We start from the raw sequence: 144,179 nt of genomic DNA on the forward strand, positions 1-144,179 counted from the left end.
CGTTTAAGCCCAGGGGGACCGGTAGTGTGGGAGAGATAATGTCTGTTAACGTTCGATTCGAAGGAAATCAGGAAGTGTTGAAAAACATTGTCTGCGCCATCTTGCCTTTTTTCAAATGCCACACTTTTGTCGTGCACGGCAGCCATTTTAGATGCCTTGACCAGACCCACTCTCTGCACGCTGTCGATCCTTAGCATGGCTCCCCACCCTCGCAAGCATCTCCCCCAGGCACTGGTCACCCCCGCTCTCTGTCTTATGCATGGGCAATAAACCTCCCCCCATCTGCGCTGTTCTTCCCTGAGAATCACACCCTGTGCCCGCCCGACACCTCCCTTTCGCCCTATTTACTACCGCACCCTCTGACACTCCTCTTCCTCTGTGTCCGATTGTCCAGGCCGGTCCCAGGCTATCAGGTAGCCCTGCAGATGTAGTTTATGGCCCCAGCTGTAAAGAATCACCCCTCTTCAAAGGAGTTATAGTAGATCAAGGCCCACACCCGATGAGATCCGTCACACCACACGCGTTCCTACTATCGGAAAACCATCCTGTATTGTGATTGGGGAGGGGACCGAGCCTGAAGCGGAAGATTCCAGGGATGCCTCTTTGTACATCAAAGTTTTTACAATTATGTGTCACATTAAAAATATATAGCACTCCAACAAAGTAGTAGGATTATAAAACTTTAATAACTTATAAATATATACAACGCAACAAAAACAGTAAAAACATTTAAACATTTTTAGGAAAAAAGAAGGAACAATGGTCAGTAGCGGTCGGTTGTGCGAATAGTCCCAAGGCAGCACAACGTCCTGAGTTCTGGACGGCACCCAGGTGATGTTGCCTGGGTGCCGCACTGGTTTTGGGTATCCTACAATGCTGCTCCGAATAACGGCGTGGGGCGTCCAGGGGGGTGGGTCGTCAGTAGCGGTCTGTTGTGCGAATAGTCCCAAGGCAGCAGAACGCGCTGAGATGTGGATGGCACCCAGGTGATGTCCAGTAAGTTGCCGCACTGGTTTTGGTATCCTACAATGCTGCTCCGAATAACGGCGTGGGGCGCCCCGGGGGGGGTGAGGCGGCGTGAACGGGCCTCCCCAGGTGGAGGCTCGTCTGCTGTAGTGGGGCGCCCCTTTACCGTTTCAGTTGCCATTCCGTCCGCTCTTAGTACACTGTGTCAAAATCCGCCATTCAGCTGAGTTGCGCCCACTCTTGCGGTGCAGCGATAGGCGGCTGCCACAGGACTCTCAAAATGGTGGCAGGCTCTTTCCTTTTTGGGCCTGGTCCACTGAAATGGCCCTGGGACACCTTGGAAATCGGGCGCTTGTCTGCTAGGTCTTGGACCCCATTCTCGAAAGCGTCCCCTCAGCCTTGAGGATTCTACAAAAGTCTTGAGGGCCCCCGACTCCTGCAGGCTTCCGGTGGGGAGCGGCTGCCATGATTGCTCGCGGAATGATCACGACGGAGCCACGAGATGGTGGTGCTCTCATGCTGACGCCAGCTTCAGTCTGAAACATCCAGAAACAAGGTGGGGCTTTACTCGTTTGGGAAAAAAAAAGTTTTCATCCAATGAAAAGTGTTATTTTTAGGTCATGTGATCAAGCCTTCCATCATTAGGAAACCAAAAGTAAAATGAACCAATGAAAAGTTTTATAAACAAGTCACATGACCTGTTATGCGGCATAGGGTATAAAAAGCGTAGAAAATCCGTTGGCACGTGAGGCGGTGTCAGTAGCGGACCGATGTGCGAATAGGCCGAAGGCAGCACAACGCGCCAAGATCCGGATGGCACCGAGGTGGTGTCTAGCAAGTTGCCGCACTGGTGTGGCCATCCTACAATGCTGAAAGTCGGCGTGGGGCGCCCCGTTGGCCTGTGAGTTCGCGTCAGTAGCGGACCGATGTGCGAATAGGCCGAAGGCAGCAGAACGCGCCAAGATCCGGATGGCACCGAGGTGGTGTCTAGCAAGTTGCCGCACTGGTGTGGCCATCCTACAATGCTCAAAGTCGGCGTGGGGCGCCCCGTTGGCCTGTGAGTTCGCGTCAGTAGCGGACCGATGTGCGAATAGGCCGAAGGCAGCACAACGCGCCAAGATCCGGATGGCACCGAGGTGGTGTCTAGCAAGTTGCCGCACTGGTGTGGCCATCCTACAATGCTGAAAGTCGGCGTGGGGCGCCCCGTTGGCCTGTGAGGTGGCGTCAGTAGTGGACCGATGTGCGAATAGGGCCAAAGGCAGCGCAACGCGCCAAGATCCGGATGGCACCGAGGTGGTGTCTAGCAAGTTGCCGCACTGGTGTGGCCATCCGACAATGCTGCGCCGAAAGTCGGCGTGGGGCGCTCCATTGGCCTGTGAGTTCACGTCAGTCAGTGGGGGTTGTTTGAGGATCTGACTGCATTGGAAAGCAATGTGATGCTGTGCGTCGCCCCCAAGATGAAGGTTCCTCGGCTGCAGTGGGGCGCCCCTTGGTGTTTCACTCGCTATGCAGCTGAGTTGCGTGCGCACTTGCGGCGAATAGGTCGAAGGCAGCACAACAATATTTTCTGAATAGAAGACACCACAAGGCGCTGAGATTCGGTTGGCACCGAGGTGGTGTCTAGCAAGTTGCCGCACTGGTGTGGCCATCCTACAATCCTGCTCCGAATAACGGCGTGGGGTGCCCGAAGGGGGGGGGGGAGGCGGCGTGAACGGGCCTTCCCAGGTGGAGGCTCGTCTGCTGTAGTGGGGCGCCCCTTTACCGTTTCAGTTGCCATTCAGCTGAGTTTCGGCCGCTCTTGATGCTAGAGCGACGGGCGGCTGCAACAGGACTCTCAAAATGGCGGCCTGTTCTTTGGATTTGGGCCTGGTCCACTAAAATGGCCCTGGGACACCTTAGAACTCGGACGCTCGAATTTTTTTTCCTTTCCTCTACATGCAAAAAAGGTAAATGCCCGGTACGTTACACGCCTCATCTGCCACGATGTACTCTCCAGAGGAACCGAAAAAAAATATAGTTATGGTAACTATACCATGCATCGTCATATGGAGAGGTGGCACCGATTAATTATAGTGCTGCATAAAAGAGAGATTTGGAGGAGAACCCCCGACCTGCCAGTACATTCACCAAAGAAGTGGCACTGACAGCATCAGAGGCAAGGGAAACGGTCCCAAATATTTAGAAGAACTTTGGAAAGATTAAAATGACATGTTTAGATTGTGGCAAATTAATTTCATGTGGACAGATGAGTGTTACTCTAATAAATACAGCATATGAACATCATCATAGTCGATGGTTGGTAGAGACATTTTGACTATATCCTGGACCTGCCCGTCCTCGCCCAAAATGGCGCCGGAATAAATGGGACTCGTAACTCCTTGTTGTGTACTGGTTGCAGAACCTTGAAATCACGAGATACGTATGCAGTTTTGAAGCACATTGCGGGCGGGGACGAGAATTGATTGAATATTTCGACATCCCTATTGATATTAAGTTCTGATGTGTTATTGATTACTGTACTATTGAAAGTTCGAATTAACGTCACCCATGGTACTTGCCCGCAAATGTATATCTAGATAATTTTATTGTAACTGGCTCTGTCGTATTTTAATTATAAAATGTACGTCCACCGATTCCGCAACTGTTAGACACCTTAGTTCTTGCAACCTAATGGCCCGCCCGTTACGTTCCTCTACAGTGTAAATGTCTACTCATCATATACAATTACAGTTTGCTCCGTGGCCGGCCCACGTGGTTATAGGCCCGTATTTGTATACTGACATTTTCACAATAAAGGTTTTTATGTTATGTTATGTTATGTTATGCACTTTTGTATTGCGCACAGCTGCCCCAGCTAAGGGGCGTCCTGGCGCATGGCAGGCAATGTGCAACAGATAGCAGAAACACAACACAGATAAAAGATTTATTTAAAAAGAAAAGTTTTCAGAGCTTTGCGAAAGGCCAAGAGGTCAACCAGTAGCCGCAGGTCCACTGGGAGGGAATTCCAGAGTTCAGCCGCCCTCACCCGGAAAGAGCGACCACCAGCCCGACACAACCTGTATCGGGGGACCACCGCGAGCGCTTGGCTTCCCGATCTCAAAGCGCGGGAAGGAACATACCACGACAGGAGGTCAGCAAGAATTGGCGGACCTACTCCCCTCAAGATCTTAAACGCCAAGCACAACACCTTGAACTGGATGCGTGATTTAATGGGGAGCCAATGCAAGGATCTCAAGACTCCTGAAACAGAGCTCCTTCGGGGTAGGCCAACAATGGCTCTAGCCGCGGCATTCTGCACTCGTTGGAGGCGGGTAGTCTCCGCCACGTTGGTCCCTACCAAAAGCGAACTGGCATAGTCCAGGCGAGATAATACCGTGGCCTGGACTATCAGCTGCCTGGTACCACGGTCAAAGAACTTAAGAATGGGCCTCAGCGACCGCAAGATGCCAAAACAGCCGGCCGCGATTTTCTTCGAGTGACCCTCGTAACTGAGAGCGGGATCCATCCACACTCCCAGGTTCCTAAGTTCAGTGACCGGGAGAGGGACCGGCCCCAGTTCAATGGGCCACCACTTGTCCCCCCACAGTTCCGCCCTCCTGCCAACGATCATGATCTCGGTTTTCTTCGCGTTGAGCTGGAGACAGTTGTTCTTCATCCAGCTTGCCACCGCCCTAAGTCCACTCTGAAACCTGGGGGCATCCCGGTCCGCATCCCCGCTGATAGTCACCGCTAGCTGAGTATCGTCAGCATACGAGACCATAGTCATGTCCCATTGCTTGACGATCTCAGCCAGCGGTCTCACATACAGATTGAAAAGCGTGGGACTCAGCGAGGAGCCTTGCGGGACCCCCTGTCTCAGAGGAAGGAATTGGGACTGGTACGGTGGCAGCGCAACGCTAAAGAAACGATCGTTCAGGAAGGAGCGAAACCACTGGAGGGCAGAGCCACCCAGCCCGACCTCCTCCAGGCGATGCAACAGGATAGGATGGGACACGGTGTCGAACGCGGCGCTCAGATCTAATAAAACGAGCGCCGCAGTCTGCCCCGCATCCATCACTGTGCGTAGGTGTTCAGCCATGGAGAGAAGGGCAGACTCCGTGCTGCGACCAGCACGGAAGCCATTTTGGGTGGGATCCAAGATGTTAAACTGGATAAGGTGGGCCGAGAGAACTTTGTTGACATGGGCCTCCATTACTTTGGTAGGCCAGGGAAGCAAAGAGATAGGCCGATAGTTTTCAGGCTTGTCTGGGTCCAGTGAGGGTTTCTTTAGGATGGGGGAAACCATCGCCCGCTTCCAGCTACGGGGGACCGTGCCCGACTCCAACGAGATGTTGATCAGGGAGTGTACCACGGTCCGACCCACGAACGACTCATCTCTAAAGAGAGCCGAACTCAGAGGGTCGGCAGGGGACCCAGATTTCACCTGCTTTGCCAAGATGTTGAACCCTTCCAATGTCAACAGGGGAAGCGAGTGCAGGGCTGTGTCTCCACAGATGGAAATCGGAGACTCAACTGGGGGTCCTGTGGATGGAAAGGTCATATAGATGTTTTGGACCTTTTCCTGAAAGAACGCCGCAAGAGCCTCACAATGAGCAGTGGAGCCCGTCGTCGGAGCATCGGGGCGCTTAGCTAGAAGATCCTTCATCAATTTGAAAATAGTTTTCGAGGGGTTAGAGCTGTTGCCGACTTCGGCAGTATAATACGATGCCCGAGCACGGCACACAGCCCGATGGTATACTTTGACGGAGGCGAGATAAATAGCTTTTTTCCCCGAATCGTACGCCTTCCGCCAAGCCCTCTCTGCGCGCCTACAACTGCCCTTGAGCGTACGTAGGGCGCCATCGTACCATGGGCTAGATTCTCTAGCACTGGTCTTACAGGCGGTAAGTGGAATGAGCGCATCTAGTGCCTTGGAGATCCACGCGCAGAACCCATCGTAACCTGAATCAACAGTTACAAACGGATCTAATGGCTCTGCAGCGAGGACACGGTGCACGGACACGGTGCAGATCTTTCAACCGTAAAAGAAAACATGGTAGTAGTTTTTACATTGGTAAAGTTTTTAATAATAGTCACTGTTTTAGAATCAGTAAAAGGCAAGTGAAATAAAGCAGTCCAATTACATGAAGGGTAAAAGGTATAATACGCAGGAATGCAGTAGAGATAAATGGTCAAGGGCTGTTGTGTTTTTCACTCCTGCAACATAAAGTGATCAATAAGAATCTGATATTCAGGCGTATCGGCGACTAAGACAGCAGGCCGAGCCTCTTTTGCTCAACGGCTCCGTCATGGGACGAAGAAACGCCCTTTTTCTCGAAAAAGGAATATATTTTACTTGCAGGACAGTTGTAAATTTTCCGGGAAAGTACATTAGCCTGGAATATTATAACATATATGTTTAAGAAAAAATAATGTTCGAAAGTAATAAAAAGCGTAATTTTTAGGTCATATGACCAAGCCTTTCATCATTAGAATAAGAAAAGTAAAATGAACCAATAAAAAGTTTTATTAACAAGTCACATGACCTGTTATGCTTACGTTACGCGCTGCGCGCCGCGCCCCGGATCGCTTCCGGGAAGCTGCGCTTCGCGCACCGGAGCACTTCCGGGTGCTCTAACGCGGCGCGTCATATGACGCATTACGCGACAACGCAGGTCCAGAATATAGTCAAAATGTCTCCACCAACCAGCGGTCGGAACACAACTACTTTCAGCAGGCTAAATAGTTCTGTTAAATGACAACAGAAGGGACAGGCAACAAGAACCATCAGTCAAAGAGGGGAGGGCAAGTTCTTCTCTACCGGGTCATGTTGGGGCGCTACCGGAACTGATCGAATTGGTAGTCTACAGTGTTTCTGGATGTTTCAGACTGAAGCTGGCGTTAGCAGGAGAGCACCACCATTTCGTAGCTCCGTCGTGGCCATTCCACGAGCAATCATGCTAGGCGCTCCCCACCAGAAGCCTGCGGGAGTCGGGGGCCCCCAAGACTTTTGTAGAATCTTCAAGGCTGAGGGGACGCTTTCGAGAATGGAGCCCAAGCTCTAGCAGACAAGCGTCCGAGTTCCAAGGTGTCGCAGGCCCATTTTACTGGACCACGCCCAAATCTGAATTGCCGGCCGCCATTTTGAGAGTCCTGTGGCAGCCGCCTATCGCTGCACCGTAAGAGCGGGAGCAACTCAAGTACATGGTGAGCGAGACGCTGTAGTCGAAAGAGCGGGCGGTAAACAGCTGAATAGCGGAAGAGGCACAGTGTAGCAAAAGCGGGTGGAATGGCAACTGAAACGGAAAAGGGGCGCCCCACTACAGCGTGTCTTTAGGTGAAACGGATTGTGGGACAAGGTCAAGAATGGAAGAGTCACCAAAAGGCAAAAAGTTCCGCTTGACCCCGGGAGCCGGCCACCTATGTCGGGGGCGATCTCAGGCCACACCAGGGCAACGCGACTTGGGGAGGGGGCCGGAGCCAAGCGCCCCCTCCGAGTCCGCGCCATGACACCGTCCCTCGGGGGCCTCCGTCAAGCGGTTCAGGGTGGCACCGCATCACATTGTTTTCAAATGCAGTCACGTCCTCAAACAGCCCCCACTTACATTAAGAATAGTGAAGCTGAAGCAAGTGCAAATAGGCTTCAGACAGTGTTACAAGCACTCCTCAAAACTTTGAACCATCAGAGTGCATGAGTTTCATGCTCGATCGATTGAGCTAGCCGGATCGGGCAACAAAAAGTATAAAATAGTTATGTAAATAGTTATTTAATAAAATGTTTTACCCTGTTACTTTGCTGGTGTGTTGTATATATTTGTAATATTTGCATAGAGTTTATCGTTATTTTGGGCGGGGTGGGTGGCGGAGCCGAGCTGTCTTGCATACATCATGGTGTGGAGTTCAGTTCATCTCACTAGTTTCGTATTTCTCATGAGGGGTTGTTCCTAATGTTTCTATTTTAGCGAGGTCAAAAAGAGATCCCATTAGTGGCCTACTGATTTTGCTCGATTCCTTTTGTTTTTTTACACGATTTTTCGCTATCTGCAAAGACTAAACAGAGTATTGCGACTCTGTGCTTGTTTGTAAATAGAGAATGAACCAAAGAGAACAAATTCTAAAATAGTAAATGCTTGGATAACAATCAATCAAATGGAGAGAGAAGCAGGCACGACAGATTACAACGGGGGCAAAGGCCTGCGTTAACTACCCTTCACTATCTGCAAAGAGAGAGTACTCCTAATAGAAATGAGGGGGGGGGCAGCATTCAAAGCAGATCAGTGTGCATAAACACGAAAATGTTTTTTCTTACCACGTACTTGACATTCGACAGCTTATGATATTTGCTATTAAAAAAACATTGAAATTCACTGAAAAAACCATAGGTTATAGACCATATGTAGTTAGGAATTAGCATTTACAAAACCTTGAAAATTAACTGAAAAAACCATAGGTTATAGACCATATATAGTTAGGAATTAGCATTTACAAAACCTTGAAAATTCACTGAAAAAACCATAGGTTATAGACCATATATCGTTAGGAATTAGCATTTAAAAAACCTTATTTTACTCACACAAAACCATTGAAATTCCATATATAGTTAGTTGCACTAACTATATATCGCGCACCCGCAATCCACTGCTGATGATGTCACATATTACATCATTCATGACATGGTCAGTGACATCACTGATGACATCACTGATGACATCTCAAATGACATCACTGATGACATCACTGATGACATCTCATTTGACATCAATGACCACATCACTGATGATATCATTCATGTGACAATACAATGCATCTCCTCACATTTTAATATAACCTCTGTTTCACCCAGTGTTAAATACAGAGTATAATTTTTGAAACCATTGACACACCAATACTAGTTACTACATACGCACTCACTGATTCCTACGTCTACACACACCTTCACTCATTCACCCATACAATCATTCATACATACAATCACTCATCTTTACAACACTATCATATGCACTCATACACCTATACAGACACTCACAGTCTGCCACTCATCCATGGAGTTACTCACACACCTAGTCAGTCCTGTAAAGAATCAATGACACTTCCATTTTCTTGTCTATACAGTTAAACATAGAGCACCTTACATTTTCAAACATATACTAACACATACTTACCTTCTTATACAATCATTGATACAAGTACACATTGATCAGCACAGAGTCACACACCTCCCAGCCAGCCACACACACACTCAGTCTCCCATACAAATACTTGGGCAATCAATCAATAACCCATATAGTTACTCATATAGCTACTGATCAACACATGCAGCAGATTACAGAACAACAGACATAATGATGCGCAAATTAAGACAGTTTAGTCATTAACCCATGCACTCAGTGAGACACATTTAATCACTCACTCATACAGTCAGTCATGCACCTACTAAATCCTTCGTCCAGACACTTACACATCCACTCATTCTTCAATATGTAAGACATATTTAAACTTTACAGAAACAAAAAAATCACTGGATGTTGTTATCAGTCATGTCATCAGTGATGTCATTTGAGATGTCATCAGTGATGTCATCAGTGATGTCACTGACCATGTCATGAATGATGTAATATGTGACATCATCAGCAGTGGATTGCGGGTGCGCGATATATAATTAGTGCAACTAACTATATATGGAATTTCAATGGTTTTGTGTGAGTAAAATAAGGTTTTTTAAATGCTAATTCCTAACGATATATGGTCTATAACCTATGGTTTTTTCAGTGAATTTTCAAGGTTTTGTAAATGCTAATTCCTAACTATATATGGTCTATAACCTATGGTTTTTTCAGTGAATATATATATATATATATATATATATATATATATATAAAACCTATATATATTGGAGAAGTGTAACGGGTGCGCACACCGCTTCCGTTAAAAGCCCCTGAAGAGAAGCAGATGGAGCTTCGAAACGCGTCGGGCAGATCCATTACGGAGCGGCGTCTACGAGCGGATCCCCGTCCTCACCTACACATAAATAAAGCTGCTGCTCGCGTGCTTCTCATAAGGTGGACAACCTTGGAGCGTTAATCTATATGCGGCAGTCCAGCCGCAGAGTATGCACCACCCCGTTAACGTGGGGGTCACGGCAGTGAAGTAGCAGCCGTACATGGGATCGAGGACGGGCCCACTCGTGGAGTCCATACAGGACTTGATTGTGTGCTTTCCGCACTACACTTCCCAGAAGTCTCATTGGAGCCTCCCATTGGCGGGTGAGTTATATGAAATTGGAGAAGTGTAACGGGTGCGCACACCGCTTCCGTTAAAGCCCCTGAAGAGAAGCAGATGGAGCTTCGAAACGCGTCGGGCAGATCCATTACGGAGCGGCGTCTACGAGCGGATCCCCGTCCTCACCTACACATAAATAAAGCTGCTGCTCGCGTGCTACTCATAAGGTGGACAACCTTGGAGCGTTAATCTATATGCGGCAGTCCAGCCGCAGAGTATGCACCACCCCGTTAACGTGGGGGTCACGGCAGTGAAGTAGCAGCCGTACATGGGATCGAGGACGGGCCCACTCGTGGAGTCCATACAGGACTTGATTGTGTGCTTTCCGCACTACACTTCCCAGAAGTCTCATTGGAGCCTCCCATTGGCGGGGGAGTTATATGAAATTGGAGAAGTGTAACGGGTGCGCACACCGCTTCCGTTAAAGCCCCTGAAGAGAAGCAGATGGAGCTTCGAAACGCGTCGGGCAGATCCATTACGGAGCGGCGTCTACGAGCGGATCCCCGTCCTCACCTACACATAAATAAAGCTGCTGCTCGCGTGCTACTCATAAGGTGGACAACCTTGGAGCGTTAATCTATATGCGGCAGTCCAGCCGCAGAGTATGCACCACCCCGTTAACGTGGGGGTCACGGCAGTGAAGTAGCAGCCGTACATGGGATCGAGGACGGGCCCACTCGTGGAGTCCATACAGGACTTGATTGTGTGCTTTCCGCACTACACTTCCCAGAAGTCTCATTGGAGCCTCCCATTGGCGGGTGAGTTATATGAAATTGGAGAAGTGTAACGGGTGCGCACACCGCTTCCGTTAAAGCCCCTGAAGAGAAGCAGATGGAGCTTCGAAACGCGTCGGGCAGATCCATTACGGAGCGGCGTCTACGAGCGGATCCCCGTCCTCACCTACACATAAATAAAGCTGCTGCTCGCGTGCTACTCATAAGGTGGACAACCTTGGAGCGTTAATCTATATGCGGCAGTCCAGCCGCAGAGTATGCACCACCCCGTTAACGTGGGGGTCACGGCAGTGAAGTAGCAGCCGTACATGGGATCGAGGACGGGCCCACTCGTGGAGTCCATACAGGACTTGATTGTGTGCTTTCCGCACTACACTTCCCAGAAGTCTCATTGGAGCCTCCCATTGGCGGGTGAGTTATATGAAATTGGAGAAGTGTAACGGGTGCGCACACCGCTTCCGTTAAAGCCCCTGAAGAGAAGCAGATGGAGCTTCGAAACGCGTCGGGCAGATCCATTACGGAGCGGCGTCTACGAGCGGATCCCCGTCCTCACCTACACATAAATAAAGCTGCTGCTCGCGTGCTACTCATAAGGTGGACAACCTTGGAGCGTTAATCTATATGCGGCAGTCCAGCCGCAGAGTATGCACCACACCGTTAACGTGGGGGTCACGGCAGTGAAGTAGCAGCCGTACATGGGATCGAGGACGGGCCCACTCGTGGAGTCCATACAGGACTTGATTGTGTGCTTTCCGCACTACACTTCCCAGAAGTCTCATTGGAGCCTCCCATTGGCGGGTGAGTTATATGAAATTGGAGAAGTGTAACGGGTGCGCACACCGCTTCCGTTAAAGCCCCTGAAGAGAAGCAGATGGAGCTTCGAAACGCGTCGGGCAGATCCATTACGGAGCGGCGTCTACGAGCGGATCCCCGTCCTCACCTACACATAAATAAAGCTGCTGCTCGCGTGCTACTCATAAGGTGGACAACCTTGGAGCGTTAATATATATAAATATATATATATATGAGTTGTTGGGGACACGATGGACTGTGCACCAAGCCAGGTATGAGCTACATACCCAATGGAGGGTTCAAAAAATGAAAATAAGAAACTACATAGACCACAATGCAAAGCGAGGGAAAGACAACGCCCACTACAAAAGAAACAAATAAAGAAGTGATGCAGTTTCTCGCCATACCAATTTTGATCGACAGCGGTGTGAAACCTTTGAGAAAGCTCACGACGACACGAGCGAAACATGTTAGGAAGACAAGGCTGCGTTTCAAATAAATTGTTGCAGGCTTCATCGCGGTGTGCGGCTAATTACCTTCCTGTCTTGGAAGGTGCTGGGGAGAATGTTTAACGGCGTGGTTCTGCCGTATGCGACGCACCGCCACAAGAGCGCCATAGCCTGACCGCAACTGAACCTCCTTTTTTGGACTGCGCAAGCATTTAGGTCAGGTGGATGCCACCAGAGACTGTCTCAGGTACTGGTTCTCTGACAACTTTGAAAATGAGTTGTTGGGGATACGATGGACTGTGCACCAAGCCAGGTATGAGCTACATTCCCAATGGAGGGTTCAAAAAATGAAAATAAGAAACTACATAGACCACAATGCAAAGCGAGGGAAAGACAACGCCCACTACAAAAGAAACAAATAAAGAAGTGATGCAGTTTCTCGCCATACCAATTTTGATCGACAGCGGTGTGAAACCTTTGAGAAAGCTCACGACGACACGAGCGAAACATGTTAGGAAGACAAGGCTGCGTTTCAAATAAATTGTTGCAGGCTTCATCGCGGTGTGCGGCTAATTACCTTCCTGTCTTGGAAGGTGCTGGGGAGAATGTTTAACGGCGTGGTTCTGCCGTATGCGACGCACCGCCACAAGAGCGCCATAGCCTGACCGCAACTGAACCTCCTTTTTTGGACTGCGCAAGCATTTAGGTCAGGTGGGTGCCACCAGAGACTGTCTCAGGTACTGGTTCTCTGACAACTTTGAAAATGAGTTGTTGGGGACACGATGGACTGTGCACCAAGCCAGGTATGAGCTACATACCCAATGGAGGGTTCAAAAAATGAAAATAAGAAACTACATAGACCACAATGCAAAGCGAGGGAAAGACAACGCCCACTACAAAAGAAACAAATAAAGAAGTGATGCAGTTTCTCGCCATACCAATTTTGATCGACAGCGGTGTGAAACCTTTGAGAAAGCTCACGACGACACGAGCGAAACATGTTAGGAAGACAAGGCTGCGTTTCAAATAAATTGTTGCAGGCTTCATCGCGGTGTGCGGCTAATTACCTTCCTGTCTTGGAAGGTGCTGGGGAGAATGTTTAACGGCGTGGTTCTGCCGTATGCGACGCACCGCCACAAGAGCGCCATAGCCTGACCGCAACTGAACCTCCTTTTTTGGACTGCGCAAGCATTTAGGTCAGGTGGGTGCCACCAGAGACTGTCTCAGGTACTGGTTCTCTGACAACTTTGAAAATGAGTTGTTGGGGATACGATGGACTGTGCACCAAGCCAGGTATGAGCTACATACCCAATGGAGGGTTCAAAAAATGAAAATAAGAAACTACATAGACCACAATGCAAAGCGAGGGAAAGACAACGCCCACTACAAAAGAAACAAATAAAGAAGTGATGCAGTTTCTCGCCATACCAATTTTGATCGACAGCGGTGTGAAACCTTTGAGAAAGCTCACGACGACACGAGCGAAACATGTTAGGAAGACAAGGCTGCGTTTCAAATAAATTGTTGCAGGCTTCATCGCGGTGTGCGGCTAATTACCTTCCTGTCTTGGAAGGTGCTGGGGAGAATGTTTAACGGCGTGGTTCTGCCATATGCGACGCACCGCCACAAGAGCGCCATAGCCTGACCGCAACTGAACCTCCTTTTTTGGACTGCGCAAGCATTTAGGTCAGGTGGGTGCCACCAGAGACTGTCTCAGGTACTGGTTCTCTGACAACTTTGAAAATGAGTTGTTGGGGACACGATGGACTGTGCACCAAGCCAGGTATGAGCTACATACCCAATGGAGGGTTCACAAAATGAAAATAAGAAACTACATAGACCACAATGCAAAGCGAGGGAAAGACGACGCCCACTACAAAAGAAACAAATAAAGAAGTGATGCAGTTTCTCGCCATACCAATTTTGATCGACAGCGGTGTGAAACCTTTGAGAAAGCTCACGACGACACGAGCGAAACATGTTAGGAAGACAAGGCTGCGTTTCAAATAAATTGTTGCAGGCTTCATCGCGGTGTGCGGCTAATTACCTTCCTGTCTTGGAAGGTGCTGGGGAGAATGTTTAACGGCGTGGTTCTGCCGTATGCGACGCACCGCCACAAGAGCGCCATAGCCTGACCGCAACTGAACCTCCTTTTTTGGACTGCGCAAGCATTTAGGTCAGGTGGGTGCCACCAGAGACTGTCTCAGGTACTGGTTCTCTGACAACTTTGAAAATGAGTTGTTGGGGACACGATGGACTGTGCACCAAGCCAGGTATGAGCTACATACCCAATGGAGGGTTCAAAAAATGAAAATAAGAAACTACATAGACCACAATGCAAAGCGAGGGAAAGACAACGCCCACTACAAAAGAAACAAATAAAGAAGTGATGCAGTTTCTCGCCATACCAATTTTGATCGACAGCGGTGTGAAACCTTTGAGAAAGCTCACGACGACACGAGCGAAACATGTTAGGAAGACAAGGCTGCCTTTCAAATAAATTGTTGCAGGCTTCATCGCGGTGTGCGGCTAATTACCTTCCTGTCTTGGAAGGTGCTGGGGAGAATGTTTAACGGCGTGGTTCTGCCGTATGCGACGCACCGCCACAAGAGCGCCATAGCCTGACCGCAACTGAACCTCCTTTTTTGGACTGCGCAAGCATTTAGGTCAGGTGGGTGCCACCAGAGACTGTCTCAGGTACTGGTTCTCTGACAACTTTGAAAATGAGTTGTTGGGGACACGATGGACTGTGCACCAAGCCAGGTATGAGCTACATACCCAATGGAGGGTTCAAAAAATGAAAATAAGAAACTACATAGACCACAATGCAAAGCGAGGGAAAGACAACGCCCACTACAAAAGAAACAAATAAAGAAGTGATGCAGTTTCTCGCCATACCAATTTTGATCGACAGCGGTGTGAAACCTTTGAGAAAGCTCACGACGACACGAGCGAAACATGTTAGGAAGACAAGGCTGCGTTTCAAATAAATTGTTGCAGGCTTCATCGCGGTGTGCGGCTAATTACCTTCCTGTCTTGGAAGGTGCTGGGGAGAATATATATATATATATATATATATATATGTACACGATGCAATATACAATATAATATTAAACTGATATCGGGGAAAAGTTAAAAAAAGTAGCAAATACTACAATGCACAGAATAGTCACTGGCCACATGGTCAACCAATAACAGCTAGCAAGGAGGCATGGCCACAATAAAGGACACATGCAGGCCTGTTGCAAAAGCACACTGGCTGGCTACACAAAATGGCCACAGACCACATGATCAAACAACAACAGCAAGCAAGAAGGCATGACCTCAACGAAGAACACATATAGGCCCATGGCAAAATCACACTGACTGGTTACACAAAATGGTAGCAGGCCACAAGGTCAAAAACGTCACACAAGGAGGCATGGATAACAAAGAATACATGCAAGCCTAAAGACACTGACTAAACAAAATGGTCCCTGGCCACATGGCATTGAGGCCAAAAACAAATGGTGACCTATAGAAAACACACATAAATATTAGCCAGACAAAGGAGGCATTGTTAACACTGAAGAAAACACTACACTACAAATAATTGAGCAATGCTAAAAATGACAATTAACGGAGCTGTAAACATTTTACAACACAAGACATTAAATACTACCACACCTATACACTTTTTGCAAAAAAAAAGTGAAATAAAAAACCTCACCACATATCTAATTTAATCCAATGCCATCCCAGCTCTACAAGATGTTTAAAACAACATATACCACAGAAAACATTTGTATAATTCACCATGACTTATAGTGGCCTGGGCCTACTGGCTGGATGGCCCATTGGCAGACTAGGCCACATAGTAAAATAAATGAATTTGGCAAATTTAACAAACATGGACAAACTGTACTGAACTGTGCAACATTTGTCCCTTACAAAGAATGATAAATGAAATGCAAACAATAACTAGACCCCTTCAAAAACTGCAGGCTACCCACCACAATATTGTTTTTTAAATTGAATTAAAGTACAAATAAATACTGGTGCAAGCCCTTTATCAAACAAACAACTCCCTTATACAAGAATCTTTTCACTTATTTGTGAAATCTCAAAAACAAAGATCTTAAATCCAGTAGTATATATGTAGCAGACAAAGAGAGTGAGCCTTCCCGCTTCAAACTCAAGTGAAAAGTGAAAAGGAACTGGACAATGCACTGGGAGAAGCCTGCTGGACAGGAACAGGAAGTTGAAGTCCCCGGGGCACTTCCTTCTTGTTTAAAAAAAAGTAAAATAAATAAATGGCTTCCCGCACTAAAAATCAACTTGAATGGCCCTTTGGAGTAGACAATTAACTTGAAAACATCTTTCCAAGTAGATCTAGCTGCTTCTCGAGTAGAAACCTGCTCGAGATGTAGCTGCAGTAACTCATGTTCATCAACATAAAAAAAGACACCTTTGCGGCCAGAAGCAGTGCTATGGGCTTCTGAAAACTCGCTTGTGGTCACTAGCGGCCAGCAAGTCTCGTAGCACTCAGCAGCATGTACCAAAACAAGTCTTGTGCAAGTCAACAGAAGAACATTCTACTATGCACTGGATGGCGGAATTTCATGGGAACTCCGCATACAGGCGGAGCACGGAGTTCCCGAACTCCACAAACTATACGAGCAGAGTGAATTTCTCCACCTAGGCCTAGGAAAACCCTGTGGATATCAGACCCTGGGAGAGTACAGGGTTAAGGCTGACAGAGACAAAGAAGGCGAGGAGAGAGAGATATGAAAAGAGTTGTGGTGAACCCCACCAACGCACACCTAATTACCCGCTACAAACCAGGAGGATTGTGGCTACCAAGATGAATCCATAATCTTATATTTCATCTGGGGTATATATGTTCTGTCTGTGGTAGGGCAATAAACTTGAGCACATGGCTGGTAAATGCATCTCAGTACCAATCACAAGTATAATGGTTGGCTTGTATGAGATGGCAATGGTGTATATAATGATCTCTGGAAGTGGTGTATCATTCAACATGACGTTCTTACATTTCTCATTCTAACAATTGCTCAATTTTTGATATTCCCTTCACAACCCTCATTCCTGTCTGGGTCTGCCTCTATATTACTCATTATCAGAATTCTTTTTCACAGGCCCTCGAAAAATAAGGATTTAGGACCGAAACACTGATATTTTTCTTTGACATTATGGACTGCTTTACTGTTGAAAATTATATATATTTTTGAGCATCTGCTGGCCACATTATCAAAAATTAATTTAATTTATTTCCTGGCCCATACAGCCTATTATTTACTTGAACGTTTCTTCTCCCATATATATTTTATTATTTTTGCACCTTGCTTACCACAATCAACTCTGCACCATCACAATATCTTTATGCACTGTATAAACAATAAATTGCTTTTGTATAAACCTAGGCATTTTGCTAGTGTCCTTCTATTGGTGGCTTACCTTTTTTGTATAGACTTTTTTAAAGATGTTTTCTTACTTGTTTTTTAAAAAGATTTCTCGTTTCTTGATATACTAGCATTCTTATGTGGGCAGGCTGGTGGAGTCCTGACAGTTCATTTCCTCGCCTCAACAGGGGCATATAGCAGGTTTCTTGCAAGGGTTTGAAGCCTTATCAGAACATGTAGCTAACATGTAAAAAAATAACAAAATGTAATATAATTAGATTTTTGAATAATCAAGAATATGATTCTCTTTATCTTTCTATTTTTCATATACAAGGCTAGTGCTATTATATGCCTCTATTCATTTCTTTGAGAGCATATTGAAATTCCAATGATTAGCCTGGTATGGTGCTATACTTACTCAAAGGGATGACTGGAGTAGAATTGAGTCTGGGCCTGATTTAGATCTTGGCGAATGGGTTACTCCATCACAATAGTGACAGATATCCAGTCTGTCAAAATATAAACCCCTTAGTACATAATATGATTTAGATTTTGGCACACTGGATATCTGTCCCGGTCAAGATCTAAATCAGGCCCTCTGTTTTTTCAGTAGAGCGACTGTAGTAAATGTAGGTGTAACTTTTGTGAAGAAAGTTAGACCCAACAGTAAGACCACAGATGTCTCACTCTCCAAAGACCTCTGCAGCTTTTTCAACCACAAGATTATGCAGCTCTACGGCAGATTTGACACCCAAAAACCTCCCATCTTGCTTTCCACTACCACACCCAACGACACCCCCCCAACAGATAACGCTCAACTGGCCCCTGCTCACCACAGACAACACTCTCAAGACCAACAGAACATCCACTCCGGAGCCCCCTCACACCCCTGCCCACACTTCATCTTCCACAGAGCCACCACCTCCATCACTCCCAAGCTACACCACGCCATCAACTGCCCCATTGAGACCGCCACCTTCACCAATGACTGGGAACACATTGAGATCAACCCCCTGCTGAGGAAGCCATCCACTAACCCGACAGACCTCAAGAACTTTAGACCCATCTCCCTGCTTCCCTACCCAGCCAAGGTCATCGAGAAGGACATCAACTCCCAACTCTTCAAAGTCAACCACGTCCTGGACATCTCCCAATTCAGATTCTGAAGCAACCACAGCACCGAGACCACCCTCCTTGCCACCACTGATGAAATCTGCTACCTCCTTGACCAGGGAGAAAAATCAACCCTCATCCTTCCAGATCTCTTTGCCGCCTTCTACTTCGTGACTCACCACACCATAAGCATGAAACTTTATGACGCCTGAATCCACGACAATGCGCTGGACTGGATTCACTCCTTCCTCACTGGTCGAACACAGTGAATCAGACTACCACTATTCCTCTCAGAACCTACAGAGATCAACTGCGGAGTGCCCCAGGGCTCCTCCCTGAGCCCCTCCCTCTTCAACATTCTCATGGTCCCACTTACAGCCATCGTCAGAAACCATGGACTCAACATCGTCTCCTATGTTGACGACAACCTGCTGATCCTTTTCCTCACAAATGAACCCAAAGCCGCCAGAAACAACTTCCACAGTGGGAGGAAAGCTAACGCTACCTGGATGAGAGACAGTTCCCTCAAGCTAAACTCAGACAAGACCAAAGTCTTCATCCTGGGACCCACCCCCTCAGCTTTGGATGACTCCTGGTGACCAGCCGACCTAGGAACACCCCACAGACCACCCATTAAACCACAGCATCATACTAGATTCCTCTCTCACAATGAACCACCAGATCAACACTGTCTCCTCATCATGCTTCCACATGCTTTTCTTACTTCAAAAGACCTTCAGATGGATACTCATCGAATCTAGAAAGAAGATCACCCATGCACTCTTCAGCAGCAGACTTTACCATGGCAACGTACTCTATGCTGGCATCATCCAGATACTCCTCAGGAAGCTACAGAACATTAAAAAATCCACAGCCAGACTGGTCCTCTACATGCCACGCTGCAGCCACATCACCGAACTCCTGCAAGAACTTCACTGGCTCGAATTAAACAAAATAGTCACTTTCAAGCTCCTCACACATGCTAAGAATGCCCTCCACGAAGCAGGACCAGCTTAACTGAACCACTGCCTCTCATTCCACAGACCCATCAGACACCCCTGCTCTGCCTAACTGGCCATAGTCACCATGCCATGGATCTGCAAGACCAGGACCAGAAGAAGATCCTTCTACCTCGATGCCAAGACCTGGAGCACCAGGCCTCTCCACCTCAGGCAAGCTGGTTCAGGAAGGATCTCAAGACCTGGCTCTTCGTCTGTATCAGCAGCCCCCATTCCCTCCTCTGCAAACACAACAATGATGGACAGAATGTGGATCAATGTCACACATTCACCCCAGTCCAAAGATCTGGGCCCAAATCCATTGTTTTTCCACTCCACACCACCCTGGGTTAGACAATGGCGATATGCAAATCAGCGCTGACCCTGTGCCCCATGGGAACAGTCCAGTCCGAACTACAAAAGCCATGTCCTTCCCAGAACGGAAACAAGCATCCGAGGACCGGCCCGGTTTCGAGGTAACACCTCTCTTCAGCCCGGCTAGCTTGATTCCAGTGGTGTGGAGTGCCTGGGACTCACGTCTGAGCATCCCCAGTACACTTAGAGCGGTAACTGCAAACACAACAATGATGGACAGAATGTGGATCAATGTCACACATTCACCCCAGTCCAAAGATCTGGGCCCAAATCCATCGTTTTTCCACTCCACACCACCCTGGGTTAGACAATGGCGATATGCAAATCAGCGCTGACCCTGTGCCCCATGGGAATAGTCCAGTCCGAACTACAAAAGCCATGTCCTTCCCAGAACGGAAACAAGCATCCGAGGACCGGCCCGGTTTCGAGGTAACACCTCTCTTCAGCCCGGCTAGCTTGATTCCAGTGGTGTGGAGTGCCTGGGACTCACGTCTGAGCATCCCCAGTACACTTAGAGCGGTAACTGCAAACACAACAATGATGGACAGAATGTGGATCAATGTCACACATTCACCCCAGTCCAAAGATCTGGGCCCAAATCCATCGTTTTTCCACTCCACACCACCCTGGGTTAGACAATGGCGATATGCAAATTAGCGCTGACCCTGTGCCCCATGGGAACAGTCCAGTCCGAACTACAAAAGCCATGTCCTTCCCAGAACGGAAACAAGCATCCGAGGACCGGCCCGGTTTCGAGGTAACACCTCTCTTCAGCCCGGCTAGCTTGATTCCAGTGGTGTGGAGTGCCTGGGACTCAAGTCTGAGCATCCCCAGTACACTTAGAGCGGTAACTGCAAACACAACAATGATGGACAGAATGTGGATCAATGTCACACATTCACCCCAGTCCAAAGATCTGGGCCCAAATCCATCGTTTTTCCACTCCACACCACCCTGGGTTAGACAATGGCGATATGCAAATCAACGCTGACCCTGTGCCCCATGGGAACAGTCCAGTCCGAACTACAAAAGCCATGTCCTTCCCAGAACGGAAACAAGCATCCGAGGACCGGCCTGGTTTCGAGGTAACACCTCTCTTCAGCCCGGCTAGCTTGATTCCAGTGGTGTGGAGTGCCTGGGACTCACGTCTGAGCATCCCCAGTACACTTAGAGCGGTAACTGCAAACACAACAATGATGGACAGAATGTGGATCAATGTCACACATTCACCCCAGTCCAAAGATCTGGGCCCAAATCCATCGTTTTTCCACTCCACACCACCCTGGGTTAGACAATGGCGATATGCAAATCAGCGCTGACCCTGTGCCCCATGGGAACAGTCCAGTCTGAACTACAAAAGCCATGTCCTTCCCAGAACGGAAACAAGCATCCGAGGACCGGCCCGGTTTCGAGGTAACACCTCTCTTCAGCCCGGCTAGCTTGATTCCAGTGGTGTGGAGTGCCTGGGACTCACGTCTGAGCATCCCCAGTACACTTAGAGCGGTAACTGCAAACACCACAATGATGGACAGAATGTGGATCAATGTCACACATTCACCCCAGTCCAAAGATCTGGGCCCAAATCCATCGTTTTTCCACTCCACACCACCCTGGGTTAGACAATGGCGATATGCAAATCTGCGCTGACCCTGTGCCCCATGGGAACAGTCCAGTCCGAACTACAAAAGCCATGTCCTTCCCAGAACGGAAACAAGCATCCGAGGACCGGCCCGGTTTCGAGGTAACACCTCTCTTCAGCCCGGCCAGCTTGATTCCAGTGGTGTGGAGTGCCTGGGACTTAGAGCGGTAATTGCAAACACAACAGTGATGGACAGAATGTGGATCAATGTCACACATTCACCAGTGTACTGGGGATGCTCAGACGTGAGTCCCAGGCACTCCACACCACTGGAGTCAAGCTAGCCGGGCTGATGAGAGGTGTTACCTCGAAACCGGGCCGGTCCTCGGATGCTTGATTCCGTTCTGGGAAGGACATGGCTTTTGTAGTTCGGACTGGACTGTTCCCATGGGGCACAGGGTCAGCGCTGATTTGCATATCGCCATTGTCTAACCCAGGGTGGTGTGGAGTGGAAAAACGATGGATTTGGGCCCAGATCTTTGGACTGGGGTGAATGTGTGACATTGATCCACATTCTGTCCATCACTGTTGTGTTTGCAATTACCGCTCTAAGTGTACTGGGGATGCTCAGACGTGAGTCCCAGGCACTCCACACCACTGGAGTCAAGCTAGCCGGGCTGATGAGCGGTGTTACCTCGAAACCGGGCCGGTCCTCGGATGCTTGATTCCGTTCTGGGAAGGACATGGCTTTTGTAGTTCGGACTGGACTGTTCCCATGGGGCACAGGGTCAGCGCTGATTTGCATATCGCCATTGTCTAACCCAGGGTGGTATGGAGTGGAAAAACGATGGATTTGGGCCCAGATCTTTGGACTGGGGTGAATGTGTGACATTGATCCACATTCTGTCCATCACTGTTGTGTTTGCAATTACCGCTCTAAGTGTACTGGGGATGCTCAGACGTGAGTCCCAGGCACTCCACACCACTGGAGTCAAGCTAGCCTGGCTGATGAGAGGTGTTACCTCGAAACCGGGCCGGTCCTCGGATGCTTGATTCCGTTCTGGGAAGGACATGGCTTTTGTAGTTCGGACTGGATTGTTCCCATGGGGCACAGGGTCAGCGCTGATTTGCATATCGCCATTGTCTAACCCAGGGTGGTGTGGAGTGGAAAAACGATGGATTTGGGCCCAGATCTTTGGACTGGGGTGAATGTGTGACATTGATCCACATTCTGTCCATCACTGTTGTGTTTGCAATTACCTCCCATTCCCTCCTCAGCACCTTGAGACCCTCACTGGTGAGTAGTCGCATAATTCAAACACTGTTTGACTGATTGATTGATTGAAAGTGTCTTCTGCTTTTTTTAATGTGCTTTAGCATTTGCAAGTCCTTCTTTGGACACTTTCTTACATTTTTCTAAACCCCATCCATGAAGTAGTAAATATTCCCCATTCCCCACCATTTCCCTTGTCTCTCCTACATTCATTACAATAGCAGGAATGTCCATGTGTGATAGGAGATAGTACAGGCATAGGTGGAGAGATCTGGCTGTAGATGTGTGAATTGCACTTGTGAGTATCTCAAGTAGTGTTACTGAATTACTACCTCCCATGCTCAAAAATGCTTTTGTGAATAGGCCCAATGCGAAACAATTGGCTTGACAGCGAGCCTGGTTAGAAATTCAACCAGAATTTCTCTGATAATTCTGTGATAATTTAGGGACATGGGTGGCACTCACTATTAACATAGGGAATAAGATAATGAAGTGTGCAAGCATTTATTGACCTTATTCAGATACCCCCCAAAATTTCAATAGTTATAAATCAAGCGACCATAGTTGTCTTCACTATATATTCAATGATGAGTGAATCTTACCTTTGCCTATTAGACAAATTGGGGAAAAGATGTGCTACATCACATCCTAAGCTCTAGGAAGCAATCTCTACTCCCTATGCGTAAAAAGGACTTTCAGGATGTTTTTCTAAAATTTCAACAGAAGTTCCTGGATCGTTGTTTTTGTCTGTTAGATGCAGTTTGTTATCATTATTTTTAGGATTACAATCTTTTTCTGAAGACCTACTGACAATTGGTATGGTGTACAAACAGTTTCAATCATCACCTAGGGACTCCATAAACAGAGGAAAACATTGGACATTTAATGCCCCTATTAAGCTTATTCTTGAATTAATTTATTACGGCCAGACACAAATTAGCAAATGAGGAAGGTAGAATCCTGAGAAATATTCAAGGTTTAGGATTCATCAAAGTACTTGTTATGAGACATAATTACAGAATTTACAAGGGAATGTTATAAGAAAGACCCCACAAAGAACCAGAAATCGTTGTGTGATAGAGAAGATGTCAAGGAAGAGAAGGGGTGGTCTCACTGGCCTCTTAAGTTCTTCTGGCCGTAAACGTAATAATTGTATTGTTTATATGGAAGAAGGGACACCCTGTATATCTCAATGTGAAAGAACTCAGACAATCTTTGGTTAATAAAGTAAAGGAACAAGTGACCATTCGTTCAATAATCAGAGATGATATTGTTGATGTAGTACACATTGAACTTTGAAAATGTTGTGTAGTTCGAATTGTGTTTCAATCTTACCATGGAAGTAGTAAATGTGGGATAGACGTGTAATCTTCCTTTCTCTTTGAAAATATAAATTTAGGACCATCTCAGTCACATGGAGCACAGATCCCCAAAAGTAGAATTTTCCTTACTGGTGAGCAGAACTAAAGGAATGTGACCCCACGACTCATGAACTGTACACGCATCACAAATTTCAAATTGACTCATAAACATGAGATATTAGCAGAGAATTCTGAAATGTCTGTCATTGCACAGGTAGAATAATTTAGGCAGAAGAAATTCATGACTCTCACCCTAGAGAATCCTTTCCATGACATGGTTTACATGTCTAATCAAAGCATTGTAGTACCAACATAAGAGGGGTGGGCTGTGGGAGGGATTCTCCTGATGACAACATAGTAAATCGAATGTCATGGACTATATTAGCCAGTTTGGTATTATTTGTCTCCGAGCATCTTAGGTGGATACAATGCCAACTTTGAAGGGGTATGTTTTATTCTCTCTCTCCTTTGCACCACATTCTCGGGGATCGGCACTTGGAGGGCTGGTAACGTTAAAATAGGTAGGTTTCAGAACTAGTTTGCATTCGATAACAAAGGCATTCAAATTAAAAAAAGTATGGCTTCATTTATTACGACTTTCGACCTACTATTGTTTACAATTGAACTCCAAGCTAGAATGCCGATTTTCAAAGAATGCATGTGCATTCTTGATGGGAATGCACACTTGGTCACATACGTGACACGCTCGTTTGCAAGTAAACTAAAGTAGTCTCTGTTTATTGTCCCTTGCCATGCTTGTGCTTTTTTTTTTAATAAAAATAAACTCTCTCTGTCAACTATTATGTGTAATTTGCGAGAACCAATTACTATTGTATGAAAGGCAATTGTATTATGTGTGTGACCACTTGAGTATTGAACACAAAGAACATTTCATTTTATCTTGTAAATAATTTGTTTGACAATGTGTAATAGTAATTGTGCCTGAGGAGCAGTTTCACACAGTTGTCTTATAAATATGGTGATTTTATGGATTGAACCTCAATAGGTGGCAACACTAAAAAGTAAGGCTTTTTTATTTGATTCACTGATTATAAAATAGGTTCACTTAAACCATTGTTTTCTCATGTGGAGAATGGGGGACCCTATGTTCCCACCCTCTCATCTCGGCCCCAAACTCTAGCACACCCAACAGCAGTTTCTCTATGGACCTGCAAACAGAATAGAGTCCAGAAATTCTCTGCCGGATTCAGTAGTTCACCAGCTTGTACATCCAAGTCTCTCGCTGGATGAGCAAGCACAAGCGTAAGAGATATAAATAATATCAAGCATTGGTAAAGCCATTTGTCTTGCTTTTTTTGTTAAAGAAGCCGGACCAAAGCCAGTGGATTTTAATTTGAAGCTGACAATGCAAGTCAGGCCTATAGGTTTTGGCAAAGATCTTTTATATTGCAAGCCCAGCCCACTAATTACCATGTCCCTATGTTGCACCACTCAAAGACTTAAATAAACAGAAAACACAAAATATTCCCAGCTAAATGTGGCAATAGCTCAGATACCTTCAGGGCTTTGAAAAGCTGCAGTTGATACCTTCCTGCTCTAACGCAGTCTGAGGTACTTTAGGCCATTACTAGGGGTCCCTTGAGCCAGACACAAGTCCTTACTGTTGGAGGCAGCAGCATCCAAGGCTAAGTAAGTTTCAACCATCACCACCTCAATTTCAGCATACCTAAGAATTAAGAACAGAGCACATTGAATATCTCTTTTTGTTTACATGGAATGAAATGTCGAATAATTCTTCTGTACTTTAGTTTTGTGCACTCCAGATCGTGGATAGAGCATGGCTTCAACGTACACATTTGTACAGTCACTTTGACAAGTATATTATTTTTATTGTTTTCAATACGTCAAACATACGTTAATGCTAGGTTGTGAGAGTTATAGTCATTATTAAGGCTTTTAGTAAAACTTCTATTGTTTTTGGTCAAGTCTCACAAATATTTATAGTTACTTCTGCTTAGAATCTACTTCTCTTCTATAGCTGGAGCAGCTCTTTTGCTGTTTTCTTGAAGATGTTTGAGTAAGGCACACCAGTAAATCATGAGCAGAGTAGGCACTAGGGCCAGAAAGCAAGGACAGGGAACAACAGATTGGGGAATCGGAGGCAGAGCAGAAGATCGAGCCAAGTGCATGGCATCTATCAAGAAAAAGAATAAGTGAGGATGGGGAGCTTGGGGGCCAGGGATGACGGGGAGTGATGGAGGTAGACAGGAAATAATGGTATTGGTGATGAGCAAGCATACCAAGGGCCAGAAAAAATGTGGAGCTAGTGACACGGGCAGTCAGGAAAGTAGTAGGATTGCAATAAGGTACAAGCATTTGAAGGACACAGAAGTGATAGAGAAGTTGGAGGATGGAGATGAGGAGATGAGAAGTGAGAAAGATGTGTAAAAGTACTTGAAGGTCCATGGCAAAAATCTAGTGGGAATAATAATGGAACAATTCACCATTCCATGAAATACTATTGGCTAAGGTAGACCATTCAAGCAAAAGCAAACTTTGAAACCTAGATGAAAGCCAGTGGCTGAAGTAGACTGACCGGAAGCTATGACTCTATGTGCCTGATTACGAATTTGATGATGTGAGAGCGGACCATCATGCCGGGAGCCCGCTCCTGCACTGTCAAACCAGGGTGTACATCGCCCACCAGATTTCGAGTTTACTCGTGTCTGGCGGGTTCCTTTTGGCAGACCCATGCCACTGTTCCTGAAAAGGGGCACCACAATCGGAACAGCAAAAGCAGTTCCTGCACGGCATGGATTGTAAAGTCCATGCCATGCAGGAACTGGTGTGCATGCACACAGGGGGGCACTTGTTGTGCCCCCATGCACATGGGCAACAGAGGGCCCGTAAGGCCCCCTTTTCAGGACCGCTAGCCTTTTCATGGAGTAAAGACCTCCATGACACCGCTGATGGTACTGCAACTATGCATGGTGGTGCTGCAGAGGTACCACCAGCATATTGCTAAGCCCATGACCACTGTGCCACCACCAGGGAACAGAAGTTCCCTAGCAGTTGCGGTGTTGCAATGGCGGTCTGACCTCCGAAGTTGTAGTTGGGCATTTGGACCGCCAGTGCAGCGGTGACTGGATGACCACCACTGTGCCACCGTGATCCTGGTGGTCCTCGGACCACCAGACTTGTAATTAGGCCTTCTGTGTACTTGTTCTGATTGCGCTTCTTAAAGCTTTCTGCGTATACATTTCCCAGACAGCTAAAGCTTTCTGTAGCGTGCCCCAAAAATTGGTCAATATGGATGGTGTCTGTGATCCAAAGAGATCTGAACATGGTGACCTTGTTGATTCCCTCAGAAGGGGTAGACACCAATGGCTCCATATCCTCTCATCTGACAGCAGACGTCACAAATGAAATTAGAGTGTTGTATAAATAGTGCTTAAAGGAACAGGGCCACTAGGCAGGGAGTCAAAGTTATTCTCTAAAGGATAAAGACAAAGAGAGGGATGATATGGGCTATGCCGCACATGCCCAGATATAGTAAACAAAGAAAGGTACGCAGTTCCCCAGGGGGGAAGGCTGGAAGGTGGGGGAGGGGGATGAACCAAAAAGTGGGCGAAGGCACACCTAAGGGGAATTCTCCCTTTTGGAACTAAAACCCTCACACACCCAGCAAGCTAGGTGTCTTGCTTCACCATATGGGTTTGCTCCTCGTCGAGTCGGTGGTGCAATACCCGACGGGCACCCATAAAGGGGCTCTTTGATGGAGATCTTTTGCTCCTGCCATATAGTGCCATGGGCGTAAGGGCCCTAGGGGAAAGTGTAGATGTGGATGGGTGGTGTATTAAAAAAGGATAGAGAGTCCACTGAGAAAGTTTAATAACGTGGTAATCTACCTTGTTAAAAAATGTGAAGAGAGGCTGCTCGCTGGCACAATGATCTAGGGGAGCAATGCTCTACTCTGTGTTGCTGGTCAACATGTTTCATGCTAAGTGTTCAATGAGATACAGTGCATTTCATAAAAAGTAGCTATCTACACACTGTGGTACGGGGAAATTATCCTACCTACCACTGGACTCAGAGGCGGACAAATAGTCCCGCCGCTTCTAGCGAAACCTACACAGGGATGACAAAAAGGAAAATAGGTAGCAGTGAGTAATGTCATCAAACCTGGCCCATCTGCTATGGTTCATCAAGCTAGTGCAAGTAAGAGCTATTAACTAGCACTAGCCTGTAGTATAGTTCCTATATTCCCAATAGGCTCTGCGCATTGGAATAACGTATCCTATAGATTTGACGTAGGACTGAGGTCGACTAGGTCTATATCGAATATATTAGACTTAATTGTGAGTGCCAGCTAGCTCAGAGGTCACTAGAAACTTTCTCGAATAAACAAAAAGGATTAGTTTCTGACAACCGTATAAACATGACAACTTTGTTTCCCCAAAGAATAAAACTAATCTTCAAAGTCGTGGAAACAATAGATAGATATTTTACTCAGTCAATCAAGCATGCTTCGTTTCATCAGAGGTGCAGAGAAATAGAGAGACGGGCGTTTTCAATAAAATGGTTTATTGAACAGTCTTCTTTCTCATGCAGGTAACGTGAACTGCTCCAATCGTATTACTGGTTGCAAAGTATAATGCGTACATTAAGAAGAGTAGTTTAAAATAATACTGTAAAAGCATGGTATGGTTTCTAAACCATAGATAAATACATACATAAATAACAAAGGCTAAAAAGTACTCAACTGGTGCTTCTAAAATACGCCTACCCCAATGTACCTAACCTAAGTCTAGTACGAGGGAAGAAGTAAGTGAGGTGTAGCATAGGTTTAGTTTTTCTTTGCCAAGAATCTAACCAATATTTCTCTTAGGGTCTAATCAGCTCCGTACCTTGGTTTTAGAATGAAGGAGGTCTGGTATCTCTGTCTCGGGACTCGATTTCCCAACACCCCGAGAGGAGAGCTTGGAAACACTGGAGCTGGATTCTCAGCGAGAGAAATGACAGCTTCTCGATCATTGCGTCAGCTGGAGGGTCGGCGTTCTTCAGCACTTGCTGTAGCGAGCTGCGTCGGGCAAGTAGATAGTCGAGCTGCTCCGAACCACCGTGTGTTTGCTAGGGCAAGTGTAGGCATATATATAGCTTGAAGGTGCCTAGTTTGACGTAAAGTCGGACATAATAACGTCATCAAAGAACCCCAAGGGAATGGTAGTTCTTTGAAAACTCCATGATTTCTAGGACAAATCAATATTCAAGCAAGGAAATGTCCCTGACTGCTGAAGCCGAGTTTTTCAAGAAATCGTCGTGGCTTTTTTGAACTAGATGAAGTAGCCATGCCTGTATTTGGACTGGATGGGTTATGTCTAACTATGGGTATGATTTCTATGTCTATATAAGGGCAATGTGAAGTATACCTATATATGGGCATGAATCAGTACATTAGGCTTGGATCCTAAAATGCTACACAACAAGCCAAGATCAAGGGGGAGGGTAAAAAGGGGGAGGTGGTGTATTAATAAACAAACATGGACTGGTACTACTCATAACGCAAAATACAGGTGGCAAAAGTAAGTTAAAAAGTAAGGCACTGTGGTCTCACCCACTAATGAGAAGCGCTGGCTTCAACGGTCTTCTCTGTCAAAAGCACCTCAAATGTAGGTGCCCTACGTAAAAGAGGCAGAGTCAAAGTAATTATTGGTTAAACGAGCCGCAGGGCGCTCTCAGCAGTGGCATGATTTTACATACGTGGGCCATCCAGTCGGGATTGAGGAGCTCGACTAACCCCAAACTACTGCCTTCTCGATATTAGGAGTATATTAGTAGCATGTAGCACTTAGCGTCAGCTCTCACACCTAATTACAGTCTATCCCACTCACACAGCACTTACCTGTCCATTGAAGGACACACTCTTCTAACCTACCAGCGCACTGGACAAGAGAAGCCGGAGCGGGTTCCAAACGCAGCCTCAGCGTTTTTATTATGCCACGCTTCCTTGAAACTCCTGGTCACGTGCTATGGGAGGGAGAGTGGTTCCATGCGTGTGTCACAAGCAGCGCTGTGTGAGTGAACTCGGCAGCAAAGAGTGGTGCTCTGAGTTCTGCATGGCGGCCCTTTTTGAATGTTCAAACAAAGGGCAATGGAATATGCACAAGGTACCAGGCAGCTGCCACAGAGGGGTTGGAAGGTGTGTTTATAATGTAATAGGTGGTCAGCCCATGGCGGGGTAAGGTCTACCTATCTTGGAGTATGAACCTAAGTTACCAAGATGGAACAAAAGTATTAATAATAACGAGTCTGATTAAATGTCAAGGCTGAACCCCATCCGTGAACTCAAGGGGGTGGACCCTCTTGACGAAGGTGTGTGATAAAATATACCCGTAGTACTAGTCGAATGTTACCCCCTGAGATGTAGAGGAAACAACGGGTAATGGTAACTGTGCCAGAGTAGGGGTGGCCACTGTCAATGCTTATGACAGCAAAGGGGTTGCCGCAGTTGTGTGCAAGGGTAGGTGCCTGCAGTGGGTGGATAAGGTCGGTCACCTGGTTTAATTCCCACAATCTGTGTAGTGCCAAGGTATATCGGGAAGGTACCAAGGTATATCTGGGTATATAACTAATACAGTGAACCCAGTGTGGCAGGCTAGTGAAGCCTAGTCAAATGGTGGAATTAAGGCTGTAGCAGTGCCTGATATATGGTATGTTTTGGAGCATGCCTAGTTCAGTATGTATTTGCTAAGGTAACCTAAGGAATGTTGTCATTAAGACCCTCAGCTTTGGTCGCCAGTCGGTGCACCTACCTCTGTTAAATTCTGAAGAGGGCCTCGTGTGTGATGTAGGGGTGTGATTCAAGCACCATCCATTTTAGGCTAACTGCGCTGTGGTTCAACTCCTTGCAGTGGGTGTATAGCCTGGTGTGTGTTTTCAAACATCTCACGTTACTCTTATGCTCAGTGATACGTAGTTTGATCTGCCTCATCGTCATCCCTATGTATCTCTTGTTGCAGGGACATGTGAGGAGGTAGATGCACCTAGGAGTGTTACAATTCGTATGTCGTTTGAGTCACCATGTGAAGGTCTCAGAGAGTCTGATTTCTTTACACGCACTGGTCTGGTTACAGACCGAACATCCCCCACACGGGTAGTGGCCGATAACGGGGGGGCATGTCCCAAAGTGTTTGTTGGGCACTTGGTTCCTTCCTCCTTGGTCTAGTGTGTACCAGGGTATCCTTCAAGTTGGGGGTGCATCTGAATGCGAAACTAGGGTGTGGGATAGCTAGATCTCCTGAATTCACTATGCCCCAATGTTTGTTGATTGTCTTCTTAATGAAGGTTGAGTTGTTAGTGAACAAAATGACACAGGTGAGTACGTCAGTGGGATCCTTTTCTGTAGTTTGTAATAACACCTCTCTGGGGTTATTCATTGCCCTTTTGTATGAGTTCCAGATTTTTCTAGTTGGGTAGCCTCTTTCCAGAAGCTTGTGCTGAAGTTGTTTTGCCTCTGCTTTGTAGTCAAGCATAGTGTTACAATTCCTCCTGATCCGGAGGAACTGTACACATGGGAGGTTATCCCTCAGTGAATTGGGGTGGTGGCTATCGTAGAGGAGGAGACTATTTCTATCTGTTGCTTTCCTATGAAGATTGGTGCTCAGGCCCGTGTCCGTAAGCCAGATCCTAAGTTCCAGAAATGGGATGTTAGTTACTGAAATTGTGTGGGTAAACTTAAAGAAAGGGTTCTGTGTATTCACCCAACTACAGAAAGACTCACAAGTGGTTAGGTCGCCATTCCATAATATGAGGATATCATCTATGTACCTTTTCCATACTGTCAGGTTGTTTTTATATGGGTTGTTCGGGCTCATAATGACGTTTTCCTCAAAGGTAGCCTTGCAGATGCAGGCCACACTAGGGGCAAAAGTGCTCCCCATAGACGCACCCTGGCTTTGGTGGAATAGTTGGTTTTCGTACACAAAGAAATTCTCAGTGAGAGCAATGGTGGCACAGTCCATGATAAAGGGGATGGGAGCAGGGGACATCCAGTCTTCTTTGAGTAAGCTGGATTCTACCGCCTCCAAAGTGGCCTGTTGAGGAATATTAGTATACAGTGCCTCCACGAAGAGCGTTACTAGGAGGTCCACCCCTTCTCTCCCCTCAATGTTCTCAATAAGGCGGAGGATGTCTGTGGTGTCCTGCACAAAGGAAGGTATTTTCTTCACCAAGGGCTTGAGAAAAATGTCACAAAATTAAGACAAGGGTTCGAGTAAGGACCCTATCCCTGACACGATGGGTCTCCCTGGGATCGGTGTGGTCTTTTTATGGATCTTGGGGAGGGTGTAAAAATATGGGGTCTTAGGGTCCTCGGTGAGAAGGAAGTTAGTCTCATTCTTAATTATCCACCCATTGGTTTCACCTTCCATGATTAGTGAGGTGATCTTGGCCGTGAGTCTGGGAGTGGGGTCGACCGTGGGAGGCCCTTTGTTTGAACATTCTAAGATGGCCGCCATGCAGAACTCAGAGCACCACTCTCTGCTGCCGAGTTCATGCACACAGCGCTGCTTGTGACGGGCGCCTGGTACCACTCCCCCTCCCACAGCACGTGACCGGGAGTTTTGAGGAAGCGCGGCATAATAAAAACACTGAGGCTGCGTTTGGAACCCGCTCCGGATTCTCTTGCCCAGTGAGTGGGTAGGTTCGAAGAGTGTGTCCTTCAAGGGACAGGTAAGTGCTGTGCGAATGGGATCGGATGTAATTAGGTGTGAGAGCTGACGCTACATGCTACTATGCAGGGGGCACGTCTGGAGTACCCACGCTGGACCAATCGCTGATCCCATGAGGTTTGGCTACTAGACTAGCCGGTTTTTCTGTTCCGTTGCATGGGTGGTGGCTGGGGGCCATGGGGTAACTGTGGACGCTGTCCCGCCCACTTGTCTCCTTGTGCACCAAGCCCCCCTCACCAACCGCAGCAACCCAGCTATCGGTTGACAAAACCTAATATGGAGAAGGCAGCGGTTTGGGGTTAGTTGAGCTCGTCAATCCCTGACTGGATGGCCCACGTATGTAAGATCATGCCACTGCTGAGAGCGCCCTGCGACTCGTTTAACCAATAATTACTTTGACTCTGCCTCTTTTATGTAGGGCACCTACATTTGAGGTGATTTTGACAGAGAAGACCGTTGAAGCCAGCGCTTCTCATTAGTAGGGTGAGACCACAGCTCCTTACTTCATAACTTACTTTTGCCACCTGTATTTTGCGTTATGAGTAGAACTAGTCCATGTTTGTTTTTTAATACACCACCCTCCCACCTCTTTAGCCTCCCCCTTGATCTTGGCTAGTGCTAGTTAATAGCTCTCACTTACTTGCACTAGCTTGATGGACCACTGCCAGTTAGGCCAGGTTTGATGACGTTACTCACTGCTACCTATTTTCCTTTTTGTCATCTCCGTGTAGGTTTCGCTAGAAGCGGCAGGACGATTTGTCCGCCTCTGAGTCCAGTGGTAGGTAGGATCATTTCCCCGTACCACAGTGTGTAGATAGCTACTTTTTAGGTCATGATGAAATGCACTGTATCTCATTGAACACTTAGCATGAAACATGTTGACCACCAACACAGAGTAGGGCATTGCTCCCCTGGATCATTGTGCCAGCCAGCAGCCTCTTTTCACATTTTTTAACAAGGTAGATTACCACGTTATTAAACTTTCTCAGTGGACTATCTATCCTTTTTTTATACACCACCCATCCACATCTACACTTTCCCCTACGGCACCATACAGCAGGAATAAAAGATCTCTGTCTAAGAGCCCCTTTATGGGTGCCCGTCGGGTATTGCACCACTGACTCGATGAGGAGCAAACCCATATGATGAAGCATGACACCTAGCTTGCTGAGTGTGTGAGGGTTTTAGTTCCTAAAGGGAGAATCCCCCTTAGATGTGCCTTCACCCACTTTTTGGTTCATCCTCCTCCCCCACCTTCCAGCCTCCCCCACTGGGGAACTGCGAATCTTTCTTTGTTTACTACATTCATTAAAGGATGCCTCTGAAAGCAAATAGAGACCAAATTAATACACGCTGGGCAAATGGCAGTCTTCTCTCGGGTTTCAAAAGTGTGTCACAATCACAATCATCACATTGTCCCTTTCTTCACCTGAAATCATTCATTTACAGGGTTAATGAGCCCCCTATGGCAAAATATGTGCAGGATGATGTGTTTTTCAAACCCACAGGGTGAATTTCAGGAGACTCATTTGGTTAGCCCATAACAGCCATTAGTAAAATATTTTAAAACAAGCCCTTTGGAGGGTTCAAGTTTACATTTAACAAACAATTTCCAAAACTATTCCTGCTTTTATTTGTATTTTGTGACCAGTTTTGTGCAAAATCCCTGATAAGCGCTGTTGAAATGGCACGTATTTTATGGAAAAAGTAGAAGGATTGTTTTGCTTTTCTATACTTTAAAGTGAAAATAAACAAGCATCCTGCCATTCTAGGGCTATTCCTAGAAGAATGAGATGCTCTTCTATTGCCAGGTGACATTCCTCTGAACGTGGGAGGCTGCTGATTTATTTCATGTAGTAGCCATCGCTGTATTAATACAATATTTACAGAATTGCGTAAACGCTTTACTATCTGACAGACTTGTTTGCTTGATTTTGCATGAAGGATTTTCTTACTTTTTTGTCACAATGTTGCTGATGGATGGATTAACCCCTTGGCTGCGGGGCACATTCCCCCGCTGTGCTGGGGGGCGGGGGGGCGCGTACAGCGCCCCGGTGCTCATGACGAGGTCAGCTCGACATGAGTTATGGCGCTCCGGTGCTCCAGACGAGCTGAGCTCGTCATGGTCACACCCGTTCCCATGGAACGTTCAGCACAGCAGGGTAATCAGCCCAACGTGCGAGCGTTCCACGGGACGGGCGCGGTCATGACGATCTGAGCTCGTCATGAGCACTGGAGCGCCGTAGCTGATGACGAGCTGAGCTCGTCATGAGCACCCAAGGGGTTAAGGAGCATAGGAATGAAAAGTCTGGATTTTGTTTTAATGTTCCTAACAGGTGCACATTAATACGCTGTTCACTTTATGTTTCGCTTTGGCTTAAAGATGAGTAGACCACGGACTTTAAGGGCCTGAATCACAAAGGTAAACGTACACTATTGTGTACATTTAGGATTGTTTCATATTCACAAAGGCAAAGTGTAGTAATTTCACGACTGCAGAGACTCTGCACATAAAAAGATAGGACTGTCCTAATAATTTGCACTGGTTGAATAACAAAAGTAACACCAACCAGCCAAAGTGTTGTTTTGAGAGTTACTTTCCAGGGCAAATCCTGATGTGTGTTGGAAAGTAACCCTAAAGTAACACAAGTAGCGCTTTATACTAGTTTGAGCTATTTTGCTTCAAGGGGGTTTTCCGGGTGGTACTTGGCCATTCCCATGCAACCACTCATGGGGCCTAATTCATAAAGGTAAACTTACACTACAAATTAATAGTAACCTTATGACTGTGGAAGAATGCAGTTGGCACAGAGAACTACGCACATAAAAAGATCTGCAATCAGATTATAAATAAAAAGTAAGGGGTATCCTGGTGATGTTTAAAACAACTAATTTTAGGGTATAATTTCTGTGCCCACCCCAAAACTACATATTATCAAACAAACCTAGGGAGTGGTGCACATGCTGCAAAATCATAGACTTACTGCAAATAGCTTTGGAACCTCCAGGCAGCAGGGCTTCAACATAGTGCTGTGGGTTAAAAGTGAAAATGAAAGTGCCTAGGCTTCAGCAGGACCCATTTCAAAGATGCAATTCATTTTAAGCAGCATGGGTTTCTTTCCTTGACAGTACTTGCCCATGCTAAAGCAAAGGAATGGTTAATATGTTTAACCTTTTGGTGTCCATCTAAATTTTGGAAATTAATCACAGACCCAATGCAATTAAAGGCACAGGGCCTGTTGAAAAATTATCTTCTGCTTGCCCCATGTAAACAAGCTTCTTCTGGTGTTGTGTTTCAATTTAGATGTCTGTATATAGGTTTTCCCGATACATGTCTTTATATAGGCACAATTCGTATTGCCCTTATATAGGCACGAGATCCCAGCCCTTATTTAGGCATTAGCCATGCTCTCCAAATATGGCATGGTCACCTACATCTGTCCACCCCAACTTCACAACGAGTTCTTAGAATCCAGACCCTTAAACCTTGGGACTTTCCCTAGCCTGGGACTGTTGATTTCTCCAAGAACTCATCCATTATGCATGAACCGCTATTCCTTAAGGGTTCATTCATGACGTCTTCCTCTGCCTGACTTTACGTCAAAGCAAACATTCCTATGCACCTTCCAGGTATAAATATATTTTCCCTTACCATGTCAAACCACGGCACGGCTAGACTTGGCTGCGTGGTTCGCCACGGCAAATTCGGAAGAGACCATATACCAGCCTGACGCACTGACCAGATGTTGTCATCCCTGCTCGCAGAGAATCCAGCTTCCAGTGTTCTGACTCCCTTCACGGGGTGTTAGAGTTTGAGACCCAGAAATAGATTCCCACCTCTCTCATTCTAAGGTATGGAGCTGACTAGAACCTGGAGGGACTCTTTGCATACCAAACTATAGCTTACCATACTATAGAATACCATTAATGAAATGGGGCAACCCAAAGGATACGGACCTGGGTGTATAGCGATATAAATAAACAGTGGTCCAGAACCTATTTCTTTATATTCTGATCCAATCAGTATATATACATGGAGTCAATTGTTCATGAGCGTTCTTGTTGAATCTGCTCCAACACGCATATGTACTGAGTTACTTAAAAAAAAGAAATGAAATACCACTACAACAACAGTACATCAAAAACGAGTACAATATTTAATTCATTGGCTCTGGTCAAGCAATTGACAATCCACAGAGTTTCTCATTAATTTAGAATTGGAGGTTGCCCAAAGGAGCGTGCAAAAAGAAAGTGATCAGAACGTGTACGGTGAATAAAGAGAAGGAAAAGAAATTCAGAATAATAATCACAAAATATTCACATTGATATTATACAATAACGGTTTCACAGTTTTTCCGTATCAAAGCTACCTGGCCACACAAGATAATGATTAATAACCCCTGGTATCAGAATAATGTAGACAAGAACATCTATGTCAAATGTGTGCACTTTTTATATAACAACAATGGGTCCAAGGTAGGTGTAATAGCGTTGACGTTTCGACTCGACTTAAGGCCAGCCGGTGAGTTAGACCTGGGCCATGCGAGTCTTCATCAGGACAAACATTAGCAGGGCAACCAAGGGTTGTAGATGACTCCTAGGGCGAAAGGCAAACAAGGTATATATCCTCAATAAGCCGAGTAGAATTCACTCCTTTTCAAAGATGATTGAATCATCCCCGGAAATAACAGTCACAGTATTCGTCCGAACATCCTAAGCTGAAGTTACCTCAAATCAGTCGTGTATAGAAATCAACTCAAGCTCCTGTCTCAACCGATCAGGAAGCTCTAATCAGTCGTTTTTTGATTCAAATCGCGCTCCTGTCCCAATCAATCAGGAAGCGTGCTGCCGTATTTGCAGGCTTCTAAGTCCCCGAACTGCGATGAGTTCTGATAGTTTTCGCGGTTCTGGACCACTGTTTATTTATACTATAGAATACAGCACCTACTTCTTACCTTGTACTACACTTAGGGTAGGTACACTGGAATAGAACTACTTAGAAGCGTCAGACGAGTATCCACATTTTAGCCTTGTGTTATTTATGTATATGTATATGAATATGTATCATAGCTAAAAGACAATGCTATTGCAGTATTATTTCTTTCTACTGCTTACGCTGTACGTAATATATCTCGCATACTGTCTTACGATTGTAACAGCTCATATCTCTTACATGAGAAACAAGACTGTTCAATTAATCCTTTTATTGAAACGCCTGTCTATCTCTTTCCTTGTAACTCTGCAGAAACTAAGCATGCACGATTGACTGAGTGAAACTGTTATCCATTGTTTCCACAATTTTGAAACATGTTCCGATTCTAAAGGGAAACAAAGTTGTCATGTTTCTGCAGTTACCAGAAGCTACTCCTTTCTTGTTTTTCAAGGAGTTTCTAGTGGCCTCTGAGTTAGCTGGCACACAAAGTAGTTAAGTTTAATGTACTCGAGAGGGGCATACTGACCTCAGTGCTACACCAAAACTATAGTGTATATTATTCAATGCGCAGAGCCTATTAGGGAAATAGGAACTACACTACACTGGCACCACCAGCTGGTCCTTAAAAACTGCCAGTCTCCCCTGTACAAGTTTCAAATACCCTAACTGGTTCCTAGCCACCTTCAAGTAGCTCTTGGAGATTGTTGTCTTACCATAAGAGGTACATAGCTGTTCATCAGACACGAATCTATGACATAATATCGACAGACGGAATATAGACATACAAAAATAGCGACACAAAAATATCGACATCAAAAATATCGGAGTTCTATCTACATAAAGGTAAGTACAAAAATATTGAGAAAAAAATATCGTAGTACAAAAATATCGAAGTTAAAAATATTGTTTTTTAAATGTAATAATAATAATGTTAAAATAATTTAAAAATACATATAATTTAACAAATTATAAATATAAACATTAAAACATATTTAAAAAATAATAACTAATATATATTCATTTAAAATAAATTAAAACTCTACATATAAATTAATATATATACTTACTCCACATATTGCAACAGTAGGAAAAGCGTTGGATAGCGTAGGGGTAAAAATTACTATTCCCACTCCAGAGAGTACAACAGTAGGGAAAGCATTGGATAGCGTAGGGGTAAAAATTACTATTCCCACTCCAGAGAGTGCAACAGTAGGGAAAGCGTTGGATAGCGTAGGGGTAAAAATTACTATTCCCACTCCAAAGGGTGCAACAGTAGGGAAAGCGTTGGATAGCGTATGGGTAAAAATTACTATTCCCACTCTAGAGGGTGCAACAGTAGGGAAAGCGTTGGATAGCGTAGGGGTAAAAATTACTATTCCCACTCCAAAGGGTGCAACAGTAGGGAAAGCGTTGGATAGCGTAGGGGTAAAAATTACTATTCCCACTCCAGAGGGTGCAACAGTAGGGAAAGCGTTGGCTAGCATGGGGGTAAAAATTACTTCCCACACTACTCCCCCTTTAACACACAACACACTACATATACAAAAAAAACACAATTATTATAAATATCAATTAAGCAATTAATAACAATTAATATTATTCAATTGATGTAATTATAAATTAACTAATTATCCATATTAATTAGCCATTCATAATTAATGACCAATTAATAATTAATTAACAAGATATTTACAAGAATAAACAATATTTATTAATACATTATTTATAATTAATATTATGAAATATTAAAAAAAATCCCAATTAATTAATTAACAATTAATTAACAATAAATACCAATAAATAAATACAATCTCTTTAATTTCATTTAATTATGTCACACCCTATTCCCCTATAAACACACAACCCACTACACATAAATAAATCACATAAAAAATGTAATTGTCATTTAATCACTTAATAATAATTAATTACCAATTAATTATTTAATAACAATAACAAAAAATTAAAGATATTACTACATTAACTCTAATTAATTTAATTAACTAAATATTATTAATTAATTACCAATTAATTATTAATTAATAATTATTTATTAATCAACATTTTTAAAAAATATTAATTAATTAATCATAATTAAATTACTTCCCACCCTATTCCCCTATAAACCCAGAACCCGCTCTGATACTAAAACGCAAAATGTAAATAAAATTACAAATGTCTAAACATACATTAAAAAACAAGTTTAACAAACATATAAACAACATAATAAAATAGATAACACTAAACAAAATTTCGATATTAGTAACATACATGCCTTAATATCGATATTCTGTCTATCGATATTATTGCACATCGATATTCTATACCATCGAAATTAAAACATCGATATTATTGTATATCGCTATTTTAATTTCGATATTTTGTCTCTCTACCTCAGACACACCCAGCTGGTCCCCTACAACATTCAATGATATATAGGAACAAACACCCTTGGTATGTACATTAAGACTCACAAGAGGCTATCTGAAATCCCTCTGCCATGTTTTAGACACACTTCATCTGTCTTCAGACACCCCAGTCTACTCTGAAACACCAGTGGTCCACCCTGAAACACTCTAGACAAGGTCGGAGAGATCCTCATTATGCCCTCAGAGGCATTAAGACTCAGCCAACTTTCATGCCTCACAATTTGCTCATTAGACACTTCGTTCACCCCTCAGTCCACATGAAGAAACCTGAGCCAGGCAAGATACACCACCACATACCCCTCAGAAATTCTTAAAATATCTTCGGACTCTGCCAGCAGTCCCTCAGAAACTTCCCTCTGGCATTTTGACAACCCAGTTCATCAATATATATTCAAGTCAACCCTCTGCCAGCCTTCTATCTACACTGAAGAACCCCCAACAAGTCATAAACCCCAGATAATCATCAGAGACTCATAGTTTACTTTTAGACATTCACACCAGGGCATCAGAGATCCTCAGCCAGTGACTAGACAGCCCCATTCTTCATGAAGGTACTCCCGGACAACTCTCAGAAACCCATAACTGACCTTAAAAGGCCCCTTGCAGGATGTAAGCCTGCCCCCTAGACCACTCCTTCAATGTGCCTTCACCACTATCTATGAATTATGGCGGGTTAACAAACCAGTCTAGGCGCGCGCTGTGCACTTGGTTTGTGTACACCTTATCCGTTTCATAAAGAAATCTCCTTCAAATACTAAACCATAATACTGTAAACACTTTTAATGCTCATTACTCATTGTTTGCAGTTCATTTTTTCTAACAATGCTGATTATTACATCATATCAACATATACAATAATATTTTAAATACATTTTAAATCATACATCTACATCATTTGTATTCCTTAGTTCTTTATCTGAACATTGAAGTTGTCTTATTCTGCCCTATGCATTTCGGTACACATAGGTACCTTCATCAGGGGCCAATTTCTGAAAAATAAATAATAGGAGGGTATGAGTGTATCAATATTAATAGGATGCCCATGAGTGAAATGTAATGTATATACGGAATTCTACCTGTGTGTTCAGATTAATATGCTCGCAATCTGAAATCAATGAGAATGGAAGATTGTAGATGAAAAACTATACTTATTGAGTCTTGTTGCCGATGTACTGAGAATACTCACTGTCTCATAGCGTGACAAAAATTTTTTCGCTTACCGTATTCTTTCTCTCTGTTTCGCTTTGGAAAAGCTAAAAAAGTAAAATGATCATAGTGATGAAACACTACCTAACGCCATATTATGTATCCGTTTAAATGTCCGATTGGACTGTGTATTCAGTTAAACATACCTGGACCGTGGTCGCTGTGTTATATAGATCTGTGAAAATATGATTCTGATGTTAAATCTCCTCGTAAATCAAATTGCTACTGACTAGTAAACGCCAATAGACTGCGTGTACGTACCTCAATGCCCGGTTAAACGCTCTGAAAAATAAACGGAAAAAACACAAATGGTCCCGTGAGTTTTGGTCATTAATTAACAAAAATAGCTCTAAGGTTATACGAACCCTAGTCTGCCGCCGTTACCTTTAGCCGTGTCCGTGTTTGTCCATAATATCCCAAGTGTGCAAAATCGCGTTCTACTTCGCCGCCATTCCCTGTGGGATTTTTACACAGAGTTTCCGGACACTGAGCCGCTTTAGACATAAACAGCGGACTTAGAAGACTGAATGGGTTAAAATGGTGATATCAGTATGCGGAATGTTGAACAGTATGATAGTGTCGCTACTGACGCAGTGTGAAACTGCTTTCTGCGCGAAACCCAACTCAAATGCTTAATATGTGAATACCTCTCTTTATTGCGGTGGTGTTTTATGTCAAGTAACGAAATCAGTGTTCTACTGGGTATTAGTAAATGAAATGTGAACTCTTATAATCACAGTCTCACTAAAGGATTCAATCCCTCTATACTTCTGATGTGGTAGCTGCTAACGCAACCGATTTCTGAATTTGTTAAGAATGGTCCCCTTCTACTGCGTTTCATATCGAGCGTGTTGCGGACTGTTAAATTTTGGTTCTGAGACAACGAGTTATGGGGGGTAGTGTATCGCAATGCTGGAGGTATGATTATGCCGCTATGGTCACTCTCTGTGCTAGACAGCTCGTTACTCCGAGTGTTACTTTTGTGTTTGTGTTTTACTGATGGTAACCATACGGTACTGCACACATTTAAAATACAGTTCTCATTCTTTGAACATCTCTTGTTATCTAATCTCCCAACATAGCTCTTGATGCAATTGCTATTTACAATGCTGTGCTATTTCATGCTCAGTGAACAGTAAACAATCTGTATACATATTGAGTGATGTGATCATGCTTATGAGCCTGGCTTTTTAGTACATACATCCGATATGAACACATGCAAATTCCTATCCAAATTGCATTCATGCCTTGTGTGTGGTTGGAAATGCATAATTAACAATTTGGTTTCAAATATACATTATTCATTTCAATTCAGGCCTTGTTTGTAATAGAACATAAATCCTATACACTAGCTTTACCGAACCGTGATAGGTGGTTATAATACAGAGCTTTGGTTGTCAGTTTTTTAGCTATCAATCTGGGTTTACAGGTAACACGATAAGTCGTACCTGTCATTTAGACCTATTGGAATCATGGTGTTAATGTACTTAATCCAAAATAGTTCTCTTTGTAATAGTCTTTGGTCATTATCTATTCCAGGTCTGATGTCAACCTTTTCGATAATAAGGAAACGGATTTGAGATATGGTATGTTTAGCATCTCGCCAGTGTGTTACCAATGGGGACGCTAAATTTAGATTGCGTATTCTGCTCTTATGTTCTGTAAGTCTGATCTTCAGCTTGCGTTTGGTTTTGCCTACGTACATCTTCCCGCACGGGCATTTGATGGCGTAAACTACATTCATCGCATTGCAGTCACTGGTGTGTCTGAGCTTAATCTTTACTCCTGTTGTGGGATGTGTGAATGCATTGCCTATGATCACATTATTACAATGCGTGCAGTTTAGACAGCGTATTGTTCCTTTATGCGTTGATATCTGTGTGGTTTTATATTTCCGTGGTTTATTCAATATTTGCCTGAGGTTTTGTCCTCTTGTGTAAGCATGTATAGGTCTATCTCTGAATATGTCTTTGAACTCAATTTCTGAAGACAATAGTTCCCATCTTTGGTTAATGATGCTTTTGATAGATTTAGATTGTGGCGTATACTTGGTAACAAACACCATTCTGTCACTGACTGTTTTTGATTTGGGGGTTAATAATTCATGTCTGTCCATCTTCATGACTTTATCAATGTTTGCCTGTAGATCTTCTTTAGGGTAGCCTCTGTCCATATATTTTTGTGCTTGTTCTTGTAACAATGTTGTGCATGTCTTTCAATTTGAACAAATCCTCCTGATCCTGATGAACTGAGAGAGTGGAAGATTCTTTATCAGGCTTTTTGGATGAAAACTTGTGTAAATCAATGCGTTGTTGCGATCTGTGGGCTTTGTAAACAGTTCGGTCTCAAATCCTGTTGTTTGTTTGATGATTCTGACATCTAACAAATGCATCACTCTAGAGTCTATCTTGTGAGTAAATTGTATTCTTGGGTTCACCTGATTGAGTTTTGAGATCAGATCTTGTAGTGCATCACTTGTGTCATCCCATATTAGAAAAATGTCATCAATGAAACGACAATACATTTTGATGTTACTCCATGCTTCGATATTCATCACATGCTCTGCCTCAAATTAGGCCACAAAAATATTAGCGTAAGCAGGGGCCCCTGCAAAGCCCATAGAGGTCCCAGTTAATTGTGCAAAATATTGGTCTTTCCACTGGAAATAACTGTTTTGTAAACAAAACGGAATAAGTTGCAATAGGAACACTTTGTCTGTGGGTAAGTCTCCCATTTTAAGTAATGCCCATTCAATGGATTCTAATCCTGTTGAGTGTGGAATTGAGGTATGAAGCGCTACAACATCGATTGTACACAGAATCCAATGCTTCTGAAAATCATGTTGCCTTAGGGATAATTTATTCAAAAAGTCTGTTGTGTCCTTAATGTAAGAACTCCACCCCTGTTCAAATTTTTGCAGGAAATAATCCAAGTAACGTCCGAGGGGTTCGAAAATCGACCCACACCCCGAGACGATTGGTCTGAATGGAGGGTTGGTCAGGTGTTTATGAACCTTTGGGATCATGTATAGCTTAGGGCATCTTGGATGTGTCGTCATCAAAAAAGCTTGTGTGTTGTCATCAATCCAACCTTGGTCAAAGGCAGTCTGTAATAGTTCCTTTAGCATTTGTTGAAGGTTTGCTGTAGGATCTTTATCCAGTAACAAATAGGTATTAGTATCTGTTACGTGATCATTGACTTTCATCTCGTAAAATAAAGTATCCATAATCACCATAGCCCCACCTTTATCTGCTGGCTGAATTGTGAGGTCTCGATTGCTTGCAATATTCTGAATGATATGCAATTCAGCTTTCTTGAGATTGTGATGTTTCACTTTCTTGAAGTCCAAAGCTTGTATGTCTTTTTTAACCATAATTTCAAAGGTGTCCAACATCTTGTGAGATACCGGTGGTATATATGTATCTTTGGTTTGAAACATTGTTCATGGACTTCAGTGATCTGATGTGAGGGTTCAACCACATTTGTAAAAAAATCTAAGATTTCTCATGAACCGGTAAATGGCTCCCTCAGTTTCCATTGCATTTGCTGTTGTCGTAGGTACAAATGAGAGCCCTTTATTCAACACTGTGATCTCCCGTTGTGACAATGTTGCCGAGGAGATGTTGATAATCAAACCACTGTCCTGCCGCTCCGTAGTGATTTTCCTGCCGCTTCCTCTCCTGGTTTTGCGCTTCCTGTTGTTGTTTCTAACTGGTGTGATGGTGGTTGTCCTTGGTTCTGTTCCTGGGACAAAAAAGTTACATTGCCACTAGTTGTTGCTATTTGTGAGGCCTCAATCCTAGTCGGTGATGTTATATGCACCGGTCCTCTGCTGATTGATGTTTCTTTGTCGGTTACTATACTTTCTTCAGATGAGTGAGTTGTTGGTGCTGTTTTTTTAGGGTGCAATTGTCGGCGGGCATAGATGTCTGCCCACGTATAAACTTCATTCAGTTTATAATCGATTGTGTCGCGCTTAAATTTACGTAGTTTCCCCTCTTGTAGTTCGTTGCTGTATTTGTCGAGTTTTTGGTTGATACCTTCCAAATTGATCTTCCACGTATCTATTTCCATCCTATGTTCCAGTTCTGTTTTGAGATTGAAAATCTCCTCCTCTAGTTCACAAATTGTTTTGGATAGTTGTTCTACAATGAGCAGGATCAAGTCTAATGTACATTTATTTAATATGCTGTACCACTTCTCCATGAATTTGGCATTGAGATTGAATCTGAACAGCATGGGCGTGATGGATAATCTTAATCCTCTCGGTATGCGCTTCGCCTTATGTCACTATCTGGCATTTAAACAACCCAGGTGTACTTGCAGTGTCCTCCAGCATGCCCAGAGAATACATAAGCATGCTCTCAAAGGCCCCCAGACTCTCCTTTATATCACCTGTGTGAAAGATTGGGTTGTTGGTTGAGGGGTGTGAACCCTACTCAAGCAACTGCCACAATCCTTCTCAGAGTTAAAGACAAAAAATCGCTAAATTAGCCTGTGCTTTTCCCTCCAGTAGCTTGGAATAAAAAAAAAATCGGGCTTAACTTAGAGGCACTATGTAAAGTATTTATGCAACACTTAAACAGTGATAAAGTGAACACACAACAAAAGAAAAACCTGTAACCAATTTTGAGAAATATTGTAAATTTAAATAAATTATTTGACACCAAAATGACAACAATCCAAAAAGAAGAAGCAAAGTTATGAATTTTTAAAGTTTAAAGTAAAAAATAACACCTAAAAGATCAAAGCGATAATCGCGGATATCAAGTTGCATTAGACTGGTGCAAAGTCAAAAGTTAAAGCTGACTACGATGGATCACAGTTTGGATGCAAGAAGTGGATTGGGCCTGGTTTCCGCTTACCTTTGGACTTTGAAGAGATTTTGGAGAAAAATGTCTGAGAAGGTAAAGTTCAGTGGGGCAAGGCAGCCGGTGGTGTCTGAGGAGGAGGCATCATCATCAGGGAGCCACTGTGAGGAACCTCTTAATGGATTTGTTGCTGTGGATAAGAATGTAGCAGACTCTACTATAAAGGCAGGCCAACAGCAATGTATCTTTGGCAGATCAGTGAGCAGGTAGGTCCCAGTATCCTCTTAGTTCTCAGAGCAGTTATCGGTAGAAATCTTTTTAGGTTCCAATTTTTGGATTTGGGCTATCTGTACACCTTTAGCACTACTTCCAAGGGTCCTGGACTTAAAGCTCACCATTTAGAGGGTCAGGAATCACTCAGGCAGGATCCAGGTGCAGGTTCAAGATGGTTGGAGCCTTTTCTGTCCCTGAGGCTCTGATCACGAGGCCAGCCAACTAGCCCTTGAAGTCACTCTGGAAGTTCTGGGTACAAGAATAAAAGCAAGCCTCCAGCAGTACGGCAGTCCTCTAAGGAATAAAGCAGGCTTCAGGCAGCAGGGCAGTCATTTTGGTGCATCTGGTCAGTCCTCTGAAATATACAGCAAGCCACTGGCAGAAGAGCAGTTATCAGGGAATCCTTACAGGTTCAGAAGGGAGCTAAAGAGTGGGTCTAAGGTTTCTAATGTTATACCTGGTGACAGCTTTAAGGATGAAGAAACTTCTGGGGTGTTTCCCCACAGACCTGTCTGGAATTTCCTGCCTCTCTGGATTGGTTCCAGGATGTCTAGGGGTACAAAAGGCTAGTGTGAATTTCTTTGTGTGAGGACTGAGGGAGCTGCTTTCAAGTGCAAGTGGTGCTATGCATTTCTCCCCTCCATCCTGCCAACACCCAGTCCCCCTATTGTGTGGCTGCGGGGACTTAAAATTCAACTTTTCCATTTAAGAGATCTTTAAATTCCACATCCTTAGACACCAACCATGACATTTCTATCTGCTCCAAATGAAAGTCATCACCTATTAAGCATAATAAGGTAACCAAATATTAGTGAAAAATTAATTTATGAGTTCTTCACTACCAGGACATGTAAAACTCAAAAGTATATGTCTAATATTTTACATACAATGCACCCTGCCCACTACCAGTGCCCACCAGTGCCCAGCATCAGAGTGTGTGTGTGGCTAAGACCCCCACCAGTGCCCACCAGTGCCCAGCCTCAGAGTGTGTGTGTGGCTAAGACCCCCACCAGTGCCCACCAGTGCCCAGCCTCAGAGTGTGTGTGTGGCTAAGACCCCCACCAGTGCCCACCAGTGCCCAGCATCAGAGTGTGTGTGTGGCTAAGACCCCCACCAGTGCCCACCAGTGCCCAGCATCAGAGTGTGTGTGTGTGGCTAAGACTCCCACCAGTGCCCAGCAGTGCCCAGCCGTTAAATCAAAAACATACCATTGTTAACCTCATTACCATCAGGAGATAGACACATGTTAACATACCCAAATTTGAACATCACACCAGCTCCCAGGCACATAGCAGTCACAGACATCATCAGACAAACTAAAGTTCAGAAACTGAAATAAATAGCTTTATTCAGCTGGTTCAAACTTTAAAACGCAAATAAGAGTCCTTGCTCATAAAAGGCCAATGGCCAGTCCAAACAAGTCAGAATAACAGTTTGTGCCTTCATGGATGTGCTCACACCCAAACTTGCCTGCACATGTAGTTCAATCCGCTGTGGTAACTCTGGGGGCATCATCTGTGGAATCCTCCGGCATCGCATGGACAGGAGAGGGAAGGACAGGTGGAGTGGGTTCAGGTGTTGTGGATTCATCCACACTGGCCGGTGCAGCGCTGAAAGTAGCAAGGTAAACTTGGCTGCACACTTCAGCCAGTTGGGAAAATCTACCACCAGAACCAGGGGACACATTGGGGGTGGAGGTAGAGGGCTGTGAGTCTGTTCTCCTGGGTCTGTGGATGCGTGTGTGAGCTGTGACCCCTCTCCCTGTGGGTGTGCCTACATCCCCTTGAGATTGGGTGCGTGGAGCTTTGATCTTCTTCTGCCGTGTGGGTGTGCTGGGTGTGTCTGGTGTTGTGTCTGACCTGTGGCGTCTGCGTGTATGTTGGGTAGGTATGGGAGAGGCAGAGGTGGCTGGGTCTGAAGGATGGGGGGACAGATGCTGCTGGGTGTTCAGAGCTGCCGTCAGTGTTGACTCCATGGCAGCCACACTCCGATGTAGATCAGACATGGCAGATGACATGCCCTCCATGAACGACACCAACTGTGTAATGAGTCGTGTATGTCCATGGAGGACAGTCAACATTGATGTCTGACCTACTACAAGCTGCCGGAGTAGGTCCACAGACTCAGCACTGAGGGCAGCAGGGGACACAGGGGCAGGGGCTGCGGTGCCGGGAACAAAGGAGACATGGAGGCTAGCACAGACCCTAGGGACACTAACAACTGGGAGGTTGTAGATGGTACTGGAGGAGGGGAGGCCAGCCAAAGATGAAGAAGTGACCATTGCTGCATATTCCCTCTCCTCCTGAGAGTCTGATTCGGAGCCGTCCGCATGGTAGGATGTATCAGTCACATGTCGTCCGGCCTGCAGACTCTCCTCACCCTCCGTGCCACTGGCTCCCTCTGACTCCTCAAAGCAGGTGGCACTGTCGCTGAGTCCCTCTGCCTGGTCCGCGCCTGTGTCTCCTCCAGATTCAGATGATGATGCTGTTGGCGAGGAGAATAAGAAAAACATATCAGTCACCTGTACACATCAGACATATCAGCTACAAATCCTTTGGGCACAATTATAAACACGGCATGCATCATGACTCTCATGCCACAGAACTCTGCACAATGCTAAGTCTAGTTTTGGCCAATTGTAAGAGAGACAACGCTCAATGTATAGTAGGATACAAGCAACAGGCAAGGCAAAAACTTGTATGAGAGACACAATGATGAGCCACTGCCTGACAACAGGATAGCTGATGATGCATCACAGTTCATTTGCCCACCCTGCCACCCAAAGCCAGACCTGGTCATGTTTGTTTTGCTTTGACCTTGTGCCACATGGGAAAAGTCCTGCCTGAGCTGGCAAGTGATGCCATCCTGGGACCTGAACCAAGTGTCCCAACACCTCACACTGGCATCACAGCTGTCTACACCCAAAGCCACATTGTGTGGCTGACCATCAATATTATTTACTAACTACATGCAACATATTTAGAGAATATGCACACACGCACTGCCCAGTGTGAGTATGCACAAGCCAAATTTAGTGCACTTGTACAGTGTGCACCTGTAGCTAACACATGACAATTAGAAAATGTACCATGGAGAAAGGCCACTGAGGCTGACTCATGCTGAAAACACATGCTGAGACCCAAGATCAGTGCCAAAATATGAAGAAGGGCTGACACAGTGCACATGTGGAGCTACATGTAAGGTACCAACAGGTGTCACAGACCCCCCTCCAACATGATGATGTGCAAAGGAAGATGCATACTAAGACATTGCACCATAGGAGTACATGTGAAAAACAATCATTAGCCAAAGCGCTGGTCAAATGTGGAGTAGGGCAAGGCATGTAAAGAAGCAGCTGATGAAACTGGGACATTCTTATGCCAATGCATTGAGTGCCTCTCTGACCACATGACTCCAACTATGGGAGTGTTACCATGCCTCAGAGCACTGCAGGTAGCATGTGACACACATGACAACAAACAGACATGTATCTACCCCCTTCTTGCTGCTGTCCCTGCTGCAACTGCCTATGGAGGTCAGGGACCACCACTTCCAGGACCCGGAGCATGTGGGGGGTAAGGTGGCGGGTGCCGCCATGCCGGCGTGGAGCTTCCAGCTTTAGCTGTACTCTGGCGATGCGGCGGGTCCAGCACCGGATGTCCTGCCACCTCTTCTTGATGTTTCTGAGCCTCCTGTGAGGCCCCCCTCACTCCTGACAGCCCTGGCGATGGCCACCCAGATTTCATCCTTCTCATAGGCAGATACCTGTCACAAATGTAAAGTAAAAGAACATCAGTACACCTGGTCCATGTTTCAATGACACACATATGAGCACAAAATACATGAGGACAACAGGGCATCGGAAGGTCCACACATTTGCATCATTGTCCAGGAGTATGTGGCCTGTGAGCAAACACAACTGCATTACATGCCATTTAAAGGCTACAGATTACATGAGGGGGGCAAACCAGTCTTTGAGCATGGCACTCACTGAGCAATATATGCTACATCTGGGTGCACTGCAGCATGTGACATGCTGTCACACACCCCACTACAACAAAGAACTCTCTTGAAACAGCACTGTACACCCTGGCACTCACTCCCAACAACATAGCATCTATCCACTATACATACACAGTGGCTATAATGTCACACACACAACAGGTGCACACTCCAAGGTATTGCACACATCACTCACCTGATCCTCTGGTCTCCCATACAGCTTGCTGTAGTTTGGCAGGAGGGCATCCAGCAGGGCCTTGTTCTCACCATCAGTAAATGCAGGTGCCCTCTCCATGCTCAGCTAATCAGGGTCTAGAGGATACAGAGTCAGCAGCTGTGGTTACCACTACAATGTTGTGCAGGCAAGTGCCATCCCACAGCCACATGCTGCCTTATATTTGTGCTGCAGAGGGTCTGTGAGTCCAAGGAGTAGTGTGTGATAGGCCACCATAGTCTGCATCCTATGTTTCATCCAATCACATCACACATAAGGCCATGACACACATATGCATGGTTTGAAAACTGAGCCAGAGATGAACAACTTTTGCAACATTGTATACTTTTGCCCTACTGAATTTTCTAGGACACCTGTAGGAGGCTAAAAACTCTCTGTATCCATGACAACCTGGTTGCATTCTGATCATTCCACTGTTCCCCTAGATGTTCCCTATGTATTTATTTGAATACACACACAAGTACTGTGCCATTGCCATTGCAAATGCAACCCATTCAATGATGTAACGAGGCGTACACACACACGTACCATTGGGGTACGCTGTGCTCGCGTATGGCTAAAATTCAATAGGGAAACGAGGCGTACACACGCACGTACCATTGGGGTACGCTGTGCTCGCGTATGGGTAAAATGCAATTGTGAAACAAGGCGTACACACGCACGTACCATTGGGGTACGCTGTGCTCGCGTATGTCTAAAATGCAATAGGGAAACGAGGCGCACACACGCACGTACGATTGGGGTACGCTGTGCTCGCGTATGGCAACATTGCAATTGTGAAACGAGGCGTACACACGCACGTACCATTTGGGGTACGCTGTGCTGGCGTATGGCTTAAATGCAATAGGGAAATGAGACGTACACACGCACGTACCATTGGGGTACGCTGTGCTCTCGTATGGCAAAAATTCAATAGGGAAACGAGGCGTACACACGCACTTACCATTGGGGTACGCTGTGCTCACGTATGGCTAAAATTCAATAGGGAAACGAGGCGTACACACGCACGTACCATTGGGGTACAGTGCATCAGACATGCTCAAGTGAACGCTTGTGTAGGCTGTGTTCCTGACCTCCTTCATGTCACCATTGGGAGAGTGACTCCAGTAAATCACATTGCAGGGATGTAGTCTACACCCATGTTGACGATGTGGATGCATACATCAGCATAGCATCCTTAAATCAGCATGCCCCATGTGTGACAGACATTGAAGAAGCACAGGGACTGTGACCTTGTGGCTCAGTTGATGTGTGAAGAGCTGTTGAGACATGTCAGTAATCATTTTGCACATGTGTATCACATGCATTCAACACTTCGCACCTGAGTAACGTCTGCAACATATCGTGATGCACATCAACACTGGAATGGCACAGCATTCAGTACAGGGAACTGTCACATGATGAGAGCAACATGCCCACTGTCACAGAGGTCGAATTGACGCACAGCATGACCCTGTGTGACCACGTCATGTGTGTGCCCTGTGCAACATTGTGCATGATGTTTGCATATGAAATAAACAGGTCAGTATTATATTCCTCACCTTAGAATATCCCCAAGTGTCATCCTGGATATGGCAATTTCCGCTTAGCAGTACACTTGTGTGTCGGTAGGCATCTCCTGCGGCTCCGCGTGTGTCGTTGGCGTTGTGTGCGCCGTGATGACGTTGTCTGAGTACTCATACGTCGCCTCTGCCTGCAGTCAAGCTCTGCATAGCCTCTGCATCCGTTTCATGAGGAATTGACTGATGCTATATTGGCCACCATGCCCAGGCCCGCTGCAGGTTTGGCTGTAGATAGGCACATTGCCAGACGCCCACACCCCTCCCCGGACGACCCATGTTTCCTGTCCTCCCACCCCACCCCAGAGAGCATGGGCATCCAGGCCTCCAAATCACATACCGCATTCCCATTTTCTCCGCTGGACAGGGTATCCAAGAGGTATGAGCAGTACGGAAAGATGGTATCATCCTCCCTGAGTCTGGGACTGAGGTCTCTTTTTCCGCTACACACACTCTCTGTGGGACACGGTTGTGGAACTGCTGCCAGAGTGCGGGTTGTAGGTACGGGCAATACTTGGCCAAGCCCTTGTAGAATGCCGATCTGCGACACGGTATTCGATCCGGTGTGGGCTGGATAGCACCGACTCACTGGGCAGAGCGATGGCATCCACGTAGGAATTTTTTTGCAAAGCCTGGTATGTATTCCAAGTTAGGAATATGGTACTAACTACTGTTCCTTACAGATATTTCGTTACAAAAGGTAAGTAACTAGTTCATACTATTCAGTATATCTGCTGTAGGGGCATCTAAGTTGGGTCCTTGCCGTGATGACAGGGTTTCTAATGTACGCACACCATGCCACTTGTGCAAAATAACCGCTCATATGTGTGATGGCATCACAGACCATTTGTCACAAATCTCACATTTATGCTGTCTGATGATGTCCATGTAATAGTTTTGGAAAAATCACACCGCAATTGGAATAGGTCTGATCTGTGCAAATGATGGCACATGTGATGTGGGGGTGTGTATTGCTGTCAGCTGTCTGGCTGTGCAGACAACCTCCTAATGCAATTTACGTGACATGTGTCACTGACATGATACATTGTCATGCTCACTCAGACCTTCCCATCAGATCATTTGTATGCATGTCATATCCATTCCACAGACCACAGGTTTTTTACTCTTCACGGAGGAGTGGCTGGCAGCTGGCACATGTTTCCTCGGTGTGTATCCCACGCCACACTCAAAATTGTCTAGATTTGTTGAAGCTGTAATGCTTGTGCCATGTACATTGTTATTGTCTTTGTCTGACAGTTGTACACATTTTCTACTAAATATGGTTTGCAGGGCACCCCCTCTGGAGAGGCCGTTGCCAGACTTGGAAGCCATGAGGGAACGTAATTGCATACGGCGTTACCGCTTCGGCAGACAGTTGATCAAGGACCTGACGGACAGGCTGGAGGTTCACCTGCAACCACGACATAGGTATCCAACTGCGCTGACACCCAAGGTAAAGGTGATGGCAGCCCTACATTTCTTTGCCACAGGTACGTTCCAATTTACCATAGCTGATGTGGGAGGGATGTCTCAGACAATGTTCAGCCGTGTATTGACCGATGTATTGGCAGCTATGTTTCTGCACATCGATGAATTCATTACATTCCCTACTCCAGAACAGTTGACACATGTCAAGGGGGAATTCTATGCCCTGGGACGCATGCCACATGTAATTGGTGCAATTGATGGTACACATGTTACTCTGGTGCCACCACAGGCTCAGGAGCAAGCGTACCGCAACAGGAAACACTACCACTCGATAAATGCCCTGGTGGTGTGTCTTGCCAACATGATTATCTCACATGTTTCTGCACGTTTTCCAGGATTGTGCCACAATGCTTTCATCATGAGGCGTAGCAGGGTACCACAGATGATGCTGCAGCTGCACAACCACCGGGCATGTCTTGTTGGTGGGTAAAATCTGTCAGCTATGTATGGCAGTATGTCAATAGTTCATGGACTGCATCATATTACACACTCATTTCCATGATGTCAATTTGCAGGAGACGCAGGATATCCAAACATGCCGTGGCTAATGACTCCGCTACGCAACCCCAGGACAGCTGTAGACCAGCGGTACAACAATGCTCATGGGAAGACCAGGCGGGTGATCGAGCGAACATTTGGACTCCTGAAGAGCCGGTTCAGGTGCCTGGACAAGACAGGCAGAGCCCTCCAATACACCCCATGCAAGGTGTGTGACATCTTCACCGTGTGCTGCATGCTACACAACATGGCAGTGGAGAAGGCCGTGCCACTCTACCTAGATCCTAATGAGCTGGAACATCCGCCCGTTGAGGATGAAGGCCTTGCCCAGGATGCCAGTGACGAGGAGGTTGAAGATGATATCCGGAGTCACCTCATCCGCAACTTCTTTTCATAATGGTGAGTCATAGGTGCTTTTTGGTTAAACATGTACTATAGAGTTGGATGGGTAGCATGCTGTGTATGCAACTGACTGTATGCAATGTCACTTAGATGTTTGTTGTGCAGTGTCACACAGGTGCAGATGTATTGCAACACACATACGTGCTATGTGTGTTCTTGGAATGTACAGGTGTACTACAACATCAGGCTATTCAACAGGACAATGTCAGAATGACATTATACGGAACTTGACCCCTTGTGTACCTCTCATCCCCAGGTCGCCCTGCATGTTGTCCGTTGGGGTCATCGTGGTCAGCCTGCTATTGCTCATTATGATTGCAACGTCAGCCGAATCAACGGAGCATGCATGGAAATGTTGAGAAGTCATTTTGGGTAAGGACTCATATGAGGCTGTTTAGCGTTGGTATGGTTTCAAATGTGTGGTACATGTTTATGCGCATGCAGTGAGACCATGCATACATGCAACAACATAATGTTTCTTATTACATGTATGCACACTCCCATGACAGGATAGTCACCCCATCTGACAGTCATCTGTTGTAGGTTTAGACTCGGGTTAATGCATCAATGTGTGTAGACATTGACACTGCAACATTGCATATACCATGGTTTGACATTGTGTTAGAGGTCACAACCACGGACTCTGTGGGGAATTGCTGCCTCACTGTGTGCATTAGAATGTGTCTGGTTCCTCACCTCCACCTTGTGGGCCAGTCCACTTTGTTTACCACTAAAACATGTCGTGTAGGTGTGGCCCAGTGTATGTTCCACATGTTAAGACAACTGTCCTGTGATTCTGTTCGCCTGGATGCATTGCCCCTTGTTGCAGTATGTCATGTCACTGTCATGTCGTTACCTCAGTGCAGGTTGAGAATTCTGCTACGTCAGCCTTCACAGTGAGTAGCAGTTCTGTTTTAATTCACATGATGCCATGTATGTTTAGCATTAGACATGACAATGTTGGGCTGATGCATATGTGAATTATTGTGTTGCACCAGTGAAGTGCGGTCATTCACATGAATCTCTTGTCCCGTGCAGCATTTCTATGCAATGGTAGGGTATCATTATGTGGCTTGGATCAACAACACTTGCTGTTGAGTTATTTTCAACCTGCTTGTCATGTTTAGCATAGTGATGCAAAGTTGATAGAGCAAAAGACTGGCTACAGAGTGCCTTCATTGCATGTAGGTCATTAGCTTCCTCATCATATGTGATTCTTACAGCTGTTGTGGGTGTTGTCAAGTTTGCCTACATGGCCCTTACGGGTACACATAATCAAATACAGATATTACACTTTGCGTAAGAAGCATTGCCATATGTTTTAATTTGTTTGTAGGGTCCACATCATCAGAGACAGTGAAATATTTTTTGTCCACATAGATCTCATTGCATGGTAGCTGACTTGTGAGCATTACGCAAGACTCAAATAGATGACAGACTGTCCTAGGTTTTATGTATCCGTGTTACAGCATCGGATCTCATGTGATAGCATGATGACTGATCTCTAATTGGCTACAGTCGTTACACTTCACAGGTGTGACTGGTACAGTGTATCTCATGATGTATTTTTAGTGTCAGTGATTGAAAAACTACTCCTAATGGTTATTTGCCTCTGTTACAGGTCTCCCTCCCTGCAGTTCCCTTCCTCTCCTTCCCTCACCTGATCACCCTTTTGTGTCTGTCATTTGTACTCAGACCAAGTGGCTATTTGGAGGTGGAACCCTTTGAGCATCACACCACTCTGAGGAAGAAAGGTACAGCCAGCCCTGGCAGGCTTGTAGCAAATCGTTCTGCTGCATTACAGGTGACATCATTCATAGACTTTTTTAGTCTTCTTGCCAATGCCAATGACCATGTATGTTTGATAATGCTTCATGGGCTCACAAGGTAAATCATCATGTTGTGCATGACGTGTGATTTCGACTGAATATTGTGCCTCCTTTATGTCAACGCACATGTCCTACTTATGTGCATGTATACTATATGGCATGAAGTAAGCTCATTCTTGTTATGTGTTTACGTGTACAGTGACTATATGCATGGTGTTGGTTAAGGCTAAAATACTATATTGTGTGTGAGGTAGATGGCTGTGTAGCTGCTGGTTAGATTGGAACACACTAGCTGTAGTCTACACCTGCTGACGCTGTGTGTCCTGTGCCCCACTTGTCCCTAAGGGGCCTGATCCCGTGACCGTGATCTTTGGTGATTACTGTGCCATTTTATTTGCTGTGACCCTGAGTGAAGCAGACACTCCTGCATTCACATGCCCATGTCACTTTGTGGCTTGCCAATGCCCTTGTGGTATGTGCTTGTTTTGCTAGTAGTCACACCCCTCCTGCCGTCATGTCTTCACTCATTCCTGGTGCTGCATACACGGCCACAATGCAGCGCACACTATCCAGGACCACACACGCCTACAGGATACCCCTCCTTCCATCCATTTGTAGAGCATGCTCCAGCCACCCTACACACAGAGAACACCAGACAATCATCCTCCTGGTATCACGATGCCTCAAACTCAGCCATTACAGCTTCTATGCCTGTGTGTGCAACACATACTGGCAAGACTATGCTGAGCCACATGACATTGTGTCTACATACCACCAGGTCATGTGCCTTGTACAGCACACACACACCTTCCATAGGCACAATATTGTACAGTGTTACCGTGTCAACACCACAGCAGAAAAAATTGGCTTCCTTACAGTCACGTGGCAGTACACGACCTGGTCACATCACTTCAACATAGCCGTCACAGTCAGTCAAGTAGCCACAGGGGACACACACCATGACCACGTCTCTTGGGTGTGGTGTGATTTGGACGTTCTGGTGTAGATAATTGCCAGACGTGGGTAGTTGTTCTGGATGCGTTGCACCCATCACAGGAGTTTAGTACTTGTAGCTCCATAGGGGGAGGTCACCTCATCAGGTGAGCTTGGGTAGAGTGCTACAGCCCATTGCCCACAGTCTGTCCTGCCACCCTTGTCCTGTGCGCCATTCATCACATCAACAGTACAGCATCATGCTGATGATAGTTCACATACCTGAGGACACAGATGTAGGTACTCCCTACGTGAACAACTAGTTTTGTCACACTGATCTATACACCTCAAAGTGACTATCCTGGGTCTGGCTGTTATTGCAGTTTTGTGATCCAAACCCCCTTCCAGCATTTACTATCCCTCACAGGTGTGTCTTTCCATCCATGTATCTAGTTGTTAGGAATTTGTGACCAATGTGTGTCCTCACCCAGACTCAGATCCAAGTGTGTGGATGGCTGCAGTTTGTTGAATAGCCTTGTATTTCATACATTTGCAGACACATATTATTTTATACTGTGGGTACAAGATAAGTCACCAAATGCGTATGATGTTTAGAATATTTATTGGGTGATCTTGTGCAGGAAACGTGAAGAGGTGCTGTACAGGAAGGGGGGAATCCAAAGTTCACTGCTGGAGATGAGATGCCTTACATTTTGAGTCAACAGAGTCCAGGCCACAGTGGTTGGCATCATTGGGCAGACTGTGACCAGCAAGTCCATGTGAGAGCGTCTCATAGGTGATGCTGTTGCACCCAAGGGCAATATGCCAGGTCCGGTGTCCTGGGAGTTGTGCATGGCCCACTGTCACTCAACGTCTTAGCCATGGACGACCCACCTTCCTTGGGGGACCCTCACGTGCAGGCATGGACGATGCATGGGACGCTACGTCAGACAGTTCCTCCTTCTCCCTCCCTGTGGCTGGTGTTGCACTTTGCCTTGATGTAGCTGGCCTGGTGACACAGGGAGGGTGCTGCATGTTGGCAGCAATCTGACGTAGCGATTGGCTCATTTCCAGATGCACCGTCAAGAGCTGAGCCAGACTTGCCTCCACCCGTCCATAATGTTGGTCTTGCCTGGCTTTTTGCTCTGCCTGCTGTTCTTTCACCTGGTTGAGGGCCTCCGCTAGCTGGCTTACCTCCCTGGTGTCCCGCTGGTATGCCTCCAGGATGTTAGTCAGTTCAGGCATACCGGGCCCTGCAGCTGATTGGCCAGAATCTCGCCTCCGCCTTGCGCTACTCCCACCACCCTGACCCACACGAACACAGCTTGCGCTTGTGGACACATCCGATCGACGGGTGCCCCGATTGCTGGCAGGGTGAAGGTTGTCTGCCACCTCAGGGGCGCCCGACAAAGGGTGTCCCTCATTTTCAGACAGTGCTTATGAACAATGGGTTGGACCCAATTAAGTCGAAAAGGACCTGGGTAACAGTAAGAATGAAAGGAAATGGTCCTAAGACTTGGAACAACGATTTTTACAAATTAATTCCATTACATTAAATCAAAACAATTCAAAGAAGCAAAGCTATTCAATGCAAAAGAATTTAATTCAAAATTTGCATATATATCCTTCTCAATGGATTAGAACGTATGTGACATTAAACACATTCTCGAAAATATTTGTGCCCACATTCACAACAGGGGGGGTGAAGTGAAGGGAGTGTCGGGAAAAGGGTTACCGTGGTCTGAGTCATTCAGTGACAAATCTTATTTATATTCAAAACAATACATATAGGTGGTCCCTTAAGAAAAAGGCCACAATACAAGGCTCGTAACGAGTCCAAATTTGATCAAGTAGAAAGAGCCTAACTCCCTTGAAGCGGTCAGTGTCTATATTGGGGCAGGAGTTGGTCGATGGTGTGTAGTCGTCTACGTTTCGACCCGAAAGGACAGTAGGAGTCTTTTCCTTACAATTGGGTCTTCATCAGGACAAAGAAGTTGTGGGCGGGCAACCTCCTAACGCCAAGAGGCGAGGGAAGTAGGAACTACTTCAAGATGGAATATCTGATCCTAAATCCAATCCTATTTAGTTGTGAAGTGGATATTGAGTTGTTCGGGCAGCGTACTCAATAATGTCTATTGGCCTCAAAAAAGTCAGCTTTAAGAGGATTTATGATAAATTTTCTTTCTCAGTTAGTAAGGCAACGCCAAAGCGTGCTTCAAAAAAAACCTCCGGATTAGTCTGGTAGTACTATTGGGTTCAGCATCCAGTTATTATTAGTTATATTATTATAGAAATTGCCGCTTTCTCTTAACGTGGCTTCTATCAGGTAGGAGAAGTAAGGAATAAAGCCTTCAACAGATGATTACCGTCAGCGGTGAAAGGATAGGACCCAGTCTTTCACCGCTGACGGTAATCATCTGTTGAAGGCTTTATTCCTTACTTCTCCTACCTGATAGAAGCCACGTTAAGAGAAAGCGGCAATTTCTAAGTTTCACTGATCCATAATGCGAATATGATTTTGAAACAGAGCTCACAGGAAATAATAACTGGATGCTGAACCCAATAGTACTACCAGACTAATCTGGAGGGTTTTTTTGAAGCACGCTTTGGGGTTGCCTTACTAACTGAGAAAGAAAATTTATCATAAATCCTCTTAAAGCTGACTTTTTTGAGGCCAATAGACATTATTGAGTACGCTGCCCGAACAACTCAATATCCACTTCACAACTAAATAGGATTGGATTTAGGATCAGATATTCCATCTTGAAGTAGTTCCTACTTCCCTCGCCTTTTGGCGTTAGGAGGTTGCCCGCCCACAACTTCTTTGTCCTGATGAAGACCCAATTGTAAGGAAAAGACTCCTACTGTCCTTTCGGGTCGAAACGTAGACGACTACACACCATCGACCAACTCCTGCCCCAATATAGACACTGACCGCTTCAAGGGAGTTAGGCTCTTTCTACTTGATCAAATTCGGACTCGTTACGAGCCTTGTATTGTGGCCTTTTTCTTAAGGGACCACCTATATGTATTGTTTTGAATATAAATAAGATTTGTCACTGAATGACTCAGACCACGGTAACCCTTTTCCCGACACTCCCTTCACTTCACCCCTCCCTGTTGTGAATGTGGGCACAAATATTTTCGAGAATGTGTTTAATGTCACATAAGTTCTAATCCATTGAGAAGGATATATATGCAAATTTTGAATTAAATTCTTTTGCATTGAATAGCTTTGCTTCTTTGAATTGTTTTGATTTAATGTAATGGAATTAATTTGTAAAAATCGTTGTTCCAAGTCTTAGGACCATTTCCTTTCATTCTCATTTTCAGACAGGCTCTCTGGTGGATCATGGGCAGGGCTCTGACCTGTCTGCTGGGATGTGGTGGGAATGGTTCCGGTGGTTGGCACAGATGTCGCTGGTACAGTTGCTGCAGGGGTTTGGGATCCAGAGGAGCCAGGTTGATTGGGGTCATCCACAGTACGTTGAGTGGCGTCGCTGTCAGTTGGGTCAGGGTCCTGCTGAGCCTGGGACTGGGATCCTTCACCCCCTGGTTGGGGGGCGGGGCTCCACACGTTGCCCTGTGTGTGGGAGAGGCAGACACTGTTAATGCACTATCAATTGACATCTTAATTATTTAGCCATTATCACCATCACAGTTCCACAAGCTTTACATTGTTGTCATTGTTCAGTTGTGTATGTAGTGGTAGTAAATTGACATGTACTCTGGTGTATTTTCCTTCTTCCATTCTCTTGACAATGAGTGACACAGCCATTGCTGTGTCTTGTCTTGCCGGCACAACACATATACAGCAGTGCTCGGGTTCACGCAACATCCAGGATACGGTGTAAATCCTTTTGTCTGCGTCAAGCATGCACAGAGTTTAGATGCAGCATGTCCATGTAAGAGACAGGGCATAATTTTTTTTGATACATTCTTCTACTTTGGATAGGTGTTGCTGTTCCGTGATGGCCAAACAATGCCAACACCCCTGGACCTGTACACACACTTCTAGATCATAGCTTTGGAACGTGGCACTTCTCCAAGACGCATCACCTTGTCAATACCCATGTCCATGTTGGTACTTAAGTGCATCCACAACGTTCCTGAGATGGGGCACGTGCATTGTGTGAGAGGCACAATGGACTGGAGCATCTGAAATGTGCATGTAAAAGTTGTATGCGTATTCATATGAGTGAGTTTTTAGTTGTGCTACATGACAATTGTGACAGTGTTGCACTCCATTGCCTGTCCCTAGGGAATGAGTTTCTGTAAGGGGGTGTATGACAGGCCATGTTAGTAGTTTGCGTGTGATTTGCAAGAGTCCATCCTTCATGATTTGGCTGTCCCCTCATAGCATGCTGGCACAATCGTGGTTGTGTGTTCCTGCACAGGATGTGTGACCTTGTCCTGGTGTTTGTGTTTGCAATGATCACAGGAGGGACTTGCGCTGCCTACACCTGTGCCCATTGTGTACTACAGAGCTTTCCAACTGTGTGTCCTGACACAGTACAGTGTCGCATGCAAATGGTGGGTGTGTTGCAGGCACTTAGTAGATGACTGCTGGTAATTAGGAGACATCCCTAAACACTCTGCTCTATGGTCTTTATAAGGCCTGTGCAGTGCTTGGGTGCAACTGTGTATGTGCCCAGGGAGCTGGGGTGAGGTGACAGAGGGAGGGAGCCTGGAGGGAGTGAGACAGAGAGTGACAGACAGAGGGAGACAGTCAGAGGGAGGGAGGGAGCCAGAGGGAGGAGGGCAACAGAGGGATGGAGACAGGGATGGGGGGAGTCAGAGGGAGGGAGCCAGAGGGAGTGAGACAGAGGGTGACAGACAGAGGGAGACAGTCAGAGGGAGGGAGGGAGCCAGAGGGAGGAGGGCAACAGAGGGATGGAGACATGGATGGGGGAGTCAGAGGGAGGGAGCCAGAGGGAGTGAGACAGAGGGTGACAGACAGAGGGAGACAGTCAGAGGGAGGGAGGGAGCCAGAGGGAGGAGGGCAACAGAGGGATGAAGACAGGGATGGGGAGAGTCAGAGGGATGGAGGGAGACAGAGGGAGGGAGATATAGGGAGAGGGAGACAGAGAGAGAGGGCGACAGGGATGGAGGGAGTCAGAAGGAGGGAGGGAGCCAAAGGGAGGAGGGCAACAGAGGGATGGAGACAGGGATGGAGGGAGTCAGAGGGATGGAGGGAGCCAGAGGGAGGGAGCCAGAGGGAGTGAGACAGAGGGTGACAGACAGAGGGAGACAGTCAGATGGAGGGAGCCAGACAGAGGGAGGAGGGCAACAGAGGGATGGAGAAAGGGATGGAGGGAGTCAGAGGGATGGAGGGAGCCAGAGGGAGGGAGCCAGAGGGTGACAGACAGAGGGAGACAGTCAGAGGGAGACAGTCAGAGGGGGGGAGACAGACAGAGGAAGGAGGGCAACAGAGGGATGGAGACAGGGATGGAGGGAGTCAGAGGGATGGAGGGAGCCAGAGGGAGGGAGCCAGAGGGTGACAGACAGAGGGAGACAGTCAGAGGGAGGGAGACAGACAGAGGACGGAGGGCAACAGAGGGATGGAGACAGGGATGGAGGGAGTCAGAGGGATGGAGGGAGTCAGAGGGAGGGAGGGAGACAGGTTGTTTGTGCTTGCTCGCTTGCTACACTGCCTTACTGTGTCACAAAATGATGCATCTCCGAAAGGTGTGTCAGCAACATGAAATAGTTTATGAGCTGTGGTCTACTGTCTTGTGTGATGTTTCCCTATCCCTGTGCATTGGGCATGGTGCTTGGGTATGTCCTTGGGACATATGGGATGGGAGCAGCCTCTTACCCTTCACCTTCCACCCTTTGTGCCTCCCCCTTGCAACTACCCCCATTTGGTTGTGCACTCCTGGGACTCATGGCCACCCACCCCATGCTGCTGGGCACTGTTGTAAGTCCACCCATGTAACATGTGTTTTTTGTACACTCACCAGACTCAACGGCTCCTTCAATTCCGTGTACTCCCACCAGTGGCAGCAGGGCCATGACTTTCTCCTCCCAGGGATGGTATACAGGAGGTCTGCGAGGACCACCACCTCCAGTGTAGTGTGCATTGGCGTAGTCCTGGTCCATTTTCTTCTTCACCATCCTTCGCAGCTCATACCACCTGGACTGGGATTCCCCCCTGGTGCGCTTGATGGGTGCAACAGCATTGACCCGGTCTACGATCCTCTCCCACAGGCGTGTTTTTTTTGCCATGCTGGTCTGTCTGACCAATGCGCCAAACAGCTGTGGCTCGACTCTGATGACTTCATCTGTAAGTATCTCATTCTCCTGGTTAGTGAACTTTGGATTCTTGGGTGTGGTCATGGTGTGGGGTGTATGTGATTGAGGGGGTGATGGTGTGTTTGGATGAGGGTGTGTGGGTCTGATTGTGAAGGGAGTGGTGTGGGTGTAGATGAAATAGGGTGTATGTGTGAAGGTGTGTGGCTGCAATTGTTGGTGAGATGTCTGTGTCTTCACAAGAATGGGTATGTTGCAAAGGATGATGGGTTGTATGTGTGGTCCCTTTTATTGGTCAAATAGTGGGTGTGGCTTAATTTGAATTGGTGGTGTGTGTGTTATATGGGGTGGGTGTTAGTGTTGACCTCTGTTTGCCTGTTTGGCTGTGACCAGGACATTGATTCTCAATGGTGTGTACACAGGAGACATGTTCAGTGTTGTTGTGCGACTCGTTAGCAGAGTCCTTGTGCTGGTTTAGGTGTTGGCGTTATGTGTGCGTGTCGTACTTGTGCGTGCGATTGACTTGTATGGGCCGTTGGCGGGTAGGGGGGTTCGCGTAGGCTTGATGGGGGTGTGTGCGTGTCGTACTTGGGCGTGCGATTGACTTGTACAGGCCGTTGGCGGGTGGGGGGGTTCGGATACGAATACGACTCGTACGGCGGAATATTTTACCGGATCGGAATCGGCCCCATGATGTTTGTCTTTACCAACACGTTGATAACACACAACTTTATTTCAAAGTGTCATGTGAAGTTCAAAGTGTCATGTGCCCAGATTTCCATCACCTAAAAGGTGACTGCAAACCGTTGAATCCATGGTGGCCCATATTACATCTAAAAAAATGGAATTCATCCTATTCAACTGTGAAAACATGCTTCAACAAGTTGAAACCGGGATAAACCGACTGTAGCTGAGCACCATCTCCCATTACCTTTCCCTAAATACCAACTCTTTTGACTTTTTGATTATTTCTCTTCTATCTTACAGGGTACATAACATCAAAAAGGTTCAAAGAGGTTGGTTCCAAACTTAAACTTCTATGCATGAGCAAGCCCATTACTTCCCTGACTATAATCAAAACTACTGTATAAGCCGTCATCTCTTACTATGTTGATGGAGCAAACTTCTATCCTACTAGCAGTCAAAACACTACTCTACTACCTCCGACAGCTGGCATCCAAGCATCAGCTCACTGTATCGGTGATTAAAAATGTGTTCACATTACCTCTGGCCACCTAATCACTCACCCAAAAGGGTCCCCACCCAAGTCAAATCAATTTGCATCATCCATAAATCCCTTTCCAATCACAATCCAGTTGATGTAGATAACAAACTTTTTTTTCCTCTGTGCTTGCATCGCCTGCAACACCACCAAAATGATTCTCAAAATTACAAAATCAAAAAAACAGAAAACAAAAAAATCAAGCCTCCTCCTCCTTGCTCTGGAACATAATTCCCCACTAACCTAGGATGTCAGCTGGCCTAAAACTTTTCACATCGAATTTATTCTTTTCCTAACTCGCGTGCCTTCTCCACTCATCACTGTTGCAGTCTTCCAGATTCATTTCTCCCTTTGCATCTGATTTATTATTTTCTCTTAGAAATGTTGGTTATTCCTTTCCCCCATATCACTGATTTTGTAAACAGCCAAGTGACACCTTTCTTGACTCTCATCAGCATGGCTTTTCAAATGGTAAATATTAATAAATGCATAAAGAACATTTATAAATAGACCGAAAAAAACAATTAAATAAATAAATGCAATCCCTATGCAAGTGATTAGAAATAATTCTACATGGATGAATCCAGAAAATTTGAGTCTGAAAATAGGTCTCTTCCAAATAAAATCAGGGTTGTTAGAGGGCGGAATATCACGTCTTGAATTGTTGCCGTGTCTGATGTGGTTGCACATAACATATCTGTATTAGTACTACTAACTATTGATTTTGAACCTGTGCCCTGGTGTTAACAGCTACCCCAAATTCAGGACTTTGTGCTGCAGTCATGTAGGTGAACCTGTTGAGAGGGTGAGTGTCATTGATGTGCATAAGCGGGACATGACAGCTAATAGGTCTGCTAATAGGGACCTCCCAGTAATTTGCAGAGAGTAGCATGAGACTTCTTACAGCATGGAGCTATTTTCCCTCGGGGGAGATGTTGGAAAGAAATATTCAATGTACTGGTAATGGGTGCAGTTGACATTGCATCTAGTGTGAAGACAATGGGGGTGGGGAGGTGAAACTTCTACAAACGTGACAAATTGTCAGTGTTTTGAGTGAGGTGCTGTTAGTGCCTCATCGATGACAATACTTAAAGGAGGGAAGTGCACTTGGTGTACTAAAAATGCGTTTCTAGATTGCAGCGGGTTCATTAGCTAGTTTTCCAGTGTTCTTTTGCTGAATAGTTTGTATTGCCCCTGTGCGCTAGTCTGGGACTGGGGGCCATGGATGTGCTTGAAGTGAAGGCCCACTGCAGTGGGTGATCTTGGTGGGTGTAGTGGTAGTAAGGGCTATCTTCAGTTCCACTAGTGCAACTAGTTAGACAATGTTAGCACATGTGTTTTCTAATAGTGAGGGTTTGCTGTATCTAGGTTTTGCTTGTGACAAAAAAGAATACGGATAGAAAGAAGGAGCCTATTCAAATGTGTGCTGAGACTGAGGAGCCGGAATTGGCAGTGGTGGACCGCAAGTGAGGCAAAGTATATGCTCTTGCTTATCTGAAAACTGGTGGCACACATCAGATGTACAAGAAGTTTCAATGTGTGCTTTTTGTGAGAGGCCTGCAGTGCCTAGGTGTGCAGATACTTATAGGCAGACACTGCCCAGGTGTTCTAACAGTGAAGAACCTTTAGTGCCCGGGTTTGCAAATTGACATGGTCTGGAATGCATTGAAAGTGGGTGAATCAAAGAGCCTTTAGATTTTCATATAGTAGGGGGCACACAATGAGGATGGGCTTGTGGTACCCTGATTTAGTGATAAAGAGACACTACAAATCTCCTGGTATGCTGATATAAAAAGTCTAACATTATCAGAAAGATGCCCAAATAAAGAGGATCTGACAATGCCTAGCTGGTCAGAAAGTGCCCTCAGTGTGCTGGCAGAGACGGGAGCAGAAGTGCCCGATGTGTGCTGATAGAAAAGAGTAAAGCAATCCATCATTTGTACTGAAAGAGATGGACTAATACTGCCCAATTATACTAAATGGGTGGCAGTGCTCAATTGTTTAAATAGGAGAAACACATAGTACCATGCTTTGGTAATCAATGATACCGCAATCAAGGATACCATGCCATAGTGTGCTGACCCATTGGCCCTAACATGGTACAATGAATGCCACTAGTAAGGGGCTGAAAGTGTTTTTTTACAAGCTAATAACAGGGGATTTGCAGCGACAGAGAGCTGTTCACAGGGTCAGGGTAGCATGACCCTTAGTGTGCAATAGTGAGTGTGTGTCAGTGACTGATTCTTTGAATGTGAAGCATGGACAGAAATGCTCAGATGTGGTGATACATAGGACCTGATATTTCGTAATCATGGTCTGTCAGTGTCCCTGCGATGCTGAGAGTCAAGCAATGCCTCGTTATGTTGACATTGGGGTGGCAATCCCTTTTTGTATTGGGTGGAAGTACCACATGTGGTGGACTATAAGTGTTTAGCACTTCGCGTTTGCAGTATTGCGCTGTTTGTACAGATCAGAGCGTCAGGCTGCGATGACCAGTGATAGCAAGAGTCTGTCAATGCCCAGAGAGATTGGCAGAATCTTGTCTCTGTTGATTTGGCATTGCCCTGTCTCCTGATTGAGGGCTTTTTTCTCTGGTTGGCTGGACAGCCATAGGGGTAAGGGTGGGTACTCACCCCTTAGGTTCCTCACATTCACCCCTACACTATCTTCCTGTATCCAGTTCTCACTGCTGAGGCAAATGTCCTCTAGAGTTCATACTTAGAGCCTGGTCTTCTCCGACCCACTGCTATGTGCTGCTCCTGATGCCCAGACAGAAGTGCAGGGCTCCCATTGGCCCACCATGTGCAGCTCAGGCACATGCCAGAAGACAGCTGTTCTAGACACACCTGAAAAGTAACAACAGTCATGTCAATCCTCTCAAATAATGTGGCCCGAAAGTATATACTGCAAAGAAGATGGTCCTAGACCTATTTCAGTTATGACCATGTCCACCTACCTCTTTCAGTGAGTTACAAAGCTTTCTTTATACACAACAGTGGCTTTAGACTTATCTTTGGATAAACGCATCGTACAACTTAACGGATACTAAGGTTTTAAACAATATGTCCACTCCAGAATCATGGCCCAGCTTCCTGCTGCACAGCACAAGCATTGGCAAAGTCAATTGTTCTGGTTTGAATTTTCAATTAGAAACCAGACCCATTGCTTTTGGCAGTGCTTGTGAAAGGAGAGTTCATGAAGGATCCTGTCACTTGCCCATAGGATGAGGCAAGGCCGGATAGGGAGGAGCAACTGGAAGATTCGATGACAGATTGAATACGTGATAAAAGCAGCATGACAGGGTATTGAAGAGCAGTGACAGCACCAGAAATAAGTCAGCCAACCATATGAAAATGGTGAGAGTAGCACAACAGGATGAGATGGAGCAACACGGCCATCATAAAAAATCCCACTGAGCATTCATAAATAAAGAGTGCACCAGCTGGAAAGGGAAAGAGCAGCAAAAGAACCATAAAAAAGCCTGCTGGGCATGCAAAGATTGTGAAAGTGACCACGCAGTACTGGGAGGAGCAAGGAGCGGCACCATGATGAAGCCTGTCAGGTCTTCAAAAATTGGGAGAGCAGCCCTTGGGGGTGGAAGGGTGCTGTGGAGACACTTAGAAATTACAGACACCTTTTGGTGGTAACAACAGCCTGCCATGCCACGGAGAAGCATTAAAATATAATCTAAATTTACTTAGAAACTCAAATGAATTTAAAAAAACTACTTTACCTCATTGCTGAATAATGTAAATATCGATGAAATGCTGTGCAACAGAATGGCTTCAAAGGAATATCAACAAAGTTCCATTCTATAAACTGTTTGTTGTTTAGTATGTTGTACTGTGTGGGTTGTGTATTGTGTCTAGTGGTGACAATAAAGCTGTCTGTTGCCAGACCCTCAATGAGTGTGCACCCCATGCAGTCTCAGACAACTGCTGTACCAATGACATTACAGTTATGAGATATTTTTATGTCACAGATCTACCAAGCTGAACCACAAACAGGCTTGAATACTGTATGATGATTATGCACCATAGTGCAAGTGCAAAATCAATGGAAAGTGGAAAAGCAGGATTGCTATTCTATACACTCACAAGAGTTTAGGAGTTGTTGTGTACCTTGTATAGTTTATCCATGTCAGTGATGGCTGATAACCTGCAAGAGTGGTGGGGTGGACACACGTGCACATTCTCTCATATCCATCTATTCACAAGCACACCCAGGGTTCATCACTATCCCCACATCTACTTAAACTATATATTAAGCCCTTGATTAAAGAACTAGCACTGAGAGGTTGTAGGCTGTATATGTCCACAAGTGCCTCACAACTGCTAATTTGCCTGGATGCAACAACAGCCTCGCACCTCCAGATCCAAAACATGATGTGGATTGTCACTGATTGGATGATGTGAGGAGGAATCAGCTAAAAGCAGAGATCATATTTTAAACAAATAAGTAACATTTTGGGAAAAAAAAACTATTGGTCGCCAGCAACGGGGCTAATCCTGGCACCGGAATAGTCAGCCAAAAGCTATTGAGTGGTTATTGACCATAAGCTTAGCTTGCCATGAACTAGAAAGTTAGAGCAGTAGTATCTAAACGTATATTCATGTTGAACGTTCTTAGAGGATTACCCTGCTTCTCCCTCTTGAAGCAGGGAAAACCACTGTAATGGCAGTAGTTATGTCTACATTGGACTGTGTTAATTCTGTATATTTAGGACTACATAATTTTAGCATGTAATCTCCTTTCGTTCTCTCACTCGTACTTGTCCACAATATGTAGAAAAGAGACACAAAAGAAGCTTACCATTTTTATTGAAACTATTGTGCTCGAATCATGTCAACTGAATACTATAATGTCTTCTTTGAGCCTCAAACAACTTGTGGAAGCACCCACGCATATTAAGGGTCACACCCTTGATCTTGTTTGGACTTCAGATCCAAATGTTACCCTTAGTGGTGTTCTACCATGTATATGGACTGATCACTATTTAGTGAATTGTGAGGTTCATATTAATGGACACTTAAGTGATTCGTCCCGGGGAGTCAGGAAAACCCGTAAATGGGATAAGGTTGATTTAACAACCCTGACCAAGTTTTTCCCAGAAGTGGCTCGACCGCCAGTCGCTGGATGTAATTTGGACCAAGAACACATGGACTTAATGTGGAGCCTGCGTCAAGCTCTTGACCAAATAGCACCCGAAAGGACTAAGCACACTAAAGGACCAGGGAAAGGAGCTCCTTGGTTCACTCCGCTCCTGAGAGAGCATAAACGGAAACTCCGGACCTTGGAGAGATCCTGGAGGAAAGCGAAATGTGATACAGCTAGGGATCAGTATAAAACCTCCCTTCACATATATAAAAAGCTTATACTGCAGGCAAAGGCAGAGTATTATGAGGACCGTCTAAATAAGACAGGGAATGTCCAGAAAGAGACCTTTAAAATCCTATCTGAGCTGAGCAAAAAACCAGAATGCCCAGGTATCACTATAGACTGCAATACCTTTCAGGGATACTTCCTAGAAAAGGTGGAGAATATCATCTTGGATCTGTCTTATATCCTGATTCCCATAATCCCACAGATTGTACTATCGTGAAGTTCCCTGAGATTGATGAGTTGAGCTTGGAGCAACTGATGGACAGAACCAAGTCTGGTTCCCCAGCAGACCCATGCCCCCCTAGTGTATTCCGTATGGCCCGCCCCATTGTGAAGGAGTGTCTTATCTCTCTCCTTAATAGATCTCTAGAAACTGGGTATCTACCATCTGAATTTAAAGAAGCGCGAGTTAGGCCCTTGTTGAAGAAACATGGCGCGGATCCTGCAGTCTTGAAGAACTATAGACCAATCTCTCAGCTGCCTTTTCTTTCTAAAATTTTAGAACAGCATGTCCTGAAGTTTTTATCCCTTTACGTGGAATCTCATTGTTTACTCCACGAGCGACAGGCAGGGTTTCGAGCACACCATAGCACTGAGATGGTGATGCTATCGGTGCTGGACGAGTTAAGAGGCATGGCTGACATTAAGAAATCGAGCGCCCTGATTCTTTTAGATCTGTCGGCGGCGTTCGACACTGTCAGCCATGCCCTGCTCTTGGAAAGATTAGATAACATCGGAGTTAAAGGCGAGGCCTTTAACTGGCTGAAATCTTTTCTTTTGGGAAGAACTCAGAGGATACAACTGGGGGATCTGATATCAGACGTGGGGACTCTAGAATGTGGGGTGCCTCAGGGCTCCGCATTGTCCCCACTACTGTTCAACTTATTCCTACAACCTCTGATTGCATCTTTGGCCAGTATGGGCTGTAGAGTCTTTAACTACGCTGACGATACTCAGCTTGTACTGAGTATCGATAACACTGAGGCCGCGCAGCAGCAAGCGCAGAATATCCTGAGGTTTACGGTCGGGTGGATGACGAGAAACCTGCTAAAGATCAATCCAGATAAGACTGAGGTTTTGGTAATTCCATCTGCCACCTCACCTTGGAGCGATCTTTACTGGCCACAGGAGTTAGGGCCAACCCCGAAGCCAAGTGTAAGTGTAAAGAGCTTGGGGAGTAAGCTGGATTGCGACCTGTCAATGGGCAGCCAAATCTCTGCCGTTGTCGGGAGCTCTACGAATATCATCAGGCAGCTACGTAAACTAGTGCCCGTTCTCTCTCAGACTATGTTGCGAACAGTTGTAGCAGCAACTATCATGTCAAGAATAGACTATGGGAATGTCCTTTATTTAGGCCTCCCTAAAACTCTCATGAACAGATTACAGGTCGTGATGAACGACGCGGCGCGACTGATCTTTAGACTCCCCAGAAGGACTAAAGCCTCTCCCCTATTACGGAGCCTACATTGGCTCCCTATAAAAGAGAGGGTAGAGTTTAAGAGTCTATGCACGGCCCATAAGGCAATTTATGGCCATGCTCCTGTATATATCAAAGACCGGTTGGAGGTGTATAGTCCAAAAAGAAAACTTAGATCCTCTGATTCTCAGTTGCTGTCCTGCCCTCGGTTCAAGTTGGTGACCAAGGGAGGGAGAACATTCTCTGTGTTGGTTCCTCAACTATGGAATAAGTTGCCTGATGAACTGCGCAGAGAGGTGAATCTCCTGCGGTTCAGAAAGTGTCTGAAGACATTATTGTTTGGGAGGGCCTTGGTCGCAATATAGGCTGGCTGCTGTACTACCTTCTTGTGGGACGCATAGTTATTGTATGAATTCCATCGATTTCCGAGTGCCTAGAGACCTGTAGGTGATTGGCGCGATACAAATCCAATATAACAATAACAATAACAATAACAATATGTTTTAACTACGATGCAATTTGAAAACATATGCAGGTCCATAATGTCATTAGCATGCTTTAAAGACCATTTACAATAAAAAAAAAAGCCCTGTCACATTAGCTGACAGCTTTGTCTAAACCCACCCTCACTATAGAAGGAAAGGGTTATATTATAGATCTCTGGGAGTAGTGGCAAACCCCATACCTCAACATAGATAGACAGCTGTTCTATATCTCAGCTGGTGCAGCCTTCTTGTCTCTGGACCTTTGCTCAGCATGAAAGTCTCCACTTTCCCGGGTTATATGATAAAACGTGTGTTCAAAAACAGCAGCTGAGTTTCTCTGTTATGTTTACGTGCTAGTGTCCGACCACAAAGAATAGCAAGGCGCAATGTTGTTTGACCTTGTGTGGACTGTTCCGACTAAATTCCAGGAATAGAACAACATACAAAAACATGTCCTGCTTATGTGTCAAAAACAATGTGGCACTAAACAAGCATGATAATTGGTAACACATTCGAAGCAAATACAATCTACATCATGTATAGTCAGTCAGAATATCTTTATTCGACTTAATCAAAGTCATACAAAGAAACAAAAACAATAAAACATGACATACAAAATATACTTAGAATACCTAACTAATAAAAGGCTACAAGCCCAATATACATTATAAATACTATTTACACAAGTTAAAAAAAGGTACATTTGGGTATACATGTAAAATTCATTTAGTTAATAATCTCTTCAGGCGGGCGTTGGCCAACAGCTTTCGTCCTTACTGCAGCGACTAAAAAATTGGCAAGACTAAATGCTGTACTTGGATTAGTCATGAGCTGTAGAAAGAGCAGCGCGGGGCGCACCTGTGTGAACCCTGCGTCTTTAAGTACGGGGAACAGATGTTTTTTCCTCTGCTCATGATATAAGCTACAGAACATGACGAAGTGCATTGTGTCCTGCACTGAGAAATGATCACAGCTGCAGGGAGCGGCTAGCTCTGGCTTCTGCCAACCCTTAAAAGAACCTAGGTGAAAGTGAATTAAGTTAAACCTAAGTTTGGTTAATAAAACCCTATGGTAAGGGATAGTTACGAAACGAAGGTAGGGCGCCAAATAAGGATCGCTGACAAGTAGATAGTGAGCCCTTACTGCGGGTTTATGTAACTCGACTGACTCGCGGCATGCTTCCTTCCTTTCTTTGAAGGCTTTTTTTGTGTTGGCAATGTCCTGGGCCATAATTTTCTCTGGGGAACAGAAGAGTTCTGGACGACCTAGTTCCATAAAGGATTTCCTTAAATAGGCCAACCAAGGAATTTTACAGTGGTGGTCCAAGGATAAAACATCCCTCAGGATTTTGTGATTTAATGGTAGATCGGCATTTAGCCACATTTTCAACCACAAAATCAGTGGTGCGACACTTAGAAGATCTGACAAATAAGGCAATCCCACCTCCTTGTGGATGGAGTAGGTTGGGGTTGATTGAGGGACAGAGAGGAGAGATCTTATAAATCTATTTTCTACTCTCTGGATGGGGTCAAGGTTAACATAACCCCACAGAGGCGAGCCATAGGAGGCGATGGCAACAGGTTTGCTCTTATAAATCTTCAACATCGCTTCCATGGGCCTGGCGCCTAGCTTACCCGCGAAGCCCAGAAGTGCAGAGGCGGATCTGGTGACGGCCAACCTCTTCGCGCTTAACTGTGGACCCCAGGTGCCTTTCTGATCAAACAACACTCCCAAGTAGGGAAAAGTGGTTACCTCAGTAACAGGGATCCCACTACAAAAAAAAGATTTATGTCTTCTCTTCCCGCACTTTTTACCCATTATCATTGTGTGAGATTTAGACGCGTTGACCTTTAGGTCCAAATTTTCCATAAAGGAACCGAAAGAATTAAGAAGGACCTGCAGGCCAACTCCCGTACGGGCCATCAACACGGCATCGTCCGCGTACAGGAGTGCCGGAATATGTGTATCCCCTGCACGCGGAACATCCGCACCCATGCCCCGCAGGTGCGCACCCAGACCATTGATGTAAATGGTAAATAGCGTAGGGGCCAATATGCAGCCTTGCCTGACCCCTTTCAAGGATCTAAAAAAAGGGGTGCACCTACCATTATTGGACACACGTACAGCTGCGAAAAGCTCCTGGTGCAGTGAAGCCATGAACGCGACCAGGGCTTTGTCAATTCCCAGATCCAACAGAGTTAACCATAATTTGGACCTATTAACGAGGTCGAATGCGGACGAAAGGTCCATAAAAGCCAAAAACACCGAGCCCTCCTTAGCCACTGTGTATTTAGAGATGAGTAGGTACAGGTTGATACATTGCTCAATCGTACCTTTCCTCTCTCTAAATCCATATTGAAGTTCGCACAGCCCACCACAACCCTCAACATTCTCCCTCAACCTAGATAAAAGGACTCTCCCCAAGATTTTTACAGTGGAGTCCAAGAGGGATATAGGCCTGTAGAATGCTGGGTCGTCCCGCTGACCTTTATTTTTGTATATGGGAACGATGGTGGATTTGGCCCATGAGGCTGGTGCTGAATTATGGTTAACTGCGTTGAACACGTTGGACAGCACCCTCGACCACAATTTAGGAGAAAACATAAAAAAGTCGGCCGGAACTCCGTCCGGGCCAGGTGCCTTGTGTTTAGTAGTTTCCAAGAGCGCCCTTTCTACCTCCTGGGGGTTGAAAACAATAGGGCTTACTGGCCCGCTGAGCAGAGGGCACCTGCTAATGTCCTCATCGGCTACATCCTCGCCATATACGTTTTTAAAATGAGACAGCCATTTGTCCTCGGTGATCACACAGTCCATTGACGAGTTATTGTCCTCCGAAAAAAGGGGCTGCTTAATGATTGACAAAAATCTTCTACTATCCTTCAATACCGCTGCTGATAGAAGGTCGTCCCAGGTTTCGCGTTTAATGCAGTCTTTGCGGCTTTTTACTGCAGACTTGTAGATTTTCCTTAGTCTCGCAATTTCCTCTTTATCTCTGGGAACCATTTTTAAAGCCACCAGCAAGTCTCTGTGTGCCTTTGAGCATGCAGAGTTGAACCAACGCTTATGGCCTTGGGACCCCTGCAGAGGTTTAGCTAAGAGCTCTTTGGAGACTTGTACGCATAAATCCTCATAAGCTGGCACCATGAGGCTCCCTTGGGTATCCGGATTTTGGCACAACTCGACTTGAATTTTTATTTTAGGGAGGCATTTTTTATAAAAAATTTCTGGGATCACCTTCGCCCATTTTAATCTTCTGTCTTGATCTTTGGTCCTTAGGGGGTGTGCTCGTTTTACAGAAGATGGCGCCACCCCCATCGAGCTGCCCCACTCCACTTCAAGTTGTACAGGGTTGTGATCGCTGAAGTGGGTTACGACCGTACTGTAAGCAGTGGTGGAGGTTAAAATGCCAAGAGAAACAAAAATATAATCTATCACTGACCCTTGGTGACCGCCTGTAAAAGTCGGCATTCTCGGCCCTAAGTTGGGTTCGTAAAGATTATAGTTTGCAAGTAGATCTTCGAGCTCCTGGCCCTCTGCTGAATGTTCAAAATGAGGCGCAACTGGGGCAACGTCGTCGTCATCGCATGCTCCTCTTCCCTTACAGGCTAAATTACATGGATGTAAATTAAAATCACCTAGTAAAATTGACTCGGATGCGAGTGAGATATTCTGTAAGACTGAATTTAAAATACAATCTAAATTGGCAACATTGCGACCATCATAGACGGAATTGCCAGAGTTGTAGAAATTAACGAATAAGGTCCTACTAGTTTTATTAAAGGTTCTTTCGACAATCAATATGTTGTCAGATTCAGACCTAATCTGCCTGAGACTTCCTTTTAGGTCCAAGGCGAATAAGAGCACCAGGCCTCCTTTAGCCCTACCCATTCTGCTAGGCACTGCAGGCATTATAAAGCTGGTGTACCCGTCCCACCAGAAATTGTTCGATGTGTCCCAAGTTTCTTGAAACGCAATAATGTGGAACTTTGAAATAAAACTGCACCATTCTGGATCCTGACGCTTGGTGTTAAGACCTGCCACGTTCCAGCTTAAAATCCGACATACCTCGCTACTGGGCATATGGTTGGTGCTGCTCGCAGAATGTCCTTCCATTGTTGCATGAGCTACAAGAGCACCGCTTGTGTTCGCGTGGCAACAACGCTGTACCGCCTCTTTGGATATACCCAAGTTAGAGCCGGCCTCGGGCCCAGGATTAAGAGTTTGCTGACTTAAATTAGTGAGCAGCTGGGGCTCAGTGACGACATTAATCATTTGAAAATTATGGGAGTCGTCAATACTAAGGTCCCTCCTACTCGCGAATGGATTCATCAAACCAGTGTTATAGTAATCAGTTCTTGGTTCGAGTCAATCGCAGGAGTTAAGGTCAGCTAAGGGACCGAACCTATTTCCTGTAGCAAGGCCCCATGCGGGCGGTGTCGCTAGATGAGCCTGACCGGCATGAGCTATATTCCACAGGGGGTGTGGAGTGATTGGGTGGGCCAAGGCCGGGTCCAAACTCTGCCACCGTGTGGGCCTAAGGCCACGTGCCCTATGATCGTATCCTGGAGCCCCATTCCCCCACCAGTTTGTTCCCAACCCCTGTGGGTAGGCCGGCTGAATGACTCGGTCGAACGGGTGAGTTGGTCTTCCTGGTGCTTGCTGAGCTACCAACATACACCGATCGTTTACATAACGTGGACCTGTGACTCCTCCCCAGCTACTATTATTCCTGTACGTGTTGAACCTGTTGGTATTAGACAAGGTAAAGGATTGAGACTCATTGTTAAAGAATCTAAGAGTCAGTGGGACTATAGTGCCATTACGCTTCTGGGGTGGGAAAACATTGTTCAGGATCTCAGGAAGGACCTCGGCATTAGCAAAATTAGTGATGACGCAATCGCCTTGGAACTTTTTCCGCTTGCTGCCAATCCAGGGAACTCTCCTAGTCGAGATTATGTCTCCTGCCAGTTTGTCAAACCCATCCTGCGCCATATACATATTATTAGAAAGCCAGTGTAGAACTTTATCTTTAAGATCCTGATTGGCTTCAGACTTATCTTGTGACAGGACTGGAACATTGGCTAATACCAAAACTACCGGTAAGGCCTCCGCTATGAATTGAACTGGGCTCTCCTCTCGATGATTTGCCACAGTTGCGTCAATTGAAATAGTGTTAGTATGGAGGGCCCCAGTAGCGGCGTTCTGGTCCGGGGCGGATGGTAGTAAGGACGAAGGTGGGTGAGACAGCCCTGATTCAATGGACTGCATGTTACTGTCAGTGGGAGGTACCTCCTCATCCGTGGATATTAAATCAGCAACAAGGGAAGATAAATTCTCTAACTCCTTGGTCAGGTTACTGTGAACTCCGCCCAACTTCCTAACTTCAGCAGTTAGTTTGTCCACCTTCCCGATAAGGGGCTTAATGATGGTCTTAATTTTAATATCCAACATGTCTTGGATCCTGTTGAAGAGATCTTCATCAATAATGCGCTTTGACTCGAGGTCAACCTCATGGGCTGTTAGTCTGCCTTGCCGCCTTGGGGGAGGGGTGGCAGGCTTCTTTCTCCCCATTTGTTTCCCCCCACGTTTTGCAGCTGTTTTCCTGCATGCTCTAACAGCGCGATTTGGAGGAGACTGATACTGCGGGCCATCATCCATGGCTTCAGTCTGGATACTTGTCTCAGTAGAGGCATCCTCATCGGCTAGATCGATGAGATCTTCTCTCTCCCTAACGGGATCAGAGTCTTCAGTGTCTTCAGTACAGTTGGCTAAAGAGGTAGGGTCAGGGTTTGCTAGAGTAGGTTGTGTGCTCCCTGTCAGGAGATCGGACATGGCAGTGCTTGCAATGCTTATAGAGGGACTGTCCGTAAGCAGCACAGGTGATTGACTTAGTCCCAGGGATTGCCTACGTTTACTATTGATACTGGATACAACTTGCACTAGATAAGAGTCAAGAGTGTTAGCGGCCTCAGTAGGGGGAGGGACCTGTTTTTTCCCCATGCTTTAAAATCGAATTGGGCTAGGTCACAAATACACACTCCCCACTGGGCTTAAGCCAGGTGACCAGTTAGTTTCGACACGTGTAAACTATGTGGATAGTGACTGGTAGCTATATTAATGGCTGGTGAATAATGGGATGAGCTACAGCGCAAAAACAAATTAACAGGAAACAGTACCTCAGATCCAGGGAGGTGGCCTGCCTTGCCTCTCCGTGCCTCGGAGGGCCTCAGAGGGCCCGCCCTTTGCCCGGGCTTAGCCCCGGGCGTCCCGCTCGCGTCCCGCGTAGCTGAGGGCTTCCTGCTTTTACAAGCCCCTCCTGGCGCCTTGATGACGCGACAGGGAACGCGCCTCCGCCGCAAAGGCTGCCGGGATCTGTAGTCCCGGAGCGGCGGTGGCGTGCCTGGTGTGCGCGTTGGTCCGCTCCCGCTGCGAGCCTGTCCCGCTGCTGTTCTCCGCTCAAAGGTGGGTGACTGCGCTCTCTCTTGCTCTGCTTGCCGCCAAAAAGTATTGGTGCTCCCAGCGCTTCACCGAGGGCTTCCTGCTTTTACAAGCCCCTCCTGGCGCCTTGATGACGCGACAGGGAACGCGCCTCCGCCGCAAAGGCTGCCGGGATCTGTAGTCCCGGAGCGGCGGTGGCGTGCCTGGTGTGCGCGTTGGTCCGCTCCCGCTGCGAGCCTGTCCCGCTGCTGTTCTCCGCTCAAAGGTGGGTGACTGCGCTCTCTCTTGCTCTGCTTGCCGCCAAAAAGTATTGGTGCTCCCAGCGCTTCACCGAGGGCTTCCTGCTTTTACAAGCCCCTCCTGGCGCCTTGATGACGCGACAGGGAACGCGCCTCCGCCGCAAAGGCTGCCGGGATCTGTAGTCCCGGAGCGGCGGTGGCGTGCCTGGTGTGCGCGTTGGTCCGCTCCCGCTGCGAGCCTGTCCCGCTGCTGTTCTCCGCTCAAAGGTGGGTGACTGCGCTCTCTCTTGCTCTGCTTGCCGCCAAAAAGTATTGGTGCTCCCAGCGCTTCACCGAGGGCTTCCTGCTTTTACAAGCCCCTCCTGGCGCCTTGATGACGCGACAGGGAACGCGCCTCCGCCGCAAAGGCTGCCGGGATCTGTAGTCCCGGAGCGGCGGTGGCGTGCCTGGTGTGCGCGTTGGTCCGCTCCCGCTGCGAGCCTGTCCCGCTGCTGTTCTCCGCTCAAAGGTGGGTGACTGCGCTCTCTCTTGCTCTGCTTGCCGCCAAAAAGTATTGGTGCTCCAATGTATAGTTAGGCTAACATAGGGAAAACTGCAATGGGCTCCATAGGAAACCACAAAAGCCTCCCTTTGATCAGGGCAGTAACATGACAAGCAACTAAATATTATGAATATGGTCATAAGATAAGCAAATTCAAAGCATGTCTACTGAACATGTTATAATAAAGATTATAATTATATAAAAAACAACATGTCAATTTTGAAAAAATAATCAAATGATGGCACATGGAGGGTATCCATGATGTTGCTCGCTTATTCAAAGACCAGGAACTCCAAAATGGAATCCGTATCCACAAAAGAAGATGGGTCGACACCCCAGATCACAAGTTCCAGAGAACAGACATGATTCTCGGTCTCAGCTGATGCTGAGATAGCTACAGGGCAACCTCCATCTGTATTAATAGAGACAGTATTCAGTGATCCATGTGCCGATGCACATAGCTCCCCAAAAAGGAGTGATTCTCTTAGAAATGGGGTTTCTGGTTGGCTAGGGTATACACCTAAGCCAGGCAAAACCCATTACTCTAGTCAGGGCAAGGGCGTTACACACTGAAGATAACCCCTGCTCACCCCCTTGGTAGCCTGGCAGTGCAGTCAGGCCATGCCAGAGGCATTGTAAAGCATTTGGGCAACACACACACTCACCAGTGACACATTAGGCACACCACAAAAACAGACTCCACACAAGTCTATATAAAAATATCCTTGGTTTTGCACATGAAATACATTGTACAATAATCACATAAATCATTGTGCCACTAGGCACTTGTATGACGCCACATGAATTCATAAATCACTTGACCAATGTGGCCATTGTCATGACACTACACAATATATTTGACCTGACCCTTATGTATGGAGCAGATGACTTATGACCACATGGGATGTATGACGTTAAAACGCATACTTTTACAACGCATACCGTTACAACGAGACTTTTACAACGCAAATACTATTACAACGCATGTATTTGCAACGCATTTTTTTACAACGCAGGTACCTTTACAACGCATACCATTACAACGTAAGTATTGGTAAGTATATATAATTTTTTTAATTGTAAATTATTTAAAATTAATATATTTTAATGTAATTGTATTTAATTTAATTTAATTTCATTTAATTAATTTAATTTAAATTTAATTTTATTTTATTTTTACCCTGTACCCCTGTACCCCAAAAACCCAAAACTGACCCTGAACCCAAAAAATACCCCTTTACCCAAAAACTGAAAACTGACCCTAAACCCTAAAAATACACCTTTACCCAAAAACTGAAAACTGACCCTGAACCCTAAAAATACCCCTTTACCCAAAAACCCAAAACTGACCCTGAACCCTAAAAATACCCCTTTACCCAAAAACTAAAAACTGACCCTGAACCCTAAAAATACCCCTGTTAGAAACGGGACCCTGGCCGGCCAAGACTCGCGTCGAGGTCAGTCAGGGATCACCATTTCTAAGGTCAGGGCTAGGGAGTCACACACCAAGATAACCCCCGCTCACCCTCTAGGTAACGTGGCGCGAGCAGCAAGGCTAATCTCAGAGGCGATGTGTAAAGCGTTTGCGCGCGCACCCCAGCGACAACAACCAAAGGCCCACCACAAAGGAAACTCCACACAAGGTTATATCAAAAATAGCCTTTGTATTATAATAATAAAAACACATTAGATAACACACACACTTTACAATGTGCCAACAGGCACGGGCAAGATTTACAAGGGATTATGTACAGGACAGGGCCACCTGGACCACTGTCAGGGGTATGCACTTGTTAGAAATAATACTTGTAGGTATAACACTTTAGCACATAAACATACAATGACTGTAACACAGAAATAGTAAATGTAGCATACAACCAGTAACTACTGGTAAAGAGAAAATACCTCCTACGCCACCCTAGTCTCTGTAGGGAAATCACGCAGGGAGCTAGGAGCTATGGAAGGAAAACCTATCACCTACTACGCCACCCTAGTCTCTGTAGGGAAATCACGCAGGGAGCTAGGACCTTATCATCAGGACCTATGGAAGGAAAACCTATCACCTCCTACGCCACCCTAGTCTCTGTAGGGAAATCACGCAGGGGGAAGGAAACCTAAAATAATCACCTAGGCAAGTAACATTTAGCAAAGGCAATCAAACACAAACAATCCTCTAAGCAGGTCACTTTTAGCAAAGGGGAATAAAAGAACAAAGAATCACCTAAGCAGGTCACTTTTAGCAAAGGTAATAATAAACAAGAATTGCACATGTAACATTAAAACACATTCAGAGGTGCAGGTTAGAACTTTTGCGCAAGAATCATATAGCAAAGAAATCACAATGCGCAGGGTGCATGTAGCACAACACTCAAAATGTCCCTCAGGCCAACTGGCCTCGAAAGGGGCGGAATGCCCTGAGTCTCAGTGTCAGGGAGGTCTGCGCAGGCAGCACAGACACAAAAGCCTAAACGTAGCAACTGTCCACTAAGTGCTGGACAGTTGTGAATAGCAGGTAGGCAAACGTTGGAGCCAGGTGGGCTCAAGAACAATGGTGGGGAGACACAGCCTGGGAGCCTCGGGGCTGCAGCCAACTAGCTGCCTGTGTCCCCCTAGAGCCTCTGTGGCTCGCAAAGCAAATGTGCACTAGTGTAGAGCTTCAGCGCTCTCAAACAATTTAAAATGGCCCCAGAGCCTCTCGGGGCTCAAAGATCAATAACATGCCCCCTCGAGCCTCGGGGCTCGTAACATAGGAGTAGGGCGGGAGCCTCTCGGGCTCTAAATAAACCAATTGCCCCCAGGAGCCTCGGGGCTCCAAGCACCAAAAATGCGGCCACGTGGGAGTCCCTCACGGGGGACTCAGGAATCAATAATGCCCCCGGAGCCTATCGAGGCTCCACACAACAGTGCGCGCGAGATCGCGCTACGGGGGAGGGGCGGACACCGGCAATGTGTCCCGCGGCCCCTCTCCCTCCTCGGCACTCACCGGGTGTCTTGTGGCGGGCGGAGCTCCTCTTCACACGGGGAGCCTCCTAGCAGCGCGGGGCTCCTCTCCACACGGGGAGCCTCGGCGAGACGCGCCAAGCTGCTTCCTGGTTCCGCTCTCCTCCCCCGATGACGCGGCGGGAGGCTCGACCGCCTGGGCCAATCCCAGCGCGGCCGGGCTATGACGCTGGCGGCTGCTTCTGCTCGGCCCGGGACTGCGGCGGTGATCACGGGGCAATGCGGCGTGGGCAGCCGCTCTTCAAAATAAATATAACGGGGCAATGCCGGGTGGCACCGGCTCTCCGAAAATAAAGGTAAAGCGAGGTAGGCACTCGCTCGGTCCTGGCAAAGCGCTCCAAAGCGCTAGAATCAAAATAAAGCGCACCCAGCGCTTAGGGGCTAAAGGAAAGCGCTCCTAGCGCTATTGATATCAGCAAAAGCGCTATTGAGCGCTGTGGCACCAGGAAAGCGCTCCTAGCGCTATAAATCAAATAAGAGCGCCTCCAGGCACTCTAAGTCAAAAGCAAAAGCTCCAGCAGGGACTGGAGGCAGGCAGAGGGGCAGGGCAGGGCCAGAGCCAGCACACTGGGTCTCCAAGCAGGGAGACAGCCAAGTGGCGGTCCTCTTGGCCCCAGCAGCAGCAACAGCCCCCTCTGGCAAGGATCCACAAGTAGAACAATTTCTGTGGGGACACAGCCCCATATTTATACAGAGAAATCCTTTGTTAGGAGGTGCAGGGTGGGGGGAAACCAGTTGCAGCTGGCTTGGGAGTACCCTTGATGGCCCAACCACCCCTTTCATTCACTGGGGAGGCTAGGGTCATTAGACAAACCACAGGGGGGCAGAGCCAGCATTGTGTGGGGAAAAACCCAGCCCATCCAGGACACAGATCTACTCCTCCCACACATCACTCATGCTGATCTCACACTCACCACCGGGCAGACCCATCCAGACTTCCTGGAGCCTGGCATGCCAGCCAGCTCCGGCCAATCACGCTCCACTATCCTCACTGCACACATACATCAATGTCCAGAAGTAGCACTTCCCTTCTAGACACATACAAGCCGCACATACCATTGCGCAGCATTCATTCTCACGAGTTCATACATACTAAACTCGAGCCTGCACTCCCCACACATCAGTAACTACCAGGGCACACACATTCCCCATGCATTCCTATGGGAGGGCAGGCCAGCCATACTACACGCACGCACTTTCACTCTGGGACACAGGGAAAAAGTGCGCCAAGACCCAAAAATCACTACACAGGGTCACAAATAAAGGCAAAAAGATTAGGGGTGAACCTGCCCTAAGGCCCAAGTCTAACACGACCCCCTTCCAGCCAAAACGCAGGGCAGACCGATCACCACCGTGATGGGCTTCCCTGCTTGGGGCGATAAAACAAGGACGCGGGCCCACAACTGCAGGGACACCCTCCTGTTTTACGCCACGGTGAACCCCTGGGGTTCCTTCTAAAACTACTGTAGGGACTAACTGGGGTACCCCACTGGCACTCTCCAGCTGCCCTCGGCCAGGACCAGGCCCTAGGCCATTCAGGTACCACTGGATCCTGCCTACTCACAAAGTGGGGGGTAGTAACCCCTGGCACATAATAGCCATGCTCCACTCTTCCTGTCCGCAAGACAGGGCTAGACTTCCACTGGTTCTCCAGCCTAGGGTCTACAACCTTAGGTGGACCAGGAGTCTCAGGGAAGGCTCTCCTCCCCTTACCTCTTCTCCTAGGGTTCCTCCTCCTCCTGCGAGGGGTCCCCTCTAAACAACATTCTCCCAACCTAGGGTTTAACCCCTCAGGTGGTACCGGGGTCAGAGGTGGGCTCTCCCACCCTCTGCACCCCCTTCCAGAGTCCTGCTCCCTCCCAACCGGGGCGGTACCTCTGGAGAAAGAACTGGTTAGGACACTGATTACAGTAGTCCCACCCTTCAGGTCAGGCTGATCCTGAACCTGGCCATCCAACCTCTGGTCTAAAACCTTCGGTGGAACCAATGCCTGGCACTCCAGGACTTCTGGGGACTCACATCCTATCCCCCAATCACTCCTTTCACTGGACTTCTGTACTCTCCCTCCTGGAGCGGTACTGCCAGCTTCTAGGACCATAGAAGCTCCGCTTACAGATGCTCCAGGTTCTCTACACACTAGGAGATCTCCCTCAAGTGAACTAACAGGCAAGTCTAGGTTCCTTTCCTGGTGTTCCCTAAAGAAACCATCCAGGCTCTGTGACAGGGCTTCGGGCATCTGGGGACTCTCGGTCACACACTCACTACCGCTCCACTGAGACAGGCAGTCAGCCCCTACACCCTTCTCACTAACCAAGGACCTAGCTGGGCTACTCTCACCCTCTTCCACCACACTGGGCTGGAAGACACCTGACCCACTACTGTTGGAATCACTCACTAGTGACTCAAAAGAACCTTTCGCACTGTCCCAACGCTCGGCTTCCTCTGCGAGGGTGTCTGGATCAGTCAACCCATATTCCAACAGGTGTTGGCGCAACCCTGGCAAACAACTATTGAGCACCTGCTCTCTTAGAACCAGATCATATAGCTTGGCAAACTCAGTTCCCATGTGAACCTCTAGCCAATCACACAGTGCATCTTGACATTCATCCACAAACTCTTCCCAAGACTGGTGAGGCAGTTTCCTAAGGTTCCTAAACCTCAACCTATTCTCCTCCTCTGGGGAAACAGGAACCATACTCAGGGAACTGGGAGTGGGACTGTCTACACTTATATTTAAAAAGCTGCCACCACTGGACTCCACCCTCCCTGGGGAATCCAGACAATTACAATTATGCGCAGGGAAGAGTCTATCCTCTAGGGCTGCTCTCTCACGGATGATGGCCCTTCTCTCCACCTCTATCCTCTCCTGCGCTAAGAGTCTTTCGATCTCTAGCTGCGCCATAGCCTGGGCATGCTCCAACATGAGCTTTTCCATCGCTAACTGATGCTCCCTTTCTTTCTCCCTATCTTCCCACTCTTCTGGGGACAGGACAAGGGATGTGGCGCTGGTACTGACACTGGACTCAGCAAGGGACTCCCTACCTATGGGGTCCTCACCATCTGCTGACATCCATCCACTGTCATCATCATACCACTCACATTCTTCAGGGCTCTCCACAGACTCACCATCCTCATGACGTGCGGCCCGGGCCCTCTCTCTCTCACTGTACTCAAGATCCCACTGACCCTTTTGCCATTGGATCAGGCTGTCCCTAAGCTGGGACTGAGTATCCGACACACTCACCTCCATGCCTCCCTCTTCACAGAATCTGACCAGCTCTGACCTACTGTACCTAAAAAGACAACAGAGATCAAAAACAGGCTCCATTTTGGCGGACGTTCTCAAGAAGAGTTTGACACAGGGAACCTGGGGGTCTGAGCTTACACAGGAGTACACAATTAACACAATTCAGCAAGATTCCTATTCAGAGAACTTGCACTCCACTGTCCAGCGTAACACACACTCATTCACACACAACCCTCCCCTCGGACTGGTAAGGCAGTTTCTACCACCCCTGATTATCTCAACCTGACCACTAGCGACACAGGTACCAAACTCTGGGAGCAGGGCGGGGAACAAGGTACTGGACAAAATACAAATGACACCTTTCAGGAGAAGCAAAACTGAACTTCCCTAAAAAACAATAATCCCCAAAATGTGGTTATCTAAAATTGTAGAGTTTTGAAGTGTGGCCTGTCGCCACTGTGGTACAACGCAAACGCAAGTCCAATCCGCACCGCTAGCCACCAATGTTAGAAACGGGACCCTGGCCGGCCAAGACTCGCGTCGAGGTCAGTCAGGGATCACCATTTCTAAGGTCAGGGCTAGGGAGTCACACACCAAGATAACCCCCGCTCACCCTCTAGGTAACGTGGCGCGAGCAGCAAGGCTAATCTCAGAGGCGATGTGTAAAGCGTTTGCGCGCGCACCCCAGCGACAACAACCAAAGGCCCACCACAAAGGAAACTCCACACAAGGTTATATCAAAAATAGCCTTTGTATTATAATAATAAAAACACATTAGATAACACACACACTTTACAATGTGCCAACAGGCACGGGCAAGATTTACAAGGGATTATGTACAGGACAGGGCCACCTGGACCACTGTCAGGGGTATGCACTTGTTAGAAATAATACTTGTAGGTATAACACTTTAGCACATAAACATACAATGACTGTAACACAGAAATAGTAAATGTAGCATACAACCAGTAACTACTGGTAAAGAGAAAATACCTCCTACGCCACCCTAGTCTCTGTAGGGAAATCACGCAGGGAGCTAGGACCTATGGAAGGAAAACCTATCACCTACTACGCCACCCTAGTCTCTGTAGGGAAATCACGCAGGGAGCTAGGACCTTATCATCAGGACCTATGGAAGGAAAACCTATCACCTCCTACGCCACCCTAGTCTCTGTAGGGAAATCACGCAGGGGGAAGGAAACCTAAAATAATCACCTAGGCAAGTAACATTTAGCAAAGGCAATCAAACACAAACAATCCTCTAAGCAGGTCACTTTTAGCAAAGGGGAATAAAAGAACAAAGAATCACCTAAGCAGGTCACTTTTAGCAAAGGTAATAATAAACAAGAATTGCACATGTAACATTAAAACACATTCAGAGGTGCAGGTTAGAACTTTTGCGCAAGAATCATATAGCAAAGAAATCACAATGCGCAGGGTGCATGTAGCACAACACTCAAAATGTCCCTCAGGCCAACTGGCCTCGAAAGGGGCGGAATGCCCTGAGTCTCAGTGTCAGGGAGGTCTGCGCAGGCAGCACAGACACAAAAGCCTAAACGTAGCAACTGTCCACTAAGTGCTGGACAGTTGTGAATAGCAGGTAGGCAAACGTTGGAGCCAGGTGGGCTCAAGAACAATGGTGGGGAGACACAGCCTGGGAGCCTCGGGGCTGCAGCCAACTAGCTGCCTGTGTCCCCCTAGAGCCTCTGTGGCTCGCAAAGCAAATGTGCACTAGTGTAGAGCTTCAGCGCTCTCAAACAATTTAAAATGGCCCCAGAGCCTCTCGGGGCTCAAAGATCAATAACATGCCCCCTCGAGCCTCGGGGCTAGTAACATAGGAGTAGGGCGGGAGCCTCTCGGGCTCTAAATAAACCAATTGCCCCCAGGAGCCTCGGGGCTCCAAGCACCAAAAATGCGGCCACGTGGGAGTCCCTCACGGGGGACTCAGGAATCAATAATGCCCCCGGAGCCTATCGAGGCTCCACACAACAGTGCGCGCGAGATCGCGCTACGGGGGAGGGGCGGACACCGGCAATGTGTCCCGCGGCCCCTCTCCCTCCTCGGCACTCACCGGGTGTCTTGTGGCGGGCGGAGCTCCTCTTCACACGGGGAGCCTCCTAGCAGCGCGGGGCTCCTCTCCACACGGGGAGCCTCGGCGAGACGCGCCAAGCTGCTTCCTGGTTCCGCTCTCCTCCCCCGATGACGCGGCGGGAGGCTCGACCGCCTGGGCCAATCCCAGCGCGGCCGGGCTATGACGCTGGCGGCTGCTTCTGCTCGGCCCGGGACTGCGGCGGTGATCACGGGGCAATGCGGCGTGGGCAGCCGCTCTTCAAAATAAATATAACGGGGCAATGCCGGGTGGCACCGGCTCTCCGAAAATAAAGGTAAAGCGAGGTAGGCACTCGCTCGGTCCTGGCAAAGCGCTCCAAAGCGCTAGAATCAAAATAAAGCGCACCCAGCGCTTAGGGGCTAAAGGAAAGCGCTCCTAGCGCTATTGATATCAGCAAAAGCGCTATTGAGCGCTGTGGCACCAGGAAAGCGCTCCTAGCGCTATAAATCAAATAAGAGCGCCTCCAGGCACTCTAAGTCAAAAGCAAAAGCTCCAGCAGGGACTGGAGGCAGGCAGAGGGGCAGGGCAGGGCCAGAGCCAGCACACTGGGTCTCCAGGCAGGGAGACAGCCAAGTGGCGGTCCTCTTGGCCCCAGCAGCAGCAACAGCCCCCTCTGGCAAGGATCCACAAGTAGAACAATTTCTGTGGGGACACAGCCCCATATTTATACAGAGAAATCCTTTGTTAGGAGGTGCAGGGTGGGGGGAAACCAGTTGCAGCTGGCTTGGGAGTACCCTTGATGGCCCAACCACCCCTTTCATTCACTGGGGAGGCTAGGGTCATTAGACAAACCACAGGGGGGCGGAGCCAGCATTGTGTGGGGAAAAACCCAGCCCATCCAGGACACAGATCTACTCCTCCCACACATCACTCATGCTGATCTCACACTCACCACCGGGCAGACCCATCCAGACTTCCTGGAGCCTGGCATGCCAGCCAGCTCCGGCCAATCACGCTCCACTATCCTCACTGCACACATACATCAATGTCCAGAAGTAGCACTTCCCTTCTAGACACATACAAGCCGCACATACCATTGCGCAGCATTCATTCTCACGAGTTCATACATACTAAACTCGAGCCTGCACTCCCCACACATCAGTAACTACCAGGGCACACACATTCCCCATGCATTCCTATGGGAGGGCAGGCCAGCCATACTACACGCACGCACTTTCACTCTGGGACACAGGGAAAAAGTGCGCCAAGACCCAAAAATCACTACACAGGGTCACAAATAAAGGCAAAAAGATTAGGGGTGAACCTGCCCTAAGGCCCAAGTCTAACAACCCCTTTACCCAAAAACCCAAAATTGACCCTGAACCCAAAAAATACCCCTTTACCCAAAAACTGAAAACTGACCCTAAACCCTAAAAATACCCCTTTACCCAAAAACCCAAAACTGACCCTGAACCCAAAAAATACCCCTTTACCCAAAAACTGAAAACTGACCCTGAACCCTAAAAATACCCCTTTTCCCAAAAACCCAAAACTGACCCTGAACCCTAAAAATACCCCTTTACCCAAAAACTAAAAACTGACCCTGAACCCTAAAAATACCCCTTTACCCAAAAACCCAAAACTGACCCTGAACCCTAAAAATACCCCTTTACCCAAAAACCCAAAACTGACCCTGAACCCTAAAAATACCCCTTTACCCAAAAACCCAAAACTGACCCTGAACCCTAAAAATAACCCTTTACCAAAAAACCCAAAACTGACCCTGAACCCTAAAAATACCCCTTTAAAAAAAACCTAACATATAACATTTTAAATATAATTATATACTTACCAATACTTACGTTGTAATGGTATGCGTTGTAAAGGTACCTGCGTTGTAAAAACATGCGTTGTAAATAAATGCGTTGTAATAGTATTTGCGTTGTAAAAGTTCCGTTGTAATGGTAGTGCGTTGTAAAAAATGCGTTGTAACGGGTGTATACCGACCACATGTGTATATGTATTCACTACGTCCTTATGTAATACACTGGCAATTGTCAAAGTCCGAAGTTTGCCAACATTGGTCCCTGCTCTCTTATGCGTCGTGTCCCCTATCTGTACTCATCTCAATGTGTAGTCTAACATAGATCATTCTACACTATTGTGAAAAAAATCAATTAAATATGCCAAACAGGTGTACACTAATTTTACCAAGTTTACCAGAGAGAGCACATGCACTTTAGCACTGTTCAGCAGTGGTAAAGAGCCCAGAGTCATAAAACCACCAACAGCAGGCCAGAATAAATAGAGGAGGAAGGAAAAAGTGTTGGGATGACACTGCAAAAAGGGCCAAGTCTCAAAGACTCAAATCTTGCATTGTGGAGAAGCTGCAAACTTAAGGGACAATCCTGAAAATGGGTTGCTAAGGGACTCATCTGTAGTTCAATGTCCATGGCAGCAGGAGTCTTCTAAGCCACGAAAATTTCTAGTGTGAATTTAAAGCAGCACCAGAGGCAGTGCAGGATAACAGCAGCAGTAACACTCCGAACACACTAGAAAAAAGGAATAAATAAAATCTGGTATTACTCTAAAGATAGTGTGGAAGGTACTGACCAGGCCATAACCTATAATCTTAAAAAAAATGTGCAAGACGGTAGTGTGGGATGCAATAAAAATACGATGAACTAATTTGCCAAAATGTAGCAGGAGGTTTGTCTTTAACAAGGACTGTATCTCACTGAATGTCTTTGCAACCTGCAATTCAAAAGTTTCTCGGGTAGATGTGAGAGCTACTTTATTTTTGAAACAATAGTGCTTTGAGTCTGCTTAGTTTGTTAAAGTCTGCCTTCAAAGTTGGAATGGAAAGTCACAACATGCTATCGACAACTCATTGTGCAAGGGGAAACAGGATGGTATTGCAACATGTGACTGTTTAGGAAACTGATAAAATGTATGGGATACCAGCTTATATTTCACAGCAGTCTTGATCACTGACCAGTAAATAAATTTCAATTGAAAAGACAGTAATAAGCGGAAGTAGTGGAGGATCTGGTGTTCTTTTTAGAAAACAGGCCAAATTTGATATGGAAGCATGACATTGTCTATGAACTTGTCTATGAACTGTTACATGTTTACAAATGAGGGAGTGCTCGACAGAAGAGTTGCATTCTTTTCAAGTAAGGAAGACCGCATTTCCCTCACGTAAAAGCAATAGGAAAAATGAAGTGACCATATTTCATCAATAAAGCTTCCTTCCCTGGTTACCTACTTACCAACTGGAAAATGTTTCATGCAGGCTGCGAATTTAAATGTTGAGATGGGTAGAGATATTACTTTGTGTATTAACCAAACAACTGAAGGTGTCTCGGCTATTGTGAATGGGAGCTGTTCTGACTTCTCTAAATGCAATATTGTATAAGTGGGTCTTTCTTCGCCATCAGCTGTTGTTTGCCATGGTACGAGCCCATTTTTAAGGGTTGTAGTGTCCAGCAAAACTGCATGATGAAATTAAGCTGGCTTTGCCCATGATACAATGTCAATATGTCACTTTGCATCAAATCAATAACAGATGATAGAATGTTATTCAAATTATAAATAGAAGAAGACCGCGTATTAATACTATTATCAATAATATAACTATTTTATCAAAATCACCTTGATCAATTTGTCTTAAACGTGTGGCAGCTTCCATTTGGGACCATTGCTAAATTTCATAAGAGACAGCATATATAAATCTTTTAGACCTGGGACCTAGGGCTTAATATAAAATATGATAAATCCATGTCCTCGGGCAGGAGAGAAAGATGTTGTTTCACTTCAGACAACATGGAATGCCCCAAACATTGCTGATACAATTTCCCCACTGAACAGGTGGTAACAATACCTGAATGTTGTGAGTGGGAATATCGGGGGTCAGGTCAGCTCTCAAACCCCAGTGTGGAATTAAGAAAACGACCAAGACATCCATTTGTGTCAACTGGCCACAATAACCACCCATGTGGACCTGAAAGTGTGGAATTAAATGCACCATACTATTAAGTTGTTCTTCAGTATAATTTGTCAGACGTTGCCAATTAATAAAGCAGGCATGAATGGAATATCTTGGACATTCATTTCTTTAATTTTAGCCCGTCACAGACATGTAGTCTGTTGGACAGTATTGTTCAGCAAAATAATTTGTGTTGGGATTAAACATGCTCAAAACAAGGTGTCTGTCCCCTGAACTTGCCAAGCTTTGGTTCCCCAAATCGATTTCAGTTCTATCATATCATTCCAAAGATCATAGCCTTTAAGGGCTAATTGTGTAACAAAAGCTGTATATATTAGCTCAGTCTGCAAAAGCATATATTTTTTGGGTGGTGCAGGGACTAATTTCAAATAATATGTATTAGAACTGGGGGTCTCTAGTTGGCAGAGGTAGGTACCACTGTCCAAATAGGGACCCTTGCTTCTAGTCAGGGCAAAGAGATAACCCTCTGAGATAATCCCTGCTCACCCTCTAGGTAGCTTGGCACGAGCAGTCTAGGCTAACCAGAGGCAATGCGTAAAGTATTTGTACCAACACTCACAGTAACACAGTGAAAACACCACAAACTGACTCCACAACAGTTTAGAAAAATAAAGGTATTTAATCTAAACTACACAAGACCAAAACGACAAAAATCCAACATACACAGTTCAAGATTATGGTTTCAAAAGATTTCTTAAGTTATCCCACACTCCTCCCACAGAGACTTCATGTACTTAGAGATGAAGTTGGTACCCCGGTCGGAGACCACTTCTATGGGGAACCCCACACGGGAAAAGATCCCCATCAATGCACGGCCCACCACGGGTGCTGTGATTGTCCTGAGAGGGACTGCTTCCGGGTACCGGGTGGCATGGTCCAGCAAGACCAGGATGAACCTGTTGCCTAAGGCTGTCTTGGGGTCCAGGGGCCCTACTATGTCTATGCCCACCCGCTCAAAAGGGGTGCTCACTACTGGGAAGGGTTGAAGGGGTGCCTTCAACTTCATTCCAGTTTTGCCACTAGCTTGACAGGTTTGGCAAGATCTACAAAAGGAACCAACGTGCTTTCTCATCTGGGGCCAGTGGAAGTGAGTGACAAGGCGGTTCAGGGTCTTGTCTTGCCCCAGATGTCCTGCAAGAGGCACGTCATGAGCCAGACCCATTAGGAAGTTACTGAAGCGCTCGGGTACCACCAGCACACGGGCTGCACCGGGCTCAACAAACTTAGGCTCGCTATATAGTAGGTCCTCTTCCCAGTAGATAAAGTGATCTCTGGCTGCTCTACCTGCTGCCTGATCTACAGCCTGTTGCCGCAGACCAATGAGGGAAGGGCATTCTTTCTGCACCTGGCAGAACTCCTCCCTGGAGGGACCACCTTCCTGCTGCCAATGGGTCAGCTCAGGTAGGTCTCCTAGTTCGGCCACTTGCTCCCCTGTAGGTTCCAGGGCATCCCCCTCAGGTTTTGCTTCCTCCTGGACCGTGGGAACGGCTGGGGCTGGTTTCTCATGCCCTCTGCCTCTTCCTCTCCTGGCAGGTCTCTGGGCCACTGTTTCAGGCTCCAGTTCTGCTGAATCCCCCCTACTGGCTGTCATAGCATGGGTGGACACACAGATCCACGCAGGCAAACCCAACATCTCCAAGTGAGTTCTGTGTTCTACATCCTTCCATGGAGAACTCTCCAGGTCGTTACCTAACAGACAGTCTACAGGTAAGGCATCACTGACAACTACCTCCAAGAGACCAGAGACTCCCCCCATTCAAAGGGAACACGGGCCAACTTGCAGAGGCGCACAGAGCTGTCATCGGCCACTACAGGGCGGAGTACACCAGGGATGATTTGCTCTTCAGACACCCACTGACACCTCACGGATGTCACGCTGGCTCCTATGTCTCTCAGAGCCTCAATCTCCCTCCCATTGATGGTCATCTTCTGCCCATATTTCTTTGTATTAGAGGGCAGTAAGGTTTCCTGGACCACCTCTTGGTCTCCTAGAGAGACAAGGGTCATAACTGCTAGCTCCCCCCAGTAACTAGAAACCAAATCCCCTCCCAAAGCTACACTAGCTAACGCTGGGGTGGGGGCACCAGTGGGTGAGGTCTTCTTCTTGGGACATTGTGGAGCGATGTGGCCCACCTCATTGCAGTGATAGCAGGTAGGGGGGCCTTGGTTATTCCTTCTGTCTCTATTGTCCCGCCTGCCCTTAGAGGGACCTGGCTGTTTAGGTTTGGGGGGTTGGGATTCCTTTCCCTGGTAACTATTTTGGGGCCCTTCTGAGAACTCCTTTTGGTTACCCTTGTCCCCCCCACTCTTCTGCAGGGGACCCTGCCCACCTTTGGCTGTGGTACCCACAATTCCTCTGTGGACCCTGGTACTGGTCCAGCAGTCCGCCTCCTTAGCAAGCTCAATGGGGTCTGTCAGCTTGCTGTCTAAAAGATGCTGGCGCAGCTCTGGAACACAAAGACTACTCAAGTGCTCCTAACTGATTAAATGCAACAACCCCTTAAAATCAGTTACTTTACTGCCCTTCATCCAACCTTCCAGTGCACGCGAGTACAAATTCACACACTCCATCCAAGTCTCAGACTCTCTCTTCTTGGAGTTTCTAAACTGCAGTCTATACTGCTCTGGAGTAAGGCCATACCTGAGACATAAGGCCTCCTTCATATTGGGGTAGGTCATGGCACCTGCCAACTCTAAGGGCTCTAGAGCACTCCTCCCAGAAGCCTCAAAATGTTTCCACAGGCCCACCCCCCAATGCTGATCAGGCACACCATTCATCTTCAATGCAATTTCATACGAAGCGAACCAGGCATAAATATCCTCACTCCTATGGTAATTCTGTACCAGGTCTTTGGGAATATATACTTTACCCCCATGCACTGGCTGCGCGCTGCCACCATTTGAACTGGCATCCGCCTCCTTGGCTTTAAGATTCAGTTCTCTCATGCTCAACTCATGAGCCAAAAGCAATTTCTTCTCTTCTAAGGCAAGGGCATTTTTGCTCTCCTCCGCCGCCTTTTCTACTTCCAATTGCTTCATTTTCATTTTCATGACTTCCAACTCATATTCCCTCACTCTCTGATTTTCTTGTAACTCTTCTGGGGAGAGGCCCCTGCTGGAATGGTTGCTGCCAGCTCCTGCACCTACTTTGCCCACTGGCAAATCTGTGACTTGAAAACTGTTTTCCCCATTCACATCATCATTTCTCTCTTGTGCCTCCCAATGGGCCTTCAAGATTCTCTGCAGCTCCTCCTTCCTGTAGGCGCTCTTTATGGGGCACTCAAACTCAATGCAGAATTTCCTCAGTTGCTCAACTTTATATGAATCAAATCTCCAATGCAAAACTCTAATTCTGCTTCTGCCTCCTTACTGGGTGCCTTCCCATGCAAAGACATGATGTATTAGAAGAGTTACTCAAAAATAGAAAAATCAAAAACCAGTAGTATGCGGTTGCGTAGTGGTCTGCACTCACTAGTGATGTACACCAATTACTGTGGGTCAAGTACAAATACAAGTTCAAATCCCACCGCCTGACCACCAATGTTAGAACTGGGGTCTCTAGTTGCCAGAGGTAGGTACCACTGTCCAAATAGGGACCCTTGCTTCTAGTCAGGGCAAGGAGATAACCCTCTGAGATAACCCCTGCTCACCCTGTAGGTAGCTTGGTACGAGCAGTCTAGGCTAACCAGAGGCAATGCGTAAAGTATTTGTACCAACACTCACAGTAACACAGTGAAAACACCACATACTGACTCCACAACAGTTTAGAAAAATAAAGGTATTTAATCTAAACTACACAAGACCAAAACGACAAAAATCCAACATACACAGTTCAAGATTATGGTTTCAAAATATTTCTTAAGGTTGCGTTAAAGTTCTTCAGGTTGCGGTAAAATAAACCACAGATGCGTGAAAAGTTCATAGTTGCGTCACGTTTACTCACAGTACCTTTTAGTTGCAACAAAGTTCCAAAAAGCAGAAGCTGGTGCGGTGGAAAACAAGCAATGCGTTGCTCCTGAGACCCTGGGGAGGCGATGCGACAGCCCCGCTGCAGCAGCAGGCGTGTTGCGGCGAATCCGGTCTGTATGGGGAGGAAGGCCACTTGTATGGTGCGTAGGTTCCGTAGGAAGTTTGTTCTCGTAAAGGCACGATGCGACGATCTCGTAGGAGCTGCGACGATCTCCGGGGCGACGATGCGCGGTCCAGCGGTGATCCTCTCTCTCGCAGCTCCTCGATGCGATGATTCTGCGACGATGCTCGCAGCGACGTGATGCGGTCCGCCCTATTCAGGCCCAGGTGCTAACTCCTCCCACCACTCCAGTTGCAAATGCAGTCATTCAGCCTAGTGCTGACTCATCCAGCCTCCTGGGGAATCCCCAGCCCCTGTCACTCTCAAACCATCCAGTCAATACACAAACAGGCCCAGGCACACAGAAGGGTCAGACAAGAGAACAGCAACTTTCTAAAAGTGCTGTTCTCAAACACAGGATTTAAAAACAACCCTTCCTAAAAGATGTGTTATTAAATTCTGAGTTCAGGGATATTAGATACTTATGTCCTATCTTGTTCCTATGGGAAGAAATGCTGTTAACCACTGTAGCCAGCATCCCCCATGTTAATCTATGGAGCAAGATAGCCTTACAATAGTGAAAAACGAAAATGGCTGCCATTCACTATCAGAGCATGTTACCTGCACTAGTACATGCTCTACCTTTTACATACACTGCACCCTGCCCAGGGGGTTATCTTGGGCCTTCCATAGGGGTGGCTGATGTGCACAAAAAGGGAAGGGTTAGGCCTGGTCAGTGGGGACACTGACCAGGAGGACATGGCAGTTCTAAACTGCACACAGGCACTGGCCTGAGACATCATTTTAGGGCTACTCCGGTGGGTGGCACAATTAGTGCTGCAGGCCCACTAGTAGCATTTGTCATCACCAGCCCTGGCACACCCAGTGCACTTTACTAGGGACTTCATGGTGATACAAATATGCCAAACATGTATATCCAATCAGAATAATACTTTACATAGGGAGCACTTACACTCTGGCACTGATCAGCAGTGGCAGTGTCCAAAGCATCTAAACCAGCAAAAACGAAATCCAGCACAGCATCAAAAATACAGGGGGTAGAGGCAAAAAGATAGGGGAAACCACGCCAAAGATGCCAGGTCTAACAATATGATGTAGGATCGGAAGTTTCATATCCTGAAAAATATATGAATTTATCTCCCTATGTTTTGTAACTCCATTTTGAGGAAGTCGGCCAATGTTTTCATTGTGCATAGTTAAAATGTGTATGTTGAACACTGGCCTGATGTAGAAAATGATGGCTGCAATGGGGATAACAGAGCATATCAGTATAATTAGCAGAATTAAGGTACAAGCCCTCTGATTTGAAAACAGTATAACATTTTAGCTTTCAGAGCATGGAGTTCACCTTTTCAACATCCCAATCATCTGAATGCAATCCAGGCACTATTACATCCCCCATAGAAACTTTAAACACATATGGTATCTTCAGGATCTCCATAGGACTGAAAATGTAGAAAGGAACTTTATCCTAAACAAGTCCATCAGTTACCGGAATGCCTGAAATGTTCACAAGGAACAAGTCTCTTTTAAGTTCATGGCAAGAAGAATTGGGGGCTAACACCCTGTCGACCAGTCCAATAGCAAAACGTTCTGGGAGGTAGTGGCCGATAAACGATAGTCAGAAATCCAATCTACAGAATACCAGGGAGTAATCTTGGACCATACGAACTCGTTCAAGCCTCAACCAGAGTCCTTGCGAGGGAAGGGAACCGCAACCTGTTTGGCGATAAAATCTTCAAAGGTTAAGCTTCCTGACTTAACGCTTAATCCGTTGCTCAAGGTCCTGCGAGCAAAGTTCCAACCGACCCTTACATATGGAAGTGAACCCCTTCAAGCAAAGGATGCAGCGCTATTGGATATAGTGATAGCAAACTCATACAGGACAATCTTCAATCTGCCAAGATACGTTTCTCCAGCCCATATTCGGCTTGAATTTGGTCAATTAAAACAAACACTGGAAAGACGGAGCGTGTATGTCACTACCTGGCACAAGATTCGGATTGTCGAGGTTGGTTCTTTAAACTCAAATCTATGGCAAGAGCTGCTTCGCCATCAAAAATCCTCTGCCAGAGACTATTTATTTGACTCACTCCAAATCTTGGGATTGTCAGATCTCTGGGACACCCCACTGATCTTTTGTCTTTTAAAAAAATCTTGAAAAAATCAGCACGTATCAATTTCTCTTTTGAGGACAAGAAGACACTATCCAAAAGAGCGCACGGCTGGATTACACTTCAGACACATTGTAGAAGGGCACAACACCCCCACCCCACCCCACCCCCCCATCACAGCAGTGAGAAACCAAATATGCTGTTTGTTACTACCAGGACATGCCACACAGTTAATGCACATGTTCTACCTTTTTCCTTCATCTCAACCTGCACATAGGGCTAGCTAGGGCCTACCTTAGGGGTGACTTATATGTAGTAAAAGGGGAGTTTGGATGTAGGAACCATTTGCCATGCTGCATCACAGTGGCAGGGAACTGTATGCACAGGCCCTGCAGTGGCAGAGGCCTGAACAAGGTTTCAAAGGCTACTTTGGTGGGTTTTGCAAGAAGCGCTACAAGCCCACTAGTAGTATTTAATTCACAGGCCCTGGGTATATAAAATCGCACTGTACAAGAGACTAACAGGTCAATTAAATATGCCAAACAGGTGTACACTAATTTTACCAAGTTTACCAGAGAGAGCACATGTGACTATGCAATACTGCAACCTCAAGAGTATCTTAATATTGGAATGAATCTAAAAACAAAAGAAAAGTTTTTGTAAATTACACCTCAGTGTAATTCCAGCTGCCACCCATCTGCTGCCTTGAGAAAGAAAAAACTCCCCGCAACACTGTCACTTGTGCAAAGCTGGCAAGGAAGATATCATCCATGTAACCTGCATCTGCCCTAAACGAAAGGGCCTGAGGTACAATTTATTACGTCCATCGTTTAAACTACATGGTGTCTGATTAAGCAGGCAGGCGTTCAAACTGTGCTTTAACCCTACCAAAACAAAATTAAATTGTCGGGTCACAAAATTATTTGAACTAGTAGAGAACAGACAGAAGAGCACGTGGACCGCGGATTAATCAGAAAATCCAGACTGAAAATCATTGATACGGTGCCCTGAAGCCATGAGCCTTTAATTACAATGAAGGCAATACATTAACATTAACCCCTTCGATGCTCATGACGGAACGGTTCCGTCATGAGCGTCGGTTGGCCTGTGCTCATGACCGGACTGTTCCGTCATGAGCCCGTTGGCTCATTAGAACCTTCAGCACAGCGCGAAAATTCGCGCCGCGCTGAAGCGGTTAAGTGAATTTAAATATTTTAGAAAGTTGTATAAAATGAATTTTAAGTTAATTTTTAGCAATGTTCTAACTGCTTTGTAAAGCTTTTAATTAGCCATGTACAAATAAAATTATTTAAAAATGTGTTACCATTACCAATTTACATAAAAAGAAAAACCAAGAAAAGCATAATCAAAATGTATATCCACGACGGGACTAAATAAGTGCATTTCAAGCATGAAAAGAAAAAACAGATCCATTCTGGAGGAGTGTTTAAAACAGAAGAACTGTCTGAGGAAAAAATCATCTTGATCCACATAATAACCAAAAGCACTTAGTTGGAAAACAGCAGGATCTGGTTCCTTAACAGGACTCTAAAATCCAAAAGGGATGGATCCACACACAGTGGATAAGTATAAAGTAAGGTAGACTGCAGAAGACGCAGTAGTAAGGACAGTACTCACTTTGGTCATGTCGCTGGTTATGGACTCATTCTTCAACCCCTCCTCCCCCCAGCTGGGGAGAAACAGCATTGATGATGCTCACTAGCTGCAGATGAATGTCCTGTGTAAGAACACGGACACCCCATGGCTGACTATGTAGAATCAGCCATATGGTGTACTTTGACATGTTCAACAGAGACAAAATGATTGCCTTTAGAACCAGGTAGAGGTGACAGGATAATAGTTCTTGTTCCATAAATGCCAAGGACAGGCACTGCTGCTCGGTATGATGGCCTGAATTCTTTATTTTAATAGACACCTTTTCCAAAACAAGATCCCCAATTTTTGGAATCCAACAAGAAAGTTCTGGTTTCACATCAGCTCTCGGAGAGGGAGAGATCTTCAATTGGGTGTTTGATTGGGCATCACAGAACTTTTGTAGATCATGTAAGACAGTACAAAAATTATGTACGTCGGAGGTCGCGGCTGCCGCCACAATTTCTGAACCGCCAAGGGTTGGAACATGCATTTTAATGCCAAAAAGCTCTTTGTATTGGGTCTGCCCACCCAGAGATCTTTTAGGGAGATTATTAAGAGCCGTCTAACCCCTGTTTTGGTGATGGAGCCAAATGCTCAAGCTGTTAAGGACTGTTTTGGGCGGATTTTGCGAATTGCCAATCCGCGAAATTTCGTATTTATGGATTCGCAATCCGCAAAATCCGCGAACTCTCGCAAATTTTGCAGATTCCTTTTTTTTGTGTTCGCAAGTGTTTCTGCCATTTCGCAAGGGTTTTTTACCAGTTCGCAAACGCGAACTTACTTGTCGAGTAGCAACGGTCGCGAACATGTTGTTTCTACGTCTGGTTCATCACAGCACCCTCTGTTTCACCACTGCCACCCTCTGTTTCACCACTGCCACCCTCTGGCTCACCCATGCCACCCTCTGGCTCACCCATGCCATCCTCTAGTTCATCACTGTAGATTATGGGGGGCAAAGCACACTTGCCCTGCCTCAACTGACATGAATGAATTAGGGGCTGATTAATGTGTCACTGAATTTGAACTTCCAGGCTGGCACCTGCTTCCTTATCTGTAATTGCTTTCTGTTGCAGTGTAATTTTTTTAACAGGACCTTTGTTGTATACTTGTAGCTAATCTCTGAGCCTGCTGTGAGGGTCAGAGCAGGGTCATAGAATAGTTGCAAGTAGGCAACTGAACTCTGAAGGGGCCCTTCAGGAAGCACTACAGGGAATGGTTACTAATGATAAGATTGAACTTTTTGCACCTGCTGAGTGCTTTCAGTTTTGCAAAAATCCAAATATCCAGCAGCATCCACAAAAAGTAATCCTTCCAGGTCAAGATCCAAATCAAAGTGACCAGCACATGAAGAAAGCACTGGGAGGAGCCTGCTGGACAGGAACAGGAAGTTGGAGACTGTGGGGCACTTCCTTCCTCCCACCCCCAACCCCCCCCCCAAAATGGTCTCCTTGCAAAAAAAAGTGCAGGCAAATGTCAACCTGAGGAGTTATTCTGATAAAAATCATAATTTTCAAAGTTTATGCTGCCTGCTGGTGGATTTCTTGTGCGAAATTGCAAATTTTGCAATCTCGCAGTTGCGAGATTGTCGCTGCCCACCGCATCTACGTGTTCGCTGGTGTGTACTCCCACGAAATTGTATAGTATTCTAGTTGGCAAGTGCGAACAAGCAAAAAATCCGATTCGCACGGATTTACGAATTTTCGGCAAGTTCCCAAGAGTTCGCGGATTGCGAATCTGCCGAAAATCCGCAAAATCCGCGAGCGGAACGGATTTTACGCCCATGCTTAGTCATGGTTCATCCTCTCCAAAACAGAATTGCCCTTGGGCCGGTATGGAGAAGAATAATGCAAATGGTATCCCGCATCGCTTTTGACACGAAAGCCAGGCCCTTGTCTGAGTGGAGTGTACTGCATGCATTTGTATTGATAAAGACTTGAATGTCTTTAATAACAGTTCAAGCATCATCCAAATGCTTTGGCCAAACCCAGAGGAACCTGGAGCAAGACTCAACTGCAAGTAGGATAAATTTAAAAGCTGTATCCAAAATAAGAGGACCACAGTGTTCCACATAAATGCAGCTTAAAAGCTTGTTGGATATCAACAGGTGTGCCTGCGGTGGACGAGCCATGGTGGAAGCTTTCCTCTGTTGATAATAGTCACAATACAGGACATATTTTTTGGCCTGCTGATCCAAGCAATACCACCAATAATGTTGCTGTATCAAGGATATTTTGGCCGCCACACCCGCATGTTCAGATGCTACACCTTTGTGTGCCACTTTCACTAACTGTATTCTGCGGTCTTGGTTGGATCAAAAGATTGCCAACACCAGGAATTGTAACTAACAGGATGTTTTGTTCACTCAAGTGAGAAGAATATTTAGATGGAAAACCTTTAGGCAAAGGGTGATATTTATATTAGCATTGAGGGCAGCCAAGATATCACAATCTATACTCATTTTAGATTGAGTAATTACAGCAACAGTAGCAGTGTGATCCCACATTTTGATGACTCAATGTATGCGTTATATGAGTCACTGGAAACCTGTCTTCGAGATCAGCCGCTTGAACCCAACGTGTTTATGCTTTTTTCTGTTGCCTTGAGAATCCTTGAATACATTGTGTTGCCAATAATGTAAATTATCATTAAAGGACTGCACACAGTAGTATGAATCGCACACCATAATTGTGGGGAATTCAGGATCCGTATGTTCAAGTGCAAGAATTGAAGCATCCAGTTCAGCAAACTGCGCAGTGCAGTCGCTCAATGGCTTGGTGCAGGTTTTTTGAGGTCATAAGTTGTCCTCCAACACAACACCAACAATGGTAGGGCATGGCACTGAATATTGCTGCTTAGGACTTATAGGAGGGTGAGCTGAAACATCAGTGTAAATAATATGTTTATACTGATCCAGTGGTAAGACAGAGCTTGGCATGGGATATACATGCTCATACTGTAGAACGGATCAAAGACAAAGTCTACATCAACAGCTGTTAATGATGTTGCCCACTGTATCCATCTACAATTACAATAGTGCAATTGTCTTGTGCAAGTGGCTGTTCTTTAAGGATAGCATTCTGCACTGCAGTCTGTAATTTTTCAGTGGATGCAAAACGCATTTCCGCACTGGAATCTATATGTATTTATATGCAATCTGCACTGTTTTACCTTAATACCTTAATTAAAAGTGATATAGGGAAATCCAATTGCACCCAGTAAAATCCAGATGACCAGGTGTGTGGCATTGACATGTGTATGTAAGGGCCATGTGCAAGCCAGTCAGATTGTAATGATTTGAGCATTTCAGTGTGCACCGATGTCCAAATATAGTGTAAAAATCAAGTGCTATTAATACGTAAATTAGTTTAATGCGTTGTGCATAATCAGGTATATATGTTCTGCCAAAACTAGGAAATTCTATTAGGGACTGTAATTTTTTTAAATTATGTAGTTGTGCACACTTCTCTCAAAATATGGGGCAAGGCACTTTAGCTCATTTGTAAATTTGTATCGTAGGAAGAGCACACTCAGAAAAGCTATATAAGATTTCTTGAAGTTGAACTTATAACCAAGTGCAGCAAATCTTAATATTATGCGATCTACTCTGGCCAAGTGTGGATATAATTTAACCTCCATGAGGTAGACATCATCTACGTAAGACAATGGAGCTGGGTTAATATTGTGTGTAGATGGCATTATGCATGCAGCAAATAGTTCTGGTCTATTCTAATAGCCCATTGGGAATCGTCCACATCGCTTTTGAAAACCAAGTACGATAAAAGCGAATGAATCCTGGCTTTCAGGCACCAGATTGTGGCTGAAAAAACCATTGGAAATGTCCAAAGTAGTTTTGTATTTTTTACGAACTACATTATTTATTATATATTATATTAATATAAGTGTTTTGCACTGCAAATGTGCGTGAATGACTGTTTAAATGTATGTAGTCTAAGACTATGTAATAGGAATATTCTGGCAAAAAGAGGATTATTCATGTGAGAGACTCAGGGTTCCATTACTCCCTGGTTCTCCAATTGTGAGAGTATTTCTTTAACAGGTGATTTGGCATCCCGTTTTATAGGGTTTTCTGGTTGCACTTGCGGGCTGGATTCCGAGGGTAAAATATGATAAAGAGTATCCTTATCTCAACCGACATGACTACGATAGAGCACAAGGGCCAGTGTAAGAGTCTATTCGGCTGCATAAGCCTGTTTGACTTGTTCAGAGAGAAGGGCAGAAAAGGAAGGAAGAATAACAACCTCTCCTGGGGGGATGTTTGAACAAACTGTGGGGAACCATTGAACTCTGCTAACAGGATGTTATTGGAGAAAGTTACATTTTCCCTCAATATTGCTGTAATAGTGCATTGCACGTCACCCTGAATATGAATTTCTAGTTTGTACTTCTATTAGGTGGGGCTACTCGTCTAACTGAGGTTTCAATTGTAACAAAGGTATCAGTTGCCTTTGCTACCAGAAACTGCTGGAGATTCTGTTGCACTATGGTGACTTCTGCCGTGCTGTCTCAGAAAGTCATTGTCCAACTCCTGTTCAGGAGGAGGTTTCTCAGTGTCTATGGGATATTTAGCGGTTAGAGACGCAACTTTCTTTTTCTCAAAAGGGGCTTCATATGGAGGAGGCCTTTCCTTTTAATCTTCACGTTAGACGAGCGTTGTGTCTCCCTTTTCGGTTTCATGCAGGTCCAGACTGGCCATAGCTGGGACCAGGAGTTTCCCCAGTGGGCCACCAGGGTGGAGGCTGGTTTTGGACCCCTGGGGGCCATTTCTGTTACAGGGGGCTGATTTTGCAGCATAGCTGCGATATCGGCTCCCTGTTACAAATGCTGCGAAGAGACAGGAGTGGTGGTTTCCACCCAAACCCCCCCCCCCCCCCTTCCCCCGGGGGCCGGGCGAGCTGTTTGCCAGCGCCAGTTTCGGCTCTAAGTCCTGCCCTCTGGCTTCACGTACACTTCTAGTCTGCGTTCAGAACACACTCCTCTGTCTATCTGCAATCTATGCAACTTACCTGTTAAATAAGTGATTTTTATTTTCTAAATGAATGCCGTTCAAATTATTTCACATATCAAATGTTGTAGGATGTGAATTTAAAATAAAAGCACGAACATTAGTCTATAATGACAACTGAGTCAGAAATAACCCCAAGGTGTTGGGTCCCGGAGGCATGAGTTAACACGTTGTCAGACAAATAAAGCAAGAAAGCACAGAATAGATCCAGCAGATCAAGACATCAGTGACAGAAAAGTAATTTTGTGTTCTCTAAATTGAGTTTATGAAGGATCTTTAGCAGACATGCAGCCCTGCGTATACGTTTGATAAACAGGAAGATTGTCTACCGCTTGAGTAGGAACTGACAAATCAATCAGTTGTGCTAAAGTCCTGAAAGAAGTGATTATTCTTTGATATGAGCTCCTGTTCCTGTCGCTTTGTTTTTCATTGCGCGATTATGTCTCAGAAAAACATAAAACTTTCCCTTCACCTTCTTCCACTCTTCTGTTTTATGATATTACGATTGCTGTAAGGTCTAGAGGCTGAACAAAATATATGAAATAATATATAAAAATCATGAGAAATATGTTCTAATTTCTGTTCGAAATGTTTAAAATCTGCAGAAATTACGGTGAAAATCATATTAACGTTTCTTTGAGCGATGTAAAAAAAAATTAGAAAAACTACACGGAAAAAACTGCATGTGCATTCATTTTTACATTCCCTAATGTTTAAAAAGCAATCTAACTGAAGACATTTAAATATGTAGAGTCTCTGTTCCCCTTACGCACAGTGTTGCTAGTCCTTGTAAACAAATCCCAACGTAGTTCCATTTCTATGGCCCCAGTAATTCCTTTAGCCTTTCCGGGGTTTCAACACACTTTTTGACTAGCACAAGGTTATGGCACAGGGAAATAAAATATGTGATTATTTCCAAATTTTCAAAAATCTGGATTTGTTTTTCGAAATGTGCATAATATGCGGTAACATTAGAAATCTGAGTTTCCGCATAAGAATCTGCACCACACAGTTTTCAGCCCTTTTGAAATGACTCATTGGAGAGCTTACAGGCTGCTTTTTATACGGCGGTCCTTTTCAAATCATTGATTTCAAAGCATACATACTTCACTTCATTTCAGTTCAATTTAATTAATTTCATTTCAGTTTAATATATAAGTGCGAGCAAACTGTTCCAAATACACCTGATGGAATATAATTGTATTAAAACAGAAATATACAATAATATAAATAAAACTATTAAAAAAATAGCTATCAATGTGTATGTCTAGCCAGTGGAGTTTGAACAATTTTCATAGCAGAGGAGCTGACCATTGTTGTCTACTCACTCAGATCTGAGAATGTTTGAAAAATATCCGTGTAACTGATACAACTGGGTCAAATATATTGACTGAATGTAAAGTTCGCCTGGAAAAATGTGGATTATGGAGGAAATTTGCTATTGTTTCACCACCACACATGTACATTAGTTATTTAAAGAAATTGTGTACAAGGTACCTACTCTTGAGATGGTTCTGTGTATTGGTAACTTATTGTCACACAATATTTTGTTTGCTAACTGATTATTACATCAAAAGCTATTTTGATGTCATTCTGTAGCTCCTAAAAGTGTTGAGTGAGGAAAGCACTATGGGCCTCATTTATGAAAAGTGACGCATCGCTGCGTGAAAACAGCGATGCGTCACTTTTCACTGCGCCCTCCTTGCACCACCAATGATGCGTCATATTGACAGTATGACGCATCATTGCGCAAGGAGTGACAGATACGTCAGTATTTCTGACGTATCTGTATGGCGCAAAAGTGGCGCATTGCTGGAGTGTGTCACAAAATTGACGCAACTCCAGCAATGTGTCCTTTCACATGGGGCAAGCCGATGTGAAAGGGCCAGCGTCAGTCTTACGCCTGCTGTGAGGCAGGCGTAAGAAATTGACGCATTTGTGTCCTAGAAGTGGCGCAGTGAAATCACATAGATTTCCCTGCATCACTTCTACGACCCTTTCTTGTGTCAATACGCCCCCTTGCATACATTATACCTGGCGCAGGTATAATGTGGCGCAGGGGTTTACAAAGTGACGCATCTACCTAGATGCGTCACTTTGTAAATATGGCGCAACAAGGCGCATTTTTTACGCCACAGGTGCGTCACAAAAAGTGACGCACCAGCGGCGTAAAAGTGACGCATAGCCTCATAAATGAGGCCCCATGTTCATTGCATGCTTCTTATATCAGAGACCATGTTTTTGGCACGAGTGTTACATAGCATAGTTGGTCTGGGAGGCGGTGAGAAGTTCGTGAAGACTCCTGACCTGCATGCAAGTCGATTTAATGCTTTGGTAATTCAGTGGTTGGTGCCCTCTTTACAGACTAAATAACCCGTTATTAAGGTCAATGCCACGCATAAACACCTACTGTAATAGGATAGCATAAAAAGGGTGCCAATTTGGTATTACTTATGTCCATGAAGAAAAACTGTGTGCGAATACAGGTTTCAGTACGTGACCAAATATTGTTCAACCTCAGAAAATCACTTCAGCTCCATGTGCCTCAAATAAATCATGAATATAAATTAAAAAATTATGAGTAGACTTGTGTTGGGTACACACACCATGCGGTTTAGCACTGCTCCAATTTTATGTTACCATAGTCCCTATCTATTACCCGCTGATTCCTGTAATCTGTTTTCAACCAGTCCCCCTCAACCCTCCTCCACCAACAAACTTATATATGACGCAGTAACTGCTGCAGTTACGTTGTTCTATTTATTTAAATATTATTTTCTATAAATTCCTTTGCCTCTCTTTAGAGCTTAATTCCTTTAATATCAAATATCTCAAATAGATAAGTAACATAGATTAACTTGATAAACAATTAAAAGGTGATAACTATAAGGCCTTGCACCCCTGTGGCATGAAGTAAATATAATTGCATAAAGAATCATGAACAATAGTAAAAAGACCCTCTCATTTTATGCATGAGCCATTGATGCACATGAGTGTTGCAACCTATCCTTGTCAAATCAAACTGAAGGTGTTTGCAGTTAATTTACTTACATTTGCAAATGGCTTCTCTTGTCTTAATATTGTAATTACATCTACATGTAGTCATTGTACCGCACTGAAAAATCTTTTGCTTCCAATTCATAATTCTTGCATCCAAGGAACACGTGCAAACTATATGAAATAAACTCATCTCAAAGTAAAAACATGATGTAAGCCTTCTTTAGTAATCACACCACTGGGTATCAGTTTACAGAAGATGATACCCAGTGGTGTGATTACTAAAGAAGGCTTACATCATGTTTTTACTATGAGGTGAGTTTATTTCGTATAGTTTTCACGTGTTCCTTGAATGCAAGAATTATGAATTGGAAGCAAAAGATTTTTCAGTGCGGTACAATGCCTACATGTAGATGTAACTACAATATTAAGAGAAGAGAAGCCATTTGCAAATGTAAGTAAATTAACTGCAAACACCTTCAGTTTGATTTGACAAGGATAGGTTGCAACACTCATGTGCATCAATGCGATATAGTCAGTTTGAACTAATTCGACATGATAGGGCAGATGTCTGTGATTGTTTACCTTATGAGATGCATATAGATTTCAGTGATTAAATTGGTAATATGGATTGTTATATGGAATGATAGACGTGTATAAAAGAGAATATGAATGTCATATGCGATACATACCATGTTTTAAGATTTACCTGAATAATGAAAGATTTTCACAGGAACTTTCTAGTGCCTATTCACAAACTGCACTACAACATTTCTACAAACATTTTACAGAATACTATTCACAAATCTACTTGCGGAGTTTACGCCTCTGCCATTCCTATCTGCACCTTGACTGTGGGGTCTCTGCACACATAAGTATACCTTTTAGTGTTAAATGTTGGAGGGACATGGGTGAGTGGCTGCAAACTATGGAATACTTACTTCTAAAAGGTAGCAGGGTAGGGAGAAGTAAGGAGGGGCTTTGAGAATATTAGGACGGTGTTAGGGAGGGACATGTACCCACCCACAAAAGAGTAAACCCATTGTTATTCACAAACTGCCATTCAAAAGTTCCTGCAGGCAAAAAGAAAGCCCAAAACTAGTAAATTACTCCAGCTCAGAACTGAAGTAAATCCAGCACCACACATGGTCAACCAACTGTAGCACAACACCCACTCATAAAACCAATGGAGGGAGGGAGCTAAACTAAAACCACATAGGAAATAGTGTTAAATGAAATGATATCATTTAAAATAGTTAATATAAATAAATATAATTGAATGCAAAAAACGATGAAAAATAATTAATATTTATTTTTTAATAAAAAAATAGCTCAACCTTTTTCCATTAAAAAAATAATGTAAGATTGAATTTAAATAACATATATTGAAATTGCTCTTAATTTGTTCTGCACATCACTTTTAATAATTAATAATGCATAAGAACAATATGTATGTTTTACTTTGTGGGGAATTTTCTTTTCAATTTAGAGAAAAATATTTGTTTTAATTTTAAAATATTCACATGTGTGCTGTCTTCCTGGGAGAATTGGAAGTATTAAAGAGGGGGATTTACGACTGAGTCAGCCCTCCGCGGACCCGCCCGCCAGTCTCCCGCCGCTCTACCGCTTTTACCACCTGTAGCGGGAGCCGTCGAGTGGAGACCGGCGAGGGGCAGGACTACATCACCCAGAAGCCCTACTGGGGTCCGCGTGACAAGGAAGCACCAGGAGGCGCATAAAATCGGCGTCATCACCACTGTATGTGGGTTCCCTAGCCTGCCCGTGCTGCCGTTTGTTGTGCTGTTGCAGCTTGCTGAAAACACTCTCTGTGTCCCTTGCAGCCCTCCGCGGACCCGCCCGCCAGTCTCCCGCCGCTCTACCGCTTTTACCACCTGTAGCGGGAGCCGTCGAGTGGAGACCGGCGAGGGGCAGGACTACGTCACCCAGAAGCCCTACTGGGGTCCGCTTGACAAGGAAGCGCCAGGAGGCGCATAAAATCGGCGTCATCACCGTCTCACGGGACGCCCGGGGCGAAGCCCGGGCAAAGGGCGGGCCCTCTTAGGCCCTCAGAGGCCTGAGGAGACTGGACTGGGCCAGACCCCCTGGTAGTGGGACTCTATTTACGTAAGAGTGTAAACTCCTTGTACTTTGGTACTATTGCCACTGTCGTCAATGTCTACCATCGCGCTTACATCACCCTCTGCTATTGCCCCTGATAAAGTAGGGGGCTTGTTGAATGGTAGCCTCGACAACTACTTTACTAAGGTTGTTTTCGAAGGTACTAAAGTTCTATCCTTAGCAGAACGTCGGGATGACCGCCGTCGTTCTATTGAACGAATCAAGAACAGGGCTTTTTCTGAACCTATTCCTGTTGTTACAATAGCTAATGATTTCTGCGCTGATATTATGGACGCTACATTAATTGGGGACAGTGTGCCATTATTGCTAAGGGAGTGCTTAGCACCTTCTATTGGTTCAACTCATACTGAATCAGCTACTATCTCTCTTGATTCCTTCAGCATCTCTAATGCACCAAAAGTTATGATCTCACCAACACCTAGGCCAGGGAAGGTAGTAAGAGGAAGACAACGAGACCCTTGCCATATAAAATCCATGGCCCTCCGCCAATCAAAAAGAGACGTAAAAGATTGGACCCAACCAAGCCTAAATTAAGTCACTCTGAATTTGGGAAAAAGTCTAATTCTATCAGCACTGGAGCTACGGGAATTATAGTTGCTAAAGGAGCTGCAGAGACAGCGTTAGACCCTCCAGCACTCTTATTATCGACTCCACACTTGGTCACTAAGTGCAATACTGAATATGCTCTAAATGTTGAAGGGTCCCCACCAACCTCCACTAGTAATTTACTACATAGTATAGAACTTATCGTGAGGAGTTATACGTTAGCTATAGTCGAAAGATTAAAAGGAGTAGAGTTAAGACTAGGGCAAATAGAGGCAGATTTGGCCAAACATGGAAACTGTACTAGGGCCTTAGGAAACAAAGGTCCAATAAAAGCATCAATCCCTAGCCAAGCATCCACATCGGCGCATATTCCTTCATCAGACGTCGTAGTGGCAACATCCTCCACCACCACTCCTTGTAACAATTCGAAAATAGCCACTCCAGTTGCGACCAAAAATCAGCCTACAAGCACATTACCTGCACCCAAATATCCCCCTATTTCTAAAACAAATCAGACACAAATATTGTCATCAAGATTAGCTACAACCTCGAATCATATTCCTGATATTCCTGTCAATAATAATCTAGTAAGAGAAGTGGGTAACTCATTAAATGGGCTGCCAAGATTGGAAGTGGAAGAAGCTAGACACACAAGAGGGGTCCAAGGTAGGAGACCACCCACTGAACTCCCGCCTGAAGCCGTACCCTACGTGGTGGTACTCACTGGGGTACCAGAATTGTCTGGAAATAAGCGGGAAGGTTTCTTCCAACTCAAGAACAAAATAATGCACTGGCTATTTTCACATAGACCAATAGCCAGTAATATTAATGGCGAAATAGTCCATGTCCGACGGTTGCCTTGGTTAGGTGGAAGACCAAAGGATATAGGGGGAGATGTGGTTGTGGTGAATTTCAGAGACAAAAATGCGGTCCAATATATTCTGTCCTGGCCACACGGTAATGTCAATAGTTGTATTACACCGCGCCCACTTACTTATTTTTATCCAAGATCCATAGTATTCCCATACCAACCGGTAACTAGCAATGCCCTCTTCGACAATCATTTTTTTAACACGGAGCTTGCTAGAAACCCTGTTCACATGTACCAACCAGCACCAGCCCCTGTTTTATCCGGGTGGAACATCATACCCCCAAGACACAACACAAGTGAATATAGAAGAATGCCTCACTTAATACCATTCACGCCATTGGAAATATCGAACAGGTTTGATGTATTCAGTGGGTTGGACGAATGTGATTGAAGTTTAATGAACAGGGAGGAAGATAGTGGTGGTGCAAATAATTATAATACTGATGGAGCCAAGGAGGAAGAAGGAAGTAGATCCCTGAGGGCAGATGACATTGTTATGGCAACTGGTACTGGGGTTAATTGTAGCCTGTCTTCACCCACATTAGTTGGCAACTGTGGGTCAAATGAGGGGCCCTCTTTGATTACATTAGTTTCATGGAATGTGGCGGAGGTGCGCGCAAAAATATGTGATCCCGATTGGAATAGTTACATGAACACCTTTGATATCTGTATGCTTCAGGAGACATGGGCTACGGACCAGGTCCATAGAGTGGGATATAAAACATTTCAAATAGAGGCTGTGCCTTCACCAAGAGGACGAGCCGCAGGAGGCCTACTAATATGGATCAGTGTATCTATTAACATTGGCATAAAAATCCTAAACACCGATTCCCTAGATATACTAGGTCTGGAAATAACTATAGAGGATAAAAGGGTGATTAACCTTATAAATGTGTATAATAGTCCTCATCCATCTCATAAGGTGTCGCCATGTATTGAAAAACTGGAGAGTTTTATGGACACCCTAGAGCCAGATGCAAGTGTAATCTTATGTGGGGACATGAATTGTAATTTTGAGCCGATTATGGGCATGGTCAATCTGTATGAAGATGAGGATGTGGCTAATAGGATACCTCTTTTGATTGATAATGGAACCATCGCTGGGACTACACTAGCCCTTCAGATCACTAGGTTGCTCACAAGCCATGGTCTGAGGGCTTGTAATGGGCGTATGCCATCTGATAGCCCGAAAGCACCCACCTTCAGGAGGAGAAATTACAAAAGCAATCTAGATTACGTTATCATTTCGTTTGACTTGTGGCCATATACAATTGATTTAAAAGTCAAGGAGAGATTTGATAGTGACCATTATCCCCTTGTAACAAGTTTTCTCAAAAACTTACTAAAGGGGCAGGGAAATACAGAGGGAGGCGATAGAAATGCACAGTTACCAACCCTAGATAACATCATTGTTAGCAACAATCGAAGGGCTGTCAAATGGGCATACATATTGGAAAGAGAGGACCTTCTATCTAATATTTATTGCACTTTAGCAAATACATTTGAATCGTATTGTCCGCTCAGAAGTGAATCTGGGGAATTTATTAAATTACATAAATCTTTTTTTAGCCAATTGTCAGACATTTTAACAAAAAGACCAAAAAAAGGGACTGGTATAGTAAATGCAAAACCAGTCGGGAAACCTTGGTATAGCAAGGAATGCCGTGTTGCCAAAACAGCTTTGATCGAGGCAATTAAAAGAAAAAGTCCCGTAGAAATTAAAGACAAAAGGAAACTATATAATACAATATTGGTAAAAGTAAAATCCTCTTGGGACGACGAAATATGGTCTAGCATGTTACAAGCAGCTAAAACTAAGGACCAGAGGCACTTCTGGGAATTAGTGGCTAAGGGGAACAAACATGAGAAAAGCTCTAGAGAGGTTTTTTTAGACAAGGCCACGTGGGTAAAACATTTCACAAATTTGTATGCAGCTAAAATTAGCGAGGTTGCTTCTTTGGAAGAACCGACTTTCATTCAGCCAGCGAACCCACACCCACTGGTAGTCTTTGACTTACACGAAACTGAGCTGGCAATTGCTTCAGTTAAACAAGGGAAGGCACCTGGACTCGATAAAATTCCAGGCGACCTTTATTTGCATAATACTGATGTTTGGGCACCATATTTAAACCATCTATTCAATACTGTTGCGGCTGGTGACCAAATCCCAGACACTTGGGATGGTGCAGAAATTATTACTATTTTTAAAAAGAGGGATAGAGGCGATCCAGCCAATTATCGCCCCATTAGTCTTTTAGATATAACTCAAAAAATATATGCCAGGCATATATTAAATCGTATAAATAGGTGGTTAGATGAAGAACTAGTTTTATCAAAATATCAGGCGGGGTTTAAGGAAAAAACCGGGACCATAGATCAGGTACTAAGGTTATGCTGCTTGTACTAGAAATATGTTATCATCCGCAAGGGCCACTTGTATGTGACCTTCGTAGATTTACGAGCAGCATTTGACCTAATACCTCGTGACTTGCTCTGGAAGTCCTTGGAAAGGCAGGGACTTCCTGGGGAACTATTAAAACTGGTGATGGGCCTGCACCAGGAGAATTATGCTAAGGTCAGGTGGGGCCCAAATGGGGAACTTACAGACCCAATCCCTATAAAAAGGGGAGTACGCCAGGGATGCGTACTGGCTCCCACACTCTTTTCCCTTTTTGTTAATGATATTGCGGCTTATATGGAGGATTGTGATAATGATTCGCCTCGATTGGGAGGGGAACGTGTACCGTCCCTCCTTTTCGCGGACAATACGATCCTCATCTCACAAACTCCTAGGGGCCTTCAGATCTTATTAGATAGGTTCCAGCAATATTGTACCTTAAAAGGGTTAGAAATCAATATAAAAAAAACTAAATATATGGCACTAAACCCGCACAAAAGTTTTAAAAAAAATGTAATGTAATGTTAAACGGTCATAAGCTTGACTATGAACAGAGTTTTACATACTTAGGGGTATTATTAGATTCGTCAATGGGATGGAGACCTCAGCTAGAAAAATCAAAAATAGCATTCAAACAAAATTCTCTTCCAATATTAAAAAGATACAACAAATGTGTGAACAAGGCAGTAACCCCAGCAATAGAGATTTTTAGGTACAAGGTTCAATCAGCTGTTTTGTACGGGGCTGAATTATGGGGACCAGTATGTAGGAAGACCTTCGAAACACTGGAGAACAAGTTTATTAGGGGATTATTAAAAGTTCCCATTAATACCCCATTGGTACCATTATTTTTAGATCTAAACATCAAGCACACTGACCATCATGCAATGTTGAGACCACTATTATTCTGGGTTAGATTATGGACAACCCCTGAATTGACTGACTACAAAAGTGGGTTGAAAGAAGTACTGGACCTAGATAGTGGTAACCAAATTTATTGGTTTAAGCATGTAAGAGCGTGGTTATCCAAACTAGGTCTAACCCACTTTTGGAGTGAGCCGGAGTCCTTAATCATGGCCTCCAAGAAAATCGTTAAGCTGTCCTTCTGGTCATATGTGAGCCACGATTCTGCGTATGTTAGGACACACGGCCCTTTAACCGAAACATTTTTAATGGTAAAAAATGTGGCTTGTTTTGAATTATTTCTTGATGAGGTTCAGCCGCCGTTGGCCAAAACCCTGTACCTAAAATTTAGATACGGAACACTGAGAATTAAGGCAACAGAGAAAAGCTGGGGGATGGCAAATAGTGACTACTGCACTTTATGTTCTAATAATATAAGGGAAGACGTTTTACATATAATGTTTTTTTGCCCTAGTTATGGTAAAGCAAGGAGAAAATGGATAATGCCATTATGTTACATTATTGGCTCTAGATCCCATAAGGAAGCTGGCAGAATTTTAAAAACGGATACCAGCCAAGTAATTGTGTTTGGAATTAGTAGATTTCTTCTGGCTGTAAATTTCATTAGATTAAAAATGTCTCTTCCTTTCTAAGCTGTATACCATGTGGACCTGTTCAAACCACGGATTATGTTCTTTTGTTTTATTTGTCTTGTAATTTTAAATTCTATGCCTTGGTCGTTATAAATTTTGATTCGATTTAATGATTTCTTAACATTGTATAATGTATTTTAAACTATTTATTCAACCTTGTGATAATTCTAAACCATAACAGATTGTCCTAAAATGATGACGCGCAGTATTGATTACTGGCTTTTTGGTATTGTATAATGTATTCTTGTTACTGTACTATTGCATATCTTTTATGTTGCAATGCAACGAAATAAAGATTATTGAACTAGTAAATTACTCCAGCTCAGAACTGAAGTAAATCCAGCACCACACATGGCCAACCAACTGTAGCACAACACCCACTCATAAAACCAATGGAGGGATGGAGCTAAACTAAAACCACATAGGAAATAGTGTTAAATGAAATGATATCATTTAAAATAGTTAATATAAATAAATATAATTGAATGCAAAAAACTATGAAAAATAATTAATATTTATTTTTTAATAAAAAAATAGCTCAACCTTTTTCCATTAAAAAATAATGTAAGATTGAATTTTTATAACATATAATGAAATTGCTCTTAATTTGTTCTGCACATCACTTTTAATAATTAATAATGCATAAGAACAATATGTATGTTTTACTTTGTGGGGAATTTTCTTTTCAATTTAGAGAAAAATATTTGTATTAATTTTAAAATATTCAAATTATTGTAACTTTTACTTCAAATCAAAATAATAGTGCTGCATCGTTTTCCTTTAGTTCTACATTTAAAATGAATATATAAAATGTATATATAATACTATTTAGCAAAAAAATATTTGAATATCTTTTTACTAAGCTTAATAATTTGTTTAACTTTTCCCTATACTTTATCATAGGGAAAATCCTACGTGGTTTTAGTTTAGCTCCCTCCCTCCATTGGTTTTATGGTTGGGTGTTGTGCTACAGTTGGTTGTCCATGTGTGGTGCTGGAGATCTCCCTATGTTAAATTATGGGGAATGTTCCCTGTACTTTACCAAAGGGAGATCTCCACAGTCGGGCAGAGATCTCTGAATGGTAAAGTATAAGGAAATGAGAACTGGTCTGTGTTTTGTGGCACTCCTCTTCAGACAAGCACATACATTTTCATTTAATATAAAGGAAAGTTAGTAATGTTCTCCTTGTATATCATCCCAGCTCCCTCATTTGGATGATATCTTATATTTACATTTGTTGTGTTGTATTGTTATTTCAGTCATGCAGGTATTATGAAACTTCAGGGATCTATTTTGTTATTTATGGTAATTTAAATGGTGCACACACGCACACTAATTTGGAGTGTCTCTTGGCTCTGGGAAATTATCTGCTAAAATATCGCTGCCTTTGCGCTTAGTTAGATAGATGGATTTACTGAACGTAAGAAGAACTGCTTTAGATGGAAGAAGTTCCAGAGAAAGAGAAGGAGAATCCTAAGGGATCTTCTTCCCCATTTTGGCAGTCTAACGTCAATTTGATGTCAATTGTGATGTCATCAGGGTTAAGCGTATTCAGCATTACTTCCTGGGAAGTTTCAGGGTCAAAGGTCATATGATGTCATTTCCTGTGATGCTTTTGAAGTCAAGCTTGCCTGAAGTCTCTTTCGCTACCCCTGACATTTTGAAGAATCGTTGTTCATGCACATAGGGTCAGCTGTGCACCCAATACTGAGTTTTACAGAAGCAAAAGAAACTAATGTGAGAAAATGGTCCCCACCTGCAACCACCAAGACAAATTAAGTGGTGGTTTGAGATCTCAAATGCTCTTTTTGAGAAGAGTAAAGATGAAGTGTTTAAAAACCAGCATCTGATTTCTGGAGGCAATATAGTGGCCAGCATGCTAGAGAGCTCAGCAGGTTGATAATCATCAATGTTCTGAGCGTGTCAACCAGAAATTGAAACTTTGCACAGTAAGTAAATTGACACCATACTTTGCATCACTGTTAGTCAGTTTGCGTCTCTCAAGCAGCTGTGTAAACTTTAGCAAACATCCCTGTTTGTTTTAATTTGAAACAAATATTTGGAGTAAAGAAGAAGCATGCATGGACATTGACAAGGGAGGCACCCACCACCAGAATAGAAAACATGGCTATTGTCAAGGAGTTGCAAAAAATGTAAATATAAGCGGTGAGAACTGAACTCGGCAGTGCCAGCTGAAGACTGTTTGAAGCCCCAGCCAGATTTATTGTGGAGCCCCTGTCAGAATATCTTTAAACGCATGACCCACTTTTAGTTAAATTAAGGACTCATGATGCCAGTCACTATTGAATCATTTGTTAAACTTTCAGAAACGGGAGCTCAAGCTGCCCAGCATCTGCAAGCAACATTGCACCAAAAGAAAGCTCGATGAACATGTATAATTGCTAAACTGAACTCTCTCTATGCCTGGATTGGGATGGTTTGTTTTCCAACAACATTTTACAAGGCCTGCAGAGCATCGCCTCCAACAGACACACTATGGGTGGTTTGACGGATGTCTAGTGGGCTAGTGCTAATGTTAAATCCAGCTAGCAAGTCACGTTGTCAAATTTTTGGAGAAAGCAGAAAAGAAACAACAATGACAGAGGGCAGAAACAAGCTGACGCCAACTTACGAAGTGAAACCCAAACGGACATTGACAAGGGACCAATCACTCGATATGAGTATTGGACCGCCTCCCGAAGGCTAAATAGCAAGGCGGTATATAAGTGCCTCACCTTTTTCTTCTACGCTTAGCCCGAAACAAACTCAAATTCCTGTATTAATTATTACTTTTTATATGTAGTCATTCCTATTTTATATTTCTACACACTAATTGTATTTAACTAATGGATTTATTTGCTAATAATTGCAATGGTTTTAATTAACTGAGCAATAAAGATGATTACTTACTTACTTAAATCAAGCAAATGCACGAAGTGTTTAAAACTGTAGCGTTAGTTGTGAGATATTTGTAATTACGTGCGTCCCCCTTCATAACAGGCATTCATGCTGAAACAGGAAAACTCACAGTACAGCTCCAAGGAGTTTCACAATTCCATCGTCCGAAATCTGATCATTTTCTCCTTCATTCTCTTCCTCTGCCGTAACCCTTTTCTATACGTTCACCTCCCAGATTGGACAGGTACCCCCAGCTCTACTAAGGAAAGAAGGGCCAGGTAAAGACAGTGATGAAGAAGAGAGTGCTAACGTAGAAGGGGTGAGAGAGAGTTAGAGTGAGGTGAGGTATAGACAGATGAAGAGACATAGAGGTAAGGTAAAGAGACATCAGGTTGAGTGAAAGATGAGGTTGGTAGAGGAGATACAGGGAGATGAGATGCAAGAAGAGCAGTGAAGGGCAGAGACAGGGGTGAGGTAGAGAGAGCTGAGGTCGAGCGATGAGGCTGAGATATAGAAGTATAGTCCATCACCACCCCCTTTTGTACCGAGATATAGAAGTAGGCAAAAAGCATGGTTGAAAGACATGAGGATGTGAGAAACAGGCAGAGAGATAGGGTTGAGTGCGGTGAAATAGTGATAGAAGAGGAAGGGAAATAGGGGCAGGTGCATATGGATATAGAAAGAAAGAGAAAGTTAAAGGGCGGAAGAGGTAGAACATGTAAATGAAGTTATGAGATAAACTTGAGACAGAAATATATATGAAGTGGAAAGACCGAGGGTGGTGGTTGGTAGAGGTAGCTGGCGAGAGATCTACAGAAGTGGGGACGAAAGATGAGGCACAACAAGAAAGAAAGGTGGAGAGACAAGTAAAGTGAAGACGAGAAAGATGAGGTAGGGAGGGGAGCTGTACAGAGAGTGACTTGCAGAGGTAAGAGTAAGGCAGGCAGAAACAGAAACAGAAAGAAAGGAAGAAAGAAAGAAAGAAAGAAAGAAAGAAAAAAAGAAAGAAAGAAAGAAAGAAAGAAAGAAAGAAAGAAAGAAAGAAAGAAAGAAAGAAAGAAGGAAAGAAAGAAAGAAAGAAAGAAAGAAAGAAAGAGAGAGAGTGGGGAGGTTTTGAAGCACGTGTTTAAAAGTCGCCATGAGTTCCTTGAGATGTCAACATGGCTCCACTGGTCATATATGATGCAGGGACTCCCTTCGGGAGGCTGTGGGGGAAGCAGGGGGCTGCTTTGAAAGATCCTCAGCCATGCAGGAGCAGAAAGGAGTTTTCTTAGAGATTTAAACACGATTTGCTGTTGCTGATAAGTAATGCTCCCCGGAACGGGAATATTCCACGTTTCTCTATAAATAGCCTTATATAAGCTTTGACTCTTTAGTCAATGAATTGGGAAAGTGTGCTATAAAATACATCTTTTTATTTCATTGTTTGGAAAAAGGGGAGATGAGCCCTACCGAACCCCTACCGCACCTATTTGCATCGAGTGAGCATAGCAAGCAAGAAACTTCTCTTGCTGATTATGGTCAATCGATGCAAATTGGCGGCTCCCAGTCCAGTTCTGATCATATTATTATTAATAAAAAATATATGCAAGCACTGATGAGCGGAACCACCCTATAATTTGATTCTCTTGCGTTTAATATTACTTTCATCATCTGTAATGCTCACACTGCATCTGGTTCAAGGTGGGTTTGCTTATATTATACGGGAAAATCTACTATCAACTGATGTCAATTTCAGAATAAATGTTGTTCCTCCCTTTGATACATCAAACTTCCTTTTGAACTTTTAAAATCGTTACCTTGAAATATGTCGTGCTTTTTCTTGCATTTGTGTAAACTCTGAGTTTTTTCATTTTCTAAAGTAAGGACCCATTTCCACCTAGCTCTTCACATCCCAGATGCATACTATTATCACCACTGTCTTAATGATCTTCCCAGCTGCTTCAATTATCACCCCTTTACTTCAGGGCGATTGCTTTTACGCACTTCCATTCACTAATTGGCATTTTGTACCTAAATCCTATTTGCTGCATCTGCTTGCCAGCCACCTGACTCCTTTTGCACAATCCTTATCGTTATCTACCTTAACCACTCGGGTTATTCATTTACATCAAACAGTGGTGATTTGCTTCCGTGGTCTAATTTAAGCTGGTCTTTTTCGATATATTGTTTCCTTCAAAGTCGTTTAGATGATATTTACAACACATGAAGTACATTCCCTTTCGCAATGATGGTAAACATTAGCAGGGAACCATGATGGCATTGCGGTGCTATGCAGATGTGCTGACCATTACACACTTCTGTGGGCTTGAATCACGCGGTGCTGTGCAGATGTGCTTACCTTTACGCACTTCTGTGGGCTTGAATCTTGCGGTGCCGTGCAGATGTGCTTACCATTACACACTTCTGTGGGCTTGAATCGCACAGTGCCATGCAGATGTGCTTACCATTACACACTTCTGTGGGCTTGAATCACGCGGTGCTGTGCAGATGTGCTTACCTTTACGCACTTTTGTGGGCTTGAATCTTGCTGTGCCGTGCAGATGTACTTATCATTACACACTTCTGTGGGGTCAAATCGTGCATAGAAGGCAGCCGGAAGGGTTTTCTTGCATACTGGGTACATTAGCCCAAGTTACTTGGTGTAACCTCAGTGATGTGTTTTAAATTGTGATTTGGGAGAAGTTTAGCAATGCAGTATGTATTTATTAGGACTTTGCAAGAGGATGGTGGAAATATTTTTGCAACTGTGAAGACATAGCATGTTGACTCCATCCTTCCCAACTCAAGAGCCATTGTTGACAAGTTATCTGTGTCGATTTACTGCAAGTGCACTCAACATTCCTTGACAATGGTAGGCTGCCAATTCCTCAATGGTCTTGACAGCACCTGTAAGATTTCTAATATGCATATAATGGTATGTAGAGACCAGGCAAAGTGCATTAGGTAAATATTGAGGGATTTTATTGGAACTGTTGGGCAGATACACAAAACCATTTTTTTGTTACAAAATACAGTTTAAGACTGGCAAATAATTTTGAGCCAAGTATTAAACACCTTTCGTGAATCGTAAAATCCTTTCTGATTCACAAGAGGGGCTTTGCAAATTATTATTATTGCAACTAGAAGTGTACGGGACAGGGAGCTTCTCTTCTATTTGTGACTCGAAATGTAAGGTACCAATAGATTTTTAAAGCATCGACTTTCCCTTTAATGGAGACAGGCTGCTTTTTTTTTTTTTTAAATCCCTTTCATGAAAAAAAATTGAAGGTTGGTGGTACGCTGTCCTTTGCTGTCTACCACCCCTGAATTCCAATCCATTCTCAGGACACCAACTGAGACATGCCATATAAATATTCAACAGGCAGTTACTTTTGTGCAGATGAGCACTTTGCCATTCGACCTATATGTATAAATCGGTTGCAATGAAAATTGCATAACTATTTCAAACAAATCGGTGTGAACATTGCGCATCCTGGTTTACAAATGGGTCTTAGTATATCGAACCCCTTGTTACAAACTGATGATGGATGGCTGATCCAATAAAATTATATTATTTAATCCTGACGTGATTTGATTTTTTCATATTCAAATAATAACATATTTTTAAAAAGGATAATAATACACTTATGAAAGTGAGAGAAGTATGTCTACATTAATTGGAAGCCACTGAACACTATGGGCTTCATTACATTGTTAGTTGGAAAGCCTCCGACAGATAGTCGGAATTTCTTAAACCGTGGTCGTAAGGGGAACCATTCAGCCTTTCCGAACCAGTTTCACCTGGCATTGGGAGAATCCGAGTCAGTCGGAGCAGATTCGTACAGCTCAATGGACAGCGTTTCCGACCGACCCACCGATTATGATGTTTGATTCTAACAGCCTTTCCGACTTGGTCTGTCCGACACTAAAAGGTTGTCAGAAACTGACTTTGGGGGCTCCTAGCACGCCCCCCTTCATCATGAGGTCTCCGGTTTGGGATCAATGGGGGTACAAAAGGGACCCCCGTAAAACCATGCACAGTGTGGCAGGCAGCTTGGGGTGCCCGCAACAGGATGCAAGGTTTTCCACAGACACCCATTTTCCCCATAGGAGCCTGTGTTGTTGGTCAGAACACAGGCTCCGATTCTAGTCAATGGGAGACCTTCCGAACGGTGTTCAGAAGCATCATAATCGGTTGGGCGAAACCACCGACCGTGAGTCAGTCAGAACCAATTCCGACAAGGAGTCAGGCAGTTTAGTTTCCGACTGAGTTTGCAATGGGGCCTTTGGTATATCAAATATTGCAAGACGCAGTCAAACAGAGGACATCATAAAGGGAAAACTTAATAGTGAAAGCAAATTACACCCTGTCACAAGACCACAAGCTCAAGGATTAAGACTTGGGAATAAAATGCACTTACGTGATTTATGAAGGCCATTCCTGCTAAACTCCACTTTAACATGTCATGAGCCATGCGTGACTTCATAAAATATGTTGACCGCGGTAAAATTAATATGTTTACCTACTAAGAGTTCAAATGAATATAAATAAGTATATACCAAATTCACAACACGTCCAAGACGTGCAAAGAAAATAACAATTGGTTGTGGTGAGAACAGCACAAAAGAATAATGTATTAGCTATGCTTAAGAAACACCCATCAAACAACCTCTTTTCTTGCAGCGTAGGAGGTTGTCATAGTAAGCCCTTATACATGACCGAGGATAGAGAACTAGTCATTGATTGGTCCCTGAGCTTTCGAGGAGATTCCAGTGGTGGAAGAGGACTTCACAGTTTCGTGTATATTAACAATCCAATATATCAACCAGTCTAAACAGAGATGTTTGGGGTTGGTGCCTTGCAGAGGGCAGGGAAAGAGGCTGTGTCTGACAGGGGTACCATTCTGTGCTCCTCTGGTACTGGCGGAAGGATTCACATGAGAGCCAGAGGTCAGGACAGGCTACTTCTGCAGCTCAACAGTCATGCAATTTCATCATCTTGATTTTCTGGCCAGAAAAAGGAATCAGGGTACAGGAGCATTGGGTCAGTTATAATTGGATGGAGCAGTGCCCTACCAGGGATTCTGTTCTACTCAACTTGTAAGCAGAGCCATGCATGTCCAGCTTAGTCAATGTGTCTTCAAAACCTGAACCAATGTGTTAGATTGCCACCATCTGGACCCAGTTCAGGGCTGGAGTCTGTTGCCTTATTGCAACTTCTTTTTCCTATCTGGAATTATGCAAATGTTCTCATTGACTATTGTTAAACTTCTCCCTCCAGAAGTTAGTTTTACTCTCCTCACGTTCATTGATTTACCTTTAATATCCAGTCTATTGAGCAATTTAAATGCAGTAGTGGACAATATTGAAAATGCAAAGATTCAACTAGCCACTCCTTTAATATCATCCAGATCTTAGAGATGGATCTTTGGCTCTTTCATTATCATTGGATTGAGTTTAGACCCTTCTGTGAGGTGCTGGGAAAAGTGCAGAGATCTACAGAAAATAATTCACTTTTACTTTTAAAGGCCCTGTACCTCTTGCTGAAAATTGTCTTATTCTTCGTTAAAAAAAGTATGATGAAATTAATTCCTATGTAGTAAATTTTACCCTGTTGCAGAGAAGCCTTCGTGCATTTGTACACCAATTTCAAACATTTAGTAGATCAGAAAAGGTTAAAATTCCTCTATTGAAGAAGTCTTTTCATAAAAATTCCTTCCCTCTCAATTTTTTTGTTTTACTTCTTGTTTTCTTCGTGTTGAGGGTGATCAATTCTCATTATTAGTTTGTTGATATTGATTCATTGTAACTATAGGGTGTGCATACCAGTCAGCACCTTTAGGTGTGCACTCTATTCTGAAAAATATCAAATACAGCATGGGTACTCAGAGTATGGCCCGCGGGCCAGGGGCGGCCCGGCAAGCCTTCCCTGGCGGCCCGCGGACCATACAGACATTGTACCCGTGTTTGTTTGTTTTTTAAAGAATCTCAGCAAACACCTCTGCTGCAGCGCGATGCAGAGACTCTCTGTGAGGGCCGGGCGATTACCGTCAGAGTGGGGCTGTAGGGGCCTGAGAGGTGAACAAAGCCTCATTAGCATGCAAATGGTCTTTTAAAGACCTGTGAAGTACTCGGGTGCTGCTGGCTGGTTTGCTGAGTGTGTGTGTGCCCAGAAGCTGTCTCAGACCGGGCACACACAGGCAGGGTGAGATGAAGAGGGAGAGGGAGGGAAAGGGAAGGAGACCGAGACAGACAGACAGAGGGAGAGCGAGGGAGACAGAGGGAGAGTGAGGGAGGCAGAGCGAGGGAGACAGAGGCAGACAGAGGGAGAGCGAGGGAGGCAGAGCGAGGGAGAGCGAGGGAGACAGAGGGAGAGCGAGGGAGACAGAGGCAGACAGAGGGAGAGCGAGGGAGAGCGAGGGAGGGAGGCAGGCACACAGAGGGAGAGCGAGGGAGGGAGACAGGCAGACAGAGGGAGAGCGAGGGAGGGAGACAGAGGCAGACGGAGGGAGAGTGAGTGAGACAGAGCGAGGGAGAGGGAGGGAGACAGCAGACAGAGGGAGAGTGAGGGAGGGAGACAGCAGACAGAGGGAGAGTGAGGGAGGGAGACAGGCAGACAGAGGGAGAGCGATGGAAAGACAGAGCGAGGGAGGGAGACAGAGGGAGGGAGACCTCAGAGTGAGTGAGAGCGAGGGAGAGGGAGGGAGACAGCAGACAGAGGGAGAGGGAGGGAGGGAGACAGGCAGACAGAGGGAGAGCGAGGGAAAGACAGAGCGAGGGAGGGAGACAGAGGGAGGGAGATCTCAGAGTGAGGGAGACCTCAGAGTGAGGGAGGGAGACCTCAGAGTGAGGGAGGGGGAAGGAGTGAGGGAGGGGGAAGGAGAGAGAGGGAGACAGAGGAAAGGAGAGAGAGGGAAGGAGAGGGAAGGAGGGAGAGGGAAGGAGGGAGAGGGAAGGAGGGCGAGGGAAGGAGAGGGAAGTAGGGAGAAGGAAGGAGAGAGAGGGAGACAGAGGGAAGGAGGGAGAAGGAAGGAGAGAGGGAGAGAGAAATAGAGGAAGGTAGAGGGAAACAGAGAGAGGGAGAGGGAAACTGAGAGAGAGAGGGAGACAAAGAGAGAGTGATACAGTCAGAGTGAGTGAGACCGAGGGAGAGAGGGAGTGAGACAGAGGGAGAGAGGGAGTGAGAGGGAGTGAGACAGTCAGAGTGAGTGAGACAGAGGGAGACAGAGAGACAGAGGGAGAGAGAGGTAGAGAGAGGGAGGGAGAGAGAGAGGGAGGGAGGGAGACAGAGGGAGAGAGAGAGAGCGACAGAGAAAGAACGAGAGGGAGAGAGAGAGAGAAATGTGTGTATGCCGGGTCTGGTGGCTCAGTGTACGAAGGTGTCCGCTGCAGGGACCTGTGATCAACCTCATGGTCAGTTCTTTGTTTTTTAGCCCCACCCCCTCCCCCACTGACCCCGCCCCCACCGGTGCGGCCCTTGGACACAAACCACACTGTAAATTTGGCCCCCGAGAGAAAGTTTGTGAGTACCCATGAAATACAGGTTCAACCCGCAACACTCCGTTACTCACAAAATCTGACCTGTTTCACCAGTGTCAGGGATCCATGGGGAGAGATTCAACAATTTTTATGGCTGATTCACCATTTAAAGAACACAATTTCACAAAAATGTAATGCATTTGTTTGCCCTCGAGGAACTGACTAATAAGTTGCCACTAATTCAACAATTCTTCTCTTACCGCCTTCTTCCGCAGCACATTGATTCCACCACATGAGCGTGAAGAATGAACCAATTTTCCAAGACCCACCTCTTACCTTTCGTAAATGGCCAAGCTCCTTAACACAGTTGTTGGTAGGTAACTCTGCTCTGATGTGATATCTTATAATGTACTTCTTGAATTTCAGCTTGACCTCAATGGGAGGTAGAAACCACCCTTCTGCATATAAGCATAAGAAATCCTCAAACAAAGGATCAAAGACAAATGTTCTCTGAGAGAACAACATGTATACTACAATACTCTTACTAAATATGTTCATTGACCAAACCATACTCCTCTGAACCTAATGGATTGATTTGGTGTCATTCCTCAAGAATAGAAAAACCAGAGCAAACCCAGTTCATACCTCTGCAAATATCGACCATCTCCAGTGGATTATCACTGATAGGTCTGGAAGGGTAACTGGGCATAATATCGAATTTTTTATATCGAATGTAAGTAATATCGAGTAAAAAATATCGAGTCTACTGAAATATCGAATGACACAATATCGATGTTAGAAATATCGTTTTAGTATTTGTGAAGTAAATATCGATGTCAAAAATATCGAATCAAAAATATAGTGTAGTTTTAATATCGTTATGGTAGTGTAGTATAAAATATCGTTTGGACATATATAGAATGTAAAAAATGTCGAAGCGAAAATATAGATAGTATAAAATATCGAAAAAATATTTATATAATGTTTATAATATATATATATATAGAAAGTTTGTTAAGAATGTTGATATTGTTGTAAAAATGTAATTACATTTATAATATTTAATGTTTTATTTGTGTTAATTTTATTTTTTGTTTTAGGGACTGGATGTTGGGTAATTAGGGGATAAGGGTGGGGAGTGTTTTACCACTGCTATACATGTTTGAAATGCATTAATGTGTTACCTATTATACTTACACTGATTCTTTCTTGTAATTTCAAATGTGCAGAATGTTTTTCAAGCTTTTTCTTATATTTTGATGTTTTATATCTGTTGGTAGAAGATAAAAGAAAATTGTTATTATATTATTGCTCTTAATTTTGAGACGTTGGGATGGGCCAGTTGCTTTCTACTTAGTATTTTAGGTTTTTAAAAAACCCAAAAATATATACTTACTTTATGAGTTTGTGGAGTCTTTTGCTTTGATGGATTAAGTTTTGGATGTCTGTAAATGTTCTGTTAAGAAGATAGAGAAAAGATAAAAAGTGGTTTAGAAATGTCTGCTTATTACATTCAGTTGCCATGTTTGCTCAATTTTAAATATACTTACAAGAATAAATGTGCAGGAAATATTTAGAAATGTTCACAATGTTTTTCAAGCTTTTTCTTGTATTTAGATGCTTTATATCTGTTGGTAGAATAAGCATAACATTCATTATTGTATTTAATTTTGAGAGGTTGGGATGGGGAAGCTGTTTTCTACTTATTATTTTAGGCTTGTAACATATTTAAAACTATATACTTACTGAATGAGTTTGTGGAGTCTTTAGCTTTGATGGAGTAAGTTTTGGATGTCTGTAAATGTTCTGTTAAGAAGATAGAGAAAAGACAAAAAGTGGATTAGAAATGTCTGCTTATTACATTCAGTTGCTATGTTTGCTCAATGTTAAGTATACTTACAAGAATAAAAGTGCAGGAAATATTTAGAAATGTTCACAATGTTTTTCAAGCTTTTTCGTGTATTTTGATGCTTTATATCTGTTGGTAGAACAAACACAAAATTCATTATTGTATTATTGTATTTAATTTTGAGAGGTTGGGATGGGGAAGCTGTTTTCTACTTATTATTTTAGGCTTGTAACATATTTAAAAATATATACTTACTGAATGAGTTTGTGGCGTCTTTAGTGTTGATGGAGTAAGTTTTGAATGTCTGTAAATGTTCTGTTCAGAAGATAGAGTAAAGAATAAAAGTGGATTATAAATGTGTGCTTATTATATTTAGTTGGTGTGTCTGATAAACTTTAAATATACTTACAAGAATAAATTTGCAGTAAATTATCCGTTAATGGTTTAATGCTGTCTTTTGGAGATTTCTGTAGAAGATATTTAAAAGGCATTGCAAAATGTTACTTAAACTGTTTACTAATGCATTTATAGTTTTAGGCTAATGCTAAGTTGCATTTAAAAATGAGTTTAACTTACTTTTGTTTTGTATGTAGGAGTCTTGTCTTGAAAAGTAGTATTTTCTGCAAATATTTGGTCGTAGTGTCGCCTTCTTTTTTCTGCAGAGTTAGAAGAAGGAAATAGCAGTAGGAAAGTGTTCCTTTTATACTGTGCATTTGATTAGTTGCTTCATTTGATTGGATTCTTTAACAGTGGGAGATTTTCATTGGTTGGTTTGATTTTTTTTATTTAATAGCTTTGTTTGGTGTTGTGGAAATGCTATTTACTGAACGATTCAGCTGTAAATCTTGTTAGTTTTATTTTATATTTTAAATATATGTAAGAATATTTTAGAAATTATATTGTAAAAATATTCGATTTATTATTTAATGCACTGCAATGTTTGTATGACATTTGTTGGAAATGTTTCATATTTTTGTATGTGTTGCGAAAAATGTTTATTATGTGTTTTATATATCTTGTAGAGTGTATTATATATTTACAATATATATTGGTATAGTATTTAAAGTGTTTTAGGCCTTAGTGTCGATATTTGAATAAATTCGCAGTTAGTGTTATCTATATTTTTGTTTTCGATATTATTGCTGTGTACTGTGTATTTTAGTACTAGACGATAATTTTTGTTTCTATATTTTGTGTTTCGATATTGTATGTTTCGATATTGAATATTCTCGATAATTTGTAGTCGATATTTTTGTAGTTTTTTAATTAAGTATTGGGTGTCGATATAATTGTAGTCGATATTTTTTCGCCTATATTTTTGCAACTCGATATTGTGGTCGACGATATTATGTCAGTGATCCGTCTGGAAGGTAAGACCACTGGTAAATCCAGAATGAGGTCATTCAGAAAATATTTGAACCGCACAATTTTGACCACATCACTACAGCTCTGAAAGCCTTCTGTTGCAATTGATAAACAATTCACAAAATTCAAGCCACGGTTGCTCATGTGCAAGGCATTTCATATATGTGTCCCTCAAAAATATGGATGTTTGGTTTAGGCAGATCAAAAGCCAACCTAGGACTGTCTTAAAGATGTTTTTAATCATGAGGTACACCAATAAACCCTTTCATGATATGACCCAAATAAATTAAAACAAGAGCCAGTAAGGCATTCAGTTTAGTATGACCGGCCAATTTGCTACGGAAACAAAGGACTTTTTAAATGGCTGAAAATGTATTACTAGGTGAAATGCTGCAAATGTTATAAGAATAGATGCACTGTTCCCTTTCCCCACAAATTTAAAATTGTGTGATCTACCATATATACATTTAACTCACCGATATACACACATTTGTTTCTAATTATCAATATAACAAACATAGATAAACATTCAACTGTTAACTGAAATAACACACAGAAGGGTAAGGGAAAGAACTGATATTTGTTTTTTACTTTTGTCGCATATTCAATTACGTTATCGACGGAAATTGTATTCAGTACAATGGAAACTCAGTTATATGAGCTATTGATATGGAATGAGAATCTGTTTTGACTCCAGTTCTTATAACATTTGCTTTTATGCATGTGTTAGGCAAGATCAATGCCAATTGAATGCCCAATTGCCTGAGGGATTAGCTAGAGTTGTTTTCATAGGGATTCTTCCTCTTCACTGCTCAGAAAACTATTTAGATGCTCTATTTATGAAGGTCTGCTTTTTTGATTATATGGATGTTTTTTTAAAATCTACTGTGATTATTTTACATGAGGCGCTGGGCCATGGAAGGGTTTTATAGACATGTTATTAACTGGCAATGAGGATCCTGGACAGGAGAAGGTGAATTCAGCTGCAGGGCAGTCAGGAGATGATCACTGGATTGTAAGTACTAAGCAAATAGTGAGGAACAGGATCCTTATGTCATCACAATCCTCATTTATATACTGCTACAGTGTTAGGTAAACTAAGCAATGTTGACAAGCTGGCCAATTTCTTAAACAGGAAGATGTTAGTTTCTTTTCTAAAAGAGGAGGATTGTTTCACCAGTCATCAGTGATCTGGAAGTTTGATCCAGATTCTACAAGTCTTTGAAGGAAATAAGGCCTGTAACCCAGCACAAACCTAACTGAATTTAGTGATCAAGAAGTTGATTCCCACTACTATGAAGAGACCAGCTAGATTCCCATGGAAACCACAATTAATAAAGTAGTCTTGGTCTTATTCCACTTAATTTTGAAAGAATGTGAATTTTCATTCTGTCTTCTAGAAAGCCAATACACGCATCAAAGTGCCTGTATATATGTTCCCAAGGAGTGATATGTATCACAGTCCGTCCTGCAGGTTTTAAGACCACTTGCAGTTTGGATAGGTTATATTTGGTTGTACGGACAAAGAGGGACATTACAATAGTTTATTTTGACATTCACAATAACACATGCAAGCTCTCTTGTCCTCATCATGAAGTGACCTGACATACTGGAGCAATTTTAGATGGTAGTGAGTTGAATCCAATGTGGCATCGGGTTGGCTATCCATTGACAGAGTTGAGTCTAAAAAGGCCCCAAGTGTCTTAACTTTTCTCTAAGGAAATTGTTCCTTTCATTGATCATGAAATCTTTATAAGTGTATTTTTTATTCCTCAGCATATGATTTGACCCTGCGAGCAGTAACTCAGATTTGGTTAAGTTAAGATCCAACCACGCATCCATACTCATGTGCACAAAACTGGATTGGTCTGGGCCATCATGAAAATCATGCAAATGTTGTTAATATGGTAAAAAGAAGAGGTGATAGGCACAATGCTCATAGCACCAAATTCTTAAATGTCTGTAAAAGTGATTTGACATCTCAAATGTATGTTTTGCTATGAATCAGGCAAACCATTTAATACTGTGCTCTGTCACATTTGTCCCCTTCTAATATTATAAATAGTTAGACACTATGTTTTAGGGCTTGAATGCTGCACATCGATATAGCGGCATCAGCATGATAGCGGTAACTTTATCTAAAATTCTCAATAAGGCCTTCTACTACTTTAGTATGGGCTGCCACACTGCCTGGGCTGCGAAGAAATCATTTATCTCTTTAATCCCAGACTTGATTTCACCACTGATTTAGTGTTGGGCCTGTTATCTGTTTCCAAATATATATTTTGACCATGTTTACTGTCACTAATATCTGAAATTCCAAAGAGCATTAGTTGTTCCCTACACCTTCCCATCCCACTGCTTTGAGGCCTTGCTTAGTCACATTATATATTGGGAAACTCACCATCTCCTCTATGGCTGAAAGCAACTCTTTCTAAAATATTACCACTAATGGGCCACCTCATTATATACGGCAGGGTCTCCCGTAAATCCACGCCACACCAGCATCCACTAGAAACACACCTCTTTAGTTTGTTTAATGTATCCTGTATCAAGATACAGAACATCATGCCCCTGACCACCAATTCCACAAGTAATGTGGATATTCTGAACCTTATTATTTCTCTCCATAGTTCTTACCCTGCTTCATTTAGAATTTTTCTTCCCACAAGTTTCTCCCACCTCAATACATACCCTGATCCATGTGGTGTATGACTGAAGTTTGTACAGTTCGACTACCACACTTGCAGACCCATGAGCTACCAATTTCTCAAAATTACCAATTTCTCAAAATCAGTTATCATTCTATTAGCTGCAAGTCTATTTGTGCATAGGTAGCCCAGTGCTACAACTGTTGGTATCGGAAAAGTTCTACTCTGCCACTCTGAAGGTGGTCTTAAAGGCCCAAAGATCTTATTTTACCCTTCAGGTAAAAATCTGCCAACATCTACAATCAACATTTTGCCATATTTTGTAAGCAAAGTCTTAATTATTATTTATAGATGTGAATAAGGATGGGAAGGTTGTTAACGGCTGTACCAGAACCACTGAGTTCCAGATCTTCAGTGCTTGTGCTGTGATTGCAGTACAGCCCGTTTGGTCATGAAGCCCAAAGCGGTTCTCCTGGCTAGTAGGATGTCTCAAAGGATTCTCCCGGCTACCACTCTTTTTTTATCGTTTTAAAAAGAAATGTATTTAAGTAGATTGCAACTTTAACACAGTTACATTAAAGAGTGCAAATGTAAAATTAAGAACAGAATATTTTATAAATAGATATAGTATCTTATTGGAATTAAATAGGTTGCATATAAATGATTTATAGCATAAGAAGAAGAAGAAAGAAAGGGAGAAAAAGGGAAGAATACGAGAAATGTCAATAATATCCTTTGAAAGAACATAAGAGGAGAGTGTAAAAGTAAATATAAAGTCAGTAGTAACATATCATCAAGAAAGACTAATAAAAGGAATATAAACACAAGTATAATAGTATATTTCACAGAGGTTTGAGGAGCTCTTCCAACAGAGGCTGATGACTGACAAAATTTCGAGCACAAGTTCAAGTTTAGCATTTGTATAGCGCACTACTCACCCAGATGGTCTCAAGGCGCTTGAGGGAGGGGGGTACTTTACTTATCAAATATCCAAGTTTTTAGTTGTTTTCTGAAGGAGAGGTGGTTCTGTGTAAGGCGGAGGTGGGTGGGGAGAGAATTCCAGGTTTTGGCCCGTTAATTAGGAGAAGGATCTTCCCCCCATGGTGTATCTATGGATGCGTGGAATTGCGGCGAGGGCTTGATTAGACGATCGTAGTTGGCGGGGGGGGTGTAAAAGGACAGACGTGTGTTGAGGCATTCGGGTCCTAGGTCGTAGAGGGCTTTGTGTGTGTGAGTGAGGAGACGGAATGTTATTCTCTTGTTGACGGGGAGCCAGTGGAGGTCTATCAGGTGACCGGAAATGTGAGCTTGGCGGGGGATGTCTAGTATGAGTCTGGCTGAGGCGTTTTGGATGCGTTGGAGTTTTTTCTGTAGTTTGGCTGTGGTTCCGGCGTAAAGGGTGTTTCCGTAGTCCAGTCGGCTTGTGACCAGTGCATGGGTGACCGTCTTTCTTGTTTCGGTGGGGATCCAACGGAAGATTTTTTTGAGCATACGTAGGATGTTGAAGCATGATGATGATACGGCGTTGACTTGTTTGGTCACCGTGGGTATAGGTGCGTTTCCCAGGGCTGGTGGCCACCATGAGTCGTCCCAGGCGGAGGGGGATGATCCTAAGATGAGGACTTCCGTTTTGTCCGAGTTCAGTTTTAAACGGCTGTTCTTCATCCACTCGGCTACTTCTTTCATCCCTTCGTGTAGGTTGGTTTTGGCGGTGTTTGGGTCTTTGGTGAGGGAGAGGATCAGCTGGGTGTCGTCTGCGTAGGAGATGATGTTGAGGTTGTGATGGCGCGCGATGGATGCGAGGGGGCTCATGTATACGTTGAAGAGGGTGGGACTGAGTGATGATCCTTGTGGTACGCCGCAGATGACTTCGGTGGCCTCTGATATAAAAGGGGGGAGGCGGACTCTCTGTGTTCTTCCGGCGAGGAACGAGATGATCCAGTCCAATGCTTTTCCTTGTATTCCGGCGTTGCTGAGGCGTTGTATAAGGGTGCTATGGCAGACTGTGTCGAAGGCTGCGGAGAGGTCAAGTAGGATGAGGGCAGCTGTTTCTCCGTTGTCCAGTAGTGTTCGAATGTCATGTGTTGCTGCGATGAGGGCGGTCTCTGTGCTGTGTTTGGCTCGGAAGCCGGACTGTGAAGGGTCGAGGGATTTGTTGGATTCGAGGAAGGCGGCGAGCTGACTGTTGCGGCTTTCTCAATGACTTTGACAGGGAATGGGAGGAGCGAGATGGGGCGGTAGTTCTTAAGTACAGTGGGGTCTGCTGTGGGTTTCTTCAGGAGGGCGCTGAGATCGGCATGTTTCCAGCTTTCCGGGAAGGTAGCGGAGTTGAGGGAGCAGTTGATGACGTCTCGGAGATGGGGTGTGATAATGGAGTTTGCTTTGTTGAAAATGTGGTGGGGACATTGGTCGGTTGGCGATCCTGAGTGGATGGAGTTCTTCGGTGGTGATTGGGTTCCAGGCGCAAAGGTTGTTGGAGGGGGGTTTTGGTTCGGAGGTGGGTGGGGTGGACTGGTCTCCGGACTGGTTTTCAAAGCTGTTATGTATGTCGGCGATTTTGTTGTGGAAGAATGAGGCTAGGGAGTTGCAGAGGTCTTGGGAGGGGGTGATGTCGTTGGTGCCGGCGGTGGGGTTGGTAAATTCTTTGACGATGTTAAATAGTTCTTTGCTGTTGTGGGCGTTGTTGTCTAGTCGATCCTTGAATGCTGATTTCTTGGTGGATCGGATCAGTTGGTGGTGTTTGCGGGTGGCATTTTTGAAGGTGGCCAGGTTGTCAGTGGTTGGGTTTTTTCGCCAGGCTTTCTCGAGGGTGCGACAGATCTTCTTGGATTTCTTAAGGTCATCGTTGAACCAGGGGGCTTTATTACTACCTTGCTTGATTTTATGTTTTTTCAGGGGTGCTAATTCGTCAGCGCTGTGGGTGATCCATTGTGTGGGGATGGTGGCTGCAAGGTTTGGGTCCGATGATATAGTAGGAGGGTTTAGGTGAAGCGATGTGAAGAGCTGGATGGTGGTAATTTTGTTCCAGTTTCTGCGGGGAATTGGTTGTGGGTGGTTGTGGGTCGTAGTCTTTTTGTAGTTGAAGTGAACTCAGCTGTGGTCCATCCAATGGAGAGCTGTGGTGTGATTGAAGGAGATGTGCTTGCTGGAGGTGAAGATTGGGTCGAGCGTGTGCCCGACATAGTGGGTGGGGGTGTCAACAAGTTTTTTGAGTCCGAGATTGGCGAGGTTGTCTAGAAGGGTGGTGGTGTTGCTGTTGTTTTTCTTTTCCAGGTGGAAGTTGAGGTCTCCCAGTAGAATGTAGTCCTCAGAGGGGAGGGCGTGTGGGCTGATGAAGTCAGTGATGTCTTCGCTGAATTGTGTGCGGGGTCCTGGTGGTCTGTAGATGAAGGTGCCTCTGAGTGTGGTCTTGGGGTCGGTGTAGATCTGGAAATGGAGGTGTTCGGTGGCTGCGAGGTTGTCGTCGGAACTGGTTGTGATGCGGATGGTGTTCTTATGAACAATGGCGATGCCTCCTCCTGTTTGGTTGATGCGGTCCTTATGGATAATCTTGTAGCCGTCAGGGATGGCTATGGCGATGTCGGGTGTTGATGAGGCGTTCATCCAGGTTTCTGTAAGAAAGGCGACGTCCGGCGAGGTGGTGTCGAGTAGGTTCCAAAGATCAATGGCGTGTCTGTGGATCAAGCGGGTGTTGAGCAGGATGCACTTCAGGTGGTTAGTGTTGGAGCTCTGTGGATTTGGTGTGGGTCTTGATGCAGTCGGATTTGCAGAAGTTGCAGGTGAAGGGTCCATGAGTGTGTCCTGGGGCGGCTTGGTAGCAGTTTGGCGGTCGGCCGGGGTTAAGGGCTGAGAGGGTTGCGGCGTCGTACGTTATGCGGGCGGAGTGCATTTTGCGGGGGCCAGGGGGTTTGGCGCAGGCGTGGTCCAGGCGCGGTCCAGGCGTGGACGGTCGTAGACGGGCTTACCTTTACAAGTGCACCTTGTACTTGTACCTTTTACAAGTGTCTAAAAAGAAAGTAACATGAGGCCAAATAATATCCTCTTGATAACCAGCGAAACTGAGGTAACACGCTTTATATAATCGGTGATTATAACATACGCTATACCACCAGGCTTGAAGAGAAATTTGTGAGGATTGATTCCAATTCTTAGTAATCTGATGAATAGCAACTGTAAATACTACATCTAATATAACAGTTTTAGAAGTGTTGTTTTGCTAAATATCATAAAAGGCTTCCAAGAAAAATATTTGAAAATGAAAATGAAAATGAAATGTTTGCATGAAAAATAGCATTATTTTGAGACCATACTTTCAGTCAAAATGAATGGGTATATGGGCATGAAAAAAGTGTATGGTATAAATCTGCAGCAGAGTTTTGCATGAACCACAACATGACAATGATCCTGGGTTACATTTTTGTAGATTGGATGGGGTAATCATGAGTCTGTTACGTATAAAAAAGAGAGTGCGAGTAGTGTTGGCAAATCTTGATGATTTGTGTATTTTCAACTGAATGTTATACCAAAGTGTGGTGGGCCATGAAATCTAGAAAATCTCATTCCCATTGTGATTCAACTTCTGATTTTCCTCTGTTTTCTGGAGTTTTGGTAAGTATTTTGTAAATGGATGAGGCACTGGGGTGAGTAGATAATACAGGAAGAAGATGACTATTGTGTGATGCAAGCAATATTTTGGATTAACGTATTGAATTTATTACAATATGATTTGGGGAGGTTTTACAATATTTGCTTTTGTCGAAATGTAATAAAAGAGTTGTTTGAACATAATTGGTCAACCAAACGTAAACCTTTATCTCACCATAATTTCCAAAAATAGGTTCATTGTTGATTTTTAGAAAGTTATTGTGCCATATAGAAGAGTGAAGAAATTGGTCTCTGAAATATGTGAGAAGTGGTTTTAGCAGCCTCTAGGTAGTTTTATGAATAGGTGATGATATAAAGTGTATTTTTTGAGATAATGAGAGGAATACTTTGAATGAAAAGGGGAATAATAAGGATAAATCAGTACATTTCGAAAGGGGAGAGAATTCCATAGCCAACTCTGATAAACATTTAAGAAGTTTGTTCAAATAGAAACGCAGTATGATAGATTGAAAGTTGGGGGAATTCACAACTCCTTGATACTTGCTGCATTTAAGTTTGAGAAGGCACATACAGGGTTTTTTATTATCCATAGAAAGTAGAAAAGTATAGAGTAAATCTTTTTTTTAAAGTAGGCACGAATAGGAAGGGGAATGGCAGAAGTGGTACAAACAAGCATTTGCAATGCAATCGGTCTTGCCTTTAGGACCTTATATGTATTTAGCTATGCAGCACATTAGCCTGGGTGCTGAAATATCTACTGTTCTTTAACATGGAGGGAAAGTAAGCACCAAACTGCGTGACACGGCAGGTATGGGAACACATCGAGAGAAATATTGCCTTTCAGTGGGAAATGGTATAGTTCAAAGCTCTGTTTTTCATATAATATCAGGTCCTTTGGTGGTCATATCACTGAAAATCGCAGATTTGAAATGAATATTATTGTCTACGGGTGCGCGTGGAAGACCTTTCAATGGACTGGAATCTAAAGAATGCTAAAGTGTCAAGTCTAACTCACCATGATAGATAAGGAAGATGCCATCTAGCAGTTGGAGTAGATAAGGTGGTAATAAGTATGTTTATTAACCAGTATGTTTAGGTTTAAAGATAAAAAGGCCTGAATATGACTAAGGTGGACCATAGGAGCGCTGTACTCGCTGTGGTGGCCCAACCACTGCCATGCTGCGGTACCTTGTGCTGTATCAGACCACCACAGGACCCCTGCAACCACCAGGAATCCGTGATCCCACTGTTTGTCAGCAGTCAGAGGCAGCATAGAGCATATTATAAGTTGTCTCAATGCCAACCTTTTTATGCTGGTGAGAACACCATGAAAAAAGGGTGGCAGTGAGGCAACAAAGGGGGCTCTAGTAGGGCCTCCTCGTGCCTCAGGGGATGTGGTTTCCTGGGGTGCATGCAGGGGGTCACATGGTGTGCCCCCTGTAAATATGACCCTTAGTTTCTGCACAACATGGTGCATTACTTCCTGTGCAGGAACATGTTGTAGCGGTCCTAGGGCGGTTACTGTCTAAGGCTCTGCTCTGAGCCTTAGACAGGCACCGCTGTGGGGCCACCGCAGCACCATACACCCGCCAAGGACTTTAATCGTAATATGGTCAGCCAGATTTTAACTTTTATGAAGGTTCCCGGCAAAATCGTATTGAGAAAATCTTGCTTAAAACATAATATTAAGGAGGAGAATTTCCCACTTATCATGATTTAATCTATAGCCACAAAGAGTGGAAAAAGAATTGACTTCTACAAGGAAAGCTATCAGAAAGGATTCAGGTTTTGACAAGAACAGAACAATATTGTCAGCTTAGACACACAATTTAGTGTAATTATATCCATTTTGGGAACAACGTATACCAGAGCTTTGTCTAAATTCTGCAAGAAAACATTCAAAAGCAAAAATAAATTGAAGTGGGGAGAGGAGACATCCTTTCCTTACTCCTCTTTGTACCAAAAAAAAGAGAAATTAGACCATTAAAAAAATTAAGGCTGTTGGCACAGTGTACAAGAAGGATATATAGAGGTATGAGAGGGGGGATTTGCTGGTGTGTAGCCCTATAATGGTAGACACTAATGGCCCTTTTTTATGTGGCAAGTGTAGGCATTGCATATTCCCCTTGAACTATTCAAACATTAATAGTGCAGTCCACAAACAGGGTCTGAGAGTAATTAGAGCAGCATTGGTGAACGTCCGTTCTTTGCACAAATATGCTTTCGATTTTCATGATCTGGTGATGGAGGAGACCTTGTATATAATTCTTATGACTGAAATGATGATTAAGGAGAACGTTTGCCCCCATTTGAACTTTGCTATCCCAGAGACGTATGTATGTGTGCATGAAGACAGATGGGAAGAAGAGGAGGTGGATTGGCAATGGTCTTTAAAAAAGCATACAAGTGTAAGACCTTCAAACCAGAGGGGATAAAAGGTGATGAAACTTTGGACTTTAGCTTAGCCTTTGACAGACAGCACTGCCTGTCTGGGCTATTAGTCTACCTCCCCAGCATATGCAGGAGATTTCATTTCATCCTTCAATCATGTATCAGCCCCTAAATGTATCTCCTGTTCCAACTTCACCATGCTGGGTGATTTTAACATTCAGCTAGATATGGCTTAGAGGCCTCTAACTAAGCGCCTAAAGGAAACCCTAACCTCCTTTAATTTTGTGAGAATGCCCTCAGGACCTACACACATGGCTGGTCACTCCATCTACGGCATTTTCTCTAATGCAAAATTAGTTGTGGGTTCCTGCCAGTAAATACCATGGTTGGAACATTTCCTCCTGCCTTTTGTATGGAAATGTGATTATCTGAATGATCGCCATCCTTTGCCATAGATTGAGAATAGATGCTGGAGTAGGGTACCCTTGTATGTGGTAAGGAACACCCTGCTGGACTCATGATCCCTGACTCAGTAATAGAAGGGGACATGACAATTAGCTCATGGCTCAGGAAGGCAGCTGATCCTCTAGCCCCCATTTCAGTGTCAAGAAAAGCTACAAAAACTATATCAGCTGTCTGGTTCTTGCAGGATGTTGGAAAGAGTGTGAATATCTGGACGCCAACAAAGGTCATTATTAATAGGCCTGAAGGGTTTTCATAGTAACCTTGAAAGGACCTGCAGCACCTCCTACACACATCATGTCAGGGAGGCTAAGAATGATGGGAGGGAGATTTTGTAAATCGTAACTCAGTTCACTGATCCTAAAGGTGCGTCCCCCATGTTGGAACCTATTCAGTCACTCTAGATCGAGTGACTTTTTTGAGAAGAGAATTGTTTAAATTCAGACCAACTTGTCAGGGGGAATAATAATGGTATTTTGGGAGAAGGGGATCGAGGCGATCCAGAGGGTTGAATACTACATTCAACATTGGCAACATTTGTGGTGCCAACTTCGGAGGACATGAAGACCTCTTTTTTTATTTGCAGGTCAGGGGCACCAATGGATCCCATACCCCCTCACATATTGAAGTCTATTTCAGACATCATCGGCCTGATGTATAAGGAGCTATTTCCCTTCTCCCTCTGCTTAGGTGAAATAACTGACAAATGAAAAAAGGCCAGGGTGATTCATTTATTTAAAAAAGCAAATGCCTACCCTGAATCCTTAGCTAATTCTAGGCCAGACTCGCTCCTGCCAGGAGCCTCATAGATGCCCAATCTGAGTTTAGAGCCCGTCACAGCACACTATTAGAAGTATCTGAGTCCATTAAGCTCTCTCTAGATGTAGAACTCAACGTGGCATTGGTGCTGCTAAACCTGTCAGCAGCATTTGATATGGTGAACCACAACATCATACTGCACAGGCTAGAGTATTGGGGGATAACAGGCTATGCACTGAGCTGGCTAGGATCTTTCCTCAAAGGACTCGAGCAGCTGGTATGGATCAAGCAGTGTGCATCAAGAGGTAAAGTGTTGAAATGGGAGGTACTGCAAGGCTCCTCCCTCAGTCCCATGCTTTTCAACATTTGCATGTCTCCGGTGGCATATTTGGGGGAAATCGTTTAACATCATGATCATCTCATATGCTGATGATACTCTGCTGCTACTCGTGTATGATGGGGATCCTGTGAATGCAAAGGCTGCATTTGCTAGCTGCCTGGCAGCACTGCTAGATTGGCTGAAAGCTAACAGATTACAATGTAATTCTGATAAGACATAAGCCTTACTGTTTAAATAGGATGATCCTCTCCTTGCCTGGTGTGTAGCTTGGCTGGAAAACATCCCCCTGCCACCTCCAGCTTTTATTTGGAGCGCAGGTTTCAGCAGTGGTGAATCATGTTTCTGGATATTTCACATGTTGAAAAAATGTATTCACCTACTACTCAATCACGCCCAAGTGACAGTGGTCAGGTCAGTGATTTTATCCAGGCTGGACTATGCCAATGTCCTATGCCTTGGTCTCCTGGATTATTTGATCCAACGGCTACAGGTCATGCAGAACATGGAAGTCCGATTATCCCTTAAAATCCCCAGATTTGCCTTGTTGTCATCGTATCAGGATAAACTTTACTCGCTGCCGGTCTGTCAGTGTATAAGGTACAAAGCTGTGATGCTAACTCATCATGCCCTCCACAATAGGGGACCGAAGTATCTGAAAGGAACGCATTGTGGCATACTGAACTGGGAGGCTCTTGCGCTTCCAGTTATAGTGATTCCTTGCTTTCAGAAACAACGAAGAGAAAGATTCTCTTTCACTGTGAAAGCAGCAAACTTCAGGAATAAACTCCCTGAACATCTGAGACTTATATCTGAGGAAGGTAAATTCAAAAAGGAACTGAAAACATTTGTATTTAGACACTAGCAGGGAACATGGGTGGACAAACCCTCTGTACTACTCACTTTGGCAGTACTAGAAGCGCCGGGACACTCTTACGAGTGGCCTGGCGCTATAGAAATGCCCTCATTGATTCATTCATAGGAGATACATTAGGGGCCAAAACCAAACCAGGAAAGTAAATGAAAGATAAATATTCAATCAATGTGATCAAAAGCTTTTTCAGCGTCAAGTGAAATAGCTGCCAGTGAGTGGGGAAATGTATTGGATTTACTTAGTATATTAAAGAACACTCTAGTATTATAAGAAATATAGCTGACTTTGATGAAGCCTGACAGTTCTTTACTGATAAGAAGTGATAAAAGGGGTCTAGATGAAGTGCAAGGATTTTAGCAAATATTTTATCATCAGAATTTACTAAGGAGATCGGTCTATTGTTTTTACACAAGTGTTGGTCTTGTCAACCTTTAGGAACAAGATAAATCAGTGCATTTAATCATTATCATTGCTTGAGAGATATTTTGAGGGATACATCTACTTCTGATGAAGGAAAATCTATGTTGATGTCAACATCCTTCTGAATAGAGGAAATATATTGTCAAATGGCATCTGGAAAGGATTCAGGGGTATAAAGAATAGTATAAAATGTTTTGAATGCTTCTAAAATGTCTGCATCTTTAAAAACAGGATAGCAATTTGCTTTAAGAATAGATTCAATTTTAAATTGCTCTTTCTTAATTTTAAGGTAAGTAGCAAGTAATTTGCCTGCTTTGTTTTGACCTCCATAATATCTAGTGCTTCCTTTGAGGAAATAGTAAGTAGCACTTTCTGTTGAGAGTTTGTTGTATTTAAATTGTTCTACAATAAGGTTATCGAGATCAGTTGTGGAATTTGTAGTGGTATAAAGAGTTTTCAGATGTTTGATGGGCTTCAAGACATCAAGGGCTTTCCAAGAGTTATATTTTTACTTCTTCGAGACATAAGAGATAATACAATCACTAGTGGATGCTTTGAATGAATCCCATACAACATGAGAAGGGAAACTGGAGAATGAGTTACGGGAAAAAATTCAGAAATAAAAAGGCTCAAATGTAGAGGTAAAAACCCGGACTAGTAACAAGGCGGTATTAAAACTAGGCATGGGTGTAAAGCTCTACTCCGTTCGTGGACTTTACAGAATTCTGCAAGTCCTCATTTTGCAGAGAACGCAGAGTTACTGATAAACTCCCACTCCGCAATGCAGCAGACTTTTTTACCATTGGCTCCCTCGTCACATCATTTTACACACACGGGGAGCACGACGAGACTTGCCGGGTGCTCACGAGCATCCACGAGAATTGTTAGCTGTCCAAGAGCTCCCGCAAGATTTTGCACCTGCTAACATGGCTTTCAGCCATGCCAGTGATTTCCGGCGCTTCTTTTGTTTGCAATTGAATGTGATGGATCAAGGCAGAAAATCTCCTCAAGAAGCAGCTAAATCTCTTCAAAAAGACCATTTGGAGTTAAAACACTTCTCAAGTGGGCGCTTCACATTCATTTTTTGTGCGAGGAACCCTTTTTTTATCTTCATTTTTTTTCACGAAAGAGGAGGTGCCACAGGGACTCCAATTTCCTGTCCCGGTCCAGCAGGCAACTCCCAGTGCTTTTTCCACCTCCTGGGCACTTCTCATTTGGATTTGGACCTGGAAGGATCACTCTGTTTGTCTGCTGCATTGGATTTGAGGACTTTATTTTAGAGATATCACAAGAAAGTAAAAAGAAAATTGTATAAGGGTATTATGTGCTTGATAGAGGAGATGCACCAGGATGTATTTATTTATACTTTTATTCGATTTTTAAAATGTAGTGTGGTGGGTGGCCTGCTGTCTCAGTAGTGACCTAGTTATTTTTTTGCACATCATTTTTCCTCTTTAATAAAGGAATATTTTTTCACAGTTCAGTACATTTTATGTTATTTAATAAATGTTCAATATTCATTTCATTCACTATGTGGCCTAGTCTTCCAACGGGCCTTACAGTCAGTAGGCCTAGTACCAGTCATGGGTGCATGAAACAACTGTTTCTGTGGTGTCTGTTGATGCCTTTTGAGGATGTGAATTGATGTAAAATATTTTAGCTTATTTCATTTTCATTTTTGGCATTGATGAATTAATGCTGTTTTGTCCTGTGTTACCATGCCTCCTTTGTCTGGCCAGTGTGTAAGATATTTGGCCACCATTTGTCTTTATTCCACATGCCATGTGGCCAGGGGCCATTTTGTATGGTCAGTGTCCATAGGCCTGCATTTGTTCTTTGTTTTCCAGGCTCCTGCCTGTTATTTGACCCTGTTGCTGGTGGCCATTTTGTGTATCCAGCCAGTTTCCTTTTGCCATAGGCCTACATGTGTTCTTTGTTGTGGCCATGCCTCCTTACTGGATGTTGCTGTTTTTTGACCATGTGGTTGGCTGCCAGTTTGTGTAGGCAGCCAGTGTGCTTTTACCAAGGGCCTGCATGTGTTCTTTGCTGTAATAATGCCTCCTTGCTGGTTGTTTTTGTTTTACCATGTGGCTGGCGGTAATTTTGTGTAGGCAGCCAGTGTGCTTTTTCCAAAGGCCTGCATTTGAGTATGTGGCTGGTAACCATTTCGTTTAGGCAGCCAGTGTGCTCTTTCAGTAGGCCTAGATGTGTTCTTTGTTGTGGCCATGCCTCCTTGCTGGTTGATGTTTTTGTTTGACCATCTATGTCGCACTAGACCTTTTTCGAGCATAAACTTGTGCGTGCTGTATACAGACCTACTCTGGGGAGCAGGCTAGGAGCAACACTCCTGCATCAATGGCTCCTCCCCAACCTAGACCCAGGCCCATGTCTGGCACAGAGGCAGCCACTATAATCACGCCAACGCCAACAAGCTGTGATGTTGAATAATCTCTTTTACACAGTAGTACCCAATAGTTGCTGGAAACTCAGCTAAGTAGACAACAAATGCCTCCGCCAGCAATACTAGTTCATTCCGAAGTTGGAGCACTTCAGGATATTGAGCTTCATGCTGAGGAAAGAGAAGAAGCTCCTCTTTCAGAAGTTCAGTTGTTTTCCAGATCTCCAACAAGAAAAACGAAGGGTACTCCACCATCTTCTTTTCCGAGCCCCCCTTCTGAAGGTCAAGACACAACTTGGATGCCACCTCAGTCTGAGAAACACCAGGAGAGGCTAGTGAAAAGGAAGGTTCCTGAAAGCCTTAGTGTTGTGGATGAAGAAGAGGTGGATGATGACTCCCTAGTCATCATGGATGTTAGCCAGGCCCCAGAGTAGACTGATGTTACCTC

The sequence above is a fragment of the Lissotriton helveticus genome, chromosome 4_1 (assembly GCF_964261635.1).
Source record: "Lissotriton helveticus chromosome 4_1, aLisHel1.1, whole genome shotgun sequence".
NCBI classification, from domain to species: domain Eukaryota; kingdom Metazoa; phylum Chordata; class Amphibia; order Caudata; family Salamandridae; genus Lissotriton; species Lissotriton helveticus.